General features: G+C 45.1%; 2 protein-coding genes across 4 annotated transcripts; both read right to left on the reverse strand.

Moving 5' to 3' along the window:
• Positions 1-18,157: 18,157 nt before the first annotated feature.
• On the reverse strand, positions 18,158-30,030 carry POP7 (POP7 homolog, ribonuclease P/MRP subunit). 3 transcript variants are annotated; one of them, XM_056569961.1, is made up of 2 exons: positions 29,879-30,030; positions 18,158-18,914 (listed from the first exon to the last, which is right to left on the reverse strand). In XM_056569961.1, the coding sequence occupies exon 2, from the start codon at positions 18,909-18,911 to the stop codon at positions 18,510-18,512; it is 402 nt and encodes a 133-aa protein (XP_056425936.1). In that variant the 5' UTR covers positions 18,912-18,914; positions 29,879-30,030; the 3' UTR covers positions 18,158-18,509. The 3 variants fall into 3 exon arrangements, with proteins under 3 accessions (XP_056425936.1, XP_056425937.1, XP_056425935.1); XM_056569962.1 differs by having other exon boundaries at positions 29,757-29,889; XM_056569960.1 differs by lacking the exon at positions 29,879-30,030 and adding an exon at positions 29,720-29,871 and having other exon boundaries at positions 18,159-18,914.
• A 40,150-nt stretch (positions 30,031-70,180) lies between these two features.
• Positions 70,181-108,856, reverse strand: LOC130366644 (chloride channel protein ClC-Kb-like). Its single transcript, XM_056568964.1, has 22 exons — positions 108,613-108,856; positions 98,857-98,985; positions 98,472-98,600; positions 96,770-96,909; positions 96,602-96,679; positions 96,278-96,356; positions 92,869-92,994; positions 92,704-92,788; positions 91,697-91,798; positions 89,268-89,355; positions 89,007-89,189; positions 87,558-87,627; positions 85,380-85,490; positions 85,050-85,263; positions 84,835-84,968; positions 78,294-78,430; positions 77,987-78,026; positions 75,873-75,943; positions 75,671-75,733; positions 71,740-71,844; positions 71,545-71,631; positions 70,181-70,681 (listed from the first exon to the last, which is right to left on the reverse strand). The coding sequence occupies exons 1-22, from the start codon at positions 108,854-108,856 to the stop codon at positions 70,511-70,513; spliced, it is 2,586 nt and encodes an 861-aa protein (XP_056424939.1). The 3' UTR covers positions 70,181-70,510.
• Between the last annotated feature and the right edge of the window lie 35,323 nt (positions 108,857-144,179).

The following is a 144,179-nucleotide window of genomic DNA, read 5'->3' on the forward strand; positions in this document are numbered from 1 at the left end:
AGTGCAGTGAGCTTAGTAACCTAAATAGTACAGGCGTATATTCATACCAACTGCTACGGTAAACAAGCGCTAACCTGTGTATTGTATAATTGATGCCAGCGTATGTACCGTATGCCAACTAACAAGTGTATGTACATTGTAACAACTACTAGCACATGTACTGTATAACAACTACAGACCCAACCTCTAATATGTATACAGTATAAATGGCACTAAAATGTATGTGCAGTAATCAACTACCAGCATGAGTACCGAATAACGGCGGAAAACCATTAATGTATGTCCAGTATAATAGAACAAGCATATGTGCAGTAACCAACTACAGTGGTCCCTCAACATACGATGGTAATTTATTCCAAACGACCCATCGTTTGCCGAATCCATCGTATGTTGAGGGATCCGTGCAATGTAAAGTATAGGAAGCTGTACTCAACTGTCCCCGCCACTCCGGACCAGGTCCTCACCACTCCCGATGTTGTCCCGCTGCTCAGGTGTCTGGCACAAGCATAATCTATAGTATGTCCAGCATAAATAGTACCCGCGAATGTACAGGATAACGTCACAGGCGTATGTGTAGTAACCAACATTTGCACAACCTGACATCTATTATCATGAACAATCAGTAACGTGAGCACAGTATGAATGGTACTGGTGTATACACTGTATGACCGTATTAAATATGATGTGCCATGACCTGTAAACCATATACTTATGTACAGTTTAAATACTATGAGTGTACGTGCAATGCTGAGAGCGTACCTACCGTATGAACGTCACAAAGAAAACGTGTGGAGTAATACCATGAGCGTGCGCGCAGTGAAAGGGCGCACGTGCACTGAGACTGGTATGGCCTGCGTGCAATACGAATACTATGGACGAGCATGCAGCGCAGATTCTATAACCCTGCATGCATATGCTGAATTCGTGCTGAGCCGTACGAGATGCAATCAATGCTGCGAGTAGATCCGAATAAATGCTGAGAACGAAACTCTGTATACTTGGTGTATCTGAAGTTGTGAAAAATTAACGGTGTAACGAAATGAGTGAATACATAATATGAAAATGGTGACCGAATGCATAGAATGAAAGCATGATATAATGAAATAGTAGTATCGTATAAACAATGTGAATAGTACAGGCGTGTGTGCAGTGATCAACTACTATCGCATGTACAGCATGACCACTACTACAGTACACTACTAGCGTATGACACCAGCATATGAGCAGACCAACTCTTGGCATACATACAGTAAACAACGGTACCCACCATTGGCGTATGACCAGTATAGATGGTACTACGTATGTGCAGTGACTATTAACACATGTATGGTACTAGCATAAGTACAATGTAAAAGGTACTAGCAAAATAAAAAATTTTATATATATTTTTTTTTCTTTTTTTTTTTTATTAACCCCTTAAGGACCGAGCCCTTTTTCACCTTAAGGACCAGAGCATTTTTTGCACATCTGACCACTGTCACTTTAAACATTAATAACTCTGATGCTTTTAGTTATCATTCTGATTCCGAGATTGTTTTTTCGTGACATATTCTACTTTAACATAGTGGTAAAATTTTGTGGTAACTTGCTTCCTTTCTTGGTGAAATATCCCCAAATTTGATGAAAATTTAGCATTTTTCTAACTTTGAAGCTCTCTGCTTGTAAGGAAAATGGATATTCCAAATAATTTTTTTTTGGGTTCACATATACAATATGTCTACTTTATGTTTGCATCATAAACTTTATGAGTTTTTACTTTTGGAAGACACCATAGGGCTTCAAAGTTCAGCAGCAATTTTGAAATTTTTCACAAAATTTTCAAACTCACTATTTTTCAGGGACCAGTTCAGGTTTGAAGTGGATTTGAAGGGTCTTTATATTAGAAATACCCCATAAATGACCCCATTATAAAAACTACACCCCCCAAAGTATTCAAAATGACATTCAGTAAGTGTATTAACTCTTTAGGTGTTTCACAGGAATAGCAGAAAAGTGAAGGAGAAAATTCAAAATCTTCATTTTTTACACTCGCATGTTCTTGTAGACCCAATTTTTTAATTTTTGCAAGGGGTAAAAAGGAGAAAATTTTTACTTGTATTTGAAAAACAATTTCTCTTGAGTAAGCACATACCTCATATGTCTATGTAAAGTGTTCGGCGGGCGCAGTAGAGGGCTCAGAAGGGAAGGAGCGACAAATGGTTTTTGGGGGGTATGTCACCTTTAGGAAGCCCCTATGGTGCCAGGACAGCAAAAAAAAAAAAAAAAAAACACATGGCATACCATTTTGGAAACTAGACCCCTCAGGGAACGTAACAAGGGGTAAAGTGAACCTTAATACCCTACAGGTGATTCACGACTTTTGCATATGTAAAAAAAAAAAAAAAAAGGCCATTTTTTAAAAGGGTAATAGTAGAAAATACCCCCCCAAAATTTGAAGCCCAATTTCTCCCGATTCAGAAAACACCCCATATGGGGGTGAAAAGTGCTCTGCTGGCGCACTACAGGTCTCAGAAGAGAAGGAGTCACGTTTGGCTTTTTGAAAGCAAATTTTGCTCTGGGGGCATGCCGCATTTAGGAAGCCCCTATGGTGCTAGGACCGCAAAAAAAAAAACATGGCATACCATTTTGGAAACTAGACCCCTCGGGGAACGTAACAAGGGGTAATGTGAACCTTAATACCCTACAGGTGTTTCACGAATTTTGCATATGTGAAATTTTTTTTATTTTTTTTACCTAAAATGCTTGTTTTCCCAAAAATTTTACATTTTTAAAAAGGGTAATAGCAGAAAATACCCCATATGTGACCCTTAACTGTTGCCTTGAAATACGACAGGGCTCCAAAGTGAGAGCGCCATGCGCATTTGAGGCCTAAATTAGGGATTGCATAGGGGTGGACATAGGGGAATTCTACGCCAGTGATTCTCAAACAGGGTGCCTCCAGCTGTTGTAAAACTCCCAGCATGCCTAGACAGTCCGTGGCTATCTGGTAATACTGGGAGTAGTTGTTTTGCAACAGCTGGAGGCTCCGTTCTGGAAACAGTGGCGTACCAGACGTTTTTCATTTTTATTGGGGAGGGGAGGGGGGCTGTGTAGGGGTATGTGTATACGTAGTGTTTTTCACTTTTTATTTTATTGTGTGTTAGTGTAGTGTAGTGTTTTTAGGGTACAGTCACACGGGCGGGGGTTCACAGTAGTTTCTCGCTGACAGTTTGAGCTGCGGCAGAAAATTTGCCGCAGCTCAAATTTGCAGCCGGATACTTACTGTAATCCTCCGCCCATGTGAGTGTACCCTGTACGTTCACATTGGGGGGGGAATACAACTCCCAGCATGTACGGTCTATCAGTGCATGCTGGGAGTTGTAGTTTTGCAACAGCTGGAGACACGCAGGTTGTGAAACACCGAGTTTGGTAACAAACTCAGTGTTTTGCAACCAGTGTGCCTTCAGCTGTTGCAAAAGCTACAACCCCCAGCATGTACGGACAGCGGAAGGGCATGCTGGGTCTTGTAGTTATGCAACAGCCGGAGGCATACTACTTTGGCTGGGGATGCTGGGGATTGTAGTTATGCAACAGCTGGAGACACACTGGTTTGCTACTTAACTCAGTGTGCCTTTAGCTGTTGCAAAACTACAACTCTCAGCAGTCACCGACAGCCAACGGGCATGCTGGGAGTTGTAGTTATGCAACCACCAGATGCACCACTACAACTCCCAGCATGCACTTTAGCTGATTGTGCAAGCTGGGAGTTGCAGTTATACAACAGCTGAAGGTACACTTTTCCATAGAAAAATGTGCCTCCAGCTGTTGCAAAACTACAAGTCCCAGCATGCCCATAAGGGCATGCTGGGAGTTGTGGTGGTCTGCCTCCTGCTGTTGCATAACTACAGCTCCCAGCATGCCCTTTTTGCATGCTGGGAGCTGTTGCTAAGCAACAGCAGGAGGCTGTCACTCACCTCCTGCTGCTGCTCCACGATGCCGCCGCACAGCTCAGTCCCTCGCCACCGTCGCTCCTGGGGCCCCGATCCCAACAGGGACGCCGGGAATCGGGGTCCTCAGCACCCGGGGTCTTCTGCCCGCACCCGCTCACGTCCTCCGGAAGAGGGGCGGAGCGGGTTGCGGGAGTGACATTCGCAGCAGGCGCCCTGATTGGTTGGCCGGGAAACCGGCCGACGAATCAGGGCGATCGTGAGGTGACACCAGTGCCACCTCACCCCTGCAGGCTCTGGCTGTTCGGGGCCGTCTCTGACGGCCCCGATCAGCCAATAATTCCGGGTCACCGGGTCACTGGAGACCCGATTGACCCGGAATCCGACGCAGATCGCTGGACTGAATTGTCCAGCGATCTGCGGCAATCGCCGACATGGGGGGACATACTGACCCCCCTGGGTGATATGCCGGGATGCCTGCTGAACGATTTCAGCAGGCATCCGGCCCCGGCTCATACGCCCTCGGTCCTTAACCCCTTAAGGACTCAGGGTTTTTCTGTTTTTGCACTTTTGTTTTTTCCTCCTTACCTTTTAAAAATCATAACCCTTTCAATTTTCCACCTAAAAATCCATATTATGGCTTATTTTTTTGCGTCGCCAATTCTACTTTGCAGTGACTTTAGTCATTTTACCCACAAATGCACGGCGAAACGGAAAAAAAAATCATTGTGCGACAAAATCGAAAAAAAAAAAACGCCATTTTGTAACTCTTGGGGGCTTCCGTTTCTACTCAGTGCATAATTCGGTAAAAATTACCCCTTCTCTTTATTCTGTATGTCCATACGATTAAAATGATCCCCTACTTATATAGGTTGGATATTGTCGTACTTCTGGAAAAAATCATAACTACATGCAGGAAAATTTATACGTTTAAAAATGTCATCTTCTGACCCCTATAACTTTTTTATTTTTCCACGTACGGGGCGGTATGAGGACTAATTTTTTGCGCCATGATCTAAAGTTTTTATCCGTATGATTTTTGTTTTGATCGGACTTTTTGATCACTTTTGATTCATTTTTTTAATGGTATAAAAAGTGACCAAAATACGCTTTTTTGGACTTTGGAATTTTTTTGCGCGTACGCCATTGACCGTGCGGTTTAATTAATGATATATTTTTATAGTTCGGACATTTACGCACGCGGCGATACCACATATATATATATATATTTTTTTTTTACACTGTTATTTTTTTATGGGAAAAGGGGGGTGATTCAAACTTTTATTAGGGAAGGGGTTAAATGACCTTTATTAACACTTTTTTTTTACATTTTTTTTTGCAGTGTTATAGGTCCCATAAGGACACTGATCATTGTTATCCCATAGGGACCTATAACACTGCACACACTGATCATTGTTATCCCATAGGGACCTATAACACTGCACACACTGATCATTGTTATCCCATAGGGACCTATAACACTGCACACACTGATCATTGTTATCCCATAGGGACCTATAACACTGCACACACTGATCTCTCATCCTGATCACAGGCGTGTATTAACACGCCTGTGATCAGCATTATCGGCACTTGACTGCTCCTGCCTGGATCTCAGGCACGGAGCAGTCATTCGTCGATCGAACACAGAGGAGGCAGGTAAGGGCCCTCCCGGTGTCCGATCAGCTGTTTGGGACGCCGCGATTTCACCGCGGCGGTCCCGAACAGCCCGACTGAGCAGCCGGGATACTTTCAGTTTCACTTTATAAGCGGCGGTCAGCTTTGGGTTGTCAGCGGCGGTCAGCTTCTAAAGGGTTAATACCGCACATCGCCGCGATCGGCGATGTGCGGTATTAGCCGCGGGTCCCGGCCGTTGATGAGCGCCGGGACCGAAGAGATAGGATGCAGGATCGCGGCGCGATCCCGCTTCATATCACGGGAGCCGGCGCAGGACGTAAATATACGTCCTGCGTCGTTAAGGGGTTAAGGACTTGGAAACGGGGGCGTATGGATACGCCCTATGTCCTTAAGGGGTTAATTATTATTATTTATTATTATTATAATAATTTTTTTTAAATATAATACTAGCATCTGTATGGTATGAACGGAACTGGCGTATGAAGAGTAAGCATATGTACCGTATGAACTGCTACTAACATATGTACGGTACAACTGGTACTAGAAAGCGTACAGTAGATGGTACAAGCGTGTATGTAGTGTGACAATTAACGTATGTACAGTGTAACTAAGTGAAAATTACGCTATAAGCATAATTGCTACCAACTGAATCGTAGCTAACCTACAGCATGTGACCTACAGTCGCATATAACCCCGCCAAACAAGACTCGCAATCTCCAGCAACACCTTTACAATAACTATCCTGACCACAGCTGGGGGTTCGTTACAGTGTGACAGGGAGTGATTGTTGGGTATTACAAACAAACCTCTAACAATGCCTATATATAACCTATACCTATAATCCTACCCAAACTGCACACACACACACATATATATATATTATATATACACCCTTATGTGCACAAACCTATATACACACTTAACATTTATAATAAAAAAAAATGTATTTTCTTTTTACTGATGGCCGCATGCTAAATGAAAGCACATAAGCCGAACTTGTTGCGGGTGCGTATGCCCTGAAAACTGTCTGGAACTAAGCCATATGGTTGAAGCATATAGTAACACACACATACTGCAGGAAACGCGACAAAGTTAGTGAGACGGCATCACGGAGCCGGCCCCGCTACACCAATCTGCCCCGTATCTTACACTTGCCGGCTTGCAGTATTACGCTGTGAACACTACCCGGACTGCAGAGATGTCCTGCATCCGGCCAATCAGAGGAGAGCCGGGCCTGACGCTTGCACCGCTGTTACACACAGACCCGGCTGGAACTCGCTATGCCCGGCCAGAGAAACCGGGATAACAAGTCAGCAATGCCTTCGCCCAAACAGCCACCCTATTTCCCCCGAGAATGAACCGCCGCACAGCGGCCTTACATTACACCAAGGATCGTAACCACGAGCAGAAACGTCCGCAGTTTGTCACGAATGCGTTATATACCCCTGCCCCCACCCACAACCCCTTGTGTCCCGCCTGAATGTGAAGGGGGGTGGGGTTACTCCGTCCCCTCTCACAAATACAGCCTAATTAGGCTTTAAACTAGTTCGTACAATTACGCACACAACGATACCAAGTAGGTTTATCTTTATTACGTTTACATGTTTTTATTTAGGAAAAGAGGGTCATTTGATCTTTTAATATGGAAGGGGTTAATGTGACTTTTTTTTTATACTTTAATTAGTCCCTTAGGGGATTTATAGGAGGAATCATTAGATTCCTCATACAGATCAATAGACTCCATTGATCCGTGTGCTCTGTGATCCATTGATAGAGCCTGGTCCAGCCAGATCCACGGACAGCAGGGAAGCAGAGTTAAGTCCTCCGGCTCCCTCTATAATGGATGGTACTCCTCTGAGCGCCGCTGTGCTTGTCGGGGACTTTCCAGGGCTAAGGGCCTGAAAAATTCACCTGCCCGGCACAGCATGTCCCAGGCGTCAGGTTCACCCTATATCCCTAATGAGTCCAGAGGAGGCAAAAATCTCTAATACTAGAGGTAACAATTCCTTCCCGACTCCAAATATCAGAATAAATCCCTGGATCAACGTTCTGTCCGTATAGATACCACACGGGGTTGGGGTCCATTCACATTTTATGTGCAGTTCTGAGCCCCTCAGAGGTGTGGAGGTCATGAGGGGCCACAATACGGGGTCACGAGGGGCCACAATACAGGGGTCACGAGGGGCCACAATACAGAGGTCACGAGGGGCCACAATACAGAGGTCACGAGGGGCCACAATACAGAGGTCACGAGGGGCCACAATACAGAGGTCACGGGGGGCCACAATACAGAGGTCACGGGGGGCCACAATACAGAGGTCACGGGGGGCCACAATACAGAGGTCACGGGGGGTCACAATACAAAGGTCACATATGATCCTCCTGGGATTTCATCACCCCCTTTACATTTCCAGTGATTTCAGCTCCAGTCATCAAATGGTTAATAATTTTGGAACAGAACGAACCTGTAGTGATGTATGGGAGAGATTATAATAGGACGGTGGAAGATTATGGGGGAGGAGGCTCTGCCTGGATACATGGCGAGATACATGGAGGATCTAGGACCCTGTTGGGCGCCTCTAGTCAGGATACGAGATGAGATACGGTTGGGATAAACTAAGGTTCTGACTGGATACATTAGATACGGTTTGGATACATGAAGGCTCTAGGACCCTATTGGATGTCTCTAGCCTGGATACAAGATGAGATATGATTGGGATCCCTTAACGCTCTGCAATATTAGATACAGTTGGGATACATGGAAGCTTTGACTAGATACAATAGATACTGTTGGAATACACGTAGGCTCTGCTAGGCTACATAGTTCATAAGGTTGGAAAAAGCTCAGGGTCCATCAAGTTCACCCTATATCCCTAATGAGTCCCTACTGATCCAGAGGAGGCAAAACCCTCATACTAGAGGTAAAGATTCCTTCCTCCAAATATCAGAATAAATCCCAGGATCAACGTTCTGTCCCTATAAATCTATTATACATAACCAGCGATGTTATTATTCTCCAAAAATGTATCCAGACCCCTTTATATTCTTATACAGAGGTCACCATGACACCTCCTCAGGGAGAGAATTCTACAGTCTCACTGCTCTTACAGTAAAGAACCCTCGTCTGTGCTGATGTAGAAACCTTCTTTCCTCTAGACGTAGAGGATGCCCCCTTGTTATATATACAGTCCTGGGTATATATAGATCATGGAGAGATCTCTGTACTGTCTTGATATATTATATATTATTAGGTCACCTCCTTGTTATATATACAGTCCTGGGTATAAATAGATCATGGAGAGATCTCTGTACTGTCCTGATATATAATATATATTATTAGGTCACCTCCTTGTTATATATACAGTCCTGGGTATAAATAGATCATGGAGAGATCTCTGTACTGTCCTGATATATTATATATATTATTAGGTCACCTCCTTGTTATATATACAGTCCTGGGTATAAATAGATCATGGAGAGATCTCTGTACTGTCCTGATATATTATATATATATTATTAGGTCACCTCCTTGTTATATATACAGTCCTGGGTATAAATAGATCATGGAGAGATCTCTGTACTGTCCTGATATATTATATATATATTATTAGGTCACCTCCTTGTTATATATACAGTCCTGGGTATAAATAGATCATGGAGAGATCTCTGTACTGTCCTGATATATTATATATATATTATTAGGTCACCTCCTTGTTATATATACAGTCCTGGGTATAAATAGATCATGGAGAGATCTCTGTACTGTCCTGATATATTATATATATTATTAGGTCACCTCCTTGTTATATATACAGTCCTGGGTATATATAGATCATGGAGAGATCTCTGTACTGTCCTGCTATATTATATATATTATTAGGTCACCTCCTTGTTATATATACAGTCCTGGGTATAAATAGATCATGGAGAGATCTCTGTACTGTCCTGCTATATTATATATATTATTAGGTCACCTCCTTGTTATATATACAGTCCTGGGTATAAATAGATCATGGAGAGATCTCTGTACTGTCCTGATATATTATATATATATTATTAGGTCACCTCCTTGTTATATATACAGTCCTGGGTATAAATAGATCATGGAGAGATCTCTGTACTGTCCTGATATATAATATATATTATTAGGTCACCTCCTTGTTATATATACAGTCCTGGGTATAAATAGATCATGGAGAGATCTCTGTACTGTCCTGATATATTATATATATTATTAGGTCCCCTCCTTGTTATATATACAGTCCTGGGTATAAATAGATCATGGAGAGATCTCTGTACTGTCCTGATATATTATATATATATTATTAGGTCACCTCCTTGTTATATATACAGTCCTGGGTATAAATAGATCATGGAGAGATCTCTGTACTGTCCTGATATATTATATATATTATTAGGTCACCTCCTTGTTATATATACAGTCCTGGGTATAAATAGATCATGGAGAGATCTCTGTACTGTCCTGATATATTATATATATATTATTAGGTCACCTCCTTGTTATATATACAGTCCTGGGTATAAATAGATCATGGAGAGATCTCTGTACTGTCCTGATATATAATATATATTATTAGGTCACCTCCTTGTTATATATACAGTCCTGGGTATAAATAGATCATGGAGAGATCTCTGTACTGTCCTGATATATTATATATATTATTAGGTCACCTCCTTGTTATATATACAGTCCTGGGTATAAATAGATCATGGAGAGATCTCTGTACTGTCCTGATATATTATATATATATTATTAGGTCACCTCCTTGTTATATACAGTCCTGGGTATAAATAGATCATGGAGAGATCTCTGTACTGTCCTGATATATAATATATATTATTAGGTCACCTCCTTGTTATATATACAGTCCTGGGTATAAATAGATCATGGAGAGATCTCTGTACTGTCCTGATATATTATATATATTATTAGGTCACCTCCTTGTTATATATACAGTCCTGGGTATAAATAGATCATGGAGAGATCTCTGTACTGTCCTGATATATAATATATATTATTAGGTCACCTCCTTGTTATATATACAGTCCTGGGTATAAATAGATCATGGAGAGATCTCTGTACTGTCCTGATATATTATATATATTATTAGGTCACCTCCTTGTTATATATACAGTCCTGGGTATAAATAGATCATGGAGAGATCTCTGTACTGTCCTGATATATTATATATATATTATTAGGTCACCTCCTTGTTATATATACAGTCCTGGGTATAAATAGATCATGGAGAGATCTCTGTACTGTCCTGATATATTATATATATATTATTAGGTCACCTCCTTGTTATATATACAGTCCTGGGTATAAATAGATCATGGAGAGATCTCTGTACTGTCCCCTGATATATTTATACATAGTTATTAGGTCTCTCCTAAGCCTTCTTTTTTCTAAACTAAATAACCCTAATTCTGATAATCTTTCTGGGTACTGTAGTCCTCCCATTCCCCGTATTATTCTGGTTGCCCGTTTTTGAGCCATCTCCAGCTCCACTGTATCTTTCTTGTACACTGGTGCCCAGTACTGTACACAGTATTCCACGTGTGGTCTGACCAGTGCTGTACACAGTATTCCACGTGTGGTCTGACCAGTACTGTACACAGTATTCCACGTGTGGTCTGACCAGCACTGTACACAGTATTCTACGTGTGGTCTGACCAGCACTGTACACAGTATTCCACGTGTGGTCTGACCAGCACTGTACACAGTATTCCACGTGTCGTCTGACCAGTGCTGTACACAGTATTCCACGTGTCGTCTGACCAGTACTGTACACAGTATTCCACGTGTGGTCTGACCAGCACTGTACACAGTATTCCACGTGTCGTCTGACCAGTGCTGTACACAGTATTCCACGTGTCGTCTGACCAGTACTGTACACAGTATTCCACGTGTGGTCTGACCAGTACTGTACACAGTATTCCACGTGTGGTCTGACCAGTACTGTACACAGTATTCCACGTGTGGTCTGACCAGTACTGTACACAGTATTCCATGTGTGGTCTGACCAGTACTGTACACAGTATTCCATGTGTGGTCTGACTAGTGATTTGTACAGTGGTAGAATTATTTCCTTGTCGTGGGCATCTATGCCCCATTGATGCACCCCATGATTTTATTTGCCTTGGCAGCAGCTGCCCGACACTGGTTCCTACAGCTAAATTTACTATTAACTAAAACTCCTAAGTCCTTTTCCACCTCAGTCGTCCCAAGTGTTCTCCCATTTAATACATAATCCCAGCCCGGATTTTTCCTCCCCATGTGCATTACTTTACATTTATCAGTGTTACCTCATCTGCCACTTCCCAGCCCAAACCTCCAACCTATCCAGCTCCACTTTTAACAGTGCACTGTCCTCTATTGTGTTATCTACAATTCACAGTGCACTGTCCTCTATTGTTTACTGCTTTACAGAGTTTACTATCATCTGCAAATATTGATACTTTACCATTCAACCCCTCTACAAGGTCATTAATAAATATATTAAATAGGACAGGACCAAAGACTGACCCCTGTGGTCCCCACTAGTAACAGTCACCCAATCAGAATAAGTACCATTAATAACCACCCTCTGTTTCCTATCACTGAGCCAGTTACTTACTCACTTACACACATTCTCCCCCAGCCCAATCCTTCTCATTTTATGCACCAACGTTTTATGCGGCACCGGATCAAATGAATTGGAAAAATCCAGATATACGACATCCAGCAATTCCCCCTGGTCCAGTCTGGAGCTCACCTCCTCATAAAAGTTGATCAGGTGACAAGATCCCTCATTAATCCATGCTGATATGGAGTCATACATTTACTTTTATCAATAAACTCCAAAATAGCATCTCTTAGAAAACCCTCAAAAAATTTACAAACAACCGAGGTTAAACTAACAGGTCCATAATTCCCGGGGTCACCTTTTGACCCTTTTTAAATATTGGCACCACATTTGCCATGTGCCAGTCCTGGGGAATAGTCCCTGATACTGTAGAGTCCCTGAATATTAAAATTAAGGGTCTGTCTATTACATTCCTTAAATCCTTTAAAACACAGGGGTGAATGCCATCTGGACCTGGCGATTTGTCTATTATGATTTTTTTCGGCACTGTACTTTTTTCCTGGGTGAGACAGGGGACACTGTACAGTGGTCCCTCAACATACAATGGTAATTCGTTCCAAACGAGCCATCGTTTGTCGAATCCATCGTATGTTGAGGGATTCGTGCCATTCCTATTGGATGATGTGCGCAGCAGCGTATTGACGTCATCGGAGAAAGCCGAGAAGACACCGGAAGACCAGCGCTGGACCTGGAGGGCACCCCGGAGCATCGTGGAGGGGTAAGTAATACCGCACCACACGGGAAACATTAAGCTGCTATCCGGCAGCAGCTTAAGCATTTTGCGCTGCCGGAAAGCACTTAATGCGATGGCCCCGACATAAAAAAGCATAGTATGTCGATTTGATCATATGTCGGGGCCATCGTAGGTCAGGGGGGTCACTGTACTTCTTCCTGGGTTAGTCAGGTGACCTGTACTGGGGAGTTTACATTATGCCGCTGTATTTCACCTGACATTTCATTTTCTTCGGTGAATACAGTGGAGAATTTGTTTTGTATACTTGCTTTTTCCTGATCCCCGTCTATAATTTCTTTATTCATCATTTTTTTAAAGGGCTAACACTTTCCTTTTTGAACCTTTTGCTATTTATATAGTTAAAGAACATTTTGGGGTTAGTTTTACTCTCTTTGGCAATGAGTCGGTCTCTATTTTTGCAGCTTTTATCTGTTTTTTCAAATTTTTCTCTATAGCTTTTTGCTGTTTCTTCACTACCGTCCTGTTTTAGTAGTTTTAATGCTTTATTTTTGTCATTGCCCCCTTAACGTTCTTATTCATCCATATTGGTTTTCTTTTATTTCTGACCCTTTTATTCCCATAAGGTATATACATCTTACAGTGAGAATTTAAGATATTTTTAAAAGTCTCCCATTTAAGGTCAGTATTCATTTTTTTTGAGGACATTATCCCATTTTATATTGTTAAGGGCTTCTCCGAGGTGATCAAACTTTGCCTTCCTAAAGTTCATTGAAGAACAATTTATAATGTATTATATAATGATCACTATTTCCTAGATGTGCTACTTGTACATTAGTTACTCCTTTATGAGATTCACAGGTCTCAGTCTCCAGTTTACATCAGGATAAAGTCTCCATTATTATCACCTCGTTCTGATTTGCTGTTTATTTGCCTGTTATTGACCTTCTGCCTCTTCCATTACGTTTTGAGGTTTATAGCTTATAACCCCGATCAGAATTTTATTATTTCTACCCATAATGACTCCACATTATCGTTTACCTCCCGTATATCCTCCCGCAGTGCGGCCTTCAGACTGGACTCCTCCCCCTTTTGTCCGATCCTTCCTGACTATAACCCTGTATGTTACCGCCCAGTCACAGCTATCGTCCAACCAAGTCTCTGAGGAGGATTATGACATCGCGGGTATAACAGACATAATGGCTCCAGGGCATCGGTTTTATTGGTCAGACTCCTGGCATTAGTTATCATGTAATTTAATGGTGTATGAAGCCTATCCCTATTAATTGTTCTAACCCCTCCTGCAGCTCCACCCCCAGGTACATTAACCCTTTAAGGACCAGGCGTTTTTCCCCTCCTTCCCTTTAAAAAAAAATCATAACTCTTTAAATTTTGCACCTAAAAGTCCATATTATGGCTTATTTTTTGCGTCACCAATTCTACTTTGTAATGACATCAGTCATTTTACTCAAATAGCTATAGCGAAACGGAAAAAAAAAATCATTGTGAGAAAAAATTGGAAAAAAAAACGCCATTTTGTAACTTTCGGGGCCTTCGGTTTCAACACAGTACATTTTTTCGGTAAAAATGACCCCTTCTCTTTATTCTGTAGGTCCATACAGCTAAAATGATCCCCTACTTATATAGGTTGGATATTGTCGGACTTCTGGAAAAAATCATAACTACATGCAGGAAAATGTATACGTTTAAAATTGGCATTTTCTGACCCCTATAACTTTATTATGAGGGCTCATTTTTTGCGCCGTGATCTGAAGTTTTTAGCTGTACTATATTTGTATTGATCAGACTTTTTGATTTTTATTCATTTTTTCATGATATAAAAAGTGACCAAAAAATACACTATTTTGGACTTTGGAAATTTTTAATTAATTATATATTTTTATAATTTGGACATTTCCGCATGCGGCAATACCACATGTTTATTTACAGTTTTTTTTAAATGGGAAAAGGGGGGCGATTCAAACTTATGGAAGGGGTTAAATGATCTTTATTAACTTTTTTTTTCAATGTTATAGCTCCCATAGGGACCTATAACACTGCACACACTGATCAATATTTTCCCATAGGAGACTATAACACTGCACACATTGATCTCTTATACTGATCATTGTTATCCCATAGGAGACCATAACACTGCACACACTGATCATTATTATCCAATAGGGACCTATAACACTGCACACACTGATCATTGTTATCCCATAGGAGACCATAACACTGCACACACTAATCATTATTATCCAATAGGGACCTATAACACTGCACTCACTGATCATTGTTATCCCATAGGAGACCAATAACACTGCACACACTGATCTCTTATACTGATCATTATTATCCAATAGGGACCTATAACACTGCACTCACTGATCATTGTTATCCCATAGGAGACCAATAACACTGCACACACTGATCTCTTATACTGATCATTATTATCCAATAGGGACCTATAACACTGCACACACTGATCATTGTTATCCCATAGGAGACCATAACACTGCACACACTGATCTCTTATACTGATCATTATTATCCCATAGGAGACTAACACTGCACACACTGATCTCTTACATTGTTCAATGGTTTCTCATAGGAAACCAGTGATCAATGATTCTGCCACTTAACTGCTCATGTCTGGATCTCAGGCATGAGATGAGTAGTCATTCGGCGATCGGACACCAGAAGGCAAGGTAGGAGACCCTTCTCGTGTCTTACAGCTGTTCGGGATGCCGCGGCGATCCCAAACAGCCCCCTGAGCTAAGCGGCAACAATTTACTTTCAATTTAGACGCGGTGTTCAACGCCTAAATGGTGTGGCAAGGAAAGGGTGTATTTCCTTGGCTCACCCTGCAGAAGCTCTCACCTGCTTCTTAAGTAATGAGGCAGGAGGGAAGGGTGGTGTATATGAGATGAAGACTCAGTGTAATGGGGGCTCTTCCTAGGAGACAGCATGTGGGCTGTAGGGAAGAGACAGAGCCTGCTGAGGAGTACACAGCCCGAGCTATGAGGGGCTCTAAGAGAGTGACATGAATTGTGAGTAGAAGGTTGCAGGGGACATAAGTTTAACCGGCTGAGGGAAGCTCAGCGGTTGTTAGTCAGGACAAGCTGATCTGTTTAGTCAGTGACCAGACGGTCTAGGATTTTGTTTTGTTCCTGCTTTTTGTTTATTTCTTTCCCTGCAACCTGTCTAATAAAACTGGCAAGGTGCCAGATTTGCATTATAAGCGTTTGTTTGCTGGTTTATTGAGAAGAAACGCATCCTGTGGCGTAGTCCAGGATGATCCCAGAGCTAATCCCCAAGACGGATCGTCACAATGGTTAATAGCGTGCGGCACCGTGATCAGTGCTGCACGTTATTAGCCATGGGTCCCGGCTGTGTTAGAGGCCCGAACGGGAACGGACTCAGGACGTACCGGTATGTCCTGGGTCCTTAACAGGTTATTAAGTCCCCCCTCTCTATCTACACTATCTTCCCCCTCTATCTTGTAGGTTCCCTCCCCCCAGTCCCTAGTTTAAACACTCCTTCACCCTTCTAGCCATCTTCTCCCCAAGCACAGCTGCACCCTCCCCATTGAGGTGCAGCCCATCCCTACAGTAGAGCCGGTATCCGACAGCGAAGTCGGCCCAGTTCTCCATGATCCCAAACCCCTCCTTCCTACACCAGCTTCTGAGCCACTTGTTTACCTCCCTGATCTCCCGCTGCCTCTCTGGTGCGGCTCGTGGTACAGGTAATATTTCAGAAACTACTACCTTGGAGGTCCTTGCCTTAAGCTTGCAGCCTAAGTCCCTGAAATCATTTTTAAGGACACTTCACCTACCTCTTTGTCATTGGTGCCAATATGTACCATGACTGCTGGGTCCTCTCCAGCCCCACCCAGCAACCTGTCAACCCGATTCGCGATGTGCCGAACTCAAGCGCCAGGAAGACAACACACTGTTCGGTCATCCCGATCTTTGTGACAGATTGCCCTGTCTGTCCCCCTAATAATTGAGTCCCCCACTACCAGTACTTGTCTGGCCTGCCCTGTACTCCTCCCTCCCTCGAGCAGACACCCCCCTGGCGGTCAGAGGCAGAGTCCTGCTGCAGCTTCGAAATGGCATCCACCTCATCTGCCAACCGGGCAAACTTGTTGGGGTGTCCAGTTCATGAGTAGCCTCCCTGACACTTTTCAATCTACCCCGTCTTCTAACTGTAACCCAGCGAGCTGCCCGACTGTCCTGCACATCCGTCCCACTATCCTCCCCCACCTCTACCCCAGAGAGTACTTGCTCAGTGAGCAGGAGACTCCTCTCCAAGTTGTCAATGTGTCTCAGTGTTGCCAGTTGCTCTTTTAGATCCAGGATCTGGGCTTCCAAATGAACAACTCGCACAACAATATGCACCACCCTCAAAATACTGGTCAAGGATTGTATACATTGAACAGGATGTACACCGGACAACATTTTCCAACATGGAGGGCATACTAACCACCACTCCTCCCCCCCCAGGTAACCACCGCTCCCATCATCCCCCATCAGGTTGGTTAGACTGGTCCAGACACACATCACCACCCAATCATTTCTTCACATTTATTCCCAGGACAAATGAGAGATACACAATATCACAGACCGACATATTGTACCTCCAAGCGCTGCACTCACTGTTCTGCTGGCTTACAGGATCCTATGGGGCTGGTGCAGTGTCTGTAACAATGTATCATGGGAGATATAGTGCATACCAACAATGGATGACATATATATTACACACGGATAAGGGAATAATAGAGAAGCAGAATGGTGAATGCAGCTCTGAAGGAGACTGTAGTATAAAAACACAATATCACAGCAGAATAGCAAGTGCAGCTCAGGCGAATAATCCATGATGTACCATTAGAATAGAGTAGTGTTTCCCAAGCAGTGTGCCTCCAGCAGTAGCAAAAGTACAACTCCTAGCATGCTGAGAGTTGTAGTTTTGCAATAGCTGGAGGCACCTTGGTTTGGAAACAGTGGAATAGAGAGTGCAGCTCTAGAGGTGACTTGTGTTACGGCAGAATAGAGAGTGCAGCTCTGGAGCCGACTTGTGTTATGGCAGAATAGAGAGTGCAGCTCTGGAGATGACTTGGGTTATGGCAGGGTGGCACTGTCTCCCAACCAGGGTGCCTCCAGCTATTGCAAAACTACAACTCTCAGGATGCCCGCACAGCCAATGGCTGTGTGGGCATGCTGAGAGTTGTAGTTTTGCAATAGCTGGAGGCACCCTGGTTGGGAGAAAGTGGAATAGAGAGTGCAGCTCTGAAGGGTACTGTAGTATAACACAATGTTACAGCAGAATGGCAAGTGCAGCTCTGGAGGATAAGACATGATGTACCATTAGAATAGAGCAGTTTTGCAAATTACTTGGGAAACAGTGGAATAGAGAGTGCAGCTCTGGAGAATAATAGTGTTACGGCAAAATACAGAGTGCAGCTCTGGAGGACCAGACATGATGTAACAGCGGAACAGCTTGTAGCTCCGGAGGGTAAGAGTTCAGCTCTGGAGGTGACTTGTGTTACGGCAGAATAAAGAGTTCAGCTCTGGAGTATATATACACAGTACAGGGCAGGCACTATACACCCGCTGACTCCTCATGCGCTCGGTACACCCGGATGTGTATAGCAGAGTTGTTCCGGTTGCGGACCCCAGGTTCTCCGTCCTCCCCACCCTCGGCCTCCATGTCGTCGGTCAGCTCCACGGTGGAGGTGCTGGTGGACAGGAGGAGGGTCTCGGGCATGGACAGCTGCAGCTGTAGGGCCAGGTTGATGGCGCGGCCGATGGCGAGGCCCAGCCCGTGCACCCTCAGCTCCTTCTGCCCTCCGCTCTCCAGCAGGCGACGGCACCGGGACAGCTGGGCCCTGAAATCGGTCTTTGTGTTCACATAAATGTCATTAGGCCCACGGGGCGGGCGCGGAGCTGGGCGGCGGCGATGTGTAGGGGGGCACTCGTGTGTAGGCGGCGTCTGTTCAGCCATGGTCTGTGGAGGGAGAGACAAGAAGTTATACACGTGGGGGGGGGGGGGGGGGGGGGGGGATGTCTACATTACAGTATAGACACTATATATAAGTACACCGGGGTCTACATTACAGTATAGACACTATATATAAGTACACCAGGGCCTACATTACAGTATAGACACTATATATAAGTACACCAGGATCTACATTACAGTATATACACTATATATAAGTACACCGGGGTCTACATTACAGTATAGACACTATATATAAGTACACCAGGGTCTACATTACAGTATAGACACTATATATAAGTACACCAGGGTCTACATTACAGTATATACACTATATATAAGTACACCGGGGTCTACATTACAGTATAGACACTATATATAAGTACACCAGGGCCTACATTACAGTATAGACACTATATATAAGTACACCAGGATCTACATTACAGTATATACACTATATATAAGTACACCGGGGTCTACATTGCAGTATAGACACTATATATAAGTACACCGGGGTCTACATTGCAGTATAGACACTATATATAAGTACACCGGGGTCTACATTACAGTATAGACACTATATATAAGTACACCAGGGTCTACATTACAGTATAGACACTATATATAAGTACACCGGGGTCTACATTACAGTATATACTATATATAAGTACACCAGGGTCTACATTACAGTATAGACACTATATATAAGTACACCAGGATCTACATTACAGTATATACACTATATATAAGTACACCAGGGTCTACATTACAGTATAGACACTATATATAAGTACACCGGGGTCTACATTACAGTATAGACACTATATATAAGTACACCAGGGTCTACATTACAGTATAGACACTATATATAAGTACACCAGGGTCTACATTACAGTATAGACACTATATATAAGTACACCAGGGTCTACATTACAGTATAGACACTATATATAAGTACACCGGGGTCTACATTACAGTATAGACACTATATATAAGTACACCAGGGTCTACATTACAGTATAGACTATATATAAGTACACCAGGGTCTACATTACAGTATAGACACTATATATAAGTACACCAGGGTCTACATTACAGTATAGACACTATATATAAGTACACCAGGGTCTACATTACAGTATAGACACTATATATAAGTACACCAGGGTCTACATTACAGTATATACACTATATATATAAGTACACCGGGGTCTACATTACAGTATATACACTATATATATAAGTACACCGGGGTCTACATTACAGTATAGACACTATATATAAGTACACCGGGGTCTACATTACAGTATAGACACTATATATAAGTACACCAGGGTCTACATTGCAGTATAGACACTATATATAAGTACACCAGGGTCTACATTACAGTATAGACACTATATATAAGTACACCAGGGCCTACATTACAGTATAGACACTATATATAAGTACACCAGGGTCTACATTACAGTATAGACACTATATATAAGTACACCAGGGTCTACATTGCAGTATAGACACTATATATAAGTACACCGGGGTCTACATTACAGTATAGACACTATATATAAGTACACCGGGATCTCCATTACAGTATAGACACTATATATAAGTACACCAGGGTCTCCATTACAGTATAGACACTATATATAAGTACACCAGGGTCTACATTACAGTATATACACTATATATAAGTACACCAGGGTCTACATTACAGTATAGACACTATATATAAGTACACCGGGGTCTCCATTACAGTATAGACACTATATATAAGTACACCAGGATCTACATTACAGTATATACACTATATATAAGTACACCGGGGTCTCCATTACAGAATAGACACTATATATAAGTACACCGGGGTCTCCATTACAGTATAGACACTATATATAAGTACACCAGGATCTACATTACAGTATATACACTATATATAAGTACACCGGGGTCTCCATTACAGAATAGACACTATATATAAGTACACCGGGGTCTACATTACAGTATAGACACTATATATAAGTACACCAGGGTCTCCATTACACTATAGACACTATATATAAGTACACCAGGGTCTACATTACAGTGTATACACTATATATAAGTACACCAGGATCTACATTACAGTATATACTATATATAAGTACACCAGGGTCTCCATTACAGAATAGACACTATATATAAGTACACCAGGGTCTACATTACAGTATAGACACTATATATAAGTACACCAGGGTCTACATTACAGTATATACACTATATATAAGTACACCAGGATCTACATTACAGTATAGACACTATATATAAGTACACCAGGGTCTACATTACAGTATAGACACTATATACAAGTACACCAGGGTCTCCATTACAGTATAGACACTATATATATATATAAGTACACAAGGGTCTACATTACAGTATAGACACTATATATAAGTACACCAGGGTCTACATTACAGTATATACACTATATATAAGTACACCAGGGTCTACATTACAGTATAGACACTATATATAAGTACACCAGGGTCTACATTACAGTATAGACACTATATATAAGTACACCAGGGTCTACATTACAGTATAGACACTATATATAAGTACACCAGGATCTACATTACAGTATAGACACTATATATAAGTACACCAGGGTCTCCATTACAGTATAGACACTATATATAAGTACACCAGGGTCTCCATTACAGTATATACACTATATATAAGTACACCAGGGTCTACATTACAGTATAGACACTATATATATATATATATATATAAGTACACCAGGGTCTCCATTACAGTATAGACACTATATATAAATACACCGGGGTCTACATTACAGTATAGACACTATATACTGTAATGGAGACCCCGGTGTACTTATATATAGTGTCTATACTGTAATGGAGACCCCGGTGTACTTATAAAGACACTATATATAAGTACACCAGGATCTACATTACAGTATAGACACTATATATAAGTACACCAGGGTCTACATTACAGTATAGACACTATATATAAGTACACCAGGGTCTACATTACAGTATAGACACTATATATAAGTACACCAGGATCTACATTACAGTATATACACTATATATAAGTACACCAGGGTCTACATTACAGTATAGACACTATATATAAGTACACCAGGATCTACATTACAGTATAGACACTATATATAAGTACACCAGGGTCTACATTACAGTATAGACACTATATATAAGTACACCAGGGTCTACATTACAGTATATACTATATATAAGTACACCAGGATCTACATTACAGTATAGACACTATATATAAGTACACCAGGGTCTCCATTACAGTATAGACACTATATATAAGTACACCAGGATCTACATTACAGTATAGACACTATATATAAGTACACCAGGGTCTACATTACAGTATAGACACTATATATATATATATATATAAGTACACCAGGATCTACATTACAGTATAGACACTATATATAAGTACACCAGGGTCTACATTACAGTATAGACACTATATATATATAAGTACACCAGGATCTACATTACAGTATAGACACTATATATAAGTACACCAGGGTCTACATTACAGTATAGACACTATATATAAGTACACCAGGGTCTACATTACAGTATAGACACTATATATATATAAGTACACCAGGATCTACATTACAGTATAGACACTATATATAAGTACACCAGGGTCTACATTACAGTATAGACACTATATATAAGTACACCAGGGCCTACATTACAGTATATACTATATATAAGTACACCAGGGTCTACATTACAGTATAGACACTATATATAAGTACACCAGGGTCTACATTACAGTATAGACACTATATATAAGTACACCAGGGTCTACATTACAGTATAGACACTATATATAAGTACACCAGGATCTACATTACAGTATAGACACTATATATAAGTACACCAGGGTCTACATTACAGTATAGACACTATATATAAGTACACCAGGGTCTACATTACAGTATATACACTATATATAAGTACACCGGGGTCTACATTACAGTATAGACACTATATATAAGTACACCAGGATCTACATTACAGTATATACTCTATATATAAGTACAGCGGGGTCTCCATTACAGTATAGAAACTATATATAAGTACACCGGGGTCTACATTACAGTATAGACACTATTTTATATATATATATATATATATATATATATATATATATATATATATATATATATATATATATATATATATATATATATATATATATATATATAAAAACACCGGGATCTACATTACAGTATAGACACTATATATATATATATAAGTACACCAGGGTCTACATTACAGTATAGACACTGTATATAAGTACACCGGGGTCTACATTACAGTATATACTATATATAAGTACACCAGGGTCTACATTACAGTATAGACACTATATATAAGTACACCGGGGTCTCCATTACAGTATAGACACTATATATAAGTACACCGGGGTCTCCATTACAGTATATACACTATATATAAGTACACCGGGGTCTACATTACAGTATAGACACTATATATAAGTACACCAGGATCTACATTACAGTATATACTCTATATATAAGTACAGCGGGGTCTCCATTACAGTATAGAAACTATATATAAGTACACCAGGGTCTACATTACAGTATAGACACTATATATATGTACACCAGGGTCTACATTACAGTGTATACACTATATATAAGTACACCGGGGTCTCCATTACAGTATAGACACTATATATAAGTACACCAGGATCTACATTACAGTATATACACTATATATATAAATACACCAGGGTCTACATTACAGTATAGACACTATATATATGTACACCAGGGTCTACATTACAGTATAGACACTATATATAAGTACACCGGGGTCTACATTACAGTATAGACACTATATATAAGTACACCGGGGTCTCCATTACAGTATAGACACTATATATAAGTACACCGGGGTCTCCATTACAGTATACACTATATATAAGTACACCAGGGTCTACATTACAGTATAGACACTATATATATATAAGTACACCAGGGTCTCCATTACAGTATAGACACTATATATAAGTACACCAGGGTCTTCATTACAGTATAGACACTATATATAAGTACACCAGGGTCTACATTACAGTATAGACACTATATATAAGTACACCAGGGTCTTCATTACAGTATAGACACTATATATAAGTACACCAGGGTCTACATTACAGTATAGACACTATATATAAGTACACCAGGGTCTACATTACAGTATATACACTATATATAAGTACACCGGGGTCTACATTACAGTATAGACACTATATATAAGTACACCGGGGCCTACATTACAGTATATACACTATATATAAGTACACCAGGGTCTACATTACAGTATAGACACTATATATAAGTACACCAGGGTCTACATTACAGTATAGACACTATATATAAGTACACCAGGGTCTACATTACAGTATAGACACTATATATAAGTACACCAGGATCTACATTACAGTATAGACACTATATATATAAGTACACCAGGGTCTCCATTACAGTATAGACACTATATATATATATAAGTACACCAGGGTCTCCATTACAGTATAGACACTATATATAAGTACACCAGGGTCTCCATTACAGTATAGACACTATATATAAGTACACCAGGGTCTACATTACAGTATAGACACTATATATAAGTACACCAGGGTCTACATTACAGTATAGACACTATATATAAGTACACCAGGATCTACATTACAGTATATACACTATATATAAGTACACCAGGGTCTACATTACAGTATATACACTATATATAAGTACACCAGGGCCTACATTACAGTATAGACACTATATATATATAAGTACACAAGGGTCTACATTACAGTATAGACACTATATATAAGTACACCAGGGTCTACATTACAGTATAGACACTATATATAAGTACAACGGGGTCTACATTACAGTATAGACACTATATATATATAAGTACACCAGGGTCTACATTACAGTATAGACACTATATATATATAAGTACACCAGGGTCTCCATTACACTATAGACACTATATATAAGTACACCAGGGTCTACATTACAGTATATACACTATATATAAATACACCAGGGTCTACATTACAGTATAGACTATATATAAATACACCAGGGTCTACATTACAGTATAGACTATATATAAGTACACCGGGGCCTACATTACAGTATAGACACTATATATAAGTACACCGGGATCTACATTACAGTATAGACACTATATATAAGTACACCGGGGTCTCCATTACAATATAGACACTATATATAAGTACACCAGGATCTACATTACAGTATATACACTATATATAAGTACACCGGGGCCTACATTACAGTATAGACACTATATATAAGTACACCGGGGTCTACATTACAGTATATACACTATATATAAGTACACCGGGGCCTACATTACAGTATAGACACTATATATAAGTACACCGGGATCTACATTACAGTATAGACACTATATATAAGTACACCGGGGTCTCCATTACAATATAGACACTATATATAAGTACACCAGGGTCTACATTACAGTATAGACACTATATATAAGTACACCGGGGTCTACATTACAGTATAGACACTATATATAAGTACACCAGGGCCTACATTACAGTATAGACACTATATATAAGTACACCAGGGTCTACATTACAGTATAGACACTATATATAAGTACACCAGGGTCTACATTACAGTATAGACACTATATATAAGTACACCAGGGCCTACATTACAGTATAGACACTATATATAAGTACACCAGGGTCTACATTACAGTATAGACACTATATATAAGTACACCAGGGTCTACATTACAGTATAGACACTATATATAAGTACACCAGGGTCTACATTACAGTATAGACACTATATATAAGTACACCAGGGTCTCCATTACAGTATAGACACTATATGGCAGCACATTGGGGTCTACATTACAGTATGGACACTATATGGCAGCACATTGGGGTCTACATTACAGTATGGACACTATATGGCAGCACATTGGGGTCTACATTACAGTATGGACACTATATGGCAGCACATTGGGGTCTACATTACAGTATGGACACTATATGGCAGCACATTGGGGTGTACATTACAGTATGGACACTATATGGCAGCACATTGGGGTGTACATTACAGTATGGGACACTATATGGCAGCACATTGGGGTCTACATTACAGTATATACACTATATGGCAGCACATTGGGGTCTACATTACAGTATAGACACTATATATAAGTACACCGGGGTCTACATTACAGTATATACACTATATGGCAGCACATTGGGGTCTACATTACAGTATGGACACTATATTGCAGCACATTGGGGTCTACATTAGAGTATGGACACTATATGGCAGCACATTGGGGTCTACATTACAGTATGGACACTATATGGCAGCACATTGGGGTCTACATTACAGTATGGACACTATATGGCAGCACATTGGGGTCTACATTACAGTATGGACACTATATGGCAGCACATTGGGGTCTACATTACAGTATGGACACTATATGGCAGCACATTGGGGTCTACATTACAGTATGGACACTATATGGCAGCACATTGGGGTCTACATTACAGTATGGACACTATATGGCAGCACATTGGGGGGTCTACATTACAGTATGGACACTATATGGCAGCACATTGGGGTCTACATTACAGTATGGACACTATATGGCAGCACATTGGGGTCTACATTACAGTATGGACACTATATGGCAGCACATTGGGGTCTACATTACAGTATGGACACTATATGGCAGCACATTGGGGTCTACATTACAGTATGGACACTATATGGCAGCACATTGGGGTCTACATTACAGTATGGACACTATATGGCAGCACATTGGGGTCTACATTACAGTATGGACACTATATGGCAGCACATTGGGGTCTACATTACCACAGTATGGACACTATATGGCAGCACATTGGGGTCTACATTACAGTATAGACACTATATATAAGTACACCGGGGTCTACATTACAGTATATACACTATATGGCAGCACATTGGGGTCTACATTACAGTATGGACACTATATGGCAGCACATTGGGGTGTACATTACAGTATGGGACACTATATGGCAGCACATTGGGGTCTACATTACAGTATATACACTATATGGCAGCACATTGGGGTCTACATTACAGTATGGACACTATATGGCAGCACATTGGGGTCTACATTAGAGTATGGACACTATATGGCAGCACATTGGGGTCTACATTACAGTATGGACACTATATGGCAGCACATTGGGGTCTACATTACAGTATGGACACTATATGGCAGCACATTGGGGTCTACATTACAGTATGGACACTATATGGCAGCACATTGGGGTCTACATTACAGTATGGACACTATATGGCAGCACATTGGGGTCTACATTACAGTATGGACACTATATGGCAGCACATTGGGGTCTACATTACAGTATGGACACTATATGGCAGCACATTGGGGTCTACATTACCACAGTATGGACACTATATGGCAGCACATTGGGGTCTACATTACCACAGTATGGACACTATATGGCAGCACATTGGGGTCTACATTACCACAGTATGGACACTATATGGCAGCACATTGGGGTCTACATTACAGTATGGACACTATATGGCAGCACATTGGGGTCTACATTACAGTATGGACACTATATGGCAGCACATTGGGGTCTACATTACCACAGTATGGACACTATATGGCAGCACATTGGGGTCTACATTACCACAGTATGGACACTATATGGCAGCACATTGGGGTCTACATTACCACAGTATGGACACTATATGGCAGCACATTGGGGTCTACATTACCACAGTATGAACACTATATGGCAGCACATTGGGGTCTACATTACCACAGTATGAACACTATATGGCAGCACATTGGGGTCTACATTACAGTATGGACACTATATGGCAGCACATTGGGGTCTACATTACAGTATGGGACACTATATGGCAGCACATTGGGGTCTACATTACAGTATGGACACTATATGGCAGCACATTGGGGTCTACATTACAGTATGGACACTATATGGCAGCACATTGGGGGTCTACATTACAGTATGGACACTATATGGCAGCACATTGGGGGTCTACATTACAGTATGGACACTATATGGCAGCACATTGGGGGGTCTACATTACAGTATGGACACTATATGGCAGCACATTGGGGGGTCTACATTACAGTATGGACACTATATGGCAGCACATTGGGGGTCTACATTACAGTATGGACACTATATGGCAGCACATTGGGGTCTACATTACAGTATGGACACTATATGGCAGCACATTGGGGGTCTACATTACAGTATGGACACTATATGGCAGCACATTGGGGGTCTACATTACAGTATGGACACTATATGGCAGCACATTGTGGGTCTACATTACAGTATGGACACTATATGGCAGCACATTGGGGTCTACATTACAGTATGGACACTATATGGCAGCACATTGGGGTCTACATTACAGTATGGACACTATATGGCAGCACATTGGGGGTCTACATTACAGTATGGACACTATATGGCAGCACATTGTGGTCTACATTACAGTATGGACACTATATGGCAGCACATTGGGGTCTACATTACAGTATGGACACTATATGGCAGCACATTGTGGTCTACATTACAGTATGGACACTATATGGCAGCACATTGGGGTCTACATTACCACTGTATGGACACTATATGGCAGCACATTGGGGTCTACATCACAGTATGGACACTATATGGCAGCACATTGGGGTCTACATTACCACAGTATGGACACTATATGGCAGCACATTGGGGTCTACATTACAGTATGGACACTATATGGCAGCACATTGGGGTCTACATCACAGTATGGACACTATATGGCAGCACATTGGGGTCTACATTACAGTATGGACACTATATGGCAGCACATTGGGGTCTACATTACAGTATGGACACTATATGGCAGCACATTGGGGTCTACATTACAGTATGGACACTATATGGCAGCACATTGGGGTCTACATTACAGTATGGACACTATATGGCAGCACATTGGGGTCTACATTACAGTATGGACACTATATGGCAGCACATTGGGGTCTACATTACAGTATGGACACTATATGGCAGCACATTGGGGTCTACATTACAGTATGGACACTATATGGCAGCACATTGGGGTCTACATTACAGTATGGACACTATATGGCAGCACATTGGGGTCTACAATACAGTATGGACTCTATATGGCAGCACATTGGGGTCTACATTAGAGTATGGACACTATATGGCAGCACATTGGGGTCTACATTAGAGTATGGACACTATATGGCAGCACATTGGGGTCTACATTACAGTATGGACACTATATGGCAGCACATTGGGGTCTACATTACAGTATGGACTCTATATGGCAGCACATTGGGGGTCTACATTACAGTATGGACACTATATGGCAGCACATTGGGGTCTACAATACAGTATGGACTCTATATGGCAGCACATTGGGGTCTACATTAGAGTATGGACACTATATGGCAGCACATTGGGGTCTACATTAGAGTATGGACACTATATGGCAGCACATTGGGGTCTACATTACAGTATGGACTCTATATGGCAGCACATTGGGGTCTACATTACAGTATGGACACTATATGGCAGCACATTGGGGTCTACATTACCACAGTATGGGACACTATAAGCAGCCAACAGCCTGACCAGTGACGTCACCGGAGACCACTGAGATCACATGACAGGTATGACGTCACCGGCTCTCGGTACGGACACCGCACGCACGTCCTCCGGTCACTACGGGAGCCGGCCCGGGACAATCCTCTCACCTCAGCCAGCACGAGCCCGGAGACGCACGGCGCAGCCCCGCCTTTACCTTACGTCTATGGGCGGAGTTCGGTGAGCGGCGCTGACCAATCACAGAATGTATTTGTTTTGCGCGCCCCTCCTGCTGTTTCCATGACGACACCTCACGGACTGAGCGCGGGAAAATGTGTGCGGCTGATTCTGATGAGCTGTGAGGTGATGGCTCTACAACGACCCCTGCAGGGTAATACAGGAGCAGCAAGGTATAACAAAGACGTGTATTAGATAAAATATACATTCATTTCAGACCCTGATATACACTGGGCCACCACTTCATTAGAGCCCCCCTCTAGTGGCACAGTGGTCTTAAACTTAGGCCCTCCAGATGTTGCAAAACTTGAACTCCCAGCATACACGGACAGGCAAAGGCCTGTTTGTCTCATCCAGAGGATCCACACTGTCCCTCAAAGGTAAATCATGGCTTCCCTATCATCTCAGCAGTCTTTTGCTGTCCATGAATGCTGGGAGTTGGGAAACACTGTCGTAATCCCTATTGGTCACCGGCTGTCCGGGCATGCTGGGGGTTGAAGTTTTGCAACATCTGGAGAGCCACAGTTTGAGCCCACTGTAGTAACACCTTGGACCCATACATAATAGAGCCCACCAATATTTGCTCATGGGGACAGGATGGCTTCCCACAGTTCCCAGTTAACATGGTGGAAGAAGGGAAAACTGCCATGTTCATGGGACTGATCCAGGACTATACAACCCTTATGGATGGTGCATTGTCCTGCTGACTGTCTCCTTCTGCCATAGAGGATATAGCCGCCATGGAGGGAAGAATTGGTCTCCACAATGTTCAGATAAGTCTTACTGTCCAAACGTCCATTGACAGGTATCTGCGGGGGCAGCTTGTGTCCAATTGTGACCTTCATAACTATTTGACCCCATGGTGCTATAGAGATCTGGATCCATCTGACCCAGTCATATTTCTCCATAGAGATCTGAATCCATCTAACCGGGCCATGTTTCTCCACAGAGATCTGGATCCATCTGACCAGGCCATGTTTCTCCACAGAGATCTGGTTCCATCTGACCAGGACATATTTCTCTATAGAGATCTGGATCCATCTGACCAGGCCATGTTTCTCTATAGAGATCTGGATCCATCTGACCAGGACATGTTTCTCTATAGAGATCTGGATCCATCTGACCCAGTCATATTTCTCCATAGAGATCTGGTTCCATCTGACCAGGACATGTTTCTCTATAGAGATCTGGATCCATCTGACCAGGACATGTTTCTCCACAGAGATCTGGTTCCATCTGACCAGGCCATGTTTCTCTATAGAGATCTGGATCCATCTGACCAGGCCATGTTTCTCTATAGAGATCTGGATCCATCTGACCAGGCCATGTTTCCCTATAGAGATCTGAATCCATCTGACCAGGACATATTTCTCCACAGAGATCTGGATCCATCTGACCAGGACATGTTTCTCTATAGAGATCTGAATCCATCTGACCAGGACATGTTTCTCCACAGAGATCTGGTTCCATCTGACCAGGACATGTTTCTCTATAGAGATCTGAATCCATCTGACCAGGTCATGTTTCTCTATAGAGATCTGGATCCATCTGACCAGGCCATGTTTCTCTATAGAGATCTGGATCCATCTGACCAGGACATGTTTCTCTATAGAGATCTGGACCCATCTGACCAGGTCATGTTTCTCCACAGAGATCTGGTTCCATCTGACCAGGACATGTTTCTCTATAGAGATCTGAATCCATCTGACCAGGTCATGTTTCTCTATAGAGATCTGGATCCATCTGACCAGGACATGTTTCTCTATAGAGATCTGGATGCATCTGACCAGGACATGTTTCTCTATAGAGATCTGGATCCATCTGACCAGGTCATGTTTCTCTATAGAGATCTGGATCCATCTGACCAGGCCATGTTTCTCTATAGAGATCTGGATCCATCTGACCAGGCCATGTTTCTCTATAGAGATCTGGATCCATCTGACCATGCCATGTTTCTCTATAGAGATCTGGATCCATCTGACCAGGCATGTTTCTCTATAGAGATCTGGATCCATCTGACCAGGACATGTTTCTCCACAGAGATCTGGATCCATCTGACCAGGACATGTTTCTCCATAGAGATCTGGATCCATCTGACCAGGACATGTTTCTCTATAGAGATCTGGATCCATCTGACCAGACCATGTTTCTCTATAGAGATCTGGATCCATCTGACCAGGCCATGTTTCTCTATAGAAATCTGGATCCATCTGATCAGGACATGTTTCTCTATAGAGATCTGGATCCATCTGACCAGGCCATGTTTCTCTATAGAGATCTGGATCCATCTGACCAGGACATGTTTCTCTATAGAGATCTGGATCCATCTGACCAGGACATGTTTCTCCATAGAGATCTGGATCCATCTGACCAGGACATGTTTCTCTATAGAGATCTGGATCCATCTGACCAGACCATGTTTCTCTATAGAGATCTGGATCCATCTGACCAGGCCATGTTTCTCTATAGAAATCTGGATCCATCTGATCAGGACATGTTTCTCTATAGAGATCTGGATCCATCTGACCAGGCCATGTTTCTCTATAGAGATCTGGATCCATCTGATCAGGACATGTTTCTCTATAGAGATCTGGATCCATCTGACCAGGACATGTTTCTCCACAGAGATCTGGATCCATCTGACCAGGCGATGTTTCTCCACAGAGATCTGGATCCATCTGACCAGGCCATGTTTCTCTATAGAGATCTGGATCCATCTGACCAGGCCATGTTTCTCTATAGAGATCTGGATCCATCTGATCAGGACATGTTCCTCCACATAGATCTGGATCCATCTGACCAGGCCAGGTTTCTCTATAGAGATCTGGATCCATCTGACCAGGCCATGTTTCTCCACAGAGATCTGGATCCATCTGACCAGGACATGTTTCTCTATAGAGATCTGGAGCCATCTGATCAGGACATGTTTCTCTGCAGAGATCTGGATCCATCTAACCAGGCCATGTTTCTCCACAGAGATCTGGATCCATCTGACCAGGACATGTTTCTCCATAGAGATCTGGTTCCATCTGACCAGGACATGTTTTTCCATAGAGATCAGGATCCATCTGACCAGGACATGTTTCTCTATAGAGATCTGGATCCAGCTAACCAGGCCATGTTTCTCCACAGAGATCTGGATCCATCTGACCAGGACATGTTTCTCCACAGAGATCTGGATCCATCTGACCAGGACATGTTTTTCCATAGAGATCTGGATCCATCTGACCAGGACATGTTTCTCTGCAGAGATATCGATCCATCTGACCAGGACATGTTTCTCTGCAGAGATCTCGATCCATCTAACCAGGCCATGTTTCTCCACAGAGATCTGGAGCCATCTGACCAGGACATGTTTCTCTATAGAGATCTGGAGCCATCTGACCAGGACATGCAGGGCCCGACCAGAGGGGGCACCCTACTAGACTTAATATTAACTAACAGACCTGTCAGTAACTAATGTGCAGGTAGAAGGACACCTAGGAAATAGTGATCATAATATAATACATTATAACTTGTCCTGCAATAAGGGAATCTCTCGAGGAGCCACAAAAACAATGAACTTTAGGAAGGCAAAGTCTGATCAACTCAGAGAAGCCCTTAATATTAACTGGGATAATGTCCTCAAAAACAAGAATACTGACACCAAAAGGGAGACTTTTAAAAATATCTTAAATTCTCACTGTAAGATGTATATATCTTATGAAAATAAAAGGGTCAGAAATAAAAGAAAACCAATATGGATGAATAAGAACGTTAAGGGAAAACGAATGACGAAAGTAAAGCATTAAAACTAATAAAACAGGTCAGCTGTTACGCCGAGCGCTCCGGGTCCCCGCTCCTCCCCGGAGCGCTCACTTCACTCTCTCCGCTGCAGCGCTCTGGTCACGTCCTCTGACCCGGGGCGCTGCGATCCCGCTGCCAGCCGGGATGCGATTCGCGATGCGGGTAGCGCCCGCTCGCGATGCGCACCCCGGCTCCCCTACCTGACTCGCTCCCCGTCTGTTCTGTCCCGGCGCGCGCGGCCCCGCTCCCTAGGGCGCGCGCGCGCCGGGTCTCTGCGATTTAAAGGGCCACTGCGCCGCTGATTGGCGCAGTGGTTCCAATTAGGGTAATCACCTGTGCACTTCCCTATATTACCTCACTTCCCTTGCACTCCCTTGCCGGATCTTGTTGCCTTAGTGCCAGTGAAAGCGTTCCTTGTGTGTTCCTTGCCTGTGTTTCCAGACCTTCTGCCGTTGCCCCTGACTACGATCCTTGCTGCCTGCCCCGACCTTCTGCTACGTCCGACCTTGCTTCTGCCTACTCCCTTGTACCGCGCCTATCTTCAGCAGCCAGAGAGGTGAGCCGTTGCTAGTGGATACGACCTGGTCACTACCGCCGCAGCAAGACCAACCCGCTTTGCGGCGGGCTCTGGTGAAAACCAGTAGTGGCTTAGAACCGGTCCACTAGCACGGTCCACGCCAATCCCTCTCTGGCACAGAGGATCCACTACCTGCCAGCCGGCATCGTGACAGTAGATCCGGCCATGGATCCCGCTGAAGTTCCTCTGCCAGTTGTCGCTGACCTCACCACGGTGGTCGCCCAGCAGTCACAACAGATAGCGCAACAAGGCCAACAGCTGTCTCAACTGACCGTTATGCTACAACAGTTACTACCACAGCTTCAGCAGTCATCTCCTCCGCCAGCTCCTGCACCTCCTCCGCAGCGAGTGGCCGCTCCTGGGATACGCTTATCCTTGCCGGATAAATTTGATGGGGACTCTAAGTTTTGCCGTGGCTTTCTTTCCCAATGTTCCCTGCATCTGGAGATGATGTCGGACCTGTTTCCCACTGAAAGGTCTAAGGTGGCTTTCGTAGTCAGTCTTCTGTCCGGAAAAGCCCTGTCATGGGCCACACCGCTCTGGGACCGCAATGACCCCGTCACTGCCTCTGTACACTCCTTCTTCTCGGAAATCCGAAGTGTCTTTGAGGAACCTGCCCGAGCCTCTTCTGCTGAGACTGCCCTGTTGAACCTGGTCCAGGGTAATTCTTCCGTTGGCGAGTATGCCGTACAGTTCCGTACACTTGCTTCAGAATTGTCCTGGAATAATGAGGCCCTCTGCGCGACCTTCAAAAAAGGCCTATCCAGCAACATTAAAGATGTTCTGGCCGCACGAGAAATTCCTGCTAATCTACATGAACTTATTCACCTAGCCACTCGCATTGACATGCGTTTTTCCGAAAGGCGTCAGGAACTCCGCCAAGATATGGACTCTGTTCGCACGAGGCGTTTCTCCTCCTCGGCTCCTCTCTCCTCTGGTCCCCTGCAATCTGTTCTTGTGCCTTCCGCCGTGGAGGCTATGCAGGTCGACCGGTCTCGCCTGACACCTCAAGAGAGGACACGACGCCGTATGGAGAACCTCTGCCTGTACTGTGCTAGTACCGAACACTTCCTGAGGGATTGTCCTATCCGTCCTCCCCGCCTGGAAAGACGTACGCTGACTCCGCACAAAGGTGAGACAGTCCTTGATGTCTACTCTGCTTCTCCACGTCTTACAGTGCCTGTGCGGATGTCTGCCTCTGCCTTCTCCTTCCCTGCTGTGGCCTTCTTGGACTCTGGATCTGCAGGAAATTTTATTTTGGCCTCTCTCGTCAACAGGTTCAACATCCCGGTGACCAGTCTCGCCAGACCCCTCTACATCAATTGTGTAAATAATGAAAGATTGGACTGTACCATACGTTTCCGCACGGAGTCCCTTCTTATGAGCATCGGATCTCATCATGAGAGGATTGAACTTTTGGTCCTCCCCAATTGCACCTCAGAAATTCTCCTTGGACTTCCCTGGCTTCAACTTCATTCCCCAACCCTGGATTGGTCCACTGGGGAGATCAAGAGTTGGGGGTCCTCTTGTTCCAAGAACTGTCTAAAACCGGTTCCCAGTAACCCTTGCCGTAACTCTGTGGTTCCTCCTGTAACCGGTCTCCCTAAGGCCTATATGGACTTCGCGGATGTTTTCTGCAAAAAACAAGCTGAGACTCTACCTCCTCACAGGCCTTATGATTGCCCTATCGACCTCCTCCCGGGCACTACTCCACCCCGGGGCAGAATTTATCCTCTCTCTGCCCCAGAGACTCTTGCCATGTCCGAATACGTCCAGGAGAATCTAAAAAAGGGCTTTATCCGTAAATCCTCCTCTCCTGCCGGAGCCGGATTTTTCTTTGTGTCCAAAAAAGATGGCTCCCTACGTCCTTGCATTGACTACCGCGGTCTTAATAAAATCACGGTTAAGAACCGCTACCCCTTACCCCTCATCTCTGAACTCTTTGATCGCCTCCAAGGTGCCCACATCTTCACTAAATTGGACTTAAGAGGCGCCTATAACCTCATCCGCATCAGAGAGGGGGACGAGTGGAAAACGGCATTTAACACCAGAGATGGACACTTTGAGTATCTGGTCATGCCCTTTGGACTGTGCAATGCCCCTGCCGTCTTCCAAGACTTTGTCAATGAAATTTTTCGTGATCTGTTATACTCCTGTGTTGTTGTATATCTGGACGATATCCTAATTTTTTCTGCCAATCTAGAAGAACACCGCCAGCATGTCCGTATGGTTCTTCAGAGACTTCGTGACAACCAACTCTATGCCAAGATTGAGAAATGTCTGTTTGAATGCCAATCTCTTCCTTTTCTAGGATATTTGGTCTCTGGCCAGGGACTACAGATGGATCCAGACAAACTCTCTGCCGTCTTAGATTGGCCACGCCCCTCCGGACTCCGTGCTATCCAACGCTTTTTGGGGTTCGCCAATTATTACAGGCAATTTATTCCACATTTTTCTACCATTGTGGCTCCTATCGTGGCTTTAACCAAAAAAAATGCTGATCCCAAGTCCTGGCCTCCTCAAGCAGAAGACGCCTTTAAACGACTCAAGTCTGCCTTTTCTTCGGCTCCCGTGCTCTCCAGACCTGACCCTTCCAAACCCTTCCTATTGGAGGTTGATGCCTCCTCAGTGGGAGCTGGAGCTGTTCTTCTACAAAAAAATTCTTCCGGGCATGCTGTCACTTGTGGTTTTTTCTCTAGGACCTTCTCTCCAGCGGAGAGGAACTACTCCATCGGGGATCGAGAGCTTCTAGCCATTAAGTTAGCACTTGAGGAATGGAGGCATCTGCTGGAGGGATCAAGATTTCCTGTTATTATCTACACCGACCACAAGAACCTCTCCTACCTCCAGTCTGCCCAACGGCTGAATCCTCGCCAGGCCCGGTGGTCTCTGTTCTTTGCCCGATTTAATTTTGAGATTCACTTTCGTCCTGCCGATAAGAACATTAGGGCCGATGCTCTCTCTCGTTCCTCGGATGTCTCAGAAGTTGATCTCCCTCCGCAACACATCATTCCACCTGACTGCCTGATCTCTACTTCTCCAGCCTCCATCAGGCAGACTCCTCCAGGAAAGACCTTTGTTTCTCCACGCCAACGCCTCGGAATCCTCAAATGGGGTCACTCCTCCCATCTCGCAGGTCATGCGGGCATCAAGAAATCTGTGCAACTCATCTCCCGCTTCTATTGGTGGCCGACTCTGGAGACGGATGTTGGGGACTTTGTGCGAGCCTGCACTATCTGTGCCCGGGATAAGACTCCTCGCCAGAAGCCCGCTGGTTTTCTTCATCCTCTGCCTGTCCCCGAACAGCCTTGGTCTCTGATTGGTATGGATTTTATTACTGATTTACCCCCTTCCCGTGGCAACACTGTTATTTGGGTGGTCGTTGATCGATTCTCCAAAATGGCACATTTCATCCCTCTTCCTGGTCTTCCTTCTGCGCCTCAGTTGGCTAAACAATTTTTTGTACACATTTTTCGTCTTCACGGGTTGCCTACGCAGATTGTCTCGGATAGAGGTGTCCAATTCGTGTCTAAATTCTGGAGGGCTCTCTGTAAACAACTCAAGATTAAATTAAATTTTTCCTCTGCATATCATCCCCAGTCCAATGGACAAGTAGAAAGAATTAACCAGATCTTGGGTGATTATTTGCGACATTTTGTTTCCTCCCGCCAGGATGACTGGGCAGATCTCCTTCCATGGGCCGAATTCTCGTATAACTTCAGGGTCTCTGAATCTTCCTCCAAATCCCCATTTTTCGTGGTGTACGGCCGTCACCCTCTTCCCCCCCTCCCTACCCCCTTGCCCTCTGGTCTGCCCGCTGTGGATGAAATTTCTCGTGACCTTTCCATTATATGGAGAGAGACCCAAAATTCTCTCTTACAGGCTTCTTCACGCATGAAGAGGTTCGCGGATAAGAAAAGAAGAGCTCCCCCCGTTTTTTCCCCTGGAGACAAGGTATGGCTCTCCGCTAAATATGTCCGCTTCCGTGTCCCTAGCTACAAGTTGGGACCACGCTATCTTGGTCCTTTCAAAATTTTGTGTCAAATTAATCCTGTCTCTTATAAACTTCTTCTTCCTCCTTCTCTTCGTATCCCTAATGCCTTTCACGTCTCTCTTCTCAAACCACTCATCCTCAACCGTTTTTCTCCCAAATCTGTTCCTCCCACTCCTGTTTCCGGCTCCTCGGACGTCTTCTCGGTCAAGGAAATTTTGGCTGCCAAAAAGGTCAGAGGGAAAAAATTTTTTTTAGTAGACTGGGAGGGTTGTGGTCCTGAAGAGAGATCCTGGGAACCTGAGGACAACATCCTTGACAAAAGTCTGCTCCTCAGGTTCTCAGGCTCCAAGAAGAGGGGGAGACCCAAGGGGGGGGGTACTGTTACGCCGAGCGCTCCGGGTCCCCGCTCCTCCCCGGAGCGCTCACTTCACTCTCTCCGCTGCAGCGCTCCGGTCACGTCCTCTGACCCGGGGCGCTGCGATCCCGCTGCCAGCCGGGATGCGATTCGCGATGCGGGTAGCGCCCGCTCGCGATGCGCACCCCGGCTCCCCTACCTGACTCGCTCCCCGTCTGTTCTGTCCCGGCGCGCGCGGCCCCGCTCCCTAGGGCGCGCGCGCGCCGGGTCTCTGCGATTTAAAGGGCCACTGCGCCGCTGATTGGCGCAGTGGTTCCAATTAGGGTAATCACCTGTGCACTTCCCTATATTACCTCACTTCCCTTGCACTCCCTTGCCGGATCTTGTTGCCTTAGTGCCAGTGAAAGCGTTCCTTGTGTGTTCCTTGCCTGTGTTTCCAGACCTTCTGCCGTTGCCCCTGACTACGATCCTTGCTGCCTGCCCCGACCTTCTGCTACGTCCGACCTTGCTTCTGCCTACTCCCTTGTACCGCGCCTATCTTCAGCAGCCAGAGAGGTGAGCCGTTGCTAGTGGATACGACCTGGTCACTACCGCCGCAGCAAGACCAACCCGCTTTGCGGCGGGCTCTGGTGAAAACCAGTAGTGGCTTAGAACCGGTCCACTAGCACGGTCCACGCCAATCCCTCTCTGGCACAGAGGATCCACTACCTGCCAGCCGGCATCGTGACATCAGCAGTGCAGAAGCATTAAAAAGCTTTAGAGAAAAATGTAAAAAAACAGATAAAAGCCGCAAAAATACAGACAGAAAGACTAATTGCCAAAGAGAGTAAAACTAACCCCAAACTATATGTGGTAGGCCTCTGGGGTAGGGGTAGTGTAGTCAGGGTGTTGTTTCAGTATATCAAGGGTTAAGGTTAACCCTATGGTTCGTGATGCCAGGCTAAGGGCTAGTATGCTGAGGTAATTCTCCGGCCTATCGCCGCCCTTCCCAGTAACGATAGGTGCATGCATAAAATGACTGAACTTTACTTAAAGACTTGTGGTACATCCAATGAACAGTAACAGTCTCATTAACACAGTCTCCATACACTTCAGTGACTGACAGTTGTTGCGGACCTTGACTTTTGATATAAGTCTCTGAATTTAGGGTTATTTGCGAAGATCCGTCCGGATTTAGGGGTTAGATACGGTCCGGTGATCTTGCAGAGTGCATAGGGATTGATTACACTCACAGTTTTGTAAAGATCAGCCGTCGCTGCAAGGCTCGGGCCTAACTCACTGAAGACAGCAGCGCAGATCCTTCCCTGTCAACAGCCCACGAGGAAAGAGAGACTAATGGCCGCCGCTCCCTTATATGGGCAGGGCCGCTTTGGATTGGTCCAAGTCAGCTGTCACTCACCGTTACATAGCCCGATGGGGAAACACCTGACTTCCTCCAAAGGCCCTTGAACTACAAACCATAGAGTCTTTGGAACGCATCACGTGACCCGCAGGTCCTGCGACGCTAACTAGGTAAGTACATTTACTATATAAATATAAACATTAAATTAAAATAATTTTAATTACAAAAGGGGTAACAAGGGGCTAAACTAAGGATGAGGACCCCACCTACACCTAGGGACTCTGACTTTGGGGACCTCACCACAAGGCAACGGATGCAATCCGGTGCCGGGACACCACAAACCCCCTTACTTAAAATAAGTCGACCCCGACGCCTGTTCCCTAAGGCAGAGGAACTAAGACAGACTTAAGCAGGATCTCTAACTAGATAGAATCTATATATTCTGACAAACTTTTATACACATTAGGTACTTTTAAACCTACTAGACATTTTCTAGGCATTTTAAACATTTTGTAGACTAGTACTCCTACTAGACATCTAAGAAGGCTTCTAAGACATTTATGAAGTTATCTAAGCAATTATGAAGCTATCTAAATAATTATGAAGCTATCTAGACTTTTAGTTTCTAGCTTCTAAGACATTTTATTAAGCTTACTATACATTTTAAAGCTTACTAGACAATTAGGCAGCTATCTAACATTTAGTTGGTAGCTCCTAAGACATTTTATTAGCTCTCTACACATCTTTATGAGGCTAACTAAACATTAGCACAGCTCTTTATACCTTTAGTTTCAAGCTGACTAAACAATGTTATTATCTCACACATTTTATTCGCCAACAATGAGATTCCTGTTAGTACACATAAGGTATACTGGCTAGCCGTAAGCTAGGTCACAGTAAGATTGGCTGCTAGGGTCCATTGGCTACACACTACTTACCCCTAGAGCACTTCATATAACCTACCTAGGTTACTTTAAGAATTACGTGTTTCATTTGTTAGCTCGCAAGAGCACCTACTGGCCGGGTAGAGCATCTCACACACGCAAAGAAGGAGAAGAAGTGTACTTAACAGTGGCAGGAATTGCATTACAATAGGCGGCAATCCCTAAAGTGTTTTCTTAAGTGAGATCTTTACTTTGGTGTATGTACTAGAGAAACTTGAAGTAGTACATTTAAGTCATTAGTCTAGAGTACTATGTGTGCAAGTACTATTTTAAGGGCAATCTTCCCTATTATGTTTGTTGAGACAGGTGCTAGCGATGGGCGACAGCAATAATACTACCCTCGGAGGAGCCGGGGTGTCACCTATTTAGCAACTACTAAACACCTTTAGCATTCTATACATTTGTATGTACAGGGATCATTTACGTTTTTAGTGTTGAGTGTACACATGCAACACACTGACATTTTCCGTGTACAGCTCTGACTCACTTTTTATATACATTGACAGACTATCTTTCTATGTACATCCCTTACCTATTTTTTATGTACACAGTCACGAGGATACCTTCCTGTGTACAAGAACCACATACATATTTACTACACAATCTACGCAATTATCAACACTCCAACATGGTTCAGGTGCATTCACCTGATAAGTGCAACAGTTAGCATAAGAGCTCTATGAAGCTGCTGGTATATACATAAAACAGACGTGTAAGGATCAGCAGTCCACCTACACTAGGAGTACAATTAAATTGAAAAAGACAAAGTGGCGTGTAAGGATCAGCAGTCCACCTACACTAAGAGTTCATGGAAGGGAAAGGTAAACACGGCCTCAACCACAACTCAGCCGGGTACGGTCCTTAAAGAATCTCTTGACTTAATAGTCAGGCACAAGCTTAGTGGTTACGTTGCTGAACTTTGAACTGGAACAATCTTAGCACAGTCCTGCTAGGCACATTTCTTGAACTTGGTTGCTGCAAAATAAAACTGGTTAACACAAGAAACAATCTGACATTACTTTAGAGTCTCTTTAGAGGATGTTCTTCTTCACTCTTCTAGTGCCTCTCTGGGTTCCTCTGTATCTGCCAACATCAGGGGCAGGATTGGAATTAACATAGCTCTGCCACACCACACTGGTGAGGGTGGAGTGGTTGATGGAAGGGTTAGAAGGGGACACAGGCTTTCTAGCCGGGATCAAAGTGGGGCAATAGGGCTTGAGTACCATCTCCAAACTAGGATGGACAAATGACTCTTTCGTCGGTACCCTGGAAGCAGGCAAACTCTCCATGTCAGAAGAGGGCCTTGGTACATACGTTGGTACCTGTGCAGGAGGCAAACTCTCATTGCTCCGAGAGGGCCTAGGTACGGTCTTTGGTACCTCTGGAACAGACAAACTCTCATTGCTCCGAGAGGGTCTAGGTACGGTCTTTGGTGCCCGCAATTTGGGCTTACTTTCCTGAACTTGAGCAGGACTTGACTCTCGACGGTATGTAAAAGATGAAGAACTTGACTCTTTTCTGTGTATAGAAGATCATGAACTTGACTCTTTGCTGTACATAGAGGATGATGAACTTGGCTGTTGAGGCTCCTCCCCTTCTTGGGTGTGATCCCATTTACGAATGTACAATGCCTCCATTTCTTTGGTGTTTTCTTGCCACCGTACTTTCTCTTCATGGGGCAAATGCACGTGCTTGGGGGCATAGAGTTCTTTGTGTCGGGCCTTTAGCTTTTCCATCAGTTCGGCCAGCTCGGCTTCTTGACGGGCCCTTTCTTTTTCTGGGATTGGTGGGAGTGGCTTCCCAGGTAATGGTTGAAGTACTCTGTGCATGTACTCGATCAGCTCCGGCTCATCTCCGAACACCCATTGCGGCTTTTTTGGTGAGCACTGTTGTGCACTTGGCAAGCTTGATCAGGGCTAGAGGAGGAAGAATAGTCCGCCTCTGGCGGGGTACTCACTGCAGACTCCTCCGATGGGATCTCGGCCAACGAGCCCCAAGTTCTGTGGTGAGGGGACAGTCTCACTGGTGATGCATCTTCAGGTGTCCCTGCATTCTCTGCTGGAGGTGTTTCTGGCCAATCATCGTCATCATCAGGCAGTGGGGGAAGATGGCAGGCCCCCTCTTTGTCTAATGACAACCGCTGAAGACGGTCAGCAAGTTCTTGGAAAAGTCGGGCTGCGACTGCCACAACTTTCCGCTTTTCCGGCGCCATTTTGCTAACTTCACCACGTTGGAACGCTGCTCTCCGTCATGTCTGTACTCCCCGGCTCTCTGTGCAGACTGAAGAGGTTGCTGTGCATGGCGTCTTTTGTAGTGGGCTTCCCCAAAATGGCGGCCGGCAGGAAGGATGTTATCGGTGCAGCCCCGACCTCCGGTCCCTCCAGAGACGACTCCTGCATCTCCAAGTTCCCTTTCGGCTGTGACACAGCAACTTGGCAGCCACGCCCAGGGGCGTGGTGCAGCGCGGGCTTTCTTTTCGCGCTTTTCCGGCAGCAGTTCGGCTCAGCCTGTGCCGACCGGACCAGAGGATCGCAGCATGAACTCATTGCGAAGTTTACACATCTTAGTTGTAGATTAATTTTCGCCTACCCCCTTACTTTTCTCGTGGCCCCCTTGTATGGTGCACCACAAGCACCGCTCCCGTACACAGCAACATGGCTTACAGCACATGAATAAAGTTCATTTTCTGGGGGGGGAGTACACTTTGACTAGTGGCAACTGTAGTAGGCACACACCCGAATCCTGTTCTTGCAATGCCAAAAAGGCTTTGTGGTAGGCCTCTGGGGTAGGGGTAGTGTAGTCAGGGTGTTGTTTCAGTATATCAAGGGTTAAGGTTAACCCTATGGTTCGTGATGCCAGGCTGAGGGCTAGTATGCTGAGATAATTCTCCGGCATATAGCCGTCCTTCCCAGTAACGATAGGTGCATGCATAAAATGACTGAAGGTCCACAAGGTAGTTGTAGAAATGGGTAAGGGTCAGTCTGATGTCAGTCTGATAAAGGCTTTGGCTGAAACGCGTTACATTGTGTTTGCACCGTGTTTCAATAAACACATTTCACTTTGCAGAAGACTACAGTGAGTGCTGGGATTGTTCTTTCTACCTCAAGGTAGTTGAACTTGGATAAACTTTACTTAAATGGTAACTCTCATTAAAAATTTTTTTGCTATTGCACTCCTTATGGTAAATAAAAAATATTTCTAACAATTTGTTTAAAAAAATGAAGTTTTCTATGTTTTATGTGTGCTTAAAAAAGCTCAAAAGCACATTTCCCCCCATCTCATACACAGAGATGGACCAAAGCCCGAACACAGGAAGTGCAGTCTGGAGTGCTGAGGGGGGGGGGGGGGGGGGGTGTCTGTGTATAAGATGAGGGAAAATGTGCTCTTGAGCTTTTTTAAGCACAAATAAAACATAGAAAACTAATTTTTTTTAAACAAAGTATATTAGAAATATTTTTTATTTACCATAAGGAGTGCAATAGCAAAAATTTGTTTTAATGAGAGTGACCATTTAAAGACTTGCGGTACATCCAATGAACAGTAACAGTCTCATTAACACAGTCTCCATACACTTCAGTGACTGACAGTTGTTGCGGACCTTGACTTTTGATATAAGTCTCTGAATTTAGGGTTATTTACGAAGATCCGTCCGGATTTAGGGGTTAGATACGGTGATCTTGCAGAGTGCTTAGGGATTGATTAAACTCACAGTTTTGTAAAGATCAGCCGTCGCCGCAAGGCTCGGGCTTAACTCACTGAAGACAGCAGCGCAGATCCTTCCCTGTCAACAGCCCATGAGGAAAGAGAGAGTAATGGGCTTATATGGGCAGGGGCAGGGCTACTTTGGATTGGTCCAAGTCAGCTGTCACTCACCATTACATGGCCTGATGGGTAAACACCTGACTTCCTCCAAAGGTCCTTTAACTACAAACCATAGAGTCTTTGGAACGCATCACGTGACCCGCAGGTCCTGCGACGCAAACTAGGTAAGTACATTTACTATATAAATATATACATTAAATTTAAATAATTTTAATTACAAAAGGGGTGACAAGGGGATAACTAAGGATGAGGACCCCACCTACACCTAGGGACTCTGACTTTGGGGACCTCACCACAAGGCAACGGATGCAATCCGGTGCCGGGACACCACATATATAAATAGCAAAAAAGTTAAAATTGAAAGTGTTGGCCCCTTAAAAAATGATGAGGAAGAAATTATAAACGGGGATCAGGAAAAAGCAAATATATTAAACAAATTCTTCTCCACTGTATTCACCAAGGAAAATAAAATGCCAGGTGAAATACAACGAGATAAGGTAAACTCCCCAGTACAGGTCACCTATCTAACCCAGGAAGAAGTACGTCACCTGTCTAACCCAGGAAGAAGTACAGTGCAGCCTACAAAAAATCATAATAGACAAATCGCCAGGTCCTGATGGCATTCACCCCCGTGTTTTAAAGGAATTAAGTAATGTAATAGACAGACCCATATTTTTTAATATTCAGGGACTCTATTGTAACAGGTACTGTTCCGCAGGACTGACGCATGGCAAATGTGGTGCCAATATTTAAAAAGGGGTCAAAATGTGACCTCGGGAATTACAGGCCTGTTAGTTTAACCTCCATTGTATGTAAATTGTTTGAGCGTTTTCTAAGGGATGCTATTTTGGAGTGTCTTGATAAAAATAAATGTATGACCCCATATCAGCATGGCTTTATGAGGGATCGGTCCTGTCAAACTAACCTGATCAGCTTTTATGAGGAGGTGAGCTCCAGACTGGACCAGGAGCAATCCCTGCATGTCGTATATATGGATTTTTCCAAAGCATTTGATACGGTGCAACATAAAAGATTGGTACATACAGTCATGGCCGTAAATGTTGGCACCCTTGAATTTTTTCAAGAAAATGAAGTATTTGTCACAGAAAAGGATTGCAGTAACACATATTTTGCTATGCACATGTTTATTCCCTTTGTGTGTATTGGAACTAAACAAAAAAATGGAGGAAAAAAAGCAAATTGGACATAATGTCACACCAAACTCCAAAAATGGGCTGGACAAAATTATTGGCACCCTTAACTTAATATTTGGTTGCACACCCTTTGGAAAAAATAACTGAAATCAGTCACTTCCTATTACCATCAATAAGCTTCTTACACCTCTCTCTTATTGGAAGGCCACCTTTTCCCAACAGCAATTTTAAGATCTCTCCACAGGTGTTCAATGTGATTTAGATCTGGACTCAATGCTGGCCACTTCAGAACTCTTCATCTTTTGATGCCATCCATTTCTGGGTGCTTTTTTTTACGTATGTTTGGGGTCATTGTCCTGCTGGAAGACCCAAGATCTCGGACGCAAACCCAGCTTTCTGACACTGAGCTGTATAGTGTGACCCAAAGTCCATTGGTAATCAGATTTCATGATGCCTTGCACACATTCAAGGCACCCAGTGCCAGAGGCAGTAAAACAACCCCAAAACATCATTGAACCTCCACCATATTTCACTGTAGGTACTGTGTTTTTATCTTTGTAGGCCTCATTCCGTTTTCGGTAAACAGTAGAATGATATGCTTTACCAAAAAGCTCTCTCGGTCTCATCTGTCCACAAGACGTTTTCCCAGAAGGATTTTGGCTTACTCAAGTTAATTTTGACAAAATGTAGTCTTGCTTTTTTATGTCTCTGTGTCAGCAGTGGGGTCCTCCTGAGTCTCCTGCCATAGCGTTATATTTAAATGTCGACGGATAGTTTACGCTGACACTGATGCTCCCTGAGCATGCAGGACAGCTTGAATATCTTTGGAACTTGTTTGGGGCTGCTTATCCACCGATTATCCTGCGTTTACACTTTTCATCAATTTTTCTCTTTGTCTACACCCAGGGAGATTAGTTACAGTGCAATGGGTTGCAAACTTCTTGATAATTTTGTGCACTGTGGATAAAGGCAAATCTAGATCTCTGGAGATGGACTTGTAACCTTGAGATTGTCAATATTTTTCAACAATTTTGGTTCTCAAGTCCTCAGACAGTTCTCTTCTCCTCTTGCAAAGGCTAAGTGAACTTCTCTCCTTTTTATCTGATTTCAGGGGTGATTTTTATATTTCCCACACCTGTTACTTGCCCCAGGTGAGTTTAAAGGAGCATCACATGCTTGAAACAATCTTATTTATCCACAATTTTGAAAGGGTGCCAATAATTTTGTCCAGCCCATTTTTGGAGTTTGGTGTGACATTATGTCCAATTTGCTTTTTTTCCTCCCTTTTTTGGTTTAGTTCCAATACACGCAAAGGGAATAAAAGTGTATAGTAAAACATGTGTTACTGCAATCCTTTTTTGTGAGAAATACTTCATTTTCTTGAAAAATTTTAGAGGTGCCAACATTTACGGCCATGACTGTAAAATGAGAATGCTTGGACTGGGGAAAAATGTGTGCAAGTAGGTAACTGGCTTAGTGACAGGAAATAGAAGGTGGTTATTAATGGTACTTATTCTGATTGGGTCACTGTTACTAGTGGGGACCACATGGGTCAGTCTTGGGTCCTATTCTATTTAATATATTCATTAATGACCTTGTGGAGGGGTTGAATAGTAAAGTAGCAATCTTTGCAGATGATACTAAACTCTGTAAAGTGGTCAACACAATAGAGGACTGTACACTGTGTATAGTAGATAACATAATAGAGGACAGTGCACTGTTACAAATGGATCTGGATAGGTTGGAGGTTTGGGCTGAAATGTGGCACATGAGGTTCAACACTGATAAATGTAAGGTTACACACATGGGGAAGAAAAATCCGGGCTGGGATTATGTATTAAATGGGAGCACACATGGGACAACTAACGTTGAAAAGGACTTGGGAGTCTTAGTTAATAGTAAATTTAGCTGTAGTGACCTGCTCGGGGAGCTGCTGCCAAGGCAAATAAAATCATGGGGTGCATCAACAGGGGCATAGATGCCCACGACAAGGAAATAATTCTACCACTGTACAAATCACTAGTCAGACCACACATAGAATACTGTGTACAGTACTGGGCACCAGTGTACAAGAAAGATATAGTGGAGCTGGAGACAGTTTAAAGACTGGCAACCAGAGTAATACGGGGAATGGGAGTGCTACAGTACCCAGAAAGATTATCAGAATTAGGGTTCTTTAGTTTAGAAAAAAGAAGGCTTAGGGGAGAACTAATAACTATGTATAAATATATCAGGGGACTGTACAGAGATCTCTCCATGATCTATTTATACCCAGGATCTGTATCTGTAACAAGGGGGCATCCTCTACGTCTAGAGGAAAGAAGGTTTCTACATCAGCACTTTACTGTAAGAGCAGTGAGACTGTGGAATTCTCTGCCTGAGGAGGTGGTCATGGTTAACTTGGTAAAAGAATTTAAAAGGGGTCTGGATGTATTCTTGGAGAATAATAACATTACAGGTTATGGATTTTAGATCTATAGCGACAGAAGGTTGATCCAGGGATCTATTCTGATTGCCACATTTGGAGTCAGGCCATATTTCTCCTCAAGAGATCTGGATCCATCTGACTAGGCCATGTTTCTCCACAGAGATCTGGATCCATTTTACCAGGCCATGTTTCTCCATAGAGATCTGGATCCATCTGACCAGGTCATGCTTCCTCACAGAGATCTGGATCCATCTGGCCAGGTCATGTTTCCTCATAGAGATCTGGATCCATCTGACCAGGCCATGTTTCTCCACAGAGATCTGGATCCATTTGACCAGGCCTTGTTTCTCCACAGAGATCTGGATCCATCTGACTAGGCCATGTTTCTCCACAGAGATATGGTTCCATGTGACTAGGCCATGTTTCTCCACAGAGATTTGGATCCATTTGACTAGGCCATGCTTCTCCACAGAGATCTGGATTATTTTGACCAGGCCATGTTTCTCCACAGAGATCTGGATCCATCTGACCAGGCCATGTCTCTCTACAGAGATCTGGATCCATCTGACCAGGCCATGTTTCTCCACAGAGATTTTGATCCATTTGACCAGGTCATGTTTCTTATAGAGATCTGGATCCATCTGACAAGGCCATGTTTCTCCACAGAGATCTGGATCCATCTGACCAGGCCATGTCTCTCTACAGAGATCTGGATCCATCTGACCAGGCCATGTTTCTCCACAGAGATTTTGATCCATTTGACCAGGTCATGTTTCTTATAGAGATCTGGATCCATCTGATCAGGCCATGTTTCTCCACAGAGATTTGGATCCATTTGACCAGGCAAGGTTTCTCTACAGAGATCTGGATCCATCTGACCAGGCCATGTTTCTCCACAGAGATCTGGATCCATCTGACAAAGTCATGTTTCTCCAGAGAGATCTGGATTATTTTGACCAGGCCATGTTTCTCCACAGAGATCTGGATCCATCTGACAAAGTCATGTTTCTCCAGAGAGATCTGGATTATTTTGACCAGGCCATGTTTCTCCACAGAGATCTGGATCCATCTGACCAGGCCATGCTTCTTCAGAGATCTGGATCCATCTGACCAGGCCATGTCTCTCTACAGAGATCTGGATCCATCTGACCAGGCCATGTCTCTCTACAGAGATCTGGATCCATCTGACCAGGCCATGTTTCTCCACATAGATTTGGATCCATTTGACCAGGCAAAATTTCTCTACAGAGATCTGGATCCATCTGACCAGGCCATGTTTCTCCATAGAGAACTGGATCCATCTGACCAGGTCATGTTTCTCCACAGAGATCTGGATTCATCTGATCAGGTTGCAGCAAAGAAAACAGAGTCAAGAACAGAAATCTATCCATGACCCATCAGCTTGTGGAGACCTATGTGTAAATAATGCACTTTTATGAGCTGTGTAACACCTGCACTGCGGACGGACACGCCGTCCGTGAGCGCTCTCTGCTTATGTCCCGCTGCCGGCGGTACTGGGATTCGCATCGTCACCAGCTCGTCACTCACCTCCCTCATCTTCCGCCTCTCCGTGTCCTCGCAGCCTTGGCACACGTGCCCCCGCCTCCTAGGGCGTGCGCACGCCGGTGCTCTTTCACTTAAAGGGCCAGTACTCTATTAATCAAGTGTCTACACCTGTCCCATGTCCTTAAATATCAGCTCCTCCCTTGTTTCCCTGCCGGATCTTTGGTTACCTTGTGCCATAGTGAAAGTCTGTGTCCCTGTTACCGTGTACCTTTTCCTTGCTACCTTACCTACTCTGCACCTGTGTTACCTGCCCTGACCTGCTGTCATCTTGCCACATCCTGCCAGTCTCCTTCTACGCCACCTCCCAGCTACCTGTGTGGATGAGTTGTGTCAGGGTTGGCGGCCTTGGTGCCATCTGCCGGCCTTTGTGCCGCCTGTCGCAGCAAGACCATCCCGCTTTGTGGCGGGCTCTGGTGAAAACCAGTGGCACCTTAGACTCCGCTCCCTGGCACGGCTTACGTCATCATCCACACAGGCCCAGAGGATCCACCACCTGCCGTGACCCGTTACAAGCTGCAGTGTAGGCGGTGGGACATATGACGGTCTTTGACCACACTTCCTAAATTCTCTGTGTAGCTTATTGGGATCAGCCACAGAACAAGTGCAACCCATATATAACAACGGGTTAGATACAGAAGACATTGGCTTGGGCAGTTTCAGGGTGAAGACGCTTAGTACTTTATATGAGACCTCTGTAGTGCCTGTAATACTCAGTGGGAACACCAGATGTCACTGTGTCTCCATATACTGTAGTGAGTAGTGGAGGCCAGAATGGCAGCGTCACTCACCCTCTATGTGTCCCAACAGCAGTGTTCCCCAACCTGCAGCTCTTTAGGTGTTGGAAGACTACAACTCCCATCTTGCACTGGCAGCTGAAGGCAGCCTTGTGATGATGGGAGTTGATGCTTTGCTGGAGATCCCTAGGTTGGGGATCACTGACCTCTGTGCTATAGACCAGTGTTTCCCAACCAGGATGTCTCCTGCTGTTACAAAACTACAACTCTCAGCATGTCTGAACAGCCTTTGGCATGGGATAGGCATAAGGCTACCCTTCATATAAGATAGGGAAAGGCATAAGGATATCCTAAATATAAAATAGGGATATATAAGGCTATCCTTCATATAAGATAGGCATAGGCATAAGGCTGTCTTTTATATAAGATAGGCATAAGGCTATCCTTCATAAAAGATAGGGATAGATAAAAGGTTATCCTTTTTATATGATAGGGATAGGCATAAGGATATCCTAAATATAAGATATGGATAAGGCATAAGGCTATGCTTCCTATAAGATAAGGATAGGTATGAGGCTATCCTTCATACAAGATAGGGATAGGCATAAGGTTATCCTTCATATAAGATAGGGATAGATATAAGGCTACCCTTAATAAAAGATAGGGATAGGCATAAGGCTGTCCTTCATATAAGATAGGAATAAGCATAAGGCTATCCTTCATAAAAGATAGAGATAGATATAAGGCCACACTTTATAGGAGATATGGATAGGCATAAAGCTATTCTTTATATAAGATAGATATAGGTATAAAGCTATCCTTCATATAAGACACATCAGGTTGATATTTCAAAAGGGCCTGGGGACTTTGTTGCGATCCATCAGCAGCAGAATCACAGTAGGCAATGTGTAAGATGATCTTTCATTTATTTCAATGCCAATATAATGCATTTTGAGACCTGAACAGTCTCTTTCTCAATGATAAAATGGCCAAACTATCCCGAAGGGCCTAAAGATGGACCTGGTTTGGAGAAAAATCCAGATTTGGACGATGCAACAATAAAAAACAGTGCTGCATTACCTACAGACAATCCCCTTGACCTGCTGTTACAACATTCCAAGGAAACCACATCTTTAGCACTCCCTCCGACATCATTCCTTAGCATACTCCTCAAAGAGGATATGACAGGGACATCCACTCAGAATACCGATGTCTTTAACTATGATCTAAGCAACACATTTAACATTTCGGTCCACTCTGAGGTGTCTACTCAGGACACCTCAGGAAAAGATGGAAGAAGCACTCCAGTAGCTAAAAATCGCAACTCACCGGCTTTTTTTTAGAGCTCCTTCAGGCCCTGACACCTGTTCCTACGTACCACTCCAGAACTGAATAACTGACCACCTTAATCATGGAGTCCTACAGCCCATCCCATTTGAAAAGAAAGGCTCTGGAAGAGGATGCACAAAAAGAGGGTGTAGGGAAAAGAGGAGGAACAGAAAAGTCCAGTCTACAGAAACCCAAAAAGAACCAGAACCTCCACTGAGAATCTTCAATCTGTCCACTGATATATTATCTCAATCTGAAAGAGAGATCCTGGATAAGGACCTCTCTTTTTGCCCATCAGAAGAAATAAATGAATTTGATCTCTTTGTGGATCTCAATACATATTTGAGAAAACTCACTCTGGCGTGGCATTTTGAAATATCAAATAGGAACACTCCAAATAATAACTTGGATCCACCTCCAATCAGTACAAATGTAAAACGAGAGTCCACTTTCTATCCGCTACATTACAGGGGCCACCATCTAGACACTTGTTTTTCAATGGTGACTAGGGACTTCAGAATCATAAACAAAAATAATCAGTATAAACAAAATCTGAGTAAAACACAAAACAAAGCCTTAAAATCCCTTGCAGCTAATCCAGATATTGTCATACGCAATGTCGACAAAGGCGGAGGAGTGGTCGTACAGGATAAAAGCACAAATATTGCTGAAGCATTACGCATCATTGCAGATCCAATTTATTATGCACCTTTGTCTAAGGATCCTACTAAAACATTCACTAAAGAATGCCATCACTTAGTTGACGAAGCTTAGTTGATGAATAGACAGGAGTCCTCACAAAGAAAGAAAATGAATATCTGAAAATAAAGAATCCGCAAGTACCAGTATTCTATCACCTTCCAAAGATCCACAAGGACAGTCACAACCCACCTGGACGACCAATAATATCAGGAGTGAATTCTTTAACAAGCAACCTCTCACATTACGTCGACCTTATACAACAAAAATATGTCATCCGGCTTCCTTCATAACTTAAAGATACGCCCACCTTAATAGAACTCTTGGAGGACCAAAAATGGGACATGGAATATAAATGGGCCACTTTGGATGTCACCGCCCTATGTTCCAATATCGCACATAAAAAAGGAATCAACACCATCACAACAGTTCTGGACTTGGACCCCTCTATACCAATCGAACAGAAGAAGTTTGTAACATAGTAACAGTTCATAATGTTGAAAAAAGACCAGAGTCCATCAATTTCAACCTATATCCCTAATGAATTCCTACTGAGTTGATCCAGAGGAGGCAAAAAACCCTCATACTTGAGGTAAGAATTCCTTCCTTACTCCAAATATGGCATCAGAATAAATCCCTGGATCAACGTTCTGTCCCTATAAATTTAGTATACATAACCAGCGATGTTATTATTCTCCAAAAATGCATCCAGACCCCTTTTGAAGAAGTGTTCTGAATAGTGATTTGTACAGTGGTAGAATTATTTCCTTGTCGTGGGCATCTATGCCCCTATTGATGCACCCCATGATTTTATTTGCCTTGGCAGCAGCTCCCTCGACACTGGTCACTACAGCTAAAGTTACTGTTAACTAAGACTCCTAAGTCCTTTTCCATGTCAGTCGTCCCAAGTGTTCTCCCATTTAACCCCTTCAGGACCAAGCCCATTTTGGCCTTAAGGACCAGAGCGTTTTTTGCACATCTGACCACTGTCACTTTAAACATTAATAACTCTGGAATGCTTTTAGTTATCATTCTGGTTCCGAGATTGTTTTTTCGTGACATATTCTACTTTAACATGGTGGTAAATTTTTGTGGTAACTTGCATCCTTTCCTTGTGAAAAATCCTAAAATTTGATGAAAAATTTGAAAATTTTGCATTTTTCTAACTTTGAAGCTCTCTGCTTGTAAGGAAAATGTATATTACAAATAAAAAAATTTTTTATTCACATATACAATATGTCTACTTTATGTCTGCATCATAAAAGTGACGAGTTTTTACTTTTGGAAGACACCAGAGGGCTTCAAAGTTCAGCAGCAATTTTCCAATTTTTCACAAAATTTTCAAACTCACCATTTTTCAGGGACCAGTTCAGGTTTGAAGTGGATTTGAAGGGTCTTCATATTAGAAATACCCCACAAAAGACCCCATTATAAAAACTGCACCCCCCAAAGTATTCAAAATGACATTCAGTCATCATTTTAACCCTTTAGGTGTTTCACAGGAATAGAAGCAAAGTGAAGGAGAAAATTCACAATCTTCATTTTTTACACTCGCATGTTCTTGTAGACCCAATTTTTGAATTTTTACAAGGGGTAAAAGGAGAAAATGTATACTTATATTTGTAGCCCGATTTCTCTCGAGTAAGCACATACCTCATATGTCTATGTAAAGTGTTCGGCGGGCGCAGTAGAGGGCTCAGAAGGGAAAGAGCGATAAGGGAATTTTGGAGGGTACATTTTTCTAAAATGGTTTTTGGGGGGCATGTTGCATTTAGGAAGCCCCTATGGTGCCAGAACAGCAAAAAACCCTCACATGGCATACCATTTTGGAAACTAGACCCCTTGAGGAACATAACAAGGAATAAAGTGAGCCTTAATACCCCACAGGTGTTTCACGACTTTTGCATATGTAAAAAAAAAAAATATTTTTTTTCACTAAAATGTGTTTCCCCCCAAATTTCACATTTTTCCAAGGGTTAATAGCAGGAAATACCCACCAATATTTGTAACCGCTTCTCTTCTGAGTATGGAGGTATCCCATAAGTTGACCTGAAGTGCACTATGGGCGAACTACAATGCTCAGAAGAGAAGGAGTCATATTTGGCTTTTTGAGAGCAAATTTTGCTCGGGGGGCATGTCGCATTTAGGAAGCCCCTATGGTGCCAGAACAGCAAAAAAAAACATGGCATACCATTTTGGAAACTAGACCCCTTGAGGAATGTAATAAGGAATAAAGTGAGCCTTATTACCCCACAGGTGTTTCACGACATTTGCATATGTAAAAAAAAAAAAATGTTTCCACTAAAATGTGTGTTTCCCCCCAAATTTCACATTTTTGCAAGGGTTAATAGCAGGAAATACCCCCCAATATTTTTAACCCCTTCTCTTCTGAGTATGGAGGTACCCCATAAGTTGACCTGAAGTGCACAATGCTCAGAAGAGAAGGAGTCATATTTGGCTTTTTGAGAGCAAATTTTGCTCGGGGGGCATATCGCATTTAGGAAGCCCCTATGGTGCCAGAGAAGCAAAAAAAAAACCACATGGCATACCATTTTGGAAACGAGACCCCTTGAGGAACGTAACAAGGGGTACAGTGAGCATTTGCCCCCCACTTGTGTCTGACAGATCTTTGGAACAGTGGGCTGTACAAGTTTTCATTTTCACGGACCACTGTTCCAAAGATCCGTCAGACACCTGTGGGGGGTAAATTCTCACTGCACCCCTCATTACATTCCGTGAGGGGTGTCGTTTCCGAAATGGGGTCACATGTGGGGTTTTGTTTTTTTTGCGTTTGTCAAAACCGCTGTAACAATCAGCCACCCCTGTGCAAATCACCTCAAATGTACATGGTGCGCTCTCCCTTCTGGGCCTTGTTGTGCGCCCCCAGAGCACTTTGCGCTCACATATGGGGTATCTCTGTAGTCGGGAGAAATTGCGTTACAAATTTTGGGGGGCTTTTTTCCCTTTTACCTCTTGTGAAAATGTAAAGTATAGGGCAACATCAGCATGTTAGTGTAAAAAATTAAATTTTTTTACACTAACATTCTGGTGTAGACCCCAACATTTCCTTTTCATGAAGGGTTAAAGAAGAAAAAGCCCCCCAAACCTTGTAACGCAATTTCTCCCGAGTACGGCGATACCCCATATCTCGCCCTAAACTGTTGCCTTGAAATACGACAGGGCTCCAAAGTGAGAGCGCCGTGCGCATTTGAGGCCTGAATTAGGGATTTGCATAGGGGTGGACATAGGGGTATTCTACGCCAGTGATTCCCAAACAGGGTGCCTCCAGCTGTTGCAAAACTCCCAGCATGCGTGGACAGTCAACGGCTGTCCGGCAATACTGTGAGTTGTTGTTTTTCAACAGCTGGAGGCTCTGCTTTGGAAACAGTGGTGTACCGGACGTTCTTATTGGGGGAGGGGGGCTGTGTAGGGGTATGTGTATATGTAGTGTTTTTAACTTTTTATTTTATTTTGTGTTAGTGTAGTGTAGTGTTTTTAGGGTACAGTCACATGGGCGGGGGATTACAGCGAGTTTCCCGGCGCAAAATTTGCTGCATCTCAAGATGCGAGAAACCCACTGTAAAAGCCTCGCCCATGTAAGGGGGGGGGGGGGGGGGGGGTGCACCAGCTGTTGCAAAACCACAACTCCCAGCATGCATGGTCTGTTAGTGCATGCTGGGAGTTATAGTTTTGCAACAGCTGGAGGCACACAGGTTAGGAAACACTGAGTTAGAAACAGACAATGTTTCCCAACCAGTGTGTCTCCAGTTGTTGCAAAACTACAACTCCCAGCATGCCCAGACAGCTGAAGGGCATGCTGGGAGTTGTAGTTCGGCAACATCTGAAGGGCCAGATGTTGCTGAACTAAAACTCCCAGCATGCCTGGACAGTCAGTGCATACTGGGAGTTGTAGTTTTGCAACAGCTGGAAGAGCACAGATTGGAGACCATTATACAATGGTCTCCAAACTGGGGCCCTCCAGATGTTGCAAAACTACAACTCCCAGCATGCATGGTCTGTTAGTGCATGCTGGGAGTTATAGTTTTGCAACAGCTGGAGGCACACAGGTTAGGAAACACTGAGTTAGAAACAATGTTTCCCAACCAGTGTGTCTCCAGTTGTTGCAAAACTACAACTCCCAGCATGCCCAGACAGCTGAAGGGCATGCTGGGAGTTGTAGTTCGGCAACATCTGAAGGGCCAGATGTTGCTGAACTAAAACTCCCAGCATGCCTGGACAGTCAGTGCATGCTGGGAGTTGTAGTTTTGCAACAGCTGGAAGAGCACAGATTGGAGACCATTATACAATGGTCTCCAAACTGGGGCCCTCCAGATGTTGCAAAACTACAACTCCCAGCATGCCCAGACAGCCAAAGGCTGTCTAGGCATGCTGGGAGTTGTAGTTTTCAGACTCCTAGAAGCAGCAGTGAAGATCTTCACTGCTGCCTCTGAGGACTACATACTTACCCGTCGCTGCTCATCCACGTGGCCGGTCCTGCCGCTGCTCCTCGGTCCCGCCGCTGCTCCAGGTAAGTCCGCCGGTCCCCACATGTTCCCCCCGAATGCCGCAGGTCCCCGCGAGCCCCTGCAGCCATCTTCCCCCGTTCTGCCCGACTTCCAGGGGCGGGCAGTGCGGGGGATCTGAACTTTCACCCCAGATTACTGTGATTGGTCCACAGGGACCAATCACAGTGATCGCTGACCAGGACCATCAATGGATGGTCCTGGGGGTGAAGCAGAAGTTGTCCCCTGCTGGAAACAGCGGGACTTCTGCCAGTTAACCCGTGCGATGCTGCGCATCGCCGGGTTAACTGAATGTCATTTATAAACGCCGGGATGCGCGAACGCACTGCACAACCCGGCGTTTATATATGACATTCTGCGGGAAGGGGTTAATACATAATCCCAGCCCGGATTTTTCCTCCCCATGTGTATAACCTTACATTTATCAGTGTTGAACCTCATGTGCCACTTCTCAGCCCAAACCTTCAACCTATCCAGATCCATTTGTAACAGTGCACAGTGTCTTCTATTGTGTTATCTGCTATACACAGTGCACTGTCCTCTATAGTTTTTACCGCTTTACAGAGTTTAGTATCATCTGCAAAGATTGCTACTTTACTATTCAACCCCTCCACAAGGTCATTAATAAATATATTATATAGAACAGGACCCAAGACTGACCCCAGTGGTACCCCACTAGTAACAGTCACCCAATCAGAATAAGTACCATTAATAACCACCCTCTGTTTCCTGTCACTGAGCCAGTTACTTACCCACTTACACATTCTCCCCCAGCCCCATTCTTCTCATTTTATGCACCAATCTTTTACTTGGCATCGTATCAAATGCTTTGGAAAAATCCAGATATACGACATCCAGCGATTCCCCCTGGTCCAGTCTGGAGCTCACCTCCTCATAAAAGCTGATCAGGTTATTTTGACAGGACCAATCCCTCATAAAGCCATGCTGATATGAAGTCATACATTTATTTTTTATCAAGATACTCCAAAATAGCATCCCTTAGGAAACCCTCAAACAATTTACAGATTTACAATTTACAGAGGTTAAACTAACAGGTCTGTAATTCTCTGGGTCACCTTTTGATCCCTTTTTAAATATTGGTACCACGTTTGCCAGTCCTGGGGAACAGTCCCTATCACTATAGTGTCCCTGAATATTAAAAATAGGGGTCTGTCAATTACATTACTTAATTCCTTTAGAACACAGGGGTGAATGCCATCTGGGCCTGGTGATTTGTCTATTTTGATTTTTTGTAGGCGACACTGTACTTCTTCCTGGGTTAGACAGGTGACCTGTACTTCTTCCTGGGTTAGACAGGTGACCTGTACTGGGGAGTTTACCTTATCCCGCTATATTTCACCTGAAATTTCATTTTCCTCTTTGAACACAGTGGAGAAGAATTTGTTTAATATACCGTATTTATCGGGGTATACCACGCACCGGCCTATAACACGCACCCTCATTTTACCAAGGATATTTGGGTAAAAAAAGTTTTTTACCCAAATATCCATGGTAAAATGAGGGTGCGTGTGTGCGCGTGTATACCCCGATACATCCCCAGGAAAGGCAGGGGCAGAGAGGCCGTCGCTGCCCGCTTCTCTCCCCCTGCCTTTCCTGGGGTCTTGAGCACTGCTGTCGGCCCTTCTCACCCCCTGGCTATCACTGCCCGTTCTGTCCCCCTGACTATCGGTGCCGGCGCCGATAGCAAGGGGGAGAGAAGCGGCGCCGACAGCCAGGGGGAGAGAAGGGGCAGCGGCACCCATTGCCGGCGCCGCTGCCCCGTTGCCTCCCCCCATCCCCGGTGGCATAATTACCTGAGTCGGGTCCGGGCTGCTCCAGGCCTCCGGCGTGCGTCCCCTGCGTCGTTGCTATGCACGGCGCGGCGCACTGACGTCATGCACCGCGCCGTTCAGCGCATAGCAACGACGCCGGGGACGCACGCCGGAGGCCTGGAGCAGCGCGGACCCGACTCAGGTAGTGGGTGAGAAGGGCCGACAGCAGCGCTCTAGACCCCAGGAAAGGCAGGGGGAGAGAAGCGGGCAGCGACGGCCTCTCTCCCCCTGCCTTTCCTGGGGGTGTATCGGCGTATAACATCAAGAGGCAGCGGGCATCTTGATAACGCTACAGCAGTAGTGAAACATGTCGAGGGGGGCTGAGTAACAGGATTTTAATATTGTGCAACCAGCCTATGGAAGCAACTGAGTGTGTACTGCAGACACACTCAGAACTTATATAACTATACCTATAGTAGATGGGAATTATCCCACTCAGTTATAGATATTCATTGCACATTGGCAATAGGCTATTGCACTGATGTTTAAATTTTAGGTGCTAAGTTATCAATAAAGCTTTTGGGAATATTTTAAGTGTATGGGAAAAATGGGAACTATTGGATGACCCTGCGGGGAAATCTATTGGTAAACTTGACTTAAATTAATTAACCCTCCATATACTGGTCTTAAAATTGGAATACCAAACTAAGATTTAAGCACCTGTGACCAATCTACCCCTCCCCCTAGAGGCAGAGTAAAAAATAAGAATAAAAAAAGTGAAAAAGCTGATTAAAATGATATCAGTGATCCCTCAAAGAAACACTCAGACAGAGCAAGCCAACACTCGGACAGAGCAAGCTGTCTGAGCTGGGCAGCATCTCCATTATCTTAACCACAACTATTTCTGCTTTCAAAGATGTTCCTTCAGATAACTGGTACAGCGATGGGGCCGAAATTCGCCCCATCGCTCGCTAACTTATATATGGGTGGCTATGAGGATGAACACATCAATACGGAACACCCCTGGAAAGACTACATAAAATTCTATAAAAGATACATAGACATCCTTATGTATATCTGAAGCAGGACAGAAGAGTTTTCACGATTTACAGAATACCTCATCACCTGGAACTTATCCTTCTCAGGTAAATGTTCAGATACAAAAATCGAATATTTAGATCTCGAACTATGCACTGAGAACATGGAAATCATCCACCTACAGGCGGGCTAAGACCATAAAGAGTATTGTGGCCCCTGGTCCGCTTAGAGAAGCACCCCTAAAAACTGTGATAAGAATCCATGCAACCCTGAAAAAATTTAACCTGGATGCTATAGATGTGAGATTAAAACATGTAAACTATGTACTAACATCAACCATGGGTCAACCACACACATGAGCAATAACACAGGTGAAAAGCTTAACATCAGGACCAGATTGAGCTGCTCATCAACTTATGTCATCTACTTAATCGAATGCAGATGTAAATTGCAGTACATTGTGAGGACAATGCAACAGTTGAGAACTAGAATGAATACTCATCGCCACAATGTACTTCACAGCTTCATTAAACACAGCATATCACGGCATGCCACAGAAGTCCACAAGAACAACTTTGCAGCTTCTACAGTGACAGCTCTGGAACAGATACCTAAAAATGCACAAGATCGTTTTGAAAGTCTGAGAAGACGTGAATCATACTACATTTTCAAAATGAACACGTTGGCCCATATTTATCATTGCTGTGTGAAGCATTTTTTTACACCTTTTTTTTTTTGTGTGCTGATAATGTGTAGGAGCACCAAATTTATTAAATAGCAAAAGAGCATTTGATAAATTTTGTGCAGGTCCACATTTTCTGAAATTTCTGTCTACACATACACCAAAAAGCTACACCATGTCTGGGCTGGTGTAGTTTTAGAGACTTTTCAGTGGCTTTGCGCCTTTTTTTGCTCCTTTTTACAAAAAGGCGCAATGATAAATCCCTTCCATATCATGTCTATTGCCAAAATCAGTGGATTACAACTCAAAATCAGTGGATTGCTACTCAAAATCAGCAGAAATGTGTAAACAAAAAGGGGCAAAAAAAAAAGGCGCAAAAAACCCTGCTTGCGCCTTTTTTGCCCCTTTTTTAGACCCAAACAACAGTCTAAAGACAATGAGAAATGTGGGCCATTATACCCACATGGTTTGAACCAAGGGATCAAAAATATTTAACACATTACAGATCAGCTCTGCACATGTGCTCTACTTACCTCTTGACAGTAAAGTGAAACTACATCCCTTTGCAACCAAGCACAAAATTGTAAGAGATTTCTTTTCCACCGTACATCACCCTTTGAAATATTTCACCTTGGCACAGTGCTGATACTCCCAAGTCTGTGCTTCCATTGTTAATAATGTACCTTCCTGATTCATAAATCATGAACCATCGTTTTAAACACCCATGATCACATGTTGCATTCCAATAGAAAAACACCGATCAGCCTTCAATGTAGAAAAAACCACACATCACGGCAAACCAAGTGCTTATGTGTATCCAATACTTACAAGCTGATACTTTCAAACTCCTTGCTCATATAATAATCATTAGGGCATTATAATAGTGCATATCGCAACACCATTATTTTTCAGGACATGTATCTCTCTATAAACCGACACCCCCAATCCATCTCTGAAAAAACACTCCCGATCCTAATGTACATCACTCACTCGCACAATATACAGTGGTCCCTCAACATACGAGGGTAATTTGTTCCTAACGACCCATCGTTTGTGGAATCCATCGTATGTTGAGGTATTCGTGCAATGTAAAGTATAGGAAGTTATACTCACCTGTCCCCGCCGCTCCGGACCACGTCCTCACCGCTCCCGATGCTGTCCCAGAGGCTCCAGATGCTGTCCCGCTGCTCCGGCATCTTCTTCGGGATCCTCCGGCTTTTTCCGCATCTTCGGTGTCCAGGCCTCGCTTTCTGGTGATGTTATTACGTTGCGGCGCCGGGACGGCGTGTGCAGCGACGTAATAACGACTCCGGAAAGCGAGGCCTGGACCCCGGAGAAGATGCAGAAAACGCCGGAGGATCGCGAAGTGGACCCGGAGCAGCGGGGATAGGTAAGTGAACCTGTCCGGGATGCTTAAACTGCTATCCGACAGCAGCTTAAGCATTTTGGATAGCAGTTAATGCGATGGCCCCGACATATAAAAGCATCGTATGTCGATGCTGACATCTACATGAGATGGCCTCTGAGAGGCCATCGCATGTCGATTTGATCATATGTCGGGGCCATCGCATGTCGGGGGGTTACTGTACGCCATCAGACCCTTTGCCTAGCTTGATCAGCGGCAACTATACCTTATAGTTCAATCAAAATATGTACCACTACATACCATTGGAGCAGACTTCATATCCGTGAAAGTTATTTATTCCAACTTAACGCATGCGTGAGCTTTAGCGTCCTTGGATACGCCCAGCCCTTAGAAACCTGTTCTTCTCACACACCATACGCATGCGTGCAACCCTTCACTTGAACTCCGCTCACAGCGCTCTCAGAGCTTCCACCTGTAAGTGCATGCGGCGAGCATTATTTATTTATTATCTCTTTAACTATGCTGTCTGCTGTATGTATTTAGGATATGTCGATCTTTTATTATGCTTATTTGCACATAAGAAAACGCTGGATTATTTTATTCATTATGACACTGTTTACACTACACGTCACTATCCTGCATCTCCGGCAGGTAAAGTGACATCATGAACCTGTCAATCTACTGTGTTTTTAGCACCCTTTAAATTTTATATACTGTGCTATCCCCTTTGCCTGTATATGCCATTATAGCATTGAGAACGAGACTATCCAGGTCTCAAAACACGTTTGTTTTATTGGCATTGAAATAAATGAACGATCATATTACACATCGCCTACTGTGATTCTGCTACTGACGGATCGCGCCAAAGTCCCCGGACCCTTTTGAAATATCAACCTGTTGCATCTTTGATCAACGGGTGGCTCCTGACTGCCGATACCCGGGCGGCTGCACTGTGACTACATGCTACAATAGGTGGTTGTGTCTCATACACAACCACAAAAAGTGAGCAGTATTTCCCCTACTTTTCTAAGGGTAAACCTATAGTATCAGGCTTAGTATCCTACGAGAAGCTCTGCTGTTTTTTTTCTGTCTAGATACGGTATTCTCATATTAGATATGGATAGGCATAAGGCCAAACTTTATGTGAGATAGGGATAGGCATTAGGCTGTCCTTTATATAAGATAGGGATAGGCATAAGGCTATACTTCATATCAGATAGAGATATGCATACGACTATCCTTCATGTGAGTTAGGGACAGGGACTATTTTTAGTATTCAAAATATTGGGCAGACTAGATGGGCCAAATGGATCTTATCTGCCGACACATTCTATGTTTCTATGGAAAGATTTAGGCTGTATTGTGTTGTGTTGCCTGAATTCTGCCACATCACAGTGTCTATAACCCGACAGTCAGAAGTCCTTGGAAGATAGACTTCTGGTCATGGTCGCAGACTTCTGGTCATAGTCACAGCCAATTACAGGTCACATCATGACCCTATAAACTTTCATCTAAAATCATTGTGTAGCCTGAGTAAAATGTGGGGCATATTACAATGTATCAGCACTCTCTTCTAAGGACACATTCACACAACTCTTTTTTCCGTGGTGGATTCTATCGCAGAAATGTATTACCTGACACAGGTTTTTGTTTTTCTGTGCCATGGGTTTGGCAGCTGATTATTCCTATTCGACAGGATTAATCCGAATCAGGCTGCACTATGGGAATCCACTATGTCACTGCTGTTATTTTAAAACTAAGAACAAAGAGAACTTTGTTCTTCTAGACGAAAGAACAAAGTCAACGCGTATGAACTAAGGCACAGCTCCTCAGGGTTTTCACAGCACTGAAGAAATTCCCCTCTGCTACAATGTAGTGAGTGCACAGTCTGTATAACAGTGTGTAATGTTGTGTCTTCTCAAAGTAACTGTCACGATCCCGGCTGGTAGGAGGTGGATCCTCTGTGCCAGAGAGGGATTGGCATGGACCGTGCTAGTGGACCGGTTCTAAGTCACTACTGGTGTTCACCAGAGCCCGCCGCAAAGCGGGATGGTCTTGCTGCGGCGGTAGTGACCAGGTCGTATCCACTAGCAACGGCTCAACCTCTCTGACTGCTGAAGATAGGCACGGTACAAGGGAGTAGACAAAGCAAGGTCGGACGTAGCAGAAGGTCGGGGCAGGCAGCAAGAATCGTAGTCAATAAGGCAAGCAGGAGGTCAAGTACACGGTATGGATAAACACAGTAACGCTTTCACTAGGCTCTAAGGCAACAAGATCCGGCAAGGGAGTGCATGGGAGGAGATCAGATATAGCCAGGGAGCAGGTGGAAGCCAATTAAGCTAATTGGGCCAGGCACCAATCATTGGTGCACTGGCCCTTTAAGTCTCAGAGAGCTGGCGCGCGCGCGCCCTAAAGAGCGGAGCCGCGCGCGCCAGCACATGACAGCAGGGGACCGGGACGGGTAAGTGACCTGGGATGCGATTCGCGAGCGGGCGCGTCCTGCTGTGCGAATCGCATCCCCGACGGCCATGACAGTGCAGCGCTCCCGGTCAGCGGGACCGACCGGGGCGCTGCGGAGAGAGAGACGCCGTAAGCGCTCCGGGGAGGAGCGGGGACCCGGAGCGCTAGGCATAACAGTACCCCCCCCCCCCCTTAGGTCTCCCCTTCTCTTTGTCCGGTAACTGCCTCCCCTGGGATGAGGACACCGGGAAAGAAAGGAGGGTTTCCTCAACGGCAGGCAGTACAGCAGGAGTGGGAATGGGGAGGGAGGGCAGAGGGCGAGGCCTGGCACGGGGCAGTGTGACACCAGGACGGGGGCCATGGGGAGGCACCGAGGCTTGCCTGACTGGACTGGGAGGGGGGGAGAGGCACTTCTTATGGCAGGACGGCAGACCGGTTACAGGGGGAACCACAGGGTCACGGCAGGGAGTACTGGGAACCGGTTTAAGGCAGTCCTTGAAACAAGAGGAACCCCAGCTCTTGATCTCCCCTGTGGACCAATCCAGGGTTGGGGAATGGTGTTGAAGCCAGGGTAGTCCAAGGAGAATTTCGGAAGTGCAATTGGAGAGGACCAAAAACTCAATTTTTTCGTGATGAGGTCCGATGCACATTAGGAGGGGCTCCGTGCGGTAACGCACGGTGCAATCCAACCTGACTCCGTTGACCGCGGAAATGTAGAGTGGCTTGACGAGACGGGTCACCGGGATGCGGAATTTATTCACCAAGGACTCACGAATAAAATTCCCAGAGGCACCAGAGTCCAGGCAGGCCACGGCTGAGAGGGAGGCGTTGGCTGAAGGGGAAATCCGCACGGGCACCGTGAGACGTGGAGAAGCCGGCTTAGAATCAAGAGACGCCACACCCACGAGAACTGGGTGCGAGCGTGCGTTTCCCAGACGTGGAGGGCGGATAGGGCAATCCACCAAGTAATGTTCGGTACTGGCACAGTACAGACAAAGATTCTCTTCCCTACGGCGATTCCTCTCCTCCCGGGTCAGGCGAGACCGATCCACTTGCATGGCCTCCTCGGCGGGAGGCCCAGGCGTAGACTGCAAAGGATGCTGTGGGAGAGGTGCCCAGAGATCTAAGTCTTTTTCCTGGCGGAGCTCTTGGTGTCGCTCAGAAAAACGCATGTCAATGCGGGTAGCCAAATGGATGAGTTCGTGCAGGTTAGCAGGAATTTCTCGTGCGGCCAGAACATCTTTAATGTTGCTGGATAGGCCTTTTTTAAAGGTCGCGCAGAGGGCCTCATTATTCCAGGATAGTTCAGAAGCAAGAGTACGGAATTGTATGGCGTACTCGCCAACGGAGGAATTACCCTGGACCAGGTTCAGCAGGGCAGTCTCAGCAGAAGAGGCTCGGGCAGGTTCCTCAAAGACACTTCGAATTTCCGAGAAGAAGGAGTGTACAGAGGCAGTGAGGGGGTCATCGCGGTCCCAGAGCGGTGTGGCCCATGACAGGGCTTTTCCAGACAGAAGGCTGACTACGAAAGCCACCTTAGACCTTTCAGTAGGAAACTGGTCCGACATCATCTCCAAGTGCAGGGAACATTGCGAAAGAAAGCCACGGCAAAACTTAGAGTCCCCATCAAATTTGTCCGGCAGGGACAAGCGGAGGCTAGGAGTGGCCACTCGCTGCGGAGGAGGTGCAGGAGCTGGCGGAGGAGATGGTTGTTGCTGCTGTAGCTGAGACTGAAATTGCTGTAGCTGTGACTGAAGCTGCTGTAGCTGCGACTGGAGTTGCTGTGTCATGGTGGTCAAGTACGACAGCTGGTGATCTTGTTGGGCGATCTGTCGGGCTTGCTGGGCGACCAGTGTAGTGAGGTCGGCGACAACTGGCAGAGGAACTTCAGCGGGATCCATGGCCGGATCTACTGTCACGATCCCGGCTGGTAGGAGGTGGATCCTCTGTGCCAGAGAGGGATTGGCGTGGACCGTGCTAGTGGACCGGTTCTAAGTCACTACTGGTGTTCACCAGAGCCCGCCGCAAAGTGGTCTTGCTGCGGCGGTAGTGACCAGGTCGTATCCACTAGCAACGGCTCAACCTCTCTGACTGCTGAAGATAGGCGCGGTACAAGGGAGTAGACAAAGCAAGGTCGGACGTAGCAGAAGGTCAGGGCAGGCAGCAAGAATCGTAGTCAATAAGGCAAGCAGGAGGTCAAGTACACGGTATGGATAAACACAGTAACGCTTTCACTAGGCTCTAAGGCAACAAGATCCGGCAAGGGAGTGCATGGGAGGAGATCAGATATAGTCAGGGAGCAGGTGGAAGCCAATTAAGCTAATTGGGCCAGGCACCAATCATTGGTGCACTGGCCCTTTAAGTCTCAGAGAGCTGGCGCGCGCGCGCCCTAGAGAGCGGAGCCGCGCGCGCCAGCACATGACAGCAGGGGACCGGGACGGGTAAGTGACCTGGGATGCGATTCGCGAGCGGGCGCGTCCCGCTGTGCGAATCGCATCCCCGACGGCCATGACAGTGCAGCGCTCCCGGTCAGCGGGACCGACCGGGGCGCTGCGGAGAGAGAGACGCCGTAATCGCTCCGGGGAGGAGCGGGGACCCGGAGCGCTAGGCGTAACAGTAACTTCAATACATAACCATTAATGTCTAAACCTTGGCAACAAGAGTGAGGACACCCCTAGGTGGAAATGTCCAAATTGGGCCCAATGAGTCATTTCCCTCCCTGGTGTCATGTGATTCGTAGTGTTACAAGGTCTCAGGTGTGAATGGGGAGCAAGTGGCTTAAATTTGGTGTTATCGCTTTCACACTCTCTAATACTGGTCACTGGAAATTCAACATGGCACCTTATGGCAAAGAACTCTATGAGGATCAGAAAAAAAGAATTGTTGCTCTACAGAAAGATAAAGACCCTGAAACTGAGCTGCAGCACGGTGGGCAAGACCCTACAGAGGTTTCACGTGACAGGCTCAACTCAGAACAGGCCTTGCTATTGTCGGCCAAAGAAGTTGAGTGCATGTGCTCAGCGTCATATCCAGAGGTTGTCTTTGGGAAATAGACGCATGAGTGCTGAGTGATAAGGTTGAACGGGTGTGGGGTTAGCCTATTAGTGCTCGGACCGTACACTGCATCAAATTGATCCACATGGCTATCGTCCTAGAAGCAAGCCTCTACTAAAGATGAAGCACAAGAAAGCGGCAAACAGTTTGCTAAAGACAAGCATACTGTGGTCAATTGAGACCAAGATAAACTTATTTGGTTCAGATGGTGTCAAGCGTGTGTGGTCACAACCAGGTGAGGAATACAAAGACAAGTGTGTCCTGCCTACAGTTAAGCATGGTGGTGGGAGTGTCATGGTCTGGGGCTGCATGAGTGCTGCTGATACTGGGGAGTTGAGGGAACCATGAATGACATGTACTGTGACACACTGAAGCAGAGCATTACCCCTCCCTACAGAGACAGGGCTGCAGGGCAGTATTCACACATGATAAGGACCCTAAACACCTCCAAGACCACCAATGCCTTGTAAAGAAGCTGAAGGTAAAGGTGATGGCCTGGCCAAGCATGTCTCCAGACCTGAACTATATTGATCATCTGTGGGACATCTTCAAACTGAAGGTGGGGAAGCGCAAGGTCTCTAACATCTACCAGCTCCATAATGTCATGGAGGAAGAAAGAGGAGACAGGGGAACCAGTGAACTGGAGAACTCCATGTCCAAGAGGCTTTGTATACATATATATATATATATATATATATATATATATATATATATACATACACAGTATATATGGGGTGGACTCACTTATGGGAGAAACTGTATATATATATAAATATGTATATATATCCTGTGGACTCACTTATGGGAGATGGAGATAGAGATACTGTATATATATATATATATATATATATATATATATACATAAATATATATATATATATATATATATATATATATATATATATATAAACGGGGTCAGTACTTTCCTCAGGGAGAGGACACCTCTTCAGGTGTAACAGAGATTCAAGTTACCCCAGCCAAGCCAGATCACCCTGCTCTGTACTGACGAGGGGCAAACACCCCGAAACAGCTGTCTGCAGATGGGTCCTCTTTCCTTGGAGAGAGTTCTGGCTTGGCATAAATCCCAATCAGTTCTGAGACTTCTTAACTGGAGCCTGAGCTGTTTTGTAGGACACACTACCTGTGAAGGTGGTGTGGTGAGCTAATTTAAATATATATATGGGGTAGACTTGCATATGAGCGATACTATGTATAAGAGAATGTGAGGAATGTATCATTGAAATCATTGTGACAGGCCACTCAGGGTGTCCCCTCCCCTCATTCACATCAGCTTAGCCCAGACCGGAGGGCTGCGGGTGGCTCATTACATGGGGCTGACATCCTGCAGGAGGTAAACACTGCGCTTCCCAAGATGATTGTCTCTCTGTCTATGAAGGAACTCCGTGGGGAAGCAGCCTGTGCCTTTGATATAAGGCCTCACATTTTTTATTACATCAAGCGCAGTAAATGTCTACCCCAGATACACATTGTATCAGTGAAGGCAGTCAGGGCCCGTGTCTCCTCCAGCCGGATGGCACCCATGCTTTCCTGTCATGTCTGAAAGACAGGGGCGCCAGGAGTTCTCTCTAAACAAAAGGAGCTTGGGAAGGCCGGGTGACTGGTCAAACATGGAGACTTACTGTATATCATGACTCTGCAGTATAAACAGTGCCCCCCTAATGTAATAGCCATCCTTCCCTCATCTGTGATCACAACATGTCTCGTAGCCACCCACCAAAGGGTCTTCCATAGTCACTAGACTGTGAGGCGCCCCCGACACTGATTATAAGCTGTACAGTCCTCTGGCTGCAGCTATCTCTGGTCACAGGAGACAAAGGGAAAAGGGAAATTCACAGATGTTTAGAATTTTTGCAAAAAACGTCCACTACAGATAGTGAGGGCCCCTACAGGGGTCATAAACTAATACTGTCAATTATATAAATGGTTAATATAGCGTTCAGACATGTGTACAGTTTTAGATTGAAAGGATATGCCAATCAGATCTCACAGCACGTTTTCCAAGTAGTTTTCCCTTTAAAAGTTTTAGATAGCACCAGGTCTCAGTCCTGAGACCCGCTGGGATCATAGGTTACAGCCGGCTGTAGTGCGCAGTACCGTGATTCACTCCGCGCCCAGCACCTGCAGTATGATCACATGAGCTAAAAGACAAGGCCTTTTCTGATCTTTAATAAGTGAATTAGTCCCCCCCCCACATGTTTCACTACACAAAGTGGAGTCCTCAGGGGACAGTAAAGCTTCATTTCTGCTGTACGTCAGTTTATGTTGAGGATATTTTACAGATTTTCCTATTAATTCACCTATTATGCAGGTGGTGGCCATGAGTTGCTGTGGCAGTCGAGGGCGTACAGTTGGACAGACACATTATATTACCATTATTTTGCTACAGAAATTGTACGTTTTGTTTTGTCAATAATATAGCATAGAATCTTCTCTTATACAACAATGGGAGATGTGGGAACCCACTGGGTATAGCTGTATTACCACTCCTGCGGTATATATCATATCCAATATTTTACACAGAAGAAAACATTTTATTCTTTATATAAAAAATGATTTAATATTTATATACTACATGATGATCCTGTTATGGGCCATAGGTATCTGTATTATCATACAATCCATTGCAAACTACTAGGGAACTACAACTCCCAACATGCTAGGGACTGAATACCTAAACTGACCCAATACATTTCTCAAAGTCTGTGGGATTTGTAGTTCTCCAACAGCTAAGGCAGCCATAGGTTGCAGACATCTGACTTGTAGTGATCGCCATCTTGTGGTATCTCTAGCTGGGTTCTGCAGACACTGTCTCGGCTCACTCTTGTATGTTCTGATCACTCCAGTTCGTTAATAATAATAGTAATAGAAACACCTTGAGTTAGCTGCCATAGTGTTAATGAGTCCGGTCTATGGCATGTGTCATGTGCTCGATGTTTTGGTAGACTGCTTCTCTAAATCCTGAGCTTCGCAGTCTGGGGGCAGATGGACTAGGGGCTGCAGGCTGTAGCTATCTTGGACGGTGTCTTCTGTTTTGGGGGCTATCCTTGAGGTGAATGTGCCCTTGACAGTCCCGTGAACGGCATCCTTCAACTGTGGATGTGTAGAAAGGTGAGAATTATAGAGGAGTTCAGCATGAAATATCGGCACATCTCTCCTTGTAATGTATGTAGATTATATAGAAATATTGGAAAGACATCGAAGGATATTAGCTCGGACCTTCATCATCTCCCAGAATTTGGAAATGCTTCCAGACCACTTAGCCAAGCTACAAAGATATATAAGCAGCCCCCCAAGATTACAGATGCACTACAGAGCCCTTCTTTGTGATTAGTGGGGTCCGTGTTCACAGACCCTCCTCATCAGATTCAGAACACAAACAGGAGAGAAGGGATCAGTTCTGATCGTGGGGGATCCAACCTCTGTGACACCCCACCCCTCAACTCCCCACGATCAGACACTTATATCCTATGATGCGGATAGATTATAAGTTTTCTTAAAGTGGAGTTACCCCTTAAAGCTGGTCATATGCAGAAGCTATCAGAATAACTTCTTTGCTATCAAAGTTATCCTTCCCGATTTCCCCCACTTGATTGGTCAAGTGTGCATGAGTCCTGAATGGGAAGAGATCCATCTGGCAGTGGCCTATCTCCCCAAGAACAAAAGGATCCAACAGTTGAAATATAACATGGGGCCCAATTATCTCTTTCTCAGGAGGCCACAATACAATTACATGTTCAGCTGGTCTATCTGATGTTTATAGCTGCTTTCCTTCATCCTCATTGGCTTTCATAAGGAATCCATATATACGAATGCTTACCCAATACCCACATACACACTTATGCCCGATCTTTTCTCTTGCTGATATTATTGGGTTCACAGACACATGATTAATATGTATGGTCAGCTTTACCAGTGTCTACACTTTATATTGTTGACAGAGACGTCATATTTACCTCAGTCAGGGACACCACTCCCACCAACCGTCCAGTATTGGTGACATAAGCTAAACGTAGACCGAGAAGATTGAAGAGATCATAACACTGAGGAGACACGAGAATATGGATCAGTCATATCATCGATGTCATGTTGTTCACATATAGCTCTGACCTTTATTTGAGTGTAAGTTTTGGTTGATGTTATCCTCTCACCTGATAGAGTGTCTGTTTCTCCATTAGTCTGTATGGTGCTGGGTCGATTGTCAAGCTTTCGACAGGCACAACCTCATTAAGCTGAAAACACTCCCACTCCTCCACCTGTCATATACAAAATAGAGACACTCAACATCCATCAGTAATTTATTTCATATACTTCACCAAGGATGAAGGTAGATAAAGAAAACAGACGTTCGAAGGCAGATAAACATGTCATAAATGTCAGCTGCCAGCAGACAGCACCAGAATAGTAATTAGAATTCAATGATCACGGCAGCATACCTCCCCTATGTGATGTACAATACAGGGTAATACTCCTTTACCTGTACTACACCTCCATCTATAATACACCTCCATATATAATACACCTCCATCTATAGCTCACCTCCACCTATACTACACCTCCATCTATAACTCACCTCCATCTATAATACACCTCCATCTATAGTACACCTCCATATATAATACACCTCCATTTATAGCTCACCTCCACCTGTACTACACCTCCATCTATAATACACCTCCATATATAATACACCTCCATCTATAGTTCACCTACACCTGTAATACACCTCCATCTATAATATACCTCCATCTATAACTCACCTCCACCTGTACTACACCTCCATCTATAACTCACCTCCACCTGTACTACACCTCCATCTATAACTCACCTCCACCTGTACTACACCTCCATCTATAATACACCTCCATCTATAACTCACCTCCATCTATAACACCTCCACCTCTACTACACCTCCATCTATAACACACCTCCACCAGTACTACACCTCCATCTATAACACACCTCCATCTATAACTCACATCCACCTGTACTACACCCCCATCTATAACATACCTCCATCTATAACACACCTCCACCTGTACTACACCTCCATCTATAACATACCTCCATCTATAACACACCTCCACCTGTACTACACCTCCATCTATAATACACCTCCATCTATAACTCACCTCCACCTGTACTACACCTCCATCTATAACATACCTCCATCTATAACACACCTCCACCTGTACTACACCTCCACCTATAACTCACCTCCACATGTACTACACCTCCATCTATAATACACCTCCATCTATAACTCACCTCCACCTGTACTACACCTCCATCTATAGCGCACCTCCACCTGTACTACACCTCCATCTATAACTCACCTCCACCTGTACTACACCTCCATCTATAATACACCTCCATCTATAACTCACCTCCATCTATAACACCTCCACCTGTACTACACCTCCATCTATAACACACCACCACCAGTACTACACCCCCATCTATAACATACCTCCATCTATAACACACCTCCACCTGTACTACACCTCCATCTATAACATACCTCCATCTATAACACACCTCCACCTGTATTACACCTCCATCTATAACACACCTCCATCTATAACACACCTCCACCTGTACTACACCTCCATCTATAACATACCTCCATCTATAACACACCTCCACCTGTATTACACCTCCATCTATAACTCACCTCCACCTGTACTACACCTCCATCTATAATACACCTCCATCTATAACTCACCTCCACCTGTACTACACCTCCATCTATAGCGCACCTCCATCTATAATACACCTCCACCTGTACTACACCTCCCTCTATATCACACCTCCACCTGTATTACACCTCCATCTATAACACATCTCCACCTGTATTACACCTCCATCTATAACACATCTCCACCTGTACTACACCTCCATCTATAACACACCTCCACCTGTACTACACCTCCATCTATAACACACCTCCATCTATAACTCACCTCCACCTGTACTACACCTCCATCTATAACACACCTCCATCTATAACACACCTCCACCTGTACTACACCTCCATCTATAATACAGCTCCATCTATAACTCACCTCCACCTGTACTACACCTCCATCTATAACACATCTCCATCTATAACAACTCCACCTGTACTACACCTCCATCTATAACACACCTCCACCTGTACTACACCTCCATTTATAACACACCTCCATCTATAACACACCTCCATCTATAACACACCTCCACCTGTACTACACCTCCATCTATAACACACCTCCACCTGTACTACACCTCCATCTATAACACACCTCTATCTATAACACACCTCCACCTGTACTACACCTCCATCTATAACACACCTCTATCTATAACTCACCTCCACCTGTACTACACCTCCATCTATAACACACCTCCACCTGTACTACACCTCCACCTGTACTACACCTCCATCTATAACACACCTCTATCTATAACACCCCTCCACCTGTACTACATCTCCATCTATAACACACCTCCATCTATAACTCACCTCCACCTGTACTATGCCTCCATCTATGATGCACCTCTATCTATAACACACATTCACCTGTACTACACTTCCATCTATAACACACCTCCACCTGTACTACACCTCCACCTGTACTACACCTCCATCTATAACTCACCTCCACCTGTACCACACCTCCATCTATAACACACCTCCACCTGTACTACACCTCCATCTATAACACACCTCTATCTATAACACACCTCCACCTGTACTACACCTCCATCTATAACACACCTCCACCTGTACTACACCTCCATCTATAACTCACCTCCACCTGTACTACACCTCCATCTATAACTCACCTCCATCTATAACTCACCTCCACCTGTACTATGCCTCCATCTATGATACACCTCTATCTATAATACACCTCCACCTGTACTACACCTCCATCTATAACTCACCTCCACCTGTACTACACCTCCATCTATAACACACCTCCACCTGTACTACACCTCCATCTATAACTCACCTCCACCTGTACTACACCTCCATCTATAACTCACCTCCACCTGTACTACACCTCCATCTATAACACACCTCCACCTGTACTACACCTCCATCTATAACACACCTCCACCTGTACTACACCTCCATCTATAATACACCTCCACCTGTACTGCACCTCCATCTATAACACACCTCTATCTATAACACACCTCCACCTGTACTACACTTCCATCTATAGTACACCTCCACCTGTACTACACCTCCATCTATGATGCACCTCTATCTATAACACACCTCCACCTGTACTACACTTTCATCTATAGTACACCTCCACCTGTACTACACCTCCATCTATGATGTACCTCTATCTATAACACACCTCCACCTGTACTACACTTCCATCTATAATACACCTCCACCTGTACTACACTTCCATCTATAGTACACCTCCACCTGTACTACACCTCCATCTATGATGCACCTCTATCTATAACACACCTCCACCTGTACTACACTTCCATCTATAATACACCTCCACCTGTACTACACTTCCATCTATAATACACCACCACCTGTACTACACTTCCATCTATAATACACCTCCACCTGTACTACACTTCCATCTATAATACACCACCACCTGTACTACACTTCCATCTATAATACACCTCCACCTGTACTACACTTCCATCTATAATACACCACCACCTGTACTACACTTCCATCTATAATACACCTCCACCTGTACTACACTTCCATCTATAATACACCACCACCTGTACTACACTTCCATCTATAATAGACCTCCGCCTGTACTACACTTCCATCTATAATACACCTCCACCTGTACTACACCTCCATCTATGATGCACCTCTATCTATAACACACCTCCACCTGTAACACACCTATATTTGAAACTGGCCTAATGATAGTGTCGCACTCTGCAGACATGCTTCCTAGGGATATGCTGCAGCAGATCTGCACTATATCCAGAACACGTGTGGATATATTCAGGATTTTGTGTTCCCCATTGAAGTTTACACATCAGTCCTCACCCTGTCACACACTCTCCATATGTCTCTGGAGTACTGTCATATATACGCACCATTCTTAGGTACTGGTTACGGAATTTACTTGAGCGTCTCCTGCGGCCTACAGGCTTTTGCGTCTGTGAATGAGATAATACCATAGATTTGGTTATTGGTGCTTAGTAAGAGGGTTCATGTACCCTGATGGTTATTAAGCTGGCCATACACATGTTATGGGGTCACCAGTGGTGTACACGTGGACTGTAGATACTCTCTCACCTCTTCACTCTCGCAGGTTACGGTGTTCTGGTTGCTGTAGGTCATTGTGTCTCCATTCTCTGTCTCCTCTGCTGAAAAGTGGAAATACAGGGAATGGTCGTGTTTATTATGATCTATTTATTACGTTACATTTGCAGTGTGAATGAGGTGTTGACACTGTTATATACGTCCCATTCTTGTCCTGGGAATCAACTCTTGTATACAATTGACCGACTATTTAAAGGAGTAGTCCAGTGGTGATTCAGTGGTTTACAACTTATCCCCTATCCTAAGGATAGGGGATAAGTTTCAGATCGCGGGGGGTCCGACCCCTGGGGCCCCCCGCGATCTCCTGTACGGAGCCCCGACAGCCCGCGGGAAGGGGGCGTGTCGACCTCCGCACAAAGCGGCGGCCGACACGCCCCCTCAATACAACTCTATGGCAGAGCCGAAGCGCTGCCTTCGGCAATCTCCGGCTCTGCCATTGAGATGTATTGAGGGGGCGTGTCGGCCGCCGCCTCGTGCGGGGGTCGACACCCGCTATCTCGGCGGAGAGCCGGGGCCCCGTACAGAGAGATCGCAGGGGGCCCCAGAGGTCGTACCCCCCGCGATCTCAAACTTATCCCCTATCCTTAGGATAGGGGATACGTTTTTCACCACTGGACTACCCCTTTAAAGCCACCATCTCTATAATCCCCCAACCTCTATGACCTCACAGCCTATATGACCCCACCATCTCTATGATCCCACTGCCTCTATGACCACACCATTCTATGACCCCACAGCCTATATGACCCCACCATCTCTATAATCCCCCAACCTCTATGACCTCACCATTCTATAACCCCACAGCCTATATTACCCCATCTCAATAATCCCCCAACCTCTATGACCTCACCATTCTATGACCCCACAGCCTATATGACCCCCACCATCTCTATGATTCCACCATTTCTACGACCTCACCATCTCTATGATCTCACAGCCTCCATGATCCTACCATCTCCATTGTCCTACAGCCTCTATGATCCCATCATTTCTACGACCCCACCATCTCTATGATCCTACATCCTATATGACCTCACCATCTCTATGAATCTACAGCCTCTATTATCCCATAATCTCCATTGTCCTACAGCCTCTATGCCCCCACCATGTCTATGACCCTACATTCTTTATGATCTCACCATCTCTATGAGCCTACAGCCTCTACAATCCCACCATCTCCATTGTCCTACAGTCTCTATGATCCCACCATCTCTATGACCCCACAGCCTATATAATCCCAGCATCTCTATGACCCCACAGCCTATATAATCCCAGCATCTCTATGACCCCACAGCCTATATAATCCCAGCATCTCTATGATCCCACCATCAGTTACTGCACCACTTCTATAACCCCACCACATCTATTACCCCACAGCTTGTATAACCCCACCATTTCTATGACCCCACCATCTCTGCTACCCCACTACTTCTAAGACCTCACCCCCTCTAATAACCCACAGCCTCTAAAACCCCATAATTAATTTGATCCCACAGCCTCTATCACCTCACCATCTCTATGACCCTACAGCCTTTATGACCCCACATCTCTATGACCTAGCCATTTCTGATGCTGCACCATTTATGCAACCCCACCACCTCTATTACCCCACATCATCTTTAGCCCCACCATCTCTATAACATCTACATCTCTTTTAGCACACAGCATCTATAAACCCATCATCAATATGACCCCACCATCCCCATTACCCCACAGCCTCCATAACCTCTCTATCTTTGTTAGGCTGCTTTCACTCTATGTTTTGTCCATACGGTGACCGGATCCGGCAGGGGGAAGGGAAAACCGGGCGCTCCCTTATCCCAGCCGGACCCGATCTCATTCATTTGAATGAGCCGACCACAGTCCGGCCCCCGTATGGACAAAACGTAGTGTGAATGCAGCCTTACTGCACCACTTCTATGACCCCACCCTCTCTATGACCCTCCCACCTTTATGACTCTACCACATTTATGTCCCATAACCGCTATAACCCCACCATCAATAAGAACCCACTGCTGCATAACTAGATAACTCGGTAGAGTCCAGTGAAGGAGAGAACCAAGCAGGTAATAGATGTAAGCACTCACCAGTTCTAGGCAGTTTAGGTCTGGAGTAGTCACTCAGAGACTGAAATACAGGAAATATGATTGTTAGCTGCCACGTACTATCCTCTGTGCTCTAGTCTTCTCTTCCTACCATATGATCATTTTATATGTGTTTTCTCATGACATGGTGGTCACATGATGTAAACATTTCCCCAGTTGAAATTATGTACAACCCCTCCAGTACTTTTGAGATTTCTTTTGTCTCCTACGGACTATGACCCCCCCCCCAAAGTTGTGACTGTACAATACTTTGCACCCCACCACTAGCTCTTCCAGGTTGCTCTCTTACTGTCACAGTCCAGTTGTTGTCTATGTTACTCCCATGCTGGTTCACCATATATTGGATCCTCCTCTCGGTGCTAAGCTGATCTGACAGGAGTTTGCTGAGAGTTTTCCGACTGACAGAACCAAGAAGTATCTTGGAATCTGAAGAAAGAAATGAGCGTTATAAAATATAAAGATGGCAAAGAGATAAGTAAAGACAGCTTGTCCTTGATGGGCAGAGATTAGAAGAGAGGAGTAGATACCATGTAGGGTGAGGCTGGTCAAAGGTGGCATAAGTACAGGTAAGGATGCTTAGTTTATAACCTTCTTGTCAAATCACCGCGGTCACCTTTACAGAGTGTAGCTTTCTTTTAGAGCTCGGATACAGAAATAGTTCCCAACAAGTCTCCAAGAACCCCATAGTTATCCTTAAAGGGGTACTCCGCCCCTAGACATCTTATCCCCTATCCAAAGGATAGGGGATAAGATGTTTGATCGCGGGGGTCTGCACCCCAGACATCCCTTGCACGGAGCGAACTGCTGGATGACTGGCTTTGTGGGACGGTGGCTTGTGACCTCACGGCCACACCCCTCAATGCAAGTTTACGGGAGGGGGCGTGATATCCGCCAAGCCCCCTCCAATAGACTTGCATTGAGGGGGCATGGCTGTGATGTCACAAGCGGGGCGTGACGTTACGAGCCTCCGGCACTGCACCCGACGCTCTAAAAGAACACCCGGTGCAGCAGGGAGATAAGATGTCTAGTGACAAAGTACCCCTTTAACCCCTTAAGGACAATGGACGTACTCCTACGCCCCCATTTCCGAGTCCTTAAGGACCGAGGACGTAGGAGTACGTCCTGTCCTTTCCCGGCCCCCTGCCGCTAGCCGGAGGGGAGCCGGTGCCCGATGCCTGCTGAAATCGTTCAGCAGGCATCGCGGCATATCGCCCAGGGGGGTCATTATGCCCCCCCATGTCGGCGATGGCCGCAGATCGCTGGACAATTCAGTCCAGCGATCTGCGGTGATTCCGGGTCAATCGGGTCTCCAGTGACCCGGTGACCCGGAATTACTGGCTGATCGGGGCCGTCAGAGACGGCCCCGAACAGCCAGAGCCTGCAGGGGTGAGGTGGCACTGGTGCCACCTCACGATCGCCCTGATTCGTCGGCCGGATTACCAGCCGACCAATCAGGGTGCCTGCTGCGGGTGTCACTCCCGCACCCGCTCCGCCCCTCTTCCGGAGGACGTGAGCGGGTGCGGGACGTGCACCCCTGGTGCTGGGGACCCCGATCACCGGCGTTAATGTTGGGATCGGGGCCCCAGGAGCGACGACGGCGGCGGGACTGACCTGTGCGGCGATCAAGCAGCAGCAGGAGGTGAGTGACAGCCTCCTGCTGTTGCTTAGCAACAGCTCCCAGCATGCAAAAAGGGCATGCTGGGAGCTGTAGTTATGCAACAGGAGGAGGCAGACCACCACAACTCCCAGCATGCACTTATGGGCATGCTGGGACTTATGGTTTTGCAACAGCTGGAGGCACATTCTTTCTATGGAAAAGTGTACCTTCAGCTGTTGTGTAACTACAACTCCCAGCTTGCACAAACAGCTTAAGGGCATGCTGGGAGTTGTAGTGGTGCATCTGCTGGTTGCATAACTACAACTCCCAGCATGCCCGTTGGCTGTCGGTGACTGCTGAGAGTTGTTTTGCAACAGCTGAAGGCACACTGAGTTAAGTAGCAAACCAGTGTGTCTCCAGCTGTTGCATAACTACAATCCCCAGCATCCCCAGCCAAAGTAGTATGCCTCCGGCTGTTGCATAACTACAACACCCAGCATGCCCTTCCGCTGTCCGTACATGCTGGGGGTTGTAGCTTTTGCAACAGCTGAAGGCACACTGGTTGCAAAACACTGAGTTTGTTGTCAAACTCTGTGTTTCACAACCTGTGTGTCTCCAGCTGTTGCAAAACTACAACTCCCAGCATGCACTGATAGACCGTACATGCTGGGAGTTGTAGTTTTGCAACAGCTGGATGTCCCCCCCCCCCAATGTGAATGTACAGGGTACACTCACATGGGCGGAGGATTACAGTAAGTATCCGGCTGCAAGTTTGAGCTGAGGCAAATTTTCTGCCGCTGCTCAAACTTCCAGCGAGAAACTACTGTGAACCCCCGCCCGTGCGACTGTACCCTAAAAACACTACACTACACTAACACAAAATAAAATAAAAAGTAAAAAACACTACATATACACATACCCCTACACAGCCCCCCTCCCCTCCCCAATAAAAACGAAAAACGTCTGGTACGCCACTGTTTCCAAAACGGAGCCTCCAGCTGTTGCAAAACAACTACTCCCAGTATTACCAGATAGCCACTGACTGTCCAGGCATGCTGGGACTTTTACAACAGCTGGAGGCACCCTGTTTGGGAATCACTGGCGTAGAATACCCCTATGTCCACCCCTATGCAATCCCTAATTTAGGCCTCAAATGCGCATGGCGCTCTCACTTTGGAGCCCTGTCGTATTTCAAGGCAACAGTTTAGGGTCACATATGGGGTATCGCCGTACTCGGGAGAAATTGTGTTACAAATTATGGGGGGTATTTTCTGCTATTACCCTTTTTAAAAATCAAAAATTTTTGGGAAACCAACATTTTAGGTAAAACATTTTTTTTTTTTTTTACATATGCAAAAGTTGTGAATCACCTGTGGGGTATTAAGGTTCACATTACCCCTTGTTACGTTCCCCGAGGGGTCTAGTTTCCAAAATGGTATGCCATGTGTTTTTTTTTTGCTGTCCTGGCACCATAGGGGCTTCCTAAATGCGGCATGCCCCCAGAGCAAAATTTGCTTTCAAAAAGCCAAATGTGACTCCTTCTCTTCTGAGACCTGTAGTGCGCCAGCAGAGCACTTCTCACCCCCATATGGGGTGTTTTCTGAATCGGGAGAAATTGGGCTTCAAATTTTGGGGGGTATTTTCTGCTATTACCCTTTTTAAAAATGTAAAAATTTTGGGAAACCAAGCATTTTAGGTAAAAAAATATATATTTTTTTAACATATGCAAAAGTCGTGAAACACCTGTAGGGTATTAAGGTTCACTTTACCCCTTTTTACGTTCCCCGAGGGGTCTGGTTTCCAAAATGGTATGCCATGTGGTTTTTTTTTGTGGTTCTGGCACCATAGGGGCTTCCTAAATGCGGCATGCCCCCAGAGCAAAATTTGCTTTCAAAAAGCCAAATGTGACTCCTTCTCTTCTGAGACCTGTAGTGCGCCAGCAGAGCACTTTTCACCCCCATATGGGGTGTTTTCTGAATCGGGAGAAATTGGGCTTCAAATTTTGGGGGGTATTTTCTGCTATTATCCTTTTTAAAAATGTAACATTTTTGGGAAACCAAGCATTTTAGGTAAAACATTTTTTTTTTTTTACATATGCAAAAGTCGTGAATCACCTGTGGGGTATTAAGGTTCACTTTACCCCTTGTTACGTTCCCTGAGGGGTCTAGTTTCCAAAATGGTATGCCATGTAGTTTTTTTGCTGTCCTGGCACCATAGGGGCTTCCTAAAGGTGACATGCCCCCCAAAAACCATTTGACGCTCCTTCCCTTCTGAGCCCTCTACTGCGCCTGCCGAACAATTAACATAGACATATGAGGTATGTGCTTACTCGAGAGAAATTGGGTTTCAAATAAAAGTAAAAATTTTCTCCTTTTTACCCCTTGCAAAAATTCAAAAATTGGGTCTACAAGAACATGCGAGTGTAAAAAATGAAGATTGTGAATTTTCTCCTTCACTTTTCTGCTATTCCTGTGAAACACCTAAAGGGTTAATACACTTACTGAATGTCATTTTGAATACTTTGGGGGGTGTAGTTTTTATAATGGGGTCATTTATGGGGTATTTCTAATATGAAGACCCTTCAAATCCACTTCAAACCTGAACTGGTCCATGAAAAATAGCGAGTTTGAAAATTTTGTGAAAAATTTCCAAATTGCTGCTGAACTTTGAAGCCTCTGGTGTCTTCCAAAAGTAAAAACTCATAAATTTTATGATGCAAACATAAAGTAGACATATTGTATATGTGAACCCAAAAATATTTTATTTGGAATATCCATTTTCCTTACAAGCAGAGAGCTTCAAAGTTAGAAAAATTCAAAATTTTCATTTTTTTCATCAAATTTTGGGATTTTTCACCAAGAAAGGATGCAAGTTACCATAAAATTTTACCACTAAGTTAAAGTAGAATATGTCACGAAAAAACAATCTCGGAATCAGAATGATAACTAAAAGCATCAGAGTTATTAATGTTTAAAGTGACAGTGGTCAGAATTGCAAAAAACGCTCCGGTCCTTAAGGTATAAAATGGCCTGGTCCTTAAGGGGTTAAAGAACATGAGAGGTTTCCTGGACTCTTGGAACTTTCTCACACCTCCGCTGGTTTACTTCCTTAGGTTAGCTGAGTGTGTGTGTTTTTATATAGGAGAATGGTGTAAAGTCCCCAAACACATTAAAACCCACCGATTTCAGTGGGACCAGCCCACCATCTAATGTGCAGTGTAGCTTTCTTATTCTTCCCTGATAGCTCGTGTTGGGGGAGACAAGGATGAGAGATGCCTGGTTCTTTTGTTATTGGGGAAATAAGCCACCAACAGATATGTCTAAAGGAGACAGAGTACTACCCTCCATTTCCAAAAAATGTTAAGCTTGGCCGAGCATTCATGTGTATGGGGGGATTGGGAGAATATTGTCCGACAACTATCTATTGTGTATTTACCTTAAAGACAATCTGACACCCTGTTCACCCGCACTTAACCCAATATACTGGGTTATAGTGCAGGTGAACAGCTTTACAAAAGGGGGTCATTAATATGCTAATAAATGCTGCGGGTGAGCACTCAGAGAGCAGAGCGCTCACCTGCTACTAACGATGGGGACGGGGGTGGACAGAGAATATGGAGGAGGCAGGGGAGTTGGAGCTGGCTCCCTGCCTCCATTGCGTGGTAGAGCGCAATGCAGCTTAAGATTACAGTTCCAGAACTCTGCATATACTGAATGGATTTAAAGGGGTATTCCACCCTCAAACATCTTATCCCCTATCCAAAGGATAAGGGATAAGATGTCTGATCGCGGGGGTCCCACTGCTGGGGACCCCAGCAATCTCCCTGCTGCACCCTGCATTCATTTAGAGCGTCAGATGCAACGTCGGAGGACATCCGGTGCACAAAGCGAACTGACTGGCGTTGCGGGGCAGAGGCTTGTGACGTCAAAGTCATGCCCCCTCAGTGCAAGTCTCAATGCGATGCATTGAGGGGGCATGGCTGTGACGTCAAGAATCTCCGGCGCTGCACCTGACATGCTAAATGAATTCCAGGTGCAGCAGGAAGATTGCAGGGGTCTCCAGCGGCGGGACCCCCATGATCAGATATCTTATCTCTTGTCCTCTAGATAGGGGATAAGATGCCTAGGGGCGGAGAACCCCTTTAAGTAAGTAACCAAAAAGTCCAGGAATGCCGGCACTGCACAGACTGACTGCAAGTACACCGTGATCGCACTACACTCCGTGCGGAAGACACCGCAACAAACAGCAGCAACAGTGGTGCTCAGTCCAGAGAAGCAAAGGTAAAACTGTGCAAAGATAGACTTGAAAAGACGGCACTCACCATAAAACGAGATCTTTATTCTTCAGTTGCAAGGAATACACATGAGGTCAGGGGGTCACACAGACAGTGGAGGACATGCGGGATGTAACGCTTGGGACTGTATGCCCCCCTGACCTCATGTGTATTCCTTGCAACTGAAGAATAAAGATCTCGTTTTATGGTGAGTGCCGTCTTTTCAAGTCTATCTTTGCACAGTTTTACCCTATAAGTAAGTGTTGCCTCGTTGTAAAGCTGTTCACCCACACTATAACCCAGTATATTGGGTTTAATGCGCGTGAACAGGGTGTCGGATTCTCTTTAAAGGGGTACTCCACTCCCCAGCATCTGGAACATTTAGTTTCGAACGCTGGGTGCTGGCTTCTGTGGTCGCCCCACCCCCTTGTGCCGTCACGCCGCGCCCCCGTGATATCACGCTCCACCCCCTCAACGCAAGTCTATGGGAGGGGGCATGATGGCCCCCAGCGTTCAGAACTAAAGGTTCCGGATGCTGGGGAGCGAAGTACCCCTTTAATCTGCACATGAGATATCTCCAAGGAAAACTAGGATTGTCAACCTATCCACTCCTACCCTGACAGATGATGAGTCAACAGGCTTTTGCCAACCTTTCTCTAATATATATGGGGCCTTCATATGGAGCTGCTGGAGAAGATAAGCCAACAGGGATCATGTTCAACACCAAAGATGTCTGGCAGTGGTTTAATCCATTGAGAATACATGCATGCTCAGCTAAGTCCATCATGAAAGTATAAGGGGGGTTGGAAGTAACAGCTGATGGCTGGACAATCTCAGCTATCAGTTTTCTGAGGTGTTCCACCACTTTAACTCCCACACAATACAATTACTCTATGTTGTTAAATAATCCCACTATATTTAAACTGAGGAATAGGATGAATACAGCAAAAGAATACAAACCTTCAGCATCAACAATGGGAAACTGTTTAAATTCTGAAGATTTCAGAAGGTTCCGGATGTCTTTGAATTTGAAGCCTTTCACAAGATATCGCAGGTCGGTCACCATGAAATCCTCAGCACATACATCATGAGCACTGGGAATTAAACAACACGTGAGATATTGACCTACTGGAGCCCAGTCCCCCAATCACCCAGTCCAGAGACAGGCGTCTTACCTGTTCTTTCCCATTACCAGTTTTGGGAGATATGGGAGTTTCTTGACAATAATTATAATGTCAAAAAATGAATTCTGGCAGCTTTGGCTGATGGCGTTGGCTATAAGGACGGCAATCAGGACCGGCAGAATATGCGACATTTGTCCTGTGAGTTCGAACACCAGGAGAGCCGTAGAAAGGGTTTGAGTGACGGCCCCAGAATATGCTGCCGCACCTGCAAGAGCGAGAGGAGCTGGATGAGAGGATGCGAGCCACCACCTCAGCAACATCAGTAGCGGTAACGCACGAAGCTAAGGTACCACCCAGGACAAGTGAAAATAATACAGTCACCTGCAAGCGCGTATCCAGCTGGAGTGATCTTAATAGGTATCCCTTCTGAGATAAACCCATTAGGGAAGATTTTGGCAATTAATTCTCCGTAGAGACGACCGAGTCCAGCACCTGTATAAGACAATACCAGATACTGAGAAGGGATTGTGGTGGCCCGGTACAGGAGTTGTAACCCTGTACCCGAGATGCCCTGTCAGGCAGCCTCCCTGCAGTGTCCCCTGGGCCCCCCTACACCTGTTCCCCTTTTATAGTTATCTTTATGCTGTGTATTGAATATAAAAGTGTTATGTCTTTAAGAACCGTTGACATGTGATTAACCAGTGTCATGTGATTGTAACCCAGTGAGGTATCAGTGACCATGTGACCTTAGGGTGACTTATGGGATTCCTCCTAGTCTTCCCCAGATAAGCCCTGGGAGGAGCTAGCTCGCTCTTTGCTAAGGTCCAGTGCAGTCAAGTCCTGAGAGTGTGTCTGGAGTCCAGAGGAGGCCTCAAGTCAACCACGCAGCCACAAGTCTACAAGTCCACAACCCCCAGGTCCCAGTATGGTAACCAACAAACAAGGTATAGTCAGTCTCAGTCAAGTCAGTCAAAGTCAACCTGTCTTCAGTCAGCATGGCCTGCATCAAGTTGTCCCAGTCCCAGCAAGCCCTAAGGTCTCTGAAGTCACTGGTCACCTCCTTGGGCCTGACTAAGCTGTATAGACTATTTCACCTGTCTAACTCAGTAAAGCTACAGTTGTTCCGTAACTTGGCGTCAGAGTCATTATTTGCCCCCGTGCCTAGCCCAGGATCCAGCGGTATACCTTCGGGTGGTGTAGAGGATAAACCACACCCTGGCGTCACGAACACAACGGGTTAATGCCATCTGCCCCAGGGCAACTCCATCTTCCCTCATCACACCCTCTACCATAGGATGATGAACCCACTCTTAGTGGTGTGCTTGGGGTTGAATAGGTGTTCTAGATAGATCTAATGACTACATAGACTTACTAAGCAAACTGGACCAAAAAATGAAAAATAGGGCAAAGCCAATCTCCCACATCTACCTACTAAAATGTCTCTACTGGTTCGGGATTCATTACGACTTATGAGATGTTAAGTAATATTACACCCCAGTCATCAGATGTGTGCATAATATATACATATAAATATGATCTCCTTCTCCTCACCAATAGGTTCCACATTTGGAGGTTCCCACATGTTAAAACCATACTGTGACAGTGAGACAACCTTGCACAGACTTGTGAAGACCCACCATCAAATCATAGACATGATTATGTGGAGCCCAACAGGAATTAGGACCCACTCCTGACGAGGAGGTAAGGACTATTCATGTGTCGTGCCAAATTATCAGCATGTAGGGAGCATCAACCATGAACCATGAAACCATGTAGATTATAAATTAATTAATGGTAGAAGACTTAGTAACATCACAGCCTCCCGTATAGATGAGCTTTGCCGGACTACCACAGCCTTCTCTTTTTGTGATGATCAACGGCTCTCCCGGAAGTCAGTCCCCTTTATGATCAAACATTATATTACTATTGCCAACCAATATTAAGAGGCTGGTAAACATATCTAATATGTATATATATATATATATATATATATATATATATATATATATATATATATCTATATTCTATTTGTAGAACATTTTGGAGGGCACTGCTCTTTTTTTAATTGGTATGTTCAGACCTGGGTGTAGGAGTGTTGATTGCGGTATCAGTGGCCGTAGCTGCTAAATTCTACTTCACTGCCGAGGTGCTAAGTGAAAACAAGTGCTAGTATACGTATGCAATAAAAAAGAATGTTCACTTGCTTTTACCGGTCCTATGACTTGCTGTGTTTCGGACAATTCCGTAATGTTGGGAGACAACTGGATGAGGGTGCTCAGAAGCTAACAGCCGTTTTCGCACACAGCCGCGTGCTTCTTCTGTCCTCTTGAGGCCGGAAGAAGCACGCGGCTGTGCACGAAAATGGCTGTTAGCCTCTGAGCACCCTCATCCAGTCGTCTACCAGCGTTATGGAATTTTTCGAAACACAGCAAGTCACAGGACTGGTGAGTGCAAGTGAACATTCTCTTTCTATATTGCATATATATATATATATATATATATATATATATACAGTATATATATAGTGCCGGTGAGTGTGGCTGTCGCAACGTTACTCACCATATACAAAGACAGGAAGGAAGTATCCAGCTGGGATGATCATGGTGTTTGCTAACAGGAGCATAAAAAACTAAAGTGATTGAAAAAAAAATAAATGATTACAGTGCTATCATGCTTACATATAATTCACGTAATATTCACGTGAACCCCTTGACCGGCCTGCAGCACCAAGAATACACATCAGATGTGTCAGCCATAGATGCCGATTTTGGCAAGATTGATCATCAAATGTAATATGTGTGGTGGCATCCCCTCAGATAATGTCGGGAGGAGAACAATCAGCCATTTCGAATTTCAACTACACGATCCCCTTCATTCTTGGAGTAATAAAGTGCGACCTAAGAACCCCTGAATGCTTAGCTAAGCCGAGCATTGACAAGGTGTATGGTGGGACTGGGAGGGACTACAGTCATTGGATGTCTTTGTCTATCTTCAGACTTGTTGCACACAGAATGTGGTTCTAAGGAATCGAAGGGTTCTTCTGACTTACACTGAAGACTCACTAAGGGAAAGGGGTCACATTAGATTACGGGAAGATTCATTTTGGTTTCCCGGGAATGGGAGATGCCCCACAAGTTTATCCTTTAGGATTCTTACTCTTCATGCAGCCTTAAAGGGGTACTCTGGTGGAAAACATTTCAACTGGTGCCAGAAATTTAAAAAGAATTTTAAATTACTTCTATTTAAAAATATTTATCCTTCCAGTTCTTATTAGCTGCTATATGCTGCAGAGAAAGTTCTTTTCTTTTTGGATTTTTTTTCTGACCACACTGCTCTCTGCTGACACCTCTGTCCATGTCAGGAACTGTACAAAGCAGGAGCAAATCCCCATAGCAAACCTCTCCTATTCTGGATAGTTCCTGATACAGACAGAGGTGTCAGCAGAGAGCAGTGTGGACAGAAAAGAAATCCACAAAGAAAAGAACTTTCTCTGTAGTATTCAGCAGCTAATAAGTACTGGAAGGATAATAATTTTTAAATAGAAGTAATTTACAAATCTGTGTAACTTTCTGGTACCAGGTGATTTAAAACATTTTTTTCCCCCACCAGAGTACCCCTTTAAAGGGGTAAGCCGCCCCTAAACATCTTATCCCCTATCCAAAGGATAGGGAATAAGATATATGATCGCGGGGGTCCTGAACTTCGCTCTGTGCCGGATGACTGGCGATGCAGGGCAGAGGCTTGTGACGTCACGGCCATGCCCCCTCAATGTAAGTCTATGGGAGGGGCCGTGACGTCACGAGCCTACGGCGCTGCACGTGATGCTCTCTACGAACGCCAAGTGCAGCAGGGAGATCACAGGGGTCCCGCCGCCGGATAGGGGACAAAATGTCTAGGAGGGAACTTTAAGTCACGACTTCATAGAAACCTACCTGAAATATGTGGAAAGTTAATATTACTGGAGAATTTAAAGGCATGAAGTAGATTTACTGGTCAGGTGCTACTTACTTTAAGAACCATAAATATGGCAAGCTTTTCTAAACAGGACAGCTGAGGGTGCGTCCACTGTAGCCAGTTATTATCATAGGTGGGGTTGGGAGGCTGGCGGGAGGCATTCATCGCATGAGACAATTCCTCCACACCCCAGGTTATATTGTTGAAGAAAGTCTCCAGATGTTCTTTCATGGTTAACTATGAAGAAGATAAGGAATTTCAGGATTGCATATGCAAATTACTCACATTTTTTACAGAATAAGCCTTCCCACTTACCCGCGTTCCACCCATGTACTGGCCAAATCCATGCGGGAAGGTGATGCTGGACAAAATCAGAGCAACAAACGCAGCATAGATGATCTTACTGTAAAAAAAATGGAACACTGTTTATATAGGTCACACACCTTGGTCAAAAGGCTTGGGAAAATTGGAAAATTGACCAAGTCTAAGACTAGGCTTCTATTAGAACTTTGGATATACAATGAGGTGCAGCATATGAAGAAGCCCAATGGTCATGGCGTTAGACGTAGTGTCCTGTCTCATATACTGCAGAGGGAGAGATTTATCAAAGCTGTCTGTGTCCCGCATCAATATAGACCAAACTACAGAGGGTTAGGCCGGTCTATTGTGCGCCTAATTTATCAAAAGTCGCACAGCTCTTGATAAATTCTGCGCACGGACTTGGGGATCTACGGTTTAGACTGTATTTAAACCTGCTCAAGCATGGTCTGACATTTTGGCGTTCTTTCAGCCGATTCGACTTGTCGACGACTTGTCGCCGAGTTGTTTTTGATAAATTCAGCACCAATGCATTTTTCCATCTAAAATAGACTGGAATGCATCATGTTCTAAAAATCCTCTAAAGCAAAAGTCCCAGAAGAAAAGTCGCACGTATTTAGACTACGACTTACTGTGCGACAATTTTAGGCGAGGAAAAAACAGTCTGAACCCTTTCATAAATCTCCCCCATTGTACTGTTCATTCCACTAGTAGCTAATGCTACAGTAACTAACAACATATGCAGAACTCTAGAAAAAGGTTCCGAATGATCTGGAAGTCACATAAGAATCCATGGTAGAACCGGAAACTAGCGCTTACTACAATGGCCGCTGCTTGTTTGGTTTTATAGTCCCAAAAGAGAGGAAAAGATGGCACTCTCCAATGTGGATACAAAAATGCAGATTTATTCACTCACATTAGTCGGCCGGTTACATCGGTACAAGAAGGGAGCAGACAGATTGGAACAACGTCCGTTTCTCGAAAGACCGCTGCTTTTACAGTAGAAGCGATGGTCTGCTGCGAAACGGACATCGTTCCAATCTGTCTGCTCGCTCCTTGTACCGATGTAACCGGCCGACTCATGTGAGTGAATAAATCTGCATTTTTGTATCCACATTGCAAAGTGCCATCTTTTCCTCTCTTTTGGGACTATTTCGACATTGTTGCTTGTTCTTTAGATTGAACACCGCTCTTAGTGGATTACAGGACTTCCGAGACAATACACCGGTACCTCCCATCCGCCAGTACCCCTGATTGATTGAGTCAGTAGTGCCGACCTCTACACCTACCTTGTTCTATGATTGGATTTATATTACAGTATCTCATTGCAGCCCTCATATATAGGTATGTGTCCTAGTTAAAAGGGGCATTCCGGGCAAAAATAATTTATCCCCTATCCAAAGGAAAGGGGATAAGAAGTCTGATCGTGGGGGGCCCGCTGCTGAGACCCCCCGCGATCTCCCTGCATACTATGTTGGTGCTGAATCTCCAGTTTTGGAAACCTCCAGGTTTCCTGGACTGGGGACCTGACGTCACGCCCCGCCCCCTCCATTCATGTCTATGGGAGGGGGCGTGACGGCCATCACACCCCCTCCCATGGACATGAATGGAGGGGGCGTGGCGTGACGTCACATCCCCAGTCCCGGAAACCCGGAGGTTTCCAAAACTAGAGACGCAGTCCCCGCATATAATGTGGGTGCTGCAGGGAGATCGGGGGGGGGGGGGGGGGGGTCTCAGAAGCGTGCCCCCCACGATCAGACATCTTATCCCCTATCCTTTGGATAGGGGATAAAATGTTTTTGCCCAGAATACCCCTTTAAGGTTCTCCACAGAACTAACCTCCATCACCACAACATTAAAATTTGGGGCCCAGAAATACTACGTTCCCCTATCAAGAACATGAAAGACTTGGGTAAAGGTGTTTTGTGCAGTGAGCAGGTGCAATGGCTACCCTCCCTTTTTTTTTGGCCGATTCTGCCCTTGGCCACTCTTACCTAGACATGTTATAGGAATGGCTTATACCACAGATAGACTATGTTTGGTAGATCTTTCTCTATTATGGTCACCTCCACATTTCCTTTTGGATATTAGCCAATACCTGAATGAAACTTTACCAAAATGTTGGATCAGTTGTGCTGAAAACAACAATTTATTTCTGTGGGATTACATGAAGGACTTGAAGTATTTGCTTTCCTGCGTCACTCTCAACGACCTCAGTATATATATATATATATATATATATATATAATATGCTGGCCACGTCTGGACTGAACTGGACTAGTGCTTAGATAGTATAAATAAAACTTGCATAGGTAGACCGTGTTTTCAATGTTAATAAACTTGTACTGTATTAAGTTCTCTTGGTTATGAATGCCGAGGTTATATTTTTTTATGTAATATAGTGGATGAGATATAATGACACTTACTTGTTTCTCAGGAATCCTCCTATACGTTCATTAGTATTGATGAAAACCAGTGTGACGCGGTGGAGATACAGATAGATGCAGCAAACGCAACCGCATACCACCCTGGAACAAAACATACCAAAATGACAGGAGAATTCACAAATATATTGGGGATCTGTAACCAAATCAAGTTGGGCACATTGAGCACAAACGACCAGAGTGAAGCTTCATCTTATATTGGACATTATGAGAAAGCGCATCTCACTGGGAAGATGCAATGAGGAAACAAAAAGCTCTGCATGGGTGTAACGGGTCTCGGCAGGTGGTGGATCCTCTGGGCCTGTGTGGATGATGATGTGAGCTGTGCCAGGGAGCGGAGTCTAAGGTGTCGCTGGTTTTCACCAGAGCCCGTCTCAAAGCAGGATGGTCTTGCTGCGGCAGGCGGCAGGCGGCACCCAGGTCGCTACACCTGGCACGACTTGTCCACACAGGTAGCTGGGAGGTGGCGTGGTACAGAAGGAAACTGGCAGGACAAGGCAAGATGGCAGCAGGTCAGGGCAGGTAACACAGATGCCGGGTAGGTAACCAAAGATGCGGCAGGGAAACAAGGGTGGAACTGATATTTAAGGACAGGGGACAGGTGTAGACACTTGATTAAATGAGCACTGGCCCTGAAAGAGCTCCGGCGCGTGCACCCTAGGAGGCGGGGTACGTGCGCTAGGGCTGCGAGGACACGGAGAGGCGGAAGATGAGGGAGGTGTGTGACGGGCTGGGATTCGCACGCGGGCGCGTCCCACGATGCGAATCCCAGCCCTGCCGGCATCAGGGACATAAGCAGAGAGCGCTCACGGCCGGTGTGTAGGTGTTACAATAGGCATAATGAAGACCAAACGAACAGCATGCCCACCAACAACCACAACTTCACCAATGACGTCAATTACAGCAGAAGTGTACAAAGCTTGTCTGTTCTAATCATAGAGTAAATGTGCCCCCCACCAAACAATAGATCTACCCCTAAAGATACTCACCCAAGGATAGCATAAGACAAATACTCTGGAAGGTCAAAGGGAAACTCCACCCGCCAGTTGGTACTGAAGAGGATAGCAACAGTCTCTGAAGAAAAAGATGGGTGTCAGTATCAATCTACATTGCTTTTCTATTGAACCGCTGCTCCAACTATCTGACAAACTCACCCCGTTCACTATTAATCACCGCCAAGAGACGGAACATCAGAGCTGCACAGGTAGCTGCGAAAAAGCCGCGCCAGTAATCCCGCACTGCGAAATGCGTTGCTGTTGCCTCTACGCTGAAGAGTACACCTGGAGAAGAGATATCATAATACAGTCACATATAGTCCATGAAGGTCCATACTCAACCTGGGACCAGAACAAGTATCCAGACAGGTCATCGTTATATAAAGAGAAGAGTGCGGTGACACTTAGAGCACTCAGTGACATCACTTTTATGTTTCATCAGTAATGGAGGTGGTTGTTATATGATTGTGTTATTTTGGTGTAAATAACAAACTGGATAAGGAGTTACGATTGGTCACTAATTTACACAGATGTAGGATCTTGGTGACCGTATGGCTTGTTTTTCTGGAAAGTTAAATCACAAGGCAGATGTCTACGTGATCTTCAGGTGGCCAAAGTTGTATGCAGATGTGTTCCTTCCAGAGAAGGTGTCGTTGGTTGAATATTGAATCTTGTTGAATATGATATTTGGTCAAACCTGATTGAGACTCTGTGAATTCTTGGAAAGTCTACAGAAGACAACCACAGAGAACAAAACATTAAAGAGGTACTCCGCTGCTCAGTGTTTGGAACAAACTGTTCCGAACATTGGAGCAGGGAGCTCGTTACTTCATAGCCCCAAACCTCATGACGTCATGCCCCGCCCCCTCAATGCAAGTCTATGGGAGGGGGCGTGACGGCAGTCACGCCCCCTCCCATAGACTTACATTGAGGGGGTGGGACGTGATGTCACAAGGGGCGGGGCTATGCCGTCACAAGCTCCCGGCTCCAACGTTCGGAACAGTTTGTTCCAAACGCTGAGCAGCGGAGTACCCCTTTAAGTAGCCTAAAGACTTAAAAACTAAACAGGAAATTCTGGAGAATCACTGTTCTCAAGGTCATCAGCCTAAAGGCGGCCATCCACATTAACCCAGCCATATACTTCAGACAACGTTACACTGAATGCTCATTCATTTACCAGCTCTCTCCTTATTCTTCCTCAACTGAGCATCAATGTGTTCTAAATGTGTTCTAATTTTTTTAAGAGCCGAGGAACGTGTTCTCGAATTACCCAAAGTGCAAGAAAAAGTGCAAACGTGTTGCACAAAAAAAATGTGCAGAAAAAATGCGGTCTATCGCAAGCCCTTCTCAGACAGGAGAGAGGCCCCCAACAAACCTTACCCTTTGTCTCTGGACCAAAAGGTACTCGCGAGGTTCCAGGTTCGATGTCCCTTTTCACCGAAGCTACTAGGGGACCACAAATGCTCCCGACATCCCCCTTGGCGTTAGCCAAGGTATCTGCCTGCAGAGCCGATAACGGTCGGTACCCGGCCATGCAGGAGTACCCAGGGTTTTTGCAGGGAGGTGAGGAACCTAATGGCTACACACACCTCCCCTAGACCGCCAGGAGGGACACCCAGAAAGGCCACCGCACCCTGACAAATCCTGTGGACACACAACACGCAAAAAGTGACACAGTGAGACAAAAATAAAGAAGTGAATGTGTGCAGGTATACGGCCCGGACATCCGGCCGGATCTATAAAAAACTTCTCTGATCCTAGCCAGAAGGCCGGGAATCAAGAGGTGAGTGTCATAAGGTGAAGAGTTCATGGTGCCCGTTCACCACTCCCCGAGGCACTGAAGTACCTCGGCTCTAGACCCTCTCAGCCTCATGGCGAGACCCTGGGGGAAACAGAACACATCGGGGCAACCGTCAAGCTAGTGATGAGCGGCATAGGCCATATTTTCTAATTCATGATATTTCGTGAATATATGGATGAATATTCGTTTTAATTTCACGAAATTCGCTATGTTCGTTCTTTTTTTTTTTCATGTGAAAATTTGGAATGAAATTCGCATTTTATCTTTCACCTAAAAGAAGGGAGGGATCAATGTCCTCTGACTAGAAGTGGCGATATTCACAAATATTTGCATATTCGCAATTATTTGCATATATCCACATGTTCGCAAAAAAAAACGAATATTCGTCATTCCGTATATATATATATATATATATATATATCACTATATTCAAAATATTTGTGAAATCGCAAAGTGCAGATATTCGCGTAAAAAATTTACAGTTCGAATATTCGCGCTCAACACTAGTTACCACCAAAATCAGTGCGTTCAGCCAACATTCATCTAATGCTTATGGCAACTTTAGCTAAACTCATGAGTAGCCGGGACATAATAGTAATAATTAAGCAAACGAAAGAGAGTAACGGAAGGCACTCACGGTTATGATGTCGTGCAAACTTCTTTATTCGGGTCCAGGACACTTGTTTAACCTGACCCGGCATCCCGCTGTTGGAGTTTTTATGCACCCTGAATAAAGAATTCCGTTCCGTTACTCTCTTTCTTTTGCTTAAATCTTATCTACGCTACAGAGAAAGAGCACCACCGATAAGTGTTTCACTGCCCTCATAGTCTGGACTGTGATGTTGCATGGAGTCTAATGCGATTTAGTCAGTGCCGATCACTGTATCCATTTGGTTATAATAATTAGGGATTGATCGATTATCGGTTTTCTAAGTTATCGGTATCGGCAATTACCTTGCCGATAATGCCGATAATGCGGGCACTTTAAATCAATGAACTGCAGCGGCTTTTGCAGGGCCAGAGACCACCGCCACCACCCGCTTCTCTCCCCCTGCCTGTCCTGAGTCCAACCAACGCTGCTGCCAGAGACTGCCGCCGCCACCCGCTTCTCTCCCCCTGCCTGTCCTGGGGTCCTGAGTCCAACCACCGCCGCTGCCCGATTACCTTCCCCTGCCTATCCTCTGGCCAGAGACCGCCGCCGCCGCCCCATTGCCTCCCCCATCGATGGTTTTATAATAACCTGTTCCTGGGGCCCGTGCTACTTCTGGCTCCTGCGGCATCCTGCGCTGCGCAATGACGAGTGACGTCCTCAATGCACAGTGACAGCTAAGGACGCCGCCGGTGCCAGAAGTAGTGCGGACCCCGGGAACAGGTAATTATAAAACAGGGGATGGGGGAGGCAATGGGGCAGCGTTGGTGGTTGGACTTTGGACCCCAGGACAGGCAGGTGGAGAGAAGCTGGTGGCGGAGGCGGTCTCTGGCCCCGCAAAAGCCGCTGCAGTTCATTGATTTAAAGTGCCCGCTTTAAATCATTGAACTGCATCGGCTTCTGTGGGGGCCAGAAACAGTTTATCAGGGTATACCCGCACTCACACACGCACTCTCATTTTACCAAGGATATTTGGGGGGGGGGGGGTTAAAATGCACGGAATATCGATATAGGTTATCGGCTATCGGCCTGAAAGTTCACAGGTTATCGGCTCTAAAAAATCAATATCGGTCGAACCCTAATAATAATAATAACAATGATAATAAGGGACCACTAACCTCCTACAGGAGCCACGAAGCAGCATGCGACACCGACAGCAGCTCCAGCAATCAGCAGCTCATACTTCCGGCTTGGGTTCTGAAGACATAAGTCACATTATAATGGTCTGTGAACCCCCTCAAAATACCAGGACACCATCTGCGTCTGCAGCCATTGTTCTTAACAAGAAGATCTTCCAGGCCTGGATGCTGATGAGTTTACAGTGAAAACACCCAACTAGAGAAAGGGCGCAGCCATACCCCAGCCCTGACTCCATGTCATAGTCAAGGCAACTTGTGCCCCATGGCCCATGGTTGTATACCAGGATACAGCTCAGCACTTACCTCTTTAGCTCCCACGAGTTTTACCATGAGTCTGCCCAGTAGAGTTGCAAGTATTGTGGTCATATGCACGAAAGGTCCCTGCGAACAGACAGAAGTAAAGTACTCTTACGTCTTTGCTATTCCCACACTAGCTAGGTATTGTTTTTTTACTTTCTTTTGAATACATACCACTTTTCCTAGAAATATTGTGCTCCCAGCTGCCAGCGTGCATGTAACGCCTATTAACTTGGCAATAAAAGTTCGAAAAGTAAAGAATTCAGCCAAGACAACTCCTCGCAAGGTGACCTTAATTTCCGGGATTCCAGACCCTATAATGTAAGATGCCTATGTTTTATTGTATGTCAGTCATTGTATCACCTTGCAGAAGTAGGGCCCGGCTCATAGCTTTGTATATTTGACATTTAAAGTGCAAATGTCATGAACTTGGGGCTATATAACCTACACGCAGCCTTTGTACTGTGTGCAGATTGTGTGTACTGTAGTGTTTTTACCTTAGTTCTCTCTGCTTTTATCACCCCAAAAAACGCTTTTCATAGCAGCCGCACACAGTCGGATAGGCTTGGCCTACATCTTAGCTTATCCCCCATGCGTGCCGCAGCGTGTTATCCTAGCAAGCACTCGCTCCCACCGCCTGCCTCCTCAGTGCGCCTGCGCAGTGCTAGAGGTAGAGAGCACGCTCTCTGCCTCTAGCACTGCACAGGAGCATTGAGGAGGCAGGCAGCGGGAGTGGGCGTTTGCCAGGATAACATGCTGCGCGCGCTCTCTGCCTCTAGCACTGCACAGGGGCACTGTGGAGGCAGGCTGCGGGAGTGGACGTTTGCCAGGATAACACGCTGCTGCGTGCTCTCTGCCTCTAGCACCGCACAGGAAAACTGAGGAGGCATGCGGCAGGAGCGAGCACTTGCCAGGACAACATGCTGCGGTGCACTCTCTGCCTCTAGCACTGCTCAGGCGCACTGAGGAGGCAGGCTGTGGGAGCGAGCACTTGCCAGGATAACACGCTGAGGCGCGCTCTCTGCCTCTAACACCACGCAGGTGCACTGAGGAGGCAGGAGGCGGGAGCGAGTGCTTGCCGGGATAACACGCTGCAACACGCTCTCTGCCTCTAGCACTGCGCAGGTGCACTGAGGAGGCAGGCGGCGGGAGCGAGCACTTGCCAGGATAACACGCTGCGGCGTGGTCTCTGCCTCTAGCACTAAGCAGACGCACTGAGGAGGCAGGTGGCGGGAGCGAGTGCTAGCCAGGATAACACGCTGCAGCACGCTCTCTGAGACACTGAGGAGGCAGGCGGCGGGAGCGAGCACTTGCCAGGATAGCACGCTGTGGTGCACTCTTTGCCTCTAGCACTGTGCAAGCGCAATGAGGAGACAGGCAGCGTGAGTGAGTGCTTGCAAGGATAACACGCTGTGGCATGCTCTCTACCTCTAACACTATGCAGGCACACTGAGGAGGCAGGCGGCGGAAGCGAGCGCTAGCCAGGATAACACACTGCAGCTTCACTCTCTGCCTCTAGCACTATGCAGGCGCACTGAGGAGGCAGGCGGCGGAAGCTAGCGCTTGCCAGGATAACACGCTGCGGCGCGCACGGGGGATAAGCTAAGATGCGCATGCGCTGGGACCTGTTTGTCAATCAAACATCGGTCCCAGCACTGACGTACAGGATATAGGCGTGTCGGTGGCGGGGCATAGCAAACCTTGCGCCATGCCTATCCGACTGTGTGCGGCTGTTATAAAAAACATTTTTTGGGGTGATAAAGGCAGAGAGAACTAAGGTAAAAACACTACAGTATACACAATCTGCACAAAGTACAAAGGCCGCGTGCAGGTTGTATAGCTCCAAGGTCATGACAGTTGCGCTTTAATCACTTACCTGCAGCTTGCGGGGCAATATATTTGGCAACGCCTGCTGATACAGACATAAGCAGAGTGTGGTACAGCACCCAGGAGAAATACTGTAGATATCTGTACTGGTCTAGAGCATCATACGTCCACAGGTTGACTGCAGAAGTAAGAAGGACTGGTGTTAGATGGGGTAAGGGAAATGTGATATCAATCACATTATGCTCATGTGACCTCCTATATCAGGTAGAAGTATCTATAAAAATGTACACAGTAGTGTAATATGGATCTGTATACATAAAGCCACCCATACACGAGTGTGAACATGGGATCCCAACGATCTTCCCATAAACATGTACTTCTAGCAATGGATGGTCTCTTGTCATTCTACTGTTACAAGTTTTAGTATTACCCACCTCGCTGTAATTTGGCAATGGTCACATCTAGGCCAAAGCTGATGGTTGCCATACTGATTCCCAACAAGAAGAGGAAGATCCAATCTTCTCCAAGACGCTGAAGCACGATCCGCAGGGTCCTACCCACAGCTAAAATACAAAGATCATGAGATCATTTTGACGACCAGTATAACAATAATCAACACCAATCTGTTATGGCAATATAAGGGGGGAGATTCATGGCGCCTGTAGTACGATTCTCAATCATGGCTTTCTTTTCTCATATTGCTCCCATAAGATGAAAAATCTCCCCAAAAATAGAAGATTTTATAATAATATACAGATAATGACACTAGAGAATGGTGTAGAATAGTACTTATGACCATTGTTTGCGGACTTAGTGAAGAACATACCACCAGCTGCAGTTCTCCGAGAAGCATAGACTTCTTCATGAAGGTGAGGCCTGGGCTCCCTGGAGAATCTACCATCGACTGCGCGCCTCTTTGAGACTTGGTTCTCTCTTTAGAAAACTAGGTTCCACCATAAAGGTGCAGTGGCAGGGAGGAGAAGACTCTCGGCACTGGAGTATAGGTTAGTTGGGATAACTCTGGGAGTAGTAAATGAGATGGTCCATATATGGCTATATCAGAGGGTGCATTTTTCAGAAAACAAAGTCCAAATATAGTGTATGGAGGAATGAGAAGGCAGAGCACTCACCCTTGGTTCAGCAAACGTGGAGGGACTTTATTAGGACATCAAAGTGCAGTTACATCACACAGGAAAAACAAAAAAGACGCAGCTCCAGGAGCTGCGGGAGGAGCGTCAATGGCCCCGTTTCGCAGTCAAACACGCCGATTGGTCATGCCTAGGCGTGACCAAGCGGTGTGTTTGACCGCGAAATGGGGCCGTTGCAGCTCCTCCCGCAGCTCCCGGAGCTGCTTCTTTTCGTTTTTCCCGACTTTCCTAATAAAGTCCCTCCACGTTTGCTGAACCCAAGGGTGAGTGTTTTGCCTTCTCATTCCTCCATACACCACCATGAAGGTGAGTTCTGGCATGGCTGGAGAACATACTGCTGGAAACTTCTCTGATTCTTGGTTTCCTCTTCAGAAGGATAAGCTCCTCCATGAAGGTGAGGTCCAGGCTCAGTGGAGAACATACCATCGGCTGCAGACATTCCTGAGTCTTGGTTCCCACATCAGAAGGGTGGGCACCTCCATTAAATTAGTTCTGAGTCCAGTGGAGAACATACCATCGGCTGCAGACATTCCTGAGTCTTGGTTCCCACATCAGATATGAAGTCACATACAAATGGCAGGAAACTTCATCTGCTGACAACGTTCCCTTTGGTCCGAATATTAGAAATGGCCAAAAATTGAACATTTGTTTTGAAACTTTCTCTTCCATTGGAAACACAATACAATTTAGTAACAATACTGGTAAACAAAATGCTGGTCATGATAAAAACAAACTCTGCTTCCGCGTAGAGTGTAGAAGCTACAGTATATTTGGTATCTGAAAAGCGTTTTCTGGAGAAGTCCTAGGAAACAGGCAAGTCCCAGGAAAACTGAATATAATTCACAAGAAATCATTAAAGTAAGGCCGGGTTCACACCACCTGTCTGCAATACAGTTCCCGTATCAGGTTTTTGATTTTTTTAAAACCTCAAAACCGGACTAAACTGTAAGAAAACGTGTGTACAAATTTTAATCCGTGTACGATTTGAAAAATTATTTCCGGTTGCATCCGTTTTTTAAGAAAAAAAAATGTATACGTTCTTAGCTTTTCATTCCACTATGAATAAAGTTTCACTTGTTTGATTGAAATTCCAAGAAAAAAACTGTGCAAAGTCAAAAACGGTATGGTGAAAACCGGATGGAACCACACACACATACGGTTCTGTACGGATCCCATTGCCTCCCATGTAAAAAAAAAAAAAAAACTTATACGGTTTAATATGGTTTTTCACCCGGACCAAAAAAACGTGGTAGACTACAGTTTTGGGTATTGGAAAAAAACTGACAAAACGGTACAGACATTTAATGTAGAGATGGTACAAGGTAAGTTAAGTAATATAAATGTAAGCAAATCTCCAGGGCCGGATGGACTAAACCCAAGAGTTCTTAGAGAGATAAGTTCAGTAATATCTGTACCCTTGTTCATGATATTTAGAGATTCTCTGGTGTCTGGTATTGTGCCAAGGGACTGGCGCGAGGCGAATGTGGTGCCAATCTTCAAAAAGGGCTCTAGGTCTTCCCCAGGAAACTATAGACCGGTAAGTCTAACGTGCATTGTGGGTAAATTGTTTGAAGGACTTAAGGGATTAGATACAGGAATACATAGGGGATAATAGTATTATAAGTGATAGCCAGCATGGGTTTACTAAGGATAGAAGTTGTCAAACCAATCTAATCTGCTTTTATGAAGAGGTGAGTAGAAGCCTTGACAGAGGAATGGCTGTGTATATAGAGGGGGGGCTGTATATATAGAGGGGGTCTGTGTATATAGAGGGGGGGCTGTGGATATAGAGGGGGGCTGTGTATATAGAGGGGGGCTGTGGATATAGAGGGGGGCTGTGGATATAGAGGAATGGCTGTGTATATAGAGGGAGGCTGTGTATATAGAGGGGGGCTGTGTATATAGAGGGGGGCTGTGTATATAGAGGGGGGCTGTGTATACTAATAACCTGCATGCATCGTATGTCTTAGGGGGGATTAAACTGGCAGAGTCACTGGTAGAGAAGGATCTGGGTGACTTGTAGATCACAGACTACAGAATAGCACAATGTCAGGCTGCTGCTTCCAAGGCCGGCAGGATATTGTCATGTATAAAAAGAGGCCTGGACTCCAGGGACAGGGACATAATACTCCCCCTTTATAAAGCATTGGTACGGCCTCACCTGGAATATGCTGGTCAGTTTTGGTCGCCTGTACATAAAAGGGACACAGCGGAGTTGGAAAGGGTGCAGAGACGCGCGACTAAACTAATATGGGGCATGGAACATCTTAGCTATGAGGAGCCATTAAAGGAGTTACAATTGTTTAGTCTTGAAATTAGACATTTAAGGGGGGATATGATAAACGTATATAAGTATATTAATGGCCCATACAAAAAATATGGAGAAAAACTGTTCCAGGTTAAACCCCCCCCCCCAAAGGCGAGGGGGCACTCCCTCCGTCTGGAGAAGAAAAAGTTTAGTCTCAAGGGGCGACACGCCTTCTTTACCATGAGAACTGTGAACTTATGGAACAGTCTACCTCAGGAACTGGTCACAGCAGGAAAAATTTACAGCTTTAAAACAGGATTAGGTACATTCCTGGAACAAAATAACATTAATGCTTATGAAGAAATATAAAATCCCATCCCTTCCCCAATATCGCGCCACACCCCTACCCCTTAATTCCCTGGCTGAACTTGATGGACATATGTCTTTTTTCGACCGTACTAACTATGTTAACCAGATGCATCTGTTACGCCGAGCGCTCCGGGTTCCCGCTCCTCCCCGGAGCGCTCGCTACACTCTCGCTCCCGCAGCACCCCGGTCAGATCCACTGACCGGGTGCGCTGCGATACCGCCTCCAGCCGGGATGCGATTCGCGATGCGGGTGGCGCCCGCTCGCGATGCGCACCCCGGCTCCCGTACCTGACTCGCTCTCCGTCGGTCCTGTCCCGGCGCGCGCGGCCCTGCTCCCTAGGGCGCGCGCGCGCCGGGTCTCTGCGATTTAAAGGGCCACTGCGCCGCTGATTGGCGCAGTGGTTCTAATCAGTGTGTTCACCTGTGCACTCCCTATGTATACCTCACTTCCCCTGCACTCCCTCGCCGGATCTTGTTGCCATTGTGCCAGTGAAAGCGTTCCCTTGTGTGTTCCTAGCCTGTGTTCCAGACCTCCTGCCGTTGCCCCTGACTACGATCCTTGCTGCCTGCCCCGACCTTCTGCTACGTCCGACCTTGCTTCTGTCTACTCCCTTGTACCGCGCCTATCTTCAGCAGTCAGAGAGGTTGAGCCGTTGCTAGTGGATACGACCTGGTCACTACCGCCGCAGCAAGACCATCCCGCTTTGCGGCGGGCTCTGGTGAATACCAGTAGTGACTTAGAACCGGTCCACTAGCACGGTCCACGCCAATCCCTCTCTGGCACAGAGGATCCACCTCCTGCCAGCCGGAATCGTGACAGTAGATCCGGCCCAGTAGATCCGGCCATGGATCCCGCTGAAGTTCCTCTGCCAGTTGTCGCCGACCTCACCACGGTGGTCGCCCAGCAGTCACAACAGATAGCGCAACAAGGCCACCAGCTGTCTCAACTGACCGTGATGCTACAGCAGCTACTACCACAGCTTCAGCAATCATCTCCTCCGCCAGCTCCTGCACCTCCTCCGCAGCGAGTGGCCGCCTCAGGCCTACGACTATCCTTGCCGGATAAATTTGATGGGGACTCTAAGTTTTGCCGTGGCTTTCTTTCACAATGTTCCCTGCACTTGGAGATGATGTCGGACCAGTTTCCTACTGAAAGGTCTAAGGTGGCTTTCGTAGTCAGCCTTCTGTCTGGAAAAGCTCTGTCATGGGCCACACCACTCTGGGACCGCAATGACCCCGTCACTGCCTCTGTACACTCCTTCTTCTCGGAAATTCGAAGTGTCTTTGAGGAACCTGCCCGAGCCTCTTCTGCTGAGACTGCCCTGCTGAACCTGGTCCAGGGTAATTCTTCCGTTGGCGAGTACGCCGTGCAATTCCGTACTCTTGCTTCAGAACTTTCCTGGAATAATGAGGCCCTCTGCGCGACCTTTAAAAAAGGCCTATCCAGCAACATTAAAGATGTTCTGGCCGCACGAGAAATTCCTGCTAACCTACATGAACTCATTCATCTAGCCACTCGCATTGACATGCGTTTTTCCGAAAGGCGTCAGGAGCTCCGCCAGGATATGGACTTTGTTCGCACGAGGCGTTTTTTCTCCCCGGCTCCTCTCTCCTCTGGTCCTCTGCAATCCGTTCCTGTGCCTTCCGCCGTGGAGGCTATGCAAGTTGACCGGTCTCGCCTGACACCTCAAGAGAGGACACGACGCCGCATGGAGAATCTCTGCCTGTACTGTGCCGGTACCGAACACTTCCTGAAGGATTGTCCTATCCGTCCTCCCCGCCTGGAAAGACGTACGCTGACTCCGCACAAAGGTGAAACAGTCCTTGACGTCAACTCTGCTTCTCCACGTCTTACTGTGCCTGTGCGGATATCTGCCTCTACCTTCTCCTTCTCCACTAAGGCCTTCTTGGACTCCGGATCTGCAGGAAACTTTATTTTGGCCTCTCTCATCAACAGGTTCAACATCCCAGTGACCAGTCTCGCCAGACCTCTCTACATCAATTGCGTTAACAATGAAAGATTGGACTGTGCCGTGCGTTACCGCACGGAACCCCTCCTAATGTGCATCGGACCTCACCACGAAAAAATTGAGTTTTTGGTCCTCTCCAATTGCACTTCCGAAATTCTCCTTGGACTACCCTGGCTTCAACACCATTCCCCAACCCTGGATTGGTCCACAGGGGAGATCAAGAGTTGGGGTCCCTCTTGTTTCAAGGACTGCCTTAAACCGGTTACCAGTACTCCTTGCCGTGACCCTGTGGTTCCCCCTGTAACCGGTCTCCCTAAGGCCTATATGGACTTTGCGGATGTTTTTTGCAAAAAACAAGCTGAGACTCTACCTCCTCACAGGCCTTATGACTGTCCTATTGACCTCCTCCCGGGCACTACTCCACCCCGGGGCAGAATTTATTCTCTCTCTGCCCCAGAGACTCTTGCTATGTCTGAGTACATCCAGGAAAATTTAAAAAAGGGCTTTATCCGCAAATCCTCCTCTCCTGCCGGAGCCGGATTTTTCTTTGTGTCCAAAAAAGATGGCTCCCTACGTCCTTGCATTGACTACCGCGGTCTTAATAAAATCACGGTAAAGAACCGCTACCCTCTACCTCTTATCTCTGAACTCTTTGATCGCCTCCAAGGTGCCCACATCTTTACCAAACTGGACTTAAGAGGTGCTTATAATCTCATCCGCATCAGAGAGGGGGATGAATGGAAAACGGCATTTAACACTAGAGATGGACACTTTGAGTATCTGGTCATGCCCTTTGGCCTGTGCAACGCCCCTGCCGTCTTCCAAGACTTTGTTAATGAAATTTTTCGTGATCTCTTATATTCCTGTGTTGTTGTGTATCTGGACGATATCCTGATTTTTTCTGCCAACCTAGAAGAACACCGCCAGCATGTCCGCATGGTTCTTCAGAGACTTCGTGACAATCGACTTTATGCCAAAATGGAGAAATGTCTGTTTGAATGTCAATCTCTTCCTTTCCTAGGATACTTGGTCTCTGGCCAGGGACTACAAATGGATCCAGACAAACTCTCTGCCGTCTTAGATTGGCCACGCCCCTCCGGACTCCGTGCTATCCAACGTTTTTTGGGGTTCGCCAATTATTACAGACAATTTATTCCACATTTTTCCACCATTGTGGCTCCTATCGTGGCTTTAACCAAAAAGAATGCCAATCCTAAGTCATGGCCTCCTCAAGCGGAAGACGCCTTTAAACAGTCTGCCTTTTCTTCAGCTCCCGTGCTCTCCAGACCTGACCCATCTAAACCCTTCCTATTGGAGGTTGATGCCTCCTCAGTAGGAGCTGGAGCGGTCCTTCTACAAAAAAATTCTTCCGGGCATGCTGTTACTTGTGGTTTTTTTTCTAAGACCTTCTCTCCGGCGGAGAGGAACTACTCCATCGGGGATCGAGAGCTACTAGCCATTAAATTAGCACTTGAGGAATGGAGGCATCTGCTGGAGGGATCAAGATTTCCAGTTATTATTTACACCGATCACAAGAACCTCTCCTATCTCCAGTCTGCCCAACGGCTGAATCCTCGCCAGGCCAGGTGGTCTCTGTTCTTTGCCCGATTTAATTTTGAAATTCACTTTCGGCCTGCCGATAAGAACATTAGGGCCGATGCTCTCTCTCGTTCCTCGGATGCCTCGGAAGTGGAGCTCTCTCCGCAACACATCATTCCTCCTGACTGCCTGATCTCCACTTCTCCAGCCTCCATCAGGCAAACTCCTCCAGGGAAGACCTTCGTCTCTCCACGCCAACGCCTCGGAATCCTCAAATGGGGTCACTCCTCCCATCTCGCAGGTCATGCGGGCATCAAGAAATCCGTGCAACTCATCTCTCGTTTCTATTGGTGGCCGACTCTGGAGACGGATGTTGTGGATTTTGTGCGAGCCTGCACTGTCTGTGCCCGGGATAAGACTCCTCGCCAGAAGCCCGCTGGTCTTCTTCATCCTCTGCCTGTTCCCGAACAGCCTTGGTCTCTGATTGGTATGGACTTTATTACAGACTTACCCTCATCCCGTGGCAACACTGTTGTTTGGGTGGTCGTTGATCGATTCTCCAAGATGGCACATTTCATCCCTCTTCCTGGTCTTCCTTCAGCGCCTCAGTTGGCAAAACAATTTTTTGTACACATTTTTCGTCTTCACGGGTTGCCCACGCAGATCGTCTCGGACAGAGGCGTCCAATTCGTGTCAAAATTCTGGAGGGCTCTCTGTAAACAACTCAAGATTAAATTAAACTTTTCTTCTGCTTATCATCCTCAATCCAATGGGCAAGTAGAAAGAATTAACCAGGTCCTGGGTGATTATTTACGGCATTTTGTTTCCTCCCGCCAGGATGACTGGGCAGATCTTCTACCATGGGCCGAATTCTCGTATAACTTCAGAGTTTCTGAATCTTCTTCCAAATCCCCATTTTTCGTGGTGTACGGCCGTCACCCTCTTCCCCCCCTCCCTACTCCCTTGCCCTCTGGTGTACCCGCTGTGGATGAAATATCTCGTGATCTTTCCACCATATGGAAAGAGACCCAAAATTCTCTCTTACAGGCTTCATCACGCATGAAGAAGTTTGCTGATAAGAAAAGAAGAGCTCCCCCCATTTTTTCTCCCGGAGACAAGGTATGGCTCTCCGCTAAATATGTCCGCTTCCGTGTTCCCAGCTACAAATTGGGACCACGCTATCTTGGTCCTTTCAAAATTTTGTGCCAGATTAATCCTGTCTCTTATAAACTTCTTCTCCCTCCTTCTCTTCGTATTCCTAATGCCTTTCACGTTTCTCTTCTTAAACCACTCATCATCAACCGTTTCTCTCCTAAACTTATCTCTCCCACTCCTGTCTCCGGTTCTTCAGACATCTTTCCCGTAAAGGAGATACTGGCTTCCAAAAAGGTCAGAGGAAAAACCTTCTTTTTGGTTGACTGGGAGGGCTGTGGTCCTGAAGAGAGATCCTGGGAACCTGAGGACAATATCCTAGATAAAAATCTGGTCCTCAGGTTCTCAGGCTCCAAGAAGAGGGGGAGACCCAAGGGGGGGGGTACTGTTACGCCGAGCGCTCCGGGTTCCCGCTCCTCCCCGGAGCGCTCGCTACACTCTCGCTCCCGCAGCACCCCGGTCAGATCCACTGACCGGGTGCGCTGCGATACCGCCTCCAGCCGGGATGCGATTCGCGATGCGGGTGGCGCCCGCTCGCGATGCGCACCCCGGATCCCGTACCTGACTCGCTCTCCGTCGGTCCTGTCCCGGCGCGCGGCCCCGCTCCCTAGGGCGCGCGCGCGCCGGGTCTCTGCGATTTAAAGGGCCACTGCGCCGCTGATTGGCGCAGTGGTTCTAATCAGTGTGTTCACCTGTGCACTCCCTATGTATACCTCACTTCCCCTGCACTCCCTCGCCGGATCTTGTTGCCATTGTGCCAGTGAAAGCGTTCCCTTGTGTGTTCCTAGCCTGTGTTCCAGACCTCCTGCCGTTGCCCCTGACTACGATCCTTGCTGCCTGCCCCGACCTTCTGCTACGTCCGACCTTGCTTCTGTCTACTCCCTTGTACCGCGCCTATCTTCAGCAGTCAGAGAGGTTGAGCCGTTGCTAGTGGATACGACCTGGTCACTACCGCCGCAGCAAGACCATCCCGCTTTGCGGCGGGCTCTGGTGAATACCAGTAGTGACTTAGAACCGGTCCACTAGCACGGTCCACGCCAATCCCTCTCTGGCACAGAGGATCCACCTCCTGCCAGCCGGCATCGTGACAGCATCTTTTGGCGTACGGTTTTCAATGGAGAGTCAATGCATATGATTTTCAATACGGTTCCGTACGGTTTTCAAATTGAAAATGTATATGGGAACTGTATTACAAAAACGTGGTGTGAACCCGGCCTGATGTCTGTTAGAAGAAATCCAGTGTTGGTATCTGCTCTTAACGTCCGGAAACCACTGTAACTCATGCGTTCAATCCCAAGAAGTCAGGAGTGGTCTTCATGGAGATGCCATCCATCTAAAGAGGGAAACAAGACTCAGTGAGGTCTGCAGCAGATGACATGTTCTCCACTGAGCCCAGAGGTCACTTCTTGGAGGAGACCATCCTTCTGATGAGGAAACCAATACCCGAGCAGGTCTGCAGCCGATTGCATGTTCTCCATTGAGATAGAGCTCACTTCTTGGAGGAGACCATCCTTCTGATGAGGAAACCAATACCCGAGCAGGTCTGCAGCCGATGGCATGTTCTCCATTGAGATAGAGCTCACTTCTTGGAGGAGACCATCCTTCTGGAAAGGAAACCAAGACTCACAGAGGCCTGCAGCCAACAATATGTTCTTCACTGAGCCCAGAACTTACTTCTTGGAGGAGACCATCCTTCTGATGAGGAAAACAATACTTGGCAGGTCTGCAGCCAACAGTATGTTCTCCACTGAGCCCAGAACTCACTTCTTGGAGGAGCCCATCCTTCTGATGAGGAGACCAATACTTGGCAGGTCTGCAGCATATGACAAGTTCTCCATTGAGCCCATTTCATTTCTTGGAGGAGACCATCCTTCTGATGAGGAGACCAATACTTGGGCAGGTCTGCAGCTGATGACATGTTCTCCATTGAGCCAGAGCTCACTTCTTGGAGGAGCCCATCCTTCTGATGAGGAAACCAATACCCGGGCAGGTCTGCAGCTGATGACATGTTCTCCACTGAGCCCAGAACTCACTTCTTGGAGGAGACCATCCTTCTGATGAGGAAATCAATACTTGGCAGGTCTGCAGCTGATGGGCCGATGGCATGTTCTCCACTGAACTTTTTGGAGGAGCCCATCCTTCTGATGAGGAGACCAATACCCGGGAGGGTCTGCAGCAGATGACATGTTCTCCATTGAGCCCAGTTTATTTAATGGAGGAGCCCATCCTTCTGATGAGGGAATATTAGTGTCTTCCTGCTTTGATTCCTATATGATGTTGCGTTGCGTTGCCTTGCGGCCCTGGCTTACATGTCTCTTCATTGAAAAAAAAACACCAAGCGCTCCTGTGTGCAGAACCGATTATTAAATAAATGAAGTTGTGATGGTGCTATATACGCTAACCTTCTTAGGTTGTGCAAGGCAAGGCACAACACTCGTCAAGGCAAATCACAATGAAAGGGATTCCGGCTGCTGCAGACTTCCCTAGCTTGGCGTGCAACTGATAGGAGAGATCATACAACGGGTGTTAGAAGTCGATGTCCGCGCTACCAGTAGTAGATGAATTCAGACTTGACCAGGAACGGTAGGAACAACTGGTTTATTAATACACAACGCGTTTCTGGGCTGGGATGGCCCTTTAGTCAGGCGTGCTTATCAGCTACTGAAGTTGAGTTGTTCTTTTCTGTCTACCTGCTCTCTGATGACACCTCTGTCTGTCTCGGGAACTGTCCAGAGTAGAAGAAAATCCCCATAGCAAACCTCTTATGCTCCGGACAGTTCCTGAGATAGACAGAGATGTCAGCAGAGAGCACTGTGGTCAGACAGAAAAGAACAACTCAACTTCAGCAGCTGATAATTATTGGAAGGATTAAGATTATTTTAATAGAAGTAATTTACAAATCTGTTTAATTTTCTCGAGCCAGTTGATCTAAAAAAAATAAAAACATTAAAAAAAGTTTCTTCCTGAAATACCCCTTTAAGATTTTGTAACATCAGCATGTGATGGGTTTGTGTTGTTTTATACAGCTCTTTATGATATGAAGATGACTCTGATCAAGTGACTGGAGGATGAAGCTATAAAATATTTAATAACTCTTTAAATATCTTTATAACACATCCTATGATTACAGAATCCTTCCTTTTATAACACCCATAGTATTTAGTAGGGCAGGACACCTATCTGTGACACAGAATGTTCTTTTTTTTAATTTTACCTAGGATATCCTGTTCACGTAATTCTGTTTTTAACACTTTATTACTATATTGTGACATAGATCTCATTGCTGTCCCTAACAGGATGATCCTAGAACATTTGTGTATTTTGTAACTTTTATAACTTTTTAAAAATTATATCCTATACTATTATTATAAAACATAAAGACCCCACTGGGAAAAGGTGCTTATAAAACTTAAAGGGGTACTCCGGTGAAAGCCTTTTTTTTTTAAATCAACAGGTGGCAGAAAGTTAAACATATTTGTAAATTACTTCTATTAAAAAATCTTAATCCTTCCTGTACTTATATGCTGCTGAATACTACAGAGGAAATTCTTTTCTTTTTGGAATGCTCTCTGATGACATCACGAGCACAGTTCTCTCTGCTGACGTTATTATTATAATAATAATGCTTTATTTATTGTTGTCCTTAGTGGGATTTGAACCCAAGTCCTCAGCACTGCAAGGCAGCAGTGCTAACCACTGAGCCACCATGCTGCCCTTAGCATACATCTGCTATGCATCTGCTATGCATGGTTGCTAAAATGGACAGAGATGTCAGCAGAGAGCACTGTGCTCGTGATGTCATCAGTGTTCCAAAAAGAAAGGAATTTCCTCTGTAGCATTCAGCAGCTAATAAGTACTGGAAGGATTAAGATTTTTTAATAGAAGTAATTCACAAATATGTTTAACTTTCTGCCACCAGTTGATTTAAAAGAAAAAAGGTTTTCACCGGAGTACCACTTTAACTTTTACTATCAATGGTTAAAATTACACCAAAATGAATTATGTGGATAGTAAAATATAGAATTCTACATACATGTACCGTATATATTGGAGTATCAGCCGAGTTTTTCAGCATGATTTTTCGTGCTGAAAACGCCCCCCCCCCCCCCCTCGACTTATACTCGAGGGAACTCTCCGCCTGTCAATCCCTTCTCAGTGGTCTTCAACCTGCGGACCTTCAGATGTTGCAAAATTACAACTCCCAGCCGATGGCTGTTCGGGCATGCTGGGAGTTGTAGTTTTGAAACATCTGGAGGTCCGCAGGTTGAAGACCACTGCGGCCTTCGTCATCATCCAGACCCCCCTTTAGTTTTCTACTCACCTCCCCTCGGTGGGAAGTTAGGGTGAGCTGGTCCGGACCATCTAGGCTGCAGGGACCGTCCGGTGGGGAGGGTTAGTCGTTCCGGCCTGTCCATCTTCACCGGGAGGCCCTCTTCTCCGCTCTGGGACGGCCCCGGGCTAGTGACGTTGCCTTGACGACAACGCACAGGGACGTTCATGCGCAGGGACGTCCCTGTGCGTCGTCGTCAAGGCAACATCATTAGTCCGGGGCCGGGCCGGAGCGGAGAAGAGGGCCTCCCGGTGAAGATGGACAGTCCGGAACGTCTAACCCTCCCCACCGGACGGTCCCTGCAGCATAGATGGTCCGGACCAGCTCACCCTTCCTTCCCACCGAGGGGAGGTGAGCAGAAAACTAAAGGGGGGTCTGGATGATGACAAAGGCCGCAGTGGTCTTCAACCTACGGACCTCCAGATGTTTCAAAACTACAACTTCCAGCATGCCCGGACAGCAGATGCCTGTCCGGGCATTCTGGGAGTTGTACTTTTGCAACATCTGGAGGTCCACAGGTTGAAGACCACTGATGAAGGGATTGACAGTAGACAGGCGGTGATGATGAAGGGGGGGGGATGATGACGGGGGTGATAATGATAGGGGGATGATGACAGGGGTCTGGATGATGACAGGGTGATAATGATAGGGGGATGATGACAGGGGTCTGGATGATGACAGGGTGATAATGATAGGGGGATGATGACAGGGGTCTGGATGATGACAGTGTGATGATGAAGAGGGGGGGATGATGACAGTGTGATGATGACGGGGGTCTGGATGATGACAGGGTGATGATGACGGGGGTCCGGATGATGACAGGGTGATGATGACGGGGGTCCGGATGATGACAGGGTGATGATGACGGGGGTCCGGATGATGACAGGGTGATGATGACGGGGGTCTGGATGATGACAGTGTGATGATGAAGAGGGGGGGATGATGACAGTGTGATGATGACGGGGGTCTGGATGATGACAGGGTAATGATGACGGGGGTCCGGATGATGACAGGGTGATGATGACGGGGGTCCGGATGATGACAGGGTGATGATGACGGGGGTCTGGTTGATGACAGGGTGATGATGACGGGGGTCTGGATGATGACAGGGTGATGATGAAGAGGGGGGATGATGACAGGGTGATGATGACGGGGGTCTGAATGATGACAGGGTGATGATGACGGGGTCTGGATGATGACGGGGGATGATGACAGGGGTCTGGATGATGACGGGGGGATGATGACGGGGGTCTGGATGATGACATGGGGGGGGGATGATGTATTTCCCAACCTAGGCTTATAGTCAAGTCAATAACTTTTCCTGGGTTTTTGGCGTGAAATCAGGGGCCTCGGCTTATATTCGGGTCGGCTTATACTTGAGTATATATGGTACAAATAAACAGTCCACCTATGAAATGGTAGCTGCAAATGGCTCGCAGTCAATGGCCAAAAAAACATGAAATTGAGTAGGGGTCGACCATATATAACAGTTCACCAATTGCATGGATCAACACCAACATGCATTAGTCAAACATAAATCCTACTCCCGACGCGTTTCTGCAAGCGTATAGATGAAATATACACAATGCCTGCTTCCTCAGGGGAAGCATACAGGGACCTGTGTCAAATTGTACAATTTTCATACCCATGTATACCAAAAGATAGAAAAGTCTCAGAATACACTTATGGTCACTATATACTAATGGGCCCCTAGATCAGGCATCATGGTCATAGTAGTGGCGCCACCATGTCAGGAATGTAGACATGAGAAAACCTCCTCAAATTCATTTTGGGTGGATCCGCTTGCTCTGGCCGTGGATCTATTACCTGCCCCTCCAGCATAGCTGCCAACATCAGTTGTTCCAGACCCTGCCGGACATCTCGTCTTCTCCTCCTGCCTTTGGTTCTTGCCGTCCAGGCTGACATTTGCTTTTACCACCTCACTGTGTAGGCTTGGAGACGTGGCCATACTTTCTGGAGAGGGCGCCATCTTGTAACTATCTACGTAAACTCCAAAAACCATCCTTGACCTGCAGTCACCTTCCCAGGCTCCCTGCTCCATGTTCTTCTCTTGCTTTGACCTCTATATTCATTTTTGCCTAGCAGATAAGAACGTTAAAGGGGTACTCCGGCCCTGAGACATCCTATGCCCTGTCCGCCGCTGGGGACCCCCTCAATCTTGTATTCGCCACCCGACCTGTTAGAGCTGCACGCCGCGGTGCCAGCTCATAAACAGCCGGGTGGCGACCACAGGGCCAGAGTATCGTGACGTCATGACACCGCCCCCGTGTGACATCACGCCCCCTCCCATAGACTTGCATTGAGGGGGCGGGGCGTGACGTCACATGGGGCAGAGTCGTGACGTCACGATACTCCATCCCTATGTGACGTCACCCCCGCGCCCGTTATGCAAGTCTATGGGAGGGGGCGTGATGTCACATGGGGCAGAGTCGTGACGTCACGGTACTCCATCCCCATGTGATTTCACCCCGCCCCCCCCTATGGGAGGGGGTGTGACTGCGGTCACGACTCCGCCCCCATGTGACGTCACCCCCGCCCCCTCAATGCAAGTCTATGGGAGGGGGCGTGACGGCCGTCACGCCCCCTCCCATAGACTTGCATTGAGGGGGCAGGGCATGATGTCACATGGGGCAGAGTCATGATGTCACAATACTCCGTCCCCGTGGTCGGGAGTCATAAGACTTGGAGCCTCCAGCGCTTCCTGCAGTGCTCACAGGTGGGTGCAGCATGCTAGATTGTGGGGGTCCCTAATGGCGGTACCGCCACGATCAGACATCTTATCCCCTAGTGTCTTAAAGGGGTACTCCGGTGGAAACCTTTTTTTTTTTTTTTTTTTTTATCAACTGGTGCCAGAAAGTTAAACAGATTTGTGAATCAATTCTATTAAAAAATCTTAATCCTTCCAGTACCTTTTAGGGGCTGTATACTAAAGAGAAATCTAAAAAAAGAAATGCATTTCCTCTGATGTCCTGACCACAGGGCTCTCTGCTGACCTCTGCTGTCCATTTTAGGAACAGTCCAGAACAGGAAAAAATCCCCATAGCAAACATATGCTGCTCTGGACAGTTATGATATAGAATAGAAGATCCAGGACGTGTTTGGCAGCTGCCATGACGACATGAGAATATTACCGATATTACCGGCATGAATGTAATCAATAACAAAAATAATAAGAGTATAACATAAACAAAATGGGGCGAACACATAATATGATGTCACCATTCAAACAGCGCACGGAAAATATGTTACAAGAACCCAAATATAACAATACGAGGCAATGTAAGTACCATAAACAAAGATGGCCGACATACCCCAAAGGCGGCCCGTGATAGCACAAGTAAGATGTATCGGTGGTCAATGTCCCTTTGGGGTCTGGAATGAAAAGGGAAATGGTGGGCATGCAGATGATAACGTTACAGATACCTCATTTCATATTGAGGCCCCTTGGTTCAAGTGTCTTAAAGGGGTACTCCCATGGAAAACTTTTTTTTTTTAATCAACTGGTGCCAGAAAGCTAAACAGATTTGTAAATCACTTCTATTAAAAAAATCTTAATCCCTCCAGTACTTTTTAGGGGCTGTATACTAAAGAGAAATCCAAAAAAGAAATGCCTTTCCTGTGATGTCATGACCACAGTGCTCTCTGCCGACCTCTGATGTCCATTTTAGGAACTGTCCAAAGCAGCATATGTTTGCTATGGGGATTTTTTCCTGTTCTGGACAGTTCCTAAAATGGACAGCAGAGGTCAGCAGAGAGCACTGTGGTCATGACATCACAGGAAAGGCATTTCTTTTTTGGATTTCTCTTTAGTATACAGCCCCTAAAAAGTACGAGCCCCTAAAAAGTAAGGCGATGTGCGGTATTAACCCTTTAGAAGTGGCGGTCAAAGCTGACCGCCGCTTCTAAAGCGAAAGTGACCCGGCTGCTCAGTCGGGCTGTTCGGGACCGCCGCGGTGAAATCGCGGCGTCCCGAACAGCTGACCGGACACCGGGAGGGCCCTTACCTGCCTCCTCGGTGTCCGATCGGTGAATGACTGCTCCGTGCCTGAGATCCAGGCAGGAGCAGTCAAGCGCCGATAACACTGATCACAGGCGTGTTAATACACGTCAGTGATCTGTGTAAAAGATCAGTGTGTGCAGTGTTATAGGTCCCTATGGGATAATAATTGTCACGATGCCGGCTGGCAGGAGGTGGATCCTCTGTGCCAGAGAGGGATTGCCGTGGACCGTGCTAGTGGACCGGTTCTAAGTCACTACTGGTGTTCACCAGAGCCCGCCGCAAAGCGGGATGGTCTTGCTGCGGCGGTAGTGACCAGGTCGTATCCACTAGCAACGGCTCAACCTCTCTGACTGCTGATGATAGGCGAGGTACAAGGGAGTAGACAGAAGCAAGGTCGGACGTAGCAGAAGGTCGGGGCAGGCAGCAAGGATCGTAGTCAGGGGCAACGGCAGGAGGTCTGGAACACAGGCTAGGAACACACAAGGGAATGCTTTCACTAGGCACAAGGGCAACAAGATCCGGCGAGGGAGTGCAGGGGAAGTGAGGTATATATAAGGAGTGCACAGGTGAACACACTAATTAGAACCACTGCGCCAATCAGCGGCGCAGTGGCCCTTTAAATCGTAGAGACCCGGCGCGCGCGCGCCCTAGGGAGCGGGGCCGCGCGCGCCGGGACAGGACCAACGGAGAGCGAGTCAGGTACGGGAGCCGGGGTGCGCATCGCGAGCGGGCGCCACCCGCATCGCGAATCGCATCCCGACTGGAGGCGGTACCGCAGCGCACCCGGTCAGTGGATCTGACCGGGGCGCTGCAGCAACGAGGATGAGGCGAGCGCTCCGGGGAGGAACGGGGACCCGGAGCGCTAGGCGTAACAGTACCCCCCCCCCCCTTGGGTCTCCCCCTCTTCTTGGGGCCAAAGAACCTGAGGACCAAAAACTCAATTTTTTCGTGATGAGGTCCGATGCACATTAGGAGGGGTTCCGTGCGGTAACGCACGGCACAGTCCAATCTTTCATTGTTAACACAATTGATGTAGAGGGGTCTGGCGAGACTGGTCACAGGGACGTTGAACCTGTTGATAAGAGAGGCCAAAAAAAAATTTCCTGCAGATCCGGAATCCAAGAAGGCCATAATAGAGAAGGAGAAGGTAGAGGAAGATATCCGCACAGGCACAGTAAGGCGTGGAGAAGCAGAGTTGACATCAAGAACTGTGTCACCTTTGTGCGGAGTCAGCGTACGTCTTTCCAGGCGGGGAGGACGGATAGGACAATCCTTCAGGAAGTGTTCGGTACCGGCATAGTACAGGCAAAGATTCTCCATGCGGCGTCGTGTCCTCTCTTGAGGTGTCAAGCGAGACCGGTCAACTTGCATAGCCTCCACGGCGGGAGGCACAGGAACGGATTGCAGGGGACCAGAGGAGAGAGGAGCCGGGGAGAAAAAACGCCTCGTGCGAACAAAGTCCATATCCAGGCGGAGCTCCAGACGCCATCCGGAAGAACGCATGTCAATGCGAGTGGCAAGATGAATGAGTTCATGTAGGTTAGCAGGAGTTTCTCGTGCGGCCAGAACATCTTTAATGTTGCTGGATAGGCCTTTTTAAAGGTCGCGCAGAGGACCTCACTATTCCAGGACAACTCGGAAGCAAGAGCACGGAACTGAATGGCGTACTCGCCAACGGAAGAAACACCCTGGGCCAGGTTCAGCAGGGCAGTCTCGGCAGAAGAAGCTCGGGCAGGCTCCTCGAAGACACCACGGACCTCAACGAAGAAGGACTGGACTGTGGCTGTGGCAGGATCATTGCGGTCCCAGAGCGGTGTGGCCCAAGACAAGGCCTTTCCATAAAGGAGACCACGGCAGAGTCTAGAGTCCCCATCAAATTTGTCCGGCAGGGACAAGCAGGGGTTAGGAGCGGACGGACGCTGGGGAGGAGTTGCAGGAGCCGGCGGAGGAGATGGTTGTTCCAGTTGCAGCTGCTGTGTCTGTGACAGCAGCTGCTGTATCTGTGACTTCAGTTGCTGTGTCACGGTGGTCAAGTATGCCAGCTGGTGATTTCGTTGGGTGATCATCGTGGAAATGTCGGCAAGACTTGACAGCGGCACCTCAGCGGAATCCATGGCCGGATCTACTGTCACGATGCCGGCTGGCAGGAGGTGGATCCTCTGTGCCAGAGAGGGATTGGCGTGGACCGTGCTAGTGGACCGGTTCTAAGTCACTACTGGTTTTCACCAGAGCCCGCCGCAAAGCGGGATGGTCTTGCTGCGGCGGTAGTGACCAGGTCGTATCCACTAGCAACGGCTCAACCTCTCTGACTGCTGAAGATAGGCGCGGTACAAGGGAGTAGACAGAAGCAAGGTCGGACGTAGCAGAAGGTCGGGGCAGGCAGCAAGGATCGTAGTCAGGGGCAACGGCAGGAGGTCTGGAACACAGGCTAGGAACACACTAGGAAACGCTTTCACTAGGCACAAGGGCAACAAGATCCGGCGAGGGAGTGCAGGGGAAGTGAGGTATACATAGGGAGTGCACAGGTGAACACACTAATTAGAACCACTGCGCCAATCAGCGGCGCAGTGGCCCTTTAAATCGCAGAGACCCGGCGCGCGCGCCCTAGGGAGCGGGGCCGCGCGCGCCGGGACAGGACCGACGGAGAGCGAGTCAGGTACGGGAGCCGGGGTGCGCATCGCGAGCGGGCGCCACCCGCATCGCGAATCGCATCCCGGCTGGAGGCGGTACCGCAGCGCACCCGGTCAGTGGATCTGACCGGGGCGCTGCAGCAACGAGGATGAGGCGAGCGCTCCGGGGAGGAACGGGGACCCGGAGCGCTCGGCGTAACAATAATGATCAGTGTGTGCAGTGTTATAGGTCCCTATGGGATAATAATGATCAGTATAAGAGATCAGTGTGTGCAGTGTTATAGGTCCCTATGGGATAACAATGACCAGTATAAGAGATCAGTGTGTGCAGTGTTATAGTCTCCTATGGGATAATAATGATCAGTATAAGAGATCAGTGTGTGCAGTGTTATAGTCTCCTATGGGATAATAATGATCAGTATAAGAGATCAGTGTGTGCAGTGTTATAGTCTCCTATGGGATAACAATGAGCAGTATAAGAGATCAGTGTGTGCAGTGTTATAGGTCCCTATGGGATAATAATGATCAGTATAAGAGATCAGTGTGTGCAGTGTTATAGGTCCCTATGGGATAATAATGATCAGTATAAGAGATCAGTGTGTGCAGTGTTATAGGTCCCTATGGGATAACAATGATCAGTATAAGAGATCAGTGTGTGCAGTGTTATAGGTCCCTATGGGATAATAATGATCAGTATAAGAGATCAGTGTGTGCAGTGTTATAGTCTCCTATGGGATAACAATGATCAGTATAAGAGATCAGTGTGTGCAGTGTTATAGGTCCCTATGGGATAATAATTATCAGTATAAGAGATCAGTGTGTGCAGTGTTATAGCCCCCTATGGGATAATAATGATCAGCATAAGAGATCAGTGTGTGCAGTGTTATAGGTCCCTATGGGATAATAATGATCAGTATAAGACATCAGTGTGTGCAGTGTTATAGGTCCCTATGGGATAATAATGATCAGTATAAGAGATCAGTGTGTGCAGTGTTATAGGTCCCTATGGGCTAATAATTATCAGTATAAGAGATCAGTGTGTGCAGTGTTATAGGTCCCTATGGGATAATAATTATCAGTATAAGAGATCAGTGTGTGCAGTGTTATAGGTCCATATGGGATAATAATGATCAGTATAAGAGATCAGTGTGTACAGTGTTATAGGTCCCTATGGGATAACAATGGTCAGTGTGTGCAGTGTTATAGGTCCCTATGGGATAATAATGATCAGTATAAGAGATCAGTGTGTGCAGTGTTATAGGTCCCTATGGGATAATAATGATCAGTATAATAGATCAGTGTGTGCAGTGTTATAGGTCCCTATGGGATAATAATTATCAGTATAAGAGATCAGTGTGTGCAGTGTTATAGGTCCCTATGGGATAATAATGATCAGTATAAGAGATCAGTGTGTGCGGTGTTATAGGTCCCTATGGGATAACAATGATCAGTATAAGAGATCAGTGTGTGCAGTGTTATAGGTCCCTATGGGATAATAATGATCAGTATAAGAGATCAGTGTGTGCAGTGTTATAGGTCCCTATGGGATAATATTGATCAGTGTGTGCAGTGTTATAGGTCCCTATGGGAAAATAATGATCAGTATAAGAGATCAGTGTGTGCAGTGTTATAGTCTCCTATGGGATAATAATGATCAGTATAAGAGATCAGTGTGTGCAGTGTTATAGGTCCCTATGTGATAATAATGATCAGTATAAGAGATCAGTGTGTGCAGTGTTATAGGTCCCTATGGGATAACAATGATCAGTATAAGAGATCAGTGTGTGCAGTGTTATAGGTCCCTATGGGATAATAATTATCAGTATAAGAGATCAGTGTGATCAGTGTTATAGCCCCCTATGGGATAATAATGATCAGTATAAGAGATCAGTGTGTGCAGTGTTATAGGTCCCTATGGGATAATAATGACCAGTATAAGAGATCAGTGTGTGCAGTGTTATAGGTCCCTATGGGATAATAATGATCAGTATAAGAGATCAGCGTGTGCAGTGTTATAGGTCCCTATGGGATAATAATTGTCAGTATAAGAGATCAGTGTGTGCAGTGTTATAGGTCCCTATGGTATAATAATTATCAGTATAAGAGATCAGTGTGTGCAGTGTTATAGGTCCCTATGGGATAATAATGATCAGTATAAGAGATCAGTGTGTGCAGTGTTATAGGTCCCTATGGGATAACAATGGTCAGTGTGTGCAGTGTTATAGGTCCTTATGGGATAATAATGATCATTATAAGAGATCAGTGTGTGCAGTGTTATAGGTCCCTATGGGATAATAATGATCAGTATAAGAGATCAGTGTGTGCAGTGTTATAGGTCCCTATGGGATAATAATTATCAGTATAAGAGATCAGTGTGTGCAGTGTTATGGTCTCCTATGGGATAATAATGATCAGTATAAGAGATCAGTGTGTGCAGTGTTATAGGTCCCTATGGGATAACAATGACCAGTATAAGAGATCAGTGTGTGCAGTGTTATAGTCTCCTATGGGATAATAATGATCAGTATAAGAGATCAGTGTGTGCAGTGTTATAGGTCCCTATGGGATAATAATGGTCAGTATAAGAGATCAGTGTGTGCAGTGTTATAGGTCCCTATGGGATAATAATGATCAGTATAAGAGATCAGTGTGTGCAGTGTTATAGGTCCCTATTGGATAATAATGATCAGTATAAGAGATCAGTGTGTGCAGTGTTATAGGTCCCTATGGGATAACAATGATCAGTATAAGAGATCAGTGTGTGCAGTGTTATAGGTCCCTATGGGATAATAATGATCAGTATAAGAGATCAGTGTGTGCAGTGTTATAGGTCCCTATGGGATAATAATGATCAGTATAAGAGATCAGTGTGTGCAGTGTTATAGGTCCCTATGGGATAATAATGATCAGTATAAGAGATCAGTGTGTGCAGTGTTATATGTCCCTATGGGATAACAATGATCAGTATAAGAGATCAGTGTGTGCAGTGTTATAGTCTCCTATGGGATAATAATGGTCAGTATAAGAGATCAGTGTGTGCAGTGTTATAGTCTCCTATGGGATAACAATGATCAGTATAAGAGATCAGTGTGTGCAGTGTTATAGGTCCCTATGGGATAACAATGATCAGTATAAGAGATCAGTGTGGGCAGTGTTATAGTCTCCTATGGGATAACAATGATCAGTATAAGAGATCAGTGTGTGCAGTGTTATAGTCTCCTTTGGGATAATAATGATCAGTATAAGAGATCAGTGTGTGCAGTGTTATAGTCTCCTATGGGATAATAATGATCAGTATAAGAGATCAGTGTGTGCAGTGTTATAGTCTCCTATGGGATAATAATTATCAGTATAAGAGATCAGTGTGTGCAGTGTTATAGTCTCCTATGGGATAATAATGATCAGTATAAGAGATCAGTGTGTGCAGTGTTATAGGTCCCTATGGGATAACAATGATCAGTATAAGAGATCAGTGTGTGCAGTGTTATAGTCTCCTATGGGATAATAATGGTCAGTATAAGAGATCAGTGTGTGCAGTGTTATAGTCTCCTATGGGATAACAATGATCAGTATAAGAGATCAGTGTGTGCAGTGTTATAGGTCCCTATGGGATAACAATGATCAGTATAAGAGATCAGTGTGGGCAGTGTTATAGTCTCCTATGGGATAACAATGATCAGTATAAGAGATCAGTGTGTGCAGTGTTATAGTCTCCTTTGGGATAATAATGATCAGTATAAGAGATCAGTGTGTGCAGTGTTATAGTCTCCTATGGGATAATAATGATCAGTATAAGAGATCAGTGTGTGCAGTGTTATAGTCTCCTATGGGATAATAATTATCAGTATAAGAGATCAGTGTGTGCAGTGTTATAGTCTCCTATGGGATAATAATGATCAGTATAAGAGATCAGTGTGTGCAGTGTTATAGGTCCCTATGGGATAACAATGATCAGTATAAGAGATCAGTGTGTGCAGTGTTATAGTCTCCTATGGGATAATAATGATCAGTATAAGAGATCAGTGTGTGCAGTGTTATAGTCTCCTATGGGATAATAATGATCAGTATAAGAGATCAGTGTGTGCAGTGTTATAGTCTCCTATGGGATAACAATGACCAGTATAAGAGATCAGTGTGTGCAGTGTTATAGGTCCCTATGGGATAATAATGATCAGTATAAGAGATCAGTGTGTGCAGTGTTATAGGTCCCTATGGGATAATAATGATCAGTATAAGAGATCAGTGTGTGCAGTGTTATAGGTCCCTATGGGATAACAATAATCAGTATAAGAGATCAGTGTGTGCAGTGTTATAGGTCCCTATGGGATAATAATGATCAGTATAAGAGATCAGTGTGTGCAGTGTTATAGTCTCCTATGGGATAACAATGATCAGTATAAGAGATCAGTGTGTGCAGTGTTATAGGTCCCTGTTACGCCGAGCGCTCCGGGTCCCCGCTCCTCCCCGGAGCGCTCGCTTCACTCTCGCTACCGCAGCGCTCCGGGCAGCTCCACTGACCCGGTGCGCTGCGATACCGTCTGCAGCCGGGATGCGATTCGCGATGCGGGTGGCGCCCGCTCGCGATGCGCATCCCGGCTCCCGTACCTGACTCGCTCTCCGTCTGTCCTGTCCCGGCGCGCGCGGCCCCGCTCCCTAGGGCGCGCGCGCGCCGGGTCTCTGCGATTTAAAGGGCCACTGCGCCGCTGATTGGCGCAGTGGTTCCAATTAGTGTGTTCACCTGTGCACTCCCTATTTATACCTCACTTCCCATTCACTCCCTCGCCGGATCTTGTTGCCATTGTGCCAGTGAAAGCGTTCCCTTGTGTGTTCCTAGCCTGTGTTCCAGACCTTCTGCCGTTGCCCCTGACTACGATCCTTGCTGCCTGCCCCGACCTTCTGCTACGTCCGACCTTGCTTCTGTCTACTCCCTTGTACCGCGCCTATCTTCAGCAGCCAGAGAGGTTGAGCCGTTGCTAGTGGATACGACCTGGTCACTACCGCCGCAGCAAGACCATCCCGCTTTGCGGCGGGCTCTGGTGAAAACCAGTAGTGACTTAGAACCGGTCCACTAGCACGGTCCACGCCAATCCCTCTCTGGCACAGAGGATCCACCTCCTGCCAGCCGGCATCGTGACAGTAGATCCGGCCATGGATCCCGCTGAAGTTCCTCTGCCAGATGTCGCTGACCTCACTACGGTGGTCGCCCAGCACTCACAACAGATAGCGCAACAAGGCCACGAGCTGTCTCAACTGACCGTGATGCTACAGCAGCTACTACCACAGCTTCAGCAATCATCTCCTCCGCCAGCTCCTGCACCTCCTCCGCAGCAAGTGGCCGCTTCAGGCCTACGACTATCCTTGCCGGATAAATTTGATGGGGACTCTAAGTTTTGCCGTGGCTTTCTTTCACAATGTTCCCTGCACTTGGAGATGATGTCGGACCAGTTTCCTACTGAAAGGTCTAAGGTGGCTTTCGTAGTTAGCCTTCTGTCTGGAAAAGCTCTGTCATGGGCCACACCGCTCTGGGACCGCAATGACCCTGTCACTGCCTCTGTACACTCCTTCTTCTCGGAATTTCGTAATGTCTTTGAGGAACCTGCCCGAGCCTCTTCTGCTGAGACTGCCCTGTTGAACCTGGTCCAGGGTAATTCTTCCGTTGGCGAGTACGCCGTACAATTCCGTACTCTTGCTTCAGAACTATCCTGGAATAATGAGGCCCTCTGCGCGACCTTTAAAAAAGGCCTATCCAGCAACATTAAAGATGTTCTGGCCGCACGAGAAATCCCTGCTAATCTACATGAACTCATTCATCTTGCCACTCGCATTGACATGCGTTTTTCCGAAAGGCGTCAGGAGCTCCGCCAGGATATGGACTTTGTTCGCTCGAGGCGTTTTTTCTCCCCGGCTCCTCTCTCCTCTGGTCCTCTGCAATCCGTTCCTGTGCCTCCCGCCGTGGAGGCTATGCAAGTTGACCGGTCTCGCCTGACACCTCAAGAGAGGACACGACGCCGCATGGAGAATCTCTGCCTGTACTATGCCGGTACCGAACACTTCCTGAAGGATTGTCCTATCCGTCCTCCCCGCCTGGAAAGACGTACGCTGACTCCGCACATAGGTGAAACAGTCCTTGAAGTCAACTCCGCTTCTCCACGCCTTACTGTGCCTGTGCGGATATCTGCCTCTACCTTCTCCTTCTCCACTAAGGCCTTCTTGGACTCCGGATCTGCAGGAAACTTTATTTTGGCCTCTCTCATCAACAGGTTCAACATCCCAGTGACCAGTCTCGCCAGACCTCTCTACATCAATTGCGTTAACAATGAAAGATTGGACTGTGCCGTGCGTTACCGCACGGAACCCCTCCTAATGTGCATTGGACCTCACCACGAAAAAATTTAGTTTTTGGTCCTCTCCAATTGCACTTCCGAAATTCTCCTTGGACTACCCTGGCTTCAACACCATTCCCCAACCCTGGATTGGTCCACTGGGGAGATCAAGAGTTGGGGCCCCTCTTGTTCCAAGGACTGTCTTAAACCGGTTCCCAGTACTCCTTGCCGTGACCCTGTGGTTTCCCCTGTAACCGGTCTCCCTAAGGCCTATATGGACTTTGTGGATGTTTTTTGCAAAAAACAAGCTGAGACTTTACCTCCTCACAGGCCTTATGACTGTCCTATTGACCTCCTCCCGGGCACTACTCCACCCCGGGGCAGAATTTATCCTCTCTCTGTCCCAGAGACTCTTGCTATGTCTGAGTATATCCAGGAAAATTTAAAGAAGGGCTTTATCCGCAAATCCTCCTCTCCTGCCGGAGCCGGATTTTTCTTTGTGTCCAAAAAAGATGGCTCCCTACGTCCTTGCATTGACTACCGCGGTCTTAATAAAATCACTGTAAAAAACCGCTATCCCCTACCTCTCATCTCTGAACTCTTTGATCGCCTCCAAGGTGCCCACATCTTTACCAAACTGGACTTAAGAGGTGCCTATAATCTCATCCGCATCAGAGAGGGGGATGAATGGAAAACGGCATTTAACACTAGAGATGGACACTTTGAGTATCTGGTCATGCCCTTTGGCCTGTGCAACGCCCCTGCCGTCTTCCAAGACTTTGTTAATTAAATTTTTCGTGATCTCTTATATTCCTGTGTTGTTGTGTATCTGGACGATATCCTGATTTTTTCTGCCAACTTAGAAGAACATCGCCAGCATGTCCGTATGGTTCTTCAGAGACTTCGAGACAATCAACTTTATGCCAAAATGGAGAAATGTCTGTTTGAATGTCAATCTCTTCCTTTCCTAGGATACTTGGTCTCTGGCCAGGGACTACAAATGGATCCAGATAAACTCTCTGCCGTCTTAGATTGGCCACGCCCCTCCGGACTCCGTGCTATCCAACGTTTTTTGGGGTTCGCCAATTATTACAGACAATTTATTCCACGTTTTTCCACCATTGTGGCTCCTATTGTGGCGTTAACCAAAAAGAATGCCAATCCTAAGTCATGGCCTCCTCAAGCGGAAGACGCCTTTAAACAGCTCAAGTCTGCCTTTTCTTCGGCTCCCGTGCTCTCCAGACCTGACCCATCTAAACCCTTCCTATTGGAGGTTGATGCCTCCTCTGTAGGAGCTGGAGCGGCCCTTCTACAAAAAAATTCTTCCGGGCATGCTGTTACTTGTGGTTTTTTTTCTAGGACCTTCTCTCCGGCTGAGAGGAACTACTCCATCGGGGACCGAGAGCTTCTAGCCATTAAATTAGCACTTGAGGAATGGAGGCATCTGTTGGAGGGATCAAGATTTCCCGTTATTATTTACACCGATCACAAGAACCTCTCCTATCTCCAGTCTGCCCAACGGCTGAATCCTCGCCAGGCCAGGTGGTCTCTGTTCTTTGCCCGATTTAATTTTGAAATTCACTTTCGGCCTGCCGATAAGAACATTAGGGCCGATGCTCTCTCTCGTTCCTCGGATGCCTCGGAAGTAGAGGTCTCTCCGCAACACATCATTCCTCCTGACTGCCTGATCTCCACTTCTCCAGCCTCCATCAGGCAAACTCCTCCAGGGAAGACCTTCGTTTCTCCACACCAACGCCTCGGAATCCTCAAATGGGGTCACTCCTCCCATCTCGCAGGTCATGCGGGTATCAAGAAATCCTTGCAACTCATCTCTCGTTTCTATTGGTGGCCGACTCTGGAGACGGATGTTGTGGATTTTGTGCGAGCCTGCACTGTCTGTGCCCGGGATAAGACTCCTCGCCAGAAGCCCGCTGGCCTTCTTCATCCTCTGCCTGTCCCCGAACAGCCTTGGTCTCTGATTGGTATGGACTTTATTACAGACTTACCTCCATCCCGTGGCAACACTGTTGTTTGGGTGGTCATTGATCGATTCTCCAAGATGGCACATTTCATCCCTCTTCCTGGTCTTCCTTCAGCGCCTCAGTTGGCAAAACAATTTTTTGTACACATTTTTCGTCTTCACGGCTTGCCCACGCAGATTGTCTCGGATAGAGGCGTCCAATTCGTGTCAAAATTCTGGAGGGCTCTCTGTAAACAACTCAAGATTAAATTAAACTTTTCCTCTGCATATCACCCTCAATCCAATGGGCAAGTGGAAAGAATTAACCAGGTCCTGGGTGATTATTTACGCCATTTTGTTTCCTCCCGCCAGGATGACTGGGCAGATCTTCTACCATGGGCCGAATTCTCGTATAACTTCAGAGTCTCTGAATCTTCCTCCAAATCCCCATTTTTCGTGGTGTACGGCCATCACCCTCTTCCCCCCCTCCCTACTCCCTTGCCCTCTGGTTTGCCCGCTGTAGATGAAGTGACTCGTGATCTTTCCACCATATGGAAAGAGACCCAAAATTCTCTTTTACAGGCTTCATCTCGCATGAAAAAGTTTGCCGATATGAAAAGAAGAGCTCCCCCCATTTTTGCTCCCGGAGACAAGGTATGGCTCTCCGCTAAATATGTCCGCTTTCGTGTCCCCAGTTACAAACTGGGACCACGCTATCTTGGTCCTTTCAAAGTCTTGTGCCAAATTAATCCTGTCTCTTACAAACTTCTTCTTCCTCCTTCTCTTCGTATTCCTAATGCCTTTCATGTCTCTCTTCTCAAACCACTCATCCTCAACCGTTTCTCTCCCAAGTTAGTTTCTCCCACTCCTGTCTCCGGTTCTTCTGACGTCTTCTCAGTGAAAGAGATACTGGCCTCCAAGACGGTCAGAGGAAAAAGGTTCTTTTTGGTGGATTGGGAGGGCTGTGGACCTGAAGAGAGATCCTGGGAACCTGAGGACAACATCCTAGACAAAAGTCTGCTCCTCAGGTTCCCAGGCTCTAAGAAGAGGGGGAGACCCAAGGGGGGGGGGTACTGTTACGCCGAGCGCTCCGGGTCCCCGCTCCTCCCCGGAGCGCTCGCTTCACTCTCGCTACCGCAGCGCTCCGGGCAGCTCCACTGACCCGGTGCGCTGCGATACCGTCTCCAGCCGGGATGCGATTCGCGATGCGGGTGGCGCCCGCTCGCGATGCGCATCCCGGCTCCCGTACCTGACTCGCTCTCCGTCTGTCCTGTCCCGGCGCGCGCGGCCCCGCTCCCTAGGGCGCGCGCGCGCTGGGTCTCTGCGATTTAAAGGGCCACTGCGCCGCTGATTGGCGCAGTGGTTCCAATTAGTGTGTTCACCTGTGCACTCCCTATTTATACCTCACTTCCCCTTCACTCCCTCGCCGGATCTTGTTGCCATTGTGCCAGTGAAAGCGTTCCCTTGTGTGTTCCTAGCCTGTGTTCCAGACCTTCTGCCGTTGCCCCTGACTACGATCCTTGCTGCCTGCCCCGACCTTCTGCTACGTCCGACCTTGCTTCTGTCTACTCCCTTGTACCGCGCCTATCTTCAGCAGCCAGAGAGGTTGAGCCGTTGCTAGTGGATACGACCTGGTCACTACCGCCGCAGCAAGACCATCCCGCTTTGCGGCGGGCTCTGGTGAAAACCAGTAGTGACTTAGAACCGGTCCACTAGCACGGTCCACGCCAATCCCTCTCTGGCACAGAGGATCCACCTCCTGCCAGCCGGCATCGTGACAGTCCCTATGGGATAATAATTATCAGTATAAGAGATCAGTGTGATCAGTGTTATAGCCCCCTATGGCATAATAATGATCAGTATAAGAGATCAGTGTGTGCAGTGTTATGGGTCCCTATGGGATAATAATGATCAGTATAAGACATCAGTGTGTGCAGTGTTATAGGTCCCTATGGGATAATAATGATCAGTATAAGAGATCAGTGTGTGCAGTGTTATAGGTCTCTATGGGATAATAATTATCAGTATAAGAGATCAGTGTGTGCAGTGTTATAGTCTCCTATGGGATAACAATGATCAGTATAAGAGATCAGTGTGTGCAGTGTTATAGCTCCCTATGGGATAATAATGATCAGTATAAGACATCAGTGTGTGCAGTGTTATAGGTCCCTATGGGATAATAATGATCAGTATAAGAGATCAGTGTGTGCAGTGTTATAGGTCCCTATGGGATAATAATGATCAGTATAAGAGATCAGTGTGTGCAGTGTTATAGTCCCCTATGGGATAATAATGATCAGTATAAGAGATGAGTGTGTGCAGTGTTATAGTCTCCTATGGTATAACAATGATCAGTATAAGAGATCAGTGTGTGCAGTGTTATAGTCTCCTATGGGATAATAATGATCAGTATAAGAGATCAGTGTGCAGTGTTATAGTCTCCTATGGGATAATAATGATCAGTATAAGAGATCAGTGTGTGCAGTGTTATAGCTCCCTATGGGATAATAATGATCAGTATAAGAGATCAGTGTGTGCAGTGTTATAGTCTCCTATGGGATAACAATGACCAGTATAAGAGATCAGTGTGTGCAGTGTTATAGGTCCCTATGGGATAATAATTATCAGTATAAGAGATCAGTGTGATCAGTGTTATAGGTCCCTATGGGATAATAATGATCAGTATAAGAGATCAGTGTGTGCAGTGTTATAGACTCCTATGGGATAATAATGATCAGTATAAGAGATCAGTGTGTGTAGTGTTATAGGTCCCTATGGGATAATAATGATCAGTATAAGAGATCAGTGTGTGCAGTGTTATAGGTCCCTATTGGATAATAATGATCAGTATAAGAGATCAGTGTGTGCAGTGTTATAGGTCCCTATGGGATAACAATGATCAGTATAAGAGATCAGTGTGTGCAGTGTTATAGGTCCCTATGGGATAATAATGATCAGTATAAGAGATCAGTGTGTGCAGTGTTATAGGTCCCTATGGGATAATAATGATCAGTATAAGAGATCAGTGTGTGCAGTGTTATAGTCTCCTATGGGATAATAATGATCATTATAAGAGATCAGTGTGTGCAGTGTTATAGTCTCCTATGGGATAACAATGATCAGTATAAGAGATCAGTGTGTGCAGTGTTATAGGTCCCTATGGGATAATAATGATCAGTATAAGAGATCAGTGTGTGCAGTGTTATAGGTCCCTATGGGATAACAATGATCAGTATAAGAGATCAGTGTGTGCAGTGTTATAGTCTCCTATGGGATAATAATGGTCAGTATAAGAGATCAGTGTGTGCAGTGTTATAGTCTCCTATGGGATAATAATGATCAGTATAAGAGATCAGTGTGTGCAGTGTTATAGGTCCCTATGGGATAACAATGATCAGTATAAGAGATCAGTGTGTGCAGTGTTATAGTCTCCTATGGGATAATAATGGTCAGTATAAGAGATCAGTGTGTTCAGTGTTATAGTCTCCTATGGGATAACAATGATCAGTATAAGAGATCAGTGTGTGCAGTGTTATAGGTCCCTATGGGATAATAATGATCAGTATAAGAGATCAGTCCCTATGGGACCTACAACACTGCAAAAAAAAATGTAAAAAAAAAGTGTTAATAAAGGTCATTTAACCCTTTCCCTAATAAAAGTTTGAATCACCCCCCTTTTCCCAGAAAAAAAATAAAACAGTGTAAAAAAAAAATAAATAAACATATGGGGTATCGCCGCGTGCGTAAATGTCCGAACTATAAAAATATATCATTAATTAAACCGCACGGTCAATGGCGTAGGCGCAAAAAAATTCCAAAGTCCAAAAAATCGTATTTTGGTAACTTTTTATACCATTAAAAAATGAATAAAAAGTGATCAAAAAGTCCTATCAAAACAAAAATCATACCGATAAAAACTTCAGATCACGGCGCAAAAAATGAGTCCTCATACCGCCCCGTACATGGAAAAATAAAAAAGTTATAGCGGTCAGAAGATGACATTTTTAAACGTATAAATTTTCCTGCATGTAGTTATGATTTTTTCCAGAAGTCCGACAAACTCAAACCTATATAAGTAGGGAATCATTATAATCGTATGGACCTACAGAATAAACAGAAGGTGTCATTTTTACCGAAATATGTACTGCGTAGAAATGGAAGCCCCCAAAAGTTACAAAATGGTGTTTTTTCTTCGATTTTGTCGCACAACGATTTTTTTTTCCGTTTCGCTGTGAATTTTTGGGTAAAATGACTAATGTCACTGCAAAGTAGAATTGGCGACGCAAAAAATAAGCCATAATATGGATTTTTAGGTGAAAATTGAAAGGGTTATGATTTTTAAAAGGTAAGGAGGAAAAAACGAAAGTGCAAAAACGGAAAAACCCTGCGTCCTTAAGGGGTTAAGACACTTGAACCAAGGGGCCTCAATATGAAATGAGGTATCTGTAACGTTAACATCTGCATGCCCACCATTTCCCTTTTGCATCCCCAAAGGGACACTGACCACCGATACATCTTACTTGTGCTATCACAGGCCGCCTTTGGGGTATGTCGGCCATCTTTGTTTATGGTACTTACATTGCCTCGTATTGTTATATTTGGGTTCTTGTAACATATTTCCCGTGCGCTGTTTGTATGGTGACATCATATTATGTGTTCGCCCCATTTTGTTTATGTTATACTTTTATTATTTTTGTTATTGATTACATTCATGCGGTTTATTGATACTATGGTCGGTAATATTCTCATGACGTCATGTGTATTTAACCTCTCTGTGACATCATAAATGGACCCCATATTTACTATAATGGTGAATGCCTCTGATATTAAGGATACATTCAGTGCCTTTGGAAAGTTTTCAGACCCTTATACTGGTTCACATTTTGTTATGTCGCTCCTACAATATCCACTCAATATAATAAGAAAACAGAATGTAAGAAATGTTTGCAAATGTATTAAAAAGGAAAAACTTTAATTTGGCACGGACATAAGTATTCAGACCCCCTACTACAGCATGTGATATGTAGCTCTGGCTCCTCCCATTTCTCTTGATCATCTCTGAGATGATTGGACAAGACACAGCCCTGTCTATATATCAGAATAAACACCATGCCATGAGATGGAAAGAACTGCCTGTAGAGCTCAGACACAGCCCTGTCTATATAAGATCTCACAGCTGACAATGTATATCAGAGCAAACACCATGAGGTGGAAAGAACTGCCTGTAGAGCTCAGACACAGCCCTGTCTATATAAGATCTCACAGCTGACAATGTATATCAGAGCAAACACCAAGCCATGAGGGGGGAAGAACTGACAATAGATCTCAAGACAAGACTGTGTGGAGACACAGTGAAAGTTCTCAAGAGCTCAGTGGTCTCCATAATTCTTGGTAAGAGAGGAGACCAAGAACCCAATGGTCACTGAGCCCCAAAGATCCTGTGTACAGATGGGAGAAACGTCTAGAAGGTCCAGAACCATCACTTCAGCTCCTCAGTAATAACACATAAAAAACACCTGGAGATTACAGAATATACAGGATCAGGCTGTGAGGAACAAGATTCCCTGGTCTGAAGGAACCATGATTAAATTTGCTAGCTTTAATTCTAATCGTCATGTCTGAAGAACACCAGGCACTGCCCATCACCTGCCCAATACCATCCCTACAGTGATCATGGTGGGGGCAGCATCATGTCTGGAGGAAACCAGGTACTGCGCATCACCTGCCTAATACCATCCCTACAGTGATCATGGTGGGGGCAGCATCATGTCTGGAGGAAACCAGGTACTGTCCATCACCTGCCTAATACCATCCCTACAGTGATCATGGTGGGGGCAGCATCATGTCTGGGGGAAACCAGGCACTGCCCATCACCTGCCCAATACCATCTCTACAGTGATCATGGTGGGGGCAGCATCATGTCTGGGGGAAACCAGGCACTGCCCATCACCTGCCCAATACCATCCCTACAGTGATCATGGTGGGGGCAGCATCATGTCTGGAGGAAACCAGGTACTGCCCATCACCTGTCCAATACCATCCCTACAGTGATCATGGTGGGGGCAGCATCATGTCTGGAGGAAACCAGGCACTGCCCATCACCTGCCCAATACCATCCCTACAGTGATCATGGTGGGGGCAGCATCATGTCTGGGGGAAACCAGGCACTGCCCATCACCTGCCCAATACCATCCCTACAGTGATCATGGTGGGGGCAGCATCATGTCTGGAGAAAACCAGGCACTGCCCATCACCTGCCCAATACCATCCCTACAGTGATCATGGTGGGGGCAGCATCATGTCTGGGGGAAACCAGGCACTACCCATCACCTGCTCAATACCATCCCTACAGTGATCATGGTGGGGGCAGCATCATGTCTGGGGGAAACCAGGCACTGCCCATCACCTGCCCAATACCATCCCTACAGTGATCATGGTGGGGGCAGCATCATGTCTGGGGGAAACCAGGCACTGCCCATCACCTGCTCAATACCACCCCTACAGTGATCATGGTGGGGGCAGTATCATGTCTGGGGGAAACCAGGTACTGCCCATCACCTGCCCAATACCATCCCTAGAGTGATCATGGTGGGGGCAGCATCATGTCTGGGGGAAACCAGGCACTGCCCATCACCTGCCCAATACCATGCCTACAGTGATCATGGTGGGGGCAGCATCATGTCTGGAGGAAACAAGGCACTGCCCATCACCTGCCCAATACCATCCCTACAGTGATCATGGTGGGGGCAGCATCATGTCTGGGGGAAACCAGGTACTGCCCATCACCTGCTCAATACCACCCCTACAGTGATCATGGTGGGGGCAGCATCATGTCTGGGGGAAACCAGGCACTGCCCATCACCTGTCCAATACCATCCCTACAGTGATCATGGTGGGGGCAGCATCATGTCTGGAGGAAACCAGGTACTGTCCATCACCTGCCCAATACCATCCCTACAGTGATCATGGTGGGGGAAGCATCATGTCTGGAGGAAACCAGGTACTGCCCATCACCTGTCCAATACCATCCCTACAGTGATCATGGTGGGGGCAGCATCATGTCTGGAGGAAACCAGGAACTGCCCATCACCTGCCCAATACCATCCCTACAGTGATCATGGTGGGGGCAGCATCATGTCTGGGGGAAACCAGGTACTGCCCATCACCTGTCCAATACCATCCCTACAGTGATCATGTGGGGGCAGCATCATGTCTGGGGGAAACCAGGCACTGCCCATCACCTGCCAAATACCATCCCTACAGTGATCATGGTGGGGGCAGCATCATGTCTGGGGGAAACCAGGCACTGCCCATCACCTGCCCAATACCATCCCTACAGTGATCATGGTGGGGGCAGCATCATGTCTGGAGGAAACCAGGCACTGCCCATCACCTGCCCAATACCATCCCTACAGTGATCATGGTGGGGGCAGCATCATGTCTGGAGGAAACCAGGCACTGCCCATCACCCACCCAATACCATCCCTACAGTGATCATGGTGGGGGCAGCCTCATGTCTGGGGGAAACCAGGCACTGCCCATCACCTGCTCAATACCATCCCTACAGTGATCATGGTAGGGGCAGCATCATGTCTGGAGGAAACCAGGTACTGCCCATCACCTGCCCAATACCATCCCTACAGTGATCATGGTGGGGGCAGCATCATGTCTGGAGGAAACCAGGCACTGCCCATCACCTGCCCAATACCATCCCTACAGTGATCATGGAGGGGGCAGCATCATGTCTGGAGGAAACCAGGCACTGCTAATCACCTGCCCAATACCATCCCCAAAGTGATCATGGTGGGGGCAGCATCATGTCTGGAGGAAACTAGGTACTGCCCATCACCTGCCCAATACCATCCCTACAGTGATCATGGTGGTGGCAGCATCATGTCTAGGGGGAAACCAGGCACTGCCCATCCCCTGCCCAATACCATCCCTACAGTGATCATGGTGGGGGCAGCATCATGTCTGGAGGAAACCAGGTACTGTCCATCACCTGCCCAATACCATCCCTACAATGATCATGGTGGGGGCAGCATCATGTCTGGGGGAAACCAGGTACTGCCCATCACCTGTCCAATACCATCCCTACAGTGATCATGGTGGGGGCAGCATCATGTCTGGGGGAAACCAGGCACTGCCCATCACCTGCCCAATACCATCCCTACAATGATCATGGTGGGGGCAGCATCATGTCTGGGGGAAACCAGGTACTGCCCATCACCTGTCCAATACCATCCCTACAGTGATCATGGTGGGGGCAGCATCATGTCTGGAGGAAACCAGGTACTGTCCATCACCTGCCCAATACCATCCCTACAGTGATCATGGTGGGGGCAGCATCATGTCTGGGGGAAACCAGGTACTGCCCATCACCTGTCCAATACCATCCCTACAGTGATCATGTGGGGGCAGCATCATGTCTGGGGGAAACCAGGCACTGCCCATCACCTGCCAAATACCATCCCTACAGTGATCATGGTGGGGGCAGCATCATGTCTGGAGGAAACCAGGCACTGCCCTTCACCTGCCCAATACCATCCCTACAGTGATCATGGTGGGGGCAGCATCATGTCTGGGGGAAACCAGGCTCTGCCCATCACCTGCCCAATACCATCCCTACAGTGATCATGGTGGGGGCAGCATCATGTCTGGGGGAAACCAGGTACTGCCCATCACCTGCCCAATACCATCCCTATAGTGATCATGGTGGGGGCAGCATCATGTCTGGAGGAAACCAGGCACTGCTCATCACCTGCTCAATACCATCCCTACAGTGATCATGGTGGGGGGCAGCATCATGTCTGGAGGAAACCAGGCACTGCTAATCACCTGCCCAATACCATCCCCAAAGTGATCATGGTGGGGGCAGCATCATGTCTGGAGGAAACTAGGTACTGCCCATCACCTGCCCAATACCATCCCTACAGTGATCATGGTGGGGGCAGCATCATGTCTGGAGGAAACCAGGCACTGCCCATCACCTGCCCAATACCATCCCTACAATGATCATGGTGGGGGCAGCATCATGTCTGGGGGAAACCAGGTACTGCCCATCACCTGTCCAATACCATCCCTACAGTGATCATGGTGGGGGGCAGCATCATGTCTGGGGGAAACCAGGTACTGCCCATCACCTGCCCAATACCATCCCTACAATGATCATGGTGGGGGCAGCATCATGTCTGGAGGAAACCAGGTACTGCCCATCACCTGCCCAATACCATCCCTACAGTGATCATGGTGGGGGCAGCATCATGTCTGGAGGAAACCAGGTACTACCCATCACCTGCCCAATACCATCCCTACAGTGATCATGGTGTGGTGGGGGCAGCATCATGTCTAGGCTGAGGGAAAGCTGAATGGAGTAAATTACAGAGTTATTCTTAATGAAGACCTGATCAATATTCCCCTGAACATCAGATTGGACTCAAGGTTCACCTTCCATCAAGACAATGACCCTAAGCACACAGTCAAGACAACACAGGGGCAGCTCAGGGACAACTCTGTGTATGTCCTTGAGTGACGAAGCCAGAGCCCCAATCCAATATAATATCTATGGAGAGACCTGAAAATGGCTTCTAAAAGAACTGAGAGGATCACAGAAGTCCCCAAATCCACAAGAAGACTGGAGGCTGTTATTGCTGCCAAATCGGCTTTACCTAAGTCCTGAGTAAAGGGTATGAATACTTATGTGACATGTCATAGTAAAGGGTATGAATACTTATGTGACATGTTACAGTAAAGGGTATGAATACGTATGTGACGTGATAGTAAAGGGTATGAATACTTATGTGACATGTTATAGTAAAGGGTATGAATACTTATGTGACATGTCATAGTAAAGGGTATGAATACTTATGTGACATGTCATAGTAAAGGGTATGAATACTTCTGTCACACGTCATAGTAAAAGGCATGAATACTTATGTCACATGTCATAGTAAAGGGTATGAATAATTTTGTCACATGCCATAGTAAAGGGTATGAATACTTATGTCACATGTTATAGTAAAGGGTATGAATACTTATGTCACATGTTATAGTAAAGGTTATGAATACTTATGTCACATGTCATAGTAAAGGGTATGAATACTTCTGTCACATGTGATAGTAAAGGGTATGAATACTTATGTCACATGTCATAGTAAAGGGTATGAATACTTATATCACATATCATAGTAAAGGGCATGAATACTTATGTGACATGTTAAATTAAAGCAGGGGGTCCTCAAACTACGGCCCGCCAGGTGTTCTTGCCTTGGGACATCCCTGTGTTCCGAAAGATGCTTTTGGAACAGGGACGCCTCTGTCAAGTCCCTGCGGCCCCGCGTGCTAGCACACGCAGGGACGTCACTGGCGTCTCGTGCGTGCGCCCATGGCAACAGAGCGTGGAGGAGCGGAGAAGAAGCAGGAAGCAAGAAGGACGCGCGCTGGCAGTTGGTAAGTGTTTACCAGCGGCGCGTCAGCTTCAGTGTTCCGACCACCAATCCTCCGGTCCGGCCATAGCAGCGGTGGTCGGAACACAGCGGAAGTGGGGCAGTACACTGGCATTCAGGCTCCAGCCATACTTTATGGCTGGAGGCTGTATGTCTGTGGGGGGGACATACTGCACCTAATGTGGGGGAACTATACTGCCAACCTAATGTGGGGGAACTATACTGCCAACCTAATGTGGGGGGACATACTGCCAACCTAATGTGGGGGAACTATACTGCCAACCTAATGTGGGGGAACTATACTGCCAACCTAATGTGGGAGAACTATACTGCCAACCTAATGTGGGGGGAACTACGACCTAATGTGGGGGAACTATACTGCCAACCTAATGTGGGGGAACTACGACCTAATGTGGGGGAACTATACTGCCAACCTAATGTGGGGGAACTATACTGCCAACCTAATGTGGGGGAACTATACTGCCAACCTAATGTGGGGGAACTATACTGCCAACCTAATGTGGGGGAACTATACTGCCAACCTAATGTGGAGGAACTATACTGTCAACCTAATCTAGGGGGGGGGGAACTATACTGCCAAGTGTTATGACATGTTATAGTAAAGGGTATGAATACTTATGTGACATGTCATAGTAAAGGGTATGAATACTTCTGTCACACGTCATAGTAAAAGGCATGAATACTTATGTCACATGTCATAGTAAAGGGTATGAATAATTTTGTCACATGCCATAGTAAAGGGTATGAATACTTATGTCACATGTCATAGTAAAGGGTATGAATACTTATGTGACATGTTATAGTAAAGGGTATGAATACTTATGTCACATGTTATAGTACAGGGTATGAAGACTTATGTCACATGTTATAGTAAAGGGTATGAATACTTATGTGACATGTCATAGTAAAGGGTATGAATACTTATGTCACATGTTATAGTAAAGGGTATGAATACTTATGTCACATGTTATAGTAAAGGGTATGAATACTTATGTCACATGTCATAGTAAAGGGTATGAATACTTATGTCACATGTCATAGTAAAGGGTATGAATACTTATGTCACATGTCATAGTAAAGGGTATGAATACTTATGTCACATGTCATAGTAAAGGGTATGAATACTTATATCACATGTCATAGTAAAGGGTATGAATACTTATGTCACATGTTATAGTAAAGGGTATGAATACTTATGTCAATGCATAGTAAAGGGTATGAATACTTATGTCACATGTTATCGTATAGGGTATGAATACTTATGTCACATGTCATAGTAAAGGGTATGAATACTTATGTCACATGTCATAGTAAAGGGTATGAATACTTATGTCACATGTCATAGTACAGGGTATGAATACTTATGTGACATGTTATAGTAAAGGGTATGAATACTTATGTCACATGTTATAGTACAGGGTATGAAGACTTATGTCACATGTTATAGTAAAGGGTATGAATACTTATGTCACATGTTATAGTAAAGGGTATGAATACTTATGTCACATGTAATAGTAAAGGGTATGAATACTTATGTGACATGTCATAGTAAAGGGTATGAATACTTATGTCACATGTCATAGTAAAGGGTATGAATACTTATGTCACATGTAATAGTAAAGGGTATGAATACTTATGTCACATGTTATAGTAAAGAGTATGAATACTTATGTGACATGTCATAGTAAACGGTATGAGTACTTATGTCACATGTCATAGTAAAGGGTATGAGTACTTATGTCACATGTCATAGTAAAGGGTATGAGTACTTATGTCACATGTCATAGTAAAGGGTATGAGTACTTATGTCACATGTCATAGTAAAGGGTATGAGTACTTATGTCACATGTTATAGTAAAGGGTATGAATACTTCTGTGACATGTCATAGTAAAGGGTATGAGTACTTATGTCACATGTCATAGTAAAGGGTATGAATACTTATGTGACATGTCATAGTAAAGGGTATGAATACTTATATCACATGTCATAGTAAAGGGTATGAGTACTTATGTCACATGTCATAGTAAAGGGTATGAATACTTATGTCACATGTCATAGTAAAGGGTATGAATACTTATGTCACATGTCATAGTATAGGGTATGAATACTTATGTGACATGTCATAGTAAAGGGTATGAATACTTATGTCACATGTCATAGTAAAGGGTATGAATACTTATGTCACATGTCATAGTACAGGGTATGAATACTTATGTGACATGTTATAGTAAAGGGTATGAATACTTATGTCACATGTTATAGTACAGGGTATGAAGACTTATGTCACATGTTATAGTAAAGGGTATGAATACTTATGTCATATGTTATAGTAAAGGGTATGAATACTTATGTCACATGTTATAGTAAAGGGTATGAATACTTATGTGACATGTCATAGTAAAGGGTATGAATACTTATGTCACATGTCATAGTAAAGGGTATGAATACTTATGTCACATGTTATAGTAAAGGGTATGAATACTTATGTCACATGTTATAGTAAAGGGTATGAATACTTATGTCACATGTTATAGTAAAGGGTATGAATACTTATGTCACATGTCATAGTAAAGGGTATGAATACTTCTGTCACACGTTATAGTACAGGGTATGAATACTTCTGTGACATGTCATAGTAAAGGGTATGAGTACTTATGTCACATGTCATAGTAAAGGGTATGAATACTTATGTGACATGTCATAGTAAAGGGTATGAATACTTATATCACATGTCATAGTAAAGGGTATCAGTACTTATGTCACATGTCATAGTAAAGGGTATGAATACTTATGTCACATGTCATAGTAAAGGGTATGAGTACTTATGTCACATGTCATTGTAAAGGGTATGAATACTTATGTGACATGTCATAGTAAAGGGTATGAGTACTTATATCACATGTCATAGTAAAGGGTATGAATACTTATGTCACATGTCATAGTAAAGGGTATGAATACTTATGTCACATGTTATAGTAAAGGGTATGAATACTTATGTCACATGTCATAGTAAAGGGTATGAATACTTATGTGACATGTCATAGTAAAGGTTATGAATACTTATGTCACATGTCATAGTAAAGGGTATGAATACTTATGTCACATGTCATAGTAAAGGGTATGAATACTTATGTCACATGTCATAATATAGGGTATGAATACTTATGTCACATGTCATAGTAAAGGGTATGAATACTTATGTGACATGTCATAGTAGAGGGTATGAATACTTATGTCACATGTCATAGTAAAGGGTATGAATACTTATGTCACATGTCATAGTATAGGGTATGAATACTTATGTCACATGTCATAGTAAAGGGTATGAATACTTATGTCACATGTCATAGTAGAGGGTATGAATACTTATGTCACATGTCATAATAGAGGGTATGAATACTTATGTCACATGTCATAGTAAAGGGTATGAATATTTATGTCACATGTCATAGTAAAGGGTATGAATACTTATGTCACATGTCATAGTAAAGGGTATGAATACTTATGTCACATGTCATAGTAAAGGGTATGAATACTTATGTCACATGTCATAGTAAAGGGTATGAATACTTATGTCACATGTCATAGTAAAGGGTATGAAGACTTATGTCACATGTCATAGTAGAGGGTATGAATACTTATGTCACATGTCATAGTAAAGGGTATGAATATTTATGTCACATGTCATAGTGAAGGGTATGAATACTTATGTCATAGTAAAGGGTATGAATACTTATGTCACATGTCATAGTAGAGGGTATGAATACTTATGTCACATGTTATAGTAAAGGGTATGAATACTTATGTCACATGTCATAGTAAAGGGTATGAATACTTATGTCACATGTCATAATATAGGGTATGAATACTTATGTCACATGTCATAGTAAAGGGTATGAATACTTATGTGACATGTCATAGTAGAGGGTATGAATACTTATGTCACATGTCATAGTAAAGGGTATGAATACTTATGTCACATGTCATAGTAAAGGGTATGAATACTTATGTCACATGTCATAGTAGAGGGTATGAATACTTATGTCACATGTCATAGTAAAGGGCATGAATACTTATGTCACATGTCATAGTAAAGGGTATGAATACTTATGTCACATGTCATAGTAAAGGGTATGAATACTTATGTCACATGTCATAGTAAAGGGTATGAATACTTATGTCACATGTCATAGTAAAGGGTATGAATACTTATGTCACATGTCATAGTAGAGGGTATGAATACTTATGTCACATGTCATAATAGAGGGTATGAATACTTATGTCACATGGCATAGTAAAGGGTATGAATATTTATGTCACATGTCATAGTAAAGGGTATGAATACTTATGTCACATATCATAGTAAAGGGTATGAATACTTTTGTCACATGTCATAGTAAAGGGTATGAATACTTTTGTCACATATCATAGTAAAGGGTATGAATACGTAAGTCACATGGCATAGTAAAGGGTATGAATACTTATGTCACATGTCATAGTAAAGGGTATGAATACTTGTGTCATATGGCATAGTAAAGGGTATGAATACATATGTCACTGCATAGTAAAGGGTATGAATACTTATGTCACATGTTATAGTAAAGGGTATGAATACTTATATCACATGTTATAGTAAAGGGTATGAATACTTATATCACATGTCATAGTAAAGGGTATGAATACTTCTGTCACATGTCATAGTAAAGGGTATGAATACTTAAGTCACATGTCATAGTGAAGGGTATGAATACTTATGTCACATGTCATAGTAAAGGGTATGAATACTTATGTCACATGTCATAGTAAAGGGTATGAATACTTATGTCACATGTCATAGTAGAGGGTATGAATACTTATGTCACATGTCATAATAGAGGGTATGAATACTTATGTCACATGGCATAGTAAAGGGTATGAATATTTATGTCACATGTCATAGTAAAGGGTATGAATACTTATGTCACATGTCATAGTAAAGGGTATGAATACTTATGTCACATGTTATAGTAAAGGGTATGAATACTTATGTCACATGTCATAGTAAAGGGTATGAATACTTATGTGACATGTCATAGTAAAGGTTATGAATACTTATGTCACATGTCATAGTAAAGGGTATGAATACTTATGTCACATGTCATAGTAAAGGGTATGAATACTTATGTCACATGTCATAATATAGGGTATGAATACTTATGTCACATGTCATAGTAAAGGGTATGAATACTTATGTGACATGTCATAGTAGAGGGTATGAATACTTATGTCACATGTCATAGTAAAGGGTATGAATACTTATGTCACATGTCATAGTATAGGGTATGAATACTTATGTCACATGTCATAGTAAAGGGTATGAATACTTATGTCACATGTCATAGTAGAGGGTATGAATACTTATGTCACATGTCATAATAGAGGGTATGAATACTTATGTCACATGTCATAGTAAAGGGTATGAATATTTATGTCACATGTCATAGTAAAGGGTATGAATACTTATGTCACATGTCATAGTAAAGGGTATGAATACTTATGTCACATGTCATAGTAAAGGGTATGAATACTTATGTCACATGTCATAGTAAAGGGTATGAATACTTATGTCACATGTCATAGTAAAGGGTATGAAGACTTATGTCACATGTCATAGTAGAGGGTATGAATACTTATGTCACATGTCATAGTAAAGGGTATGAATATTTATGTCACATGTCATAGTGAAGGGTATGAATACTTATGTCATAGTAAAGGGTATGAATACTTATGTCACATGTCATAGTAGAGGGTATGAATACTTATGTCACATGTTATAGTAAAGGGTATGAATACTTATGTCACATGTCATAGTAAAGGGTATGAATACTTATGTCACATGTCATAATATAGGGTATGAATACTTATGTCACATGTCATAGTAAAGGGTATGAATACTTATGTGACATGTCATAGTAGAGGGTATGAATACTTATGTCACATGTCATAGTAAAGGGTATGAATACTTTTGTCACATGTCATAGTAAAGGGTATGAATACTTATGTCACATGTTATAGTAAAGGGTATGAATACTTATGTCACATGTTATAGTAAAGGGTATGAATACTTATGTCACATGTTATAGTAAAGGGTATGAATACTTATGTCACATGTCATAGTAAAGGGTATGAATACTTATGTCACATGTCATAGTAAAGGGTATGAATACTTATGTCACATGTTATAGTAAAGGGTATGAATACTTATGTCACATGTTATAGTAAAGGGTATGAATACTTATGTCACATGTTATAGTAAAGGGTATGAATACTTATGTCACATGTCATAGTAAAGGGTATGAATACTTATGTCACATGTCATAGTAAAGGGTATGAATACTTATGTGACATGTCATAGTAAAGGGTATGAATACTTATGTCACATGTTATAGTAAAGGGTATGAATACTTATGTCACATGTTATAGTAAAGGGTATGAATACTTATGTCACATGTTATAGTAAAGGGTATGAATACTTATGTCACATGTCATAGTAAAGGGTATGAATACTTATGTCACATGTCATAGTAAAGGGTATGAATACTTATGTCACTGTAAGATTTTAAATGTAATTATCTGTGATCTCTTTGTCATTATGGAGGTAAAATGATGGGAACACGAGGAGCGAGAGAACAAGACGGGATCGGGCCGAAGTCTGTATACAATATATATGTGTGATGGATATTATAGTGATATATATATATGTGTTATTGATGATATTATAGTGATATATATATGTGTGATTGATGATATTATAGTGATATATATATATGTATATATATATATATATATATGTGTGATTGATGATATTATAGTGATATATATATATATATATATATATATATATATATATGTGTGATTGATGATATTATAGTGATATATATATATATATATATATATATATATATATATATATGTGATTGATGATATTATGGTGATATATATATGTGTGATTGATGATATTATAGTGATATATATATATATATATATATATATATATATATGTGTGATTGATGATATTATAGTGATATATATATATATATATATGTGATTGATGATATTATGGTGATATATATATGTGTGATTGATGATATTATAGTGATATATATATATATATATATGTGATTGATGATATTATAGTGATATATATATATGTGTGATTGATGATATTATAGTGATATATATATGTGTGATTGATGATATTATAATGATATATATATGTGTGATTGATGATATTATAATGATATATGTGTGATTAGTGATATTTACAGACATTATAATGGTTATTATCACTTACGTCTCATACATGCCCGCATCCTCCTCCCTATGATGATATTATAGTGATATATATATGTGTGATTGATGATATTATAGTGATATATATATATATATATATATATATATATATATATGTGTGATTGATGATATTATAGTGATATATATATGTGTGATTGATGAAATTATAATGATATATATATGTGTGATTGATGATATTATAATGATATATATATGTGTGATTGATGATATTATAGTGATATATATATGTGTGATTGATGATATTATA

This window comes from Hyla sarda, chromosome 4 (genome assembly GCF_029499605.1).
Source record: "Hyla sarda isolate aHylSar1 chromosome 4, aHylSar1.hap1, whole genome shotgun sequence".
Classification (NCBI taxonomy): Eukaryota; Metazoa; Chordata; class Amphibia; order Anura; family Hylidae; genus Hyla; species Hyla sarda.

What these genes read in the sequence shown, in the direction of transcription:
- POP7 (XM_056569961.1), bottom strand. Translation starts at nt 18,911, where the DNA reads ATGGCTGAACAGACGCCGCCTACACACGAGTGCCCCCCTACACATCGC.
- LOC130366644 (XM_056568964.1), bottom strand. Translation starts at nt 108,856, where the DNA reads ATGTCATCAGCTGCAGACCTGCCCGGGTATTGGTTTCCTCATCAGAAG. An exon ending in CTTCGTGGCTCCTGTAGGAG is followed by an intron (nt 92,995 to 96,277) that starts GTTAGTGGTCCC and finishes TCTCTTCTCCAG; the next exon opens with GTGTACTCTTCAGCGTAGAG. An exon ending in TCCCATTGTTGATGCTGAAG is followed by an intron (nt 78,431 to 84,834) that starts GTTTGTATTCTT and finishes TTCTTTCTTCAG; the next exon opens with ATTCCAAGATACTTCTTGGT.